This window comes from Coffea arabica, chromosome 10c (genome assembly GCF_036785885.1).
Source record: "Coffea arabica cultivar ET-39 chromosome 10c, Coffea Arabica ET-39 HiFi, whole genome shotgun sequence".
Classification (NCBI taxonomy): domain Eukaryota; kingdom Viridiplantae; phylum Streptophyta; class Magnoliopsida; order Gentianales; family Rubiaceae; genus Coffea; species Coffea arabica.
The window spans coordinates 4,753,631-4,873,646 of record NC_092329.1 but is presented as its reverse complement, the minus strand read 5'-3'; the positions used below and the strand labels follow the sequence as shown (position 1 = coordinate 4,873,646).

Genomic DNA, 120,016 nt, shown 5'->3' with positions numbered 1-120,016 from the left:
AGAAATTAACTCTTACTAGAGTGCAAGGGAATGTTAGATCGGATGGTAAAATGAAAGGAATTGTAGGTAGAAGATCTTTGATTCAAATCCATACACTTACAAAACAAAAAATAATAAAATCTTACTAGAGTGCAGAGCATGAGTTTTACAACTTGACAGTTTCTTCTTATCTACATTACAAAAAAAAAAAAAAAAAAAAGATTTAAGAGTTTAACAGCGAAAGGGATAAATTCAAATTTCTCTTCTCAAATGTTGTTGGTAATATGCATTACCTTCTCTTTTCGTCCAACCAATAAGAATACAACACAGATTTTCTATTTATTATTCTTAATTGGCTTAAAGTCATTTTATGATTTCTTTTTATTATTCATTGTCCTTTTTTTGGGATAATTTCACAAACCTCTCCTCAAATTTGTCTTAGTATCAGTTAGCACCTTGTAGTTTCAAAAATCTCTTTTACCTCCCCTGTCAAATTAACAAGACATGATTTCTCATTTTGAAAGATGGGCGATATTAGCATAGAAAGTAAAAGAAGATTATTCCTGGTTTTATGAGGTTGCCAGGAAGTAGGTGTAGTTTTTCTATTTTAGGTGTAGTTTTTCTATTTCATAATTCTAGATAATCAAAAAGACGGAGAAATAGGCCTAATTTTTTGTTTAAAAAAATGAAGAAATTGTTGGTATTGCATATTGCTTTAATAGATCAATACACATGACGATGAGTGGAGATTTTACGCACGAACTCAATATTGCTTTAATATGATGTATTGTACGTAGATAATAGAAGACCTTGGACTAGATCCAATGAGCGGCAAAGAGTGAATTGTTCTTCCGCTTATGACTACAAACAAATATTCCAAAGTTTTAGCTTTCTTTCAAGAAATTTCCAAATTGGACATTATACCACTACTACTAAGAACATATACTTATTCGGCAGTGTAGGTGTAAATAGGGATGGTAATGGGGGCGGGTGCCCGCGAGCAACCACCCCGCGGGGGGCTCTCGGGGCGGGGGTTGGGGCGGGACGGGGGGGAATTTTTCCCCCCGTTTAGAAACAGTATACTCCCCGCCCGCCACTCGCAAAAAAAAATTATATATATAATTATATATAATATGTAATTTAATTAGTTATAAACTTATGATAATGATATTATTAGTTAGATGTATTATATAATGTATATTAGTGTATGTAATATAATTGATATTATCAATTATACGAATAATTAGACATGTCTACTAATAAATTTTATTAATTAGTTATACTAAATTTACTAATACATTTATACTAAATTTCTAATTACACTTAATAGAATAACACTTTTTTTTCAAAAAAAAAGCACAAACACAATAATGAATTAGTGATTGTATTTGTACCAAAAGTGAAAACTTAACTATTTTAGTTGTATTTATTTCATAATGTTGGATTGTATTCAAATAACTTTTGTTTGATTGTTTTTATGAGTTTCAATTGTAAAATTAAAATAAATAATAACTTGATGATGTGTTGATATTTTAGTACTTGATTATTTATTAAAATTTAACTATAATAAAATTTTATTAACCCCACGAAAGAAGCGGGGCGAGACGGGGCGGGGACGGAGTGAATTTGTAGGCAGCGGGACGAGGGATGGGGGAGGGATCCCCCGCCCCGTTGCCATCCCTAGGTGTAAAGGACCTTTGTAGGGCCTTTTCTGTAAAAGGACTTTCGTGGCAATTACATCCTGGTATCCTAGTTGTGGAGTCCGAAAAACTAGTTATACAACCTAGTATCCTATAGTTATACTAAGGTATCACTAGGCGTACGTCCAGTGCAGTATCAGTAGGCCGTAGGCGTACGCCCAGTGCGGGTCCACCTTATTGCGACGTATTTGTCTTTCGCCGTCTATGTAATTTATTTCTCTATCAATCCATCACTCAGAAAAGATTGATCTTTCTTGTGTACAAATAGAGTTTGTGCATTCATCTGCTAAATTTGTTTGTCATTCTTCTCACCATTTGTTGATTAATCTGCAATATTACTGAATTTGTTTATAAAAATTTCATCATTATGAGCAACTGGAAATGTATAAAAACAAAACAAAACAAAACAAAAAAAAGAGAGGATGATTTATCTCCTAAAGTTTTCAACGTAAATTAAATTAGTTACTTCATAGTTTTCAAAAATGTCAGTGTCAAACTGAAGAATCAATTTTGACACAGGAAAAAGAAAACAAATGGAATGCTTCACAATTCATGCAGTGAATAGTGGAGCAATCACTAATAAAGTAAACGAATTCATCTGCAAGAACTTAGGAAAACAAAAGGTACAATGAGCTAATTATTCAAATTTCAAAGTACAGATTCTTGAAAAGAAATTACATCGATACCGGAAGGAAATTCCGATCTCTTCCCCGGAAGGATTTGTTTATTTTCCACATACACATACGTAGTCAACATGCACTGTGTATATTACTACTAATATTTAGGCGACAAGTCAACTCAACAGCGTTGAGGATTCAGAGAACAATACATCATTTTTTGGACTTGTTCGAAAGACGAAGGCGCCTCTCGTCAGAGAGTGCTGCTGCCAACCTACATATTCAAACCAAAAGATCAAAGCGCAGTCGAAGAGTGGATAACTTGAATTAATTCAATGTAAGCAAAAGAACAAAGGGCTTGAGGACGATGGTTTGCACCTTTTGAGAGCCTCCTCGTTTGTGCCCTTGTTCACGGACTCACTAGCACCACTCTGCAAATTAGTCCTAGAAAGTGGTTTCTTCAACAAATTCTCCCCAACTTTGACAAGATTCTCTAAATTTTCCTTTGTGGCAAGATCCACAGAACCCAGATCTCCAGATAACGTGTCATCCTGAAATATGCATGTTTGTACAAGCGTACGCTTATATACTATTTGGAGGACAGAAAAACTATGTATAAACCAGGGCCTTCAAGGTTCTTACTAATATAGCTCATATTGCTTTCTTTTTTACTTCCAATTTTTTGTCTTAATTATTTTTTCAAGTGTAAGCAAAAAAAGATAAAAGAGTACAGCGCAAAGACTTTTACCTGAATTCGCAGATAATGTTCTTCGCACTGCATAGTTTGAAAAATAGTGGAAAGATGAAGATCAACGATATCCCCACTTGCTTGAGTGTATATATCTATTATAGGAGTTGTATTAGCATTTGTCAGCCAAGACAAAAGTCCCCACTTGGCAACATCCTCAGCATCAAACCCTCCCGCTTTTGTAGTACCCGTTCCCAAGGACAGAACAATGAAGCGACTATAATCCGATGAACCGACAGAGGCGAAGTCGGGATTTCCTCGACTAATCTCCCTAGTCACTTGGCCCATAGCAACTAAGGTCTGAAGAAAATACAGTCGACAGATATAAAATTGCAGTAATCATGAGGAAAGTAATAATTTTGTAATAAAATAATTAGTGCATGGTTCTCAAATTAACATGGGATAGATGAGATTTAATATCTTACCGGATTGTTGGCCGCCATGCCACCATCGATCATGTGAAATTCTCTTGTGCTGCCATCAGGTTCCTTAGTTTCGAATTTGTGGGCAGGAAGATAAGTAGGAGCAGCCGAAGTTGATATGCATATATCGCTGAGCAAGGCGTCCAAACTTGAAAAGTGCTTCATCTGAGCCATTAAAAACACGAACCATATTAATTTCTGTTGCATGAGATAAAAGTAAACAATAGTCTAACTAAAATAACCAAGGTTTCTTAAATTGGTACGAACTGCATAGCTGGAGAAGATGGCGGGCTGGAATAGTTTGACGTCGAAAGCTGGGATGACAACATTAGTCAATGTATCGTGCAATCTGGTCTGCCCAAGCTTTTCCCGGAGCATGCTATGGAGATATTTCCCGTCATAGCTGGGTCCTGTCATTGATTTCACCACGTTTTCGACTCCACTGAATAGATGACTGGTCATGGACGAAAGTCGTGTCAATTGTAAGTTAAAAGTAGCATACACAATTTGAGTTTCTTGATATAGTACGCATTAAATTATTTGGAATGAAGATGGATCGAGTCTAATTAAGATATGGTATAAAAAAAAAAGTCTAATTAAGATATGGTATAAAAAAAAAAAGTCTAATTAAGATATCTACTTTGATTGAGGGAAGATTTTGGGACACTCCTCAAGGTAGAAGTCCTTGATATCTTTCGCAGCATAAAGAGGTCTTTTCTTCTCATTTGGAGCTGTAAGCATGGCAGTCACAAGGCCACCAGTGCTTGTGCCGGCAATCACATCAAAGTAGTCAGCAAGTCTTACATCCGAACCATCCAATTTCTGCACCAAGGCCATTCCAAAAATGAATTATGTACAAAGAGAATTTCTACACCAAGGCCATTCAAGAAATGAATTAGTACAAAGAGAGATTCAATTTTCCTTTTGGTCCATGGAATAGTCGTGCAAATCGAGTCCATGATTGTGTAGTTACGCTACACAAAATTAAAGATTGGAGAGATTAATTATTTTCAAACCTGAAGCTCAGTCTCTAAATATCCAAGGATTACTCCGGGGATGATTCCTCTGATCCCTCCACCATCAATGCTTAGGATGGTCACACAATTTCCATAAGATTGAGGCTTCAAAGCTGATACGGTGGTTGCCATGATGGATTGTAAGTTAAATACAAAGGAATGGAGAAAAAAATCTCAGAAAATGAAGATTTCAAACACTAAAATGAAGCAAAACAAGGAAGAAAATGAAACCCTTTTAGACTTGTATATTGTGATTGTTGAAACTTTTGTGTGCTGCATCCATGATGAAGTGGGGGTATTTATCGTGTTTTCCTACTCCATCTTCGAAGTACTTAGCTCATTCACGTCAAAACAAAAAGAAAAAAAAAAGGCACGTTTTTGGTTTATGCAAATTAAACTCAACTACTTTTCATTGAAAAGTGGTCCATGGAATAGTCGTGCAGGTCGAGTCCATGATTGTGAAGTTACGCTCAAAATATTTTTCTTTTAATTTCTTGTGAGTAAAAGATTGGAGAGATTAATTATTTTCAAACCTGAAGCTCAGTTTCTAAATATCCAAGGATTACTCCAGGGATAATTCCTCTTATCCCTCCACCATCAATGCTAAGGACAGTGACGCAATTTCCATAAGATTGAGGCTTCAAAGCTTTCGCGGTTTTTGCCATGATAGATTGTAAAGTAAATACGAAGGAAGGAGAAAGAGAGCTCCGAAAATGAAGATTTCAACTACTAAAATGAAACAAAACAAGGAAGAAAATGAGACCCTTTTTAGACTTGTACACTGTGATTATCGAAACTTTTGTGTGCTGCATCCATGACGAAGTGTTTTCCAACTCGATCTTCGAAGCGCTTAGCTCATTTTTACCCCAGGCAAACACAGAAAGGTAAAAAAAAAAAAAGCACTTTTTTCTGTTTGAGCAAATTAAACTTGACAACTTTTCATTGAAAAGCTGGTGCGAACCGTAGGCTTATACTATGGTAGGAAGTAAAGTGTCTTATTCGGATGGATGGTAGAGTATTTGGGATAATTTCTTGAAAAACTATTGCAACACATTTTTTATGTGATGTATATAAAATAAAAAAGGTGATTAAAAATTATGTTAATAATGTAAACAAATAAATTTTTATAAAAAAAACACACTGTTCGAACAAACCATTTTAGTTATCTTTCTATAGCTACGCATCACCTACCTATGCCTCCCTGGAGAAAAGACGTAGTACCAGCTTCATTGTTTCCTTTTCTGATTGTTCTCTAGGATAAGTGCAATTGTCGGTGACTGGTTAGAGCCCTGCTTGCAAATGATAATTCAAGATTCATCGCATCACATTACTCTGAATAAGGGATAATTCTTGACAATTTTAGTGAGCACCCTTGAAATTTGGGAAAAAAAAATGGGAATAATTTTGAAAACCTCCCCTGAGGTCTGTAACAGTGTTACTTGGCATCCTTGAATTTGAAAAAATATTACTTGCCTACCTTATTTTTAACTTTATGTAACATTATCAACTCATTTCAAAACATATTATTAAAAAACTCATTAGTGGATACATAATATACTAGTGTGAATACCCGTGCTATGCGCGGTACTGACATTATTGAAAAAAATAATAAAGGTGAAAAAATTGTACCAACAAAATTAAAATGTAATATCTGTTTAACAATAGTTTAAAATATAATAGAATGTGTATATCATTCAAGAACTGTCTTTTTTCGTAAGATGGGTCCTGATAAAAAAATAAAAATTTATATTAAAAAAGGGAATGATATATTTCTACAAATGAATGTAATTGAATGTTGTTAAAATGAAATACTTATTAAAATGAAATACTTACAAATACTAAGCATTCGATTTGATAATCTTACTTGAAGGTGCGAACACTCTTCGCACCAATCCACTTTTAGTACGAAAGCCAAAATTGGTGATTTAATTAACTCTGTTGAATTTTGTGGAGTGCGTACTACAAATGAAAATGCACGATCTTTGCATGAATTAATTCGTTGGTTGAATAATCTATCACCATTTTTCTGATAATTAAGAACGTACGAATTTAGTGTATTTTTTTACATAGTTTATAAATAGTACTATAAAAAATAAATATATATTAAGAAAATGCAGAGGGATATGATACAGTAATTGTAGTAATTGAATGGAAATAGTAATACCTCACTCATTGTGGGACGCCAAATGGAAGAACCTCGAATGCAGAGGGATGCTGCAAAGGCAAGTCTGTTAAGTTGTTTAACATTATAAAACCCTCCAAGTCTTGGATCTACCACCTTTTCAATCTCCCCTCGGCTGAGTATAGGTTTGGCCCATTGAATTCACTACCAGGAATTAGAAAATTGACTTTTCCATCATATGTTAAACGGGAATCCTAAAATTGGCTGCCTTTGATTACCCAGCTGTGTAAGCTTTGATGAGAATCATCTACTGGTTTTTTGCCAGATAGAAGCTCCAGCAAAAAGACTCCAAATGCAAACACATCTGTCTTCCCATCGACCACGCCGTGCATGAAGTATTCGGGTGCTAAGTGCCTGTAAAATCGGCAAGAAATACATTTCAGCATAAGACCCAACTTGTAGCAGATTATGGAAGAAAGAAATAAAAAAAACGTAGACAAGTAATCTACCCAAAAATTCCTTCAATTGGAACAATTGAATGGTGAGTCCACTGTGATGGAAGCCATTTTGCAAGCCCGAAATCAGAAATCTATGAATCAAACAAATAGTAATGAATCAAACAAATTGGAGGACTCTTAATTGGAGTGACAAACGTGGGAGGAAATGTGGGGAGAAACGTGGGATGATGATTAGAGGATTTGTAGGAGTGGTTATAAGATAAGTTAAGAGATAGTTGGAGTGAACTCTTAATTGGAGTGGGAAACGTGGGAGGAAATGTGGAGGGGAAACGTGGGATGATGATTAGAGGATTTGTAGGAGTGGTTGTAGGATGAGTTAAGAGATAGTGAGAATATTTTAAATTTAAATTTGATTGGTGATAAGGTGGGTTATAACCCACTACTTTTTATGTATTAAAATAAATACAAAAATCTAGAAGAAAAAAATGAGAAGTTTAGAAGCCATTGAGAAGGTTTCTGCTAAAAATCCCTTCTTGAATACATATAGATATAGATTTTCATTCGAACATTACACTTTTTCTTGTAAACCATTTTAGGTTCATAACAAATATAATAGATTCTTGTTTTGGTTAACCAAAAAATACGAATGAACATGCACGAAAATTGAATGAGGATGTTATGTTTGGAGGAGTTTTAATTGAGGTGAAATTCTTTAATTGGAGGACTCTTAATTGGAGTGGGGAACATAGGAGGAAATGTGGGAAGATGATTATAGGATTTGGGGTTAGTGGCATCGCAAGTTACGGCAACGTGCCAGTGGCATTTATAACCCACTACTTGTTACGTTCTTGGGATTTTTTAGGGGTAAATATAGTAAGATCCTTAACTTTACATTTAACTGCACTTTACCCTCTCAACTTTACATTTAGTTGCACATTTGTGATTTTTTTGAAACGTGATTGTAATTTGCAAAGTTCATTTGTAAGGGTGGTTATAGGGTTAGTGTGGTGAGAAATATTTCTTAATTATAAAAATGTAATATTGTATTAAAATAGCATACGAATGAACATTTGTCTTTAAGGAGTAAAAGGGATTTAAAGTATAAGTAACAAACTATAAATGGTTTATAAAGTAGATAGTGAGAATATTTTAAATTTTAAATTTGATTGGTGATAGGATTGGTTATAACCCACTACTTTTGATGTATTAAAATAAATATAAAAATTTAGAAAAAAGAATGAGAAGTTTGGAAGCTATCGAGAGGATCTCTCCTAAAAACTTACTCTGCAATACATGTAGATATAGATAACTAAAGTCAAGGTTAGTGGAAGTTGTTTCACACTTTCACAAAAGTTTTTCTAGCGAGACTGTTCCATGGAGGAATAACACCCCGCAAAAGGTCGAAGATTACAAGGACACGTCACTTTAACGTGGCGATAAGGGTCCAGGATCTTGTGGCTGCAATTACTGGCAGTCCCATAAAAATCTCTTCTTGCAACCAACTGAAATAAATTATCTTGCAATTGTTTATGGAAATAAATTAGACTTTATTAAATAGGGGTACTTCAGGATATTCATTTAAAGTTTTGACTAAGTCAATTGGAATTTTAAGATTTAGTTATTAAAATTATCAAATCTATGGAGATAGGTATAGTTTTTAAATTTAAATGGAACTTGATGTAATTGTCAGGAACCCCATGAAGTCTTCTGCAATTATCCCTTTGAATAATGCTAGTTTTGGAATTATTCACAAAGGTGTTTGGCCTTTTCCGCCAGTTTGCCCTACCTTGCACGCGCCATAAATGGTGCGCTGGTCCATCAACCTTTTGTCACCTTATGTTACACGATGCTTCTCGATCATTAACAGTACGAGCCCTCGCATCACCATGCACAAAAATCTTTAGTCACTCCTGATGCACTTGCGACTTTACAGCATCCTAGCATCAAATGCACTTGAATAAGCAAAAAGTAAAATGAAAGCTGGGGGAAACACCCCAAAAAAAAAAAAATTTTATAAACATGACAAAATGGAAGAAATGCAAGGATCATGCATCTTTACTTGTAGATAATTCAGACAGATCGAGCGTCTTGCTGAGATTAGGCTAGAGACATTGTTGCAATCTGTAGCCCCTAGGTTCTTGGGTCTGACTGCCGCCCCTCCTGGAGGTTAATAAATAACGCTCGTGGATGAATTTTACCAAGCTCGATCAACAACTAAGCAAAATCAAAAACCATCTCAGGAGAAGGATGTACTTGGAATTATCTAACGTACAGTATATGTTTATGGGTCTGATCCGTGGAATCTTCTTAATTTAATTTTTCCTGAACCAAATGAGGAGGTAGGAGAATTTTTAACAATTTCTTCAATGTTTAGTAGTTTGAGCTAGGATTTTAATCAGGATATTTTATATCTACTCAGAATTGTTTTATAGATAGTTAGGTCTTGTAATTGAGTAGGATTAACTTTGTTCAGTACATTTGCAGATTGTTTATCTGCATCTGACTATTCCCTTGCTAATCTATAATGCTGATTTTACCTTTAAAAAAAGTAAAAAAAAAAAAAAAAAAAAACCATCTTATCCTAAGAAATCCATTGTGTGAATGATACTGCAACGGTCCAAATTTGATTTGGCTATGGAGATAAGGGTCTGGGTCCTTGCGGTTGGTCATAATTTTTTGACTCTCTACGTAGCATTTGGTTGCATGTTGAAATTGAAGATATCGCTATCACACCTAGTGCAGGAATCGCGTCATTTTTGGTAAAGGCATTTGCTGCTTGCAATTAGTTTTGTTGATGGGACACCATCTAGGAATTATTATTTTTTTTGGGTAAGAAAAGGTTCGAGTGAATTCGACTCCGAATATCACCACTGGTTAGAGCTATAAATCACCCACTAATACAACTCTAATGTCGGTAATAGAAATTCGAATACATGACATTTTGTGAGGAAACAACCTATCATTACCAATTGAATGAACTTGTAAATTTTGTGATGCGTGAAGATTTAGACAAAGTCGGATTCATTTAGCATTGGTACCATCTCATAGTGTCCATAAAAAGGAAGCCTACAACCAATTCCCCTTAGGTGAGTTGGTTACTACGTGAAGCATAAAGTATAGGTGTGATTGTAAGTTAAAGGTTCAAATCTCTGAACCTTAGTGCACTCATGAATCAAGAATTCAAAGATCTAAATTGAATTTGATAAAAATGAAATTTGAATATATTAAATTTTTAAATTTTTAAATATTAAATCTGATACATTTGAGTGTATATCACATTAAGTAATAAGTAAAAAGTTAATAACTTACTTTTTGGGAGCAATTTTTTATCTAAAAAATTTACTGCTACTTAATTAATTTAAGAGTTTAATTTTTTATTATTAAACATATCTCAATACGTTAAAATATGAATCTATTAAATTTAAGCATAGAATTAGATTACGAAACAGGCCTAACGAACATTATGATATATGAATGCGAGTTTGTGCAATTCCAATCCTCGGCCCGTACAAAGGCCCTCTTTCCGATCATTATGATTTATGAATGCAAGTTTGTGCGGCTCTGTGCCTTTTCTCCGTCTAGTACAGTAGTACTGAACGTTCTGTACTTCTTGCTCTAGACATTTGAAAAGCTCATAATACTTAACCAATGGCAATGGGCCATCCTCCGTAGTTTTGGATCTTGTTCACATCGAAAAGGGAAGTTCACCCTGGAAATTTTTGCGATCAATAGAAACCGCTGAAGTAATCAACAAAGGAAAGTTCGTGTAGAAGAGCTTTAGAAACGAATAAATGAATTGATTCCATTCAAAAGCATTACTGCAAAGAATTACAATCCCTTCCCCACCACGTGCGTGCATGCATGAGCGGGGGGAATTTTATATACTTGTATTCATACAAATAATTAAAATCTTCAAACAACAAAAACTTCAGTTGAATTGTTGAGCCCTAAATAGATTGTTGAGGACTGATTAGGATCATTTCTGGCGCTTTGGCACATGCGAAGTAGGTGATCTCAGATCGCGGAGCCCCTTCTCCTTGGAGAGCGTCTCAGCCAGCCTGTGCAAAGATTAAACTTGTAAGCATGTTTAGGTAAAACTCAAGAAATCTAGCGACTAAGAGCTGGTAATTAAGATAGGTGATGTTAAGAACAAGTGGGATTTTCTCGTCTCTTCCAATTTACATAAGAAAAATGTAATTTCAACAATGAAGTATTTTCAATTTTTATGACCGAAAATTTCTGAGTGCCGCTCTTCTTTGATCAGTTCATTCTTAAATATTTCAACTGACTAAATGGAATGGTAAGAGCATTAACTTCGAAAAAATATATACTTTTAAGTAAAAGAAAATGGGCTTCAGTTGTTTTCTACCTTTTGAGAGCCTCCTCATTTGTGCCTTTATTCAGAGGCTCAAAAACACCAGTCTGCAAATTAATCCTAGAAACTGGCTTCTTCAACAAATTCTCCCCAACTTTGACAAGATTCTGTAGATTTTCCTCCGTTGCAACATCCACGGAAGCCAAGTCTCCTGTTAATGTGTCATCCTGCATCCGTGATGGACAAGAAAAGTCATTAAACAATGGAAGAAGACTGAAAACTAGCAGCAAAAGGTTTTCTAATGTTAATATACGTTAGCAGAAAAAGAAAACCAAAAGAGAGAGAGGAATGTAGGTACCTGAATTCGTAAATAATTTTCTTCAGACTGAAGTGTTTGAAAAATAGTAGAAAGGTGAAAGTCAACCATATCGCTACTTGCTTGAGAGAATACATCCACTAGCGGAGTTGAACCACCACTTGTGAGCCAACCCAGAATTCCCCATTTCGCTGCTTTCTCTGCATCATACTTTCCTTCCTCTTTCGCTGTACCAGTTCCCAAGGATAGAACAATGAAGCGAGTATATTCCTGTGATCTAATCGAGAAGAAGTCGGAATTTCCTTGGCTAACCTCCTTAGTCACATGGTTCATTGCAACTAAAGCCTGAAATTTTATTTCATATTTACCTTAATCGTGAGAAAAAACGATTTTTTTTTTTTTTTTGGCTAAAATATACACAATCCAAGTTTCTCAAAGTAACACGATAAAGATGATAAATTATACCGGATTGTTAGCAGCCACGCCACCATCGATAAGGTTAAATTCTTTGACGCTACCATCAGAATCTTCAGTTTGGAATTTATGGGCAGGAAGATAAGTGGGAGCAGCTGAAGTTCCTATGCATATATCTCTCAATAAGGCGTCTAGGCTTGGATGGTGCTTCAACTGAGCCATGCGAAACATCGGAATATGAGTTTCTTTTAGAAGGAACATGTAATACAATGATAAAAAAATGAAAGGGTTTGATCGAGACGAACTGCATAGCTGGAAAAGATGGTGGGCTGGAGCAATTTGATGTCGAAAGTAGGGATGACAACATTAGTCAGTGTTTGGTGCAACTTGGTCTCACCCAGCTTTTGCTTGAGCAGATTATGGAGATATTTGCCATCATATTTGGGTCCAGTCACGGCTTTAATTAGCTTTTCAGCTTGTCCCAGCATTAAGTGTCTGGTCATGAACATGAAGCATGTTAGTTAATTGGCACTAGCGGGTCGATATAGTAACTTAATTGTTTGGACAATGAAGATGGTATATAGTCAGGCTGATTACGTTTCTTGCGGGAAGATTTGAGGGCAATTGTCAAGGTAAAAGTCCTTGATCTCTTTGGCAGCAAAGAGAGGCCGATTCTTGTCATTTGGAGCGGCAAGCATTGCAGTCACAAGACCACCAGTGCTGGTGCCCGATATCACATCAAAGTAGTCAGCGAGTCTCGCATCTTCACCATCCAATTTCTGCACCAAAGACAAATATCACATGAATATTATTACACCAAATAAGAGTACCCTATGCAATTTAACGCACGCATGCAAAAGTCACAAATCGGGTTTATTCTCTTCATGAAAGATTGGAAAAGAAAACTGATGCTTGGCAAACCTGAAGCTCAGACTCTAAAAATCCAAGGATTACTCCAGGGATAATTCCTCTGATCCCTCCGCCATCAATGCTTAAGATGGTGATGCTATTTCCATAGGTTGGTGGCTGTAGAAATGATCTGGGGCTTTCCATGACAGATTGTAAGGTTAAATACAATATCAAAAGGCAGATACTGAATTATTTGAGAGCTAAAGATGAAGAGTTAAAGTCGTAAAATACAGCCTTTAGCTAGATATATATATAATGACAGAGATACTGAGAAGGCGATGAAAACCCTTTTGAGACTTGAGAAAAATGATAGTAGTGATTCCTGAAACTTTTTTGAGTACTAAGATGATGACGAACTTGGGGTATTTATAGAGAGTTTCCGAAGTGTCTAGCATTAATATATTGTTATCTTCTTTTGTTGACTGAACCTCCTGTATACGTTTGACCTGAAAGATTTGACCAATTATTCTATTATGACTGGGCCGTAGCCCTGTACGCAAAAGAAAAGTTCAAAATCCTACCCATGCACGGAAGTTTTTTGTGGCTTTGAGAAAAGAAAATAGTAACTAAAGAGGATTGTAAGTTTTTTTTTTAATGGAGTTTATTGAAACTTGAAAATTGATTGTCGGCTTTCTATTGGCACTCTCTCTACTTATTGTTAAAAAGATAGAGACGCCCACGTTTTATTAGGCTAAAGCATACTTTTATTTGGTTGTGGATGTCTTATTAATTAATTAATTAATTAAGCCATAAACCAATGCCAGGGCTCAGAAAAACTTTTTTTTTTTTAAAGGCACTGATCTACTTGTCTTAAGTTCTACAGACTCACAAAACTTCTTTTGGTCAAAAAAGGCCTCCACTAGAACAATCAGAATATTTGTGTATAATTTTCCCACGAAACACGATTTTATCAAGACTTGCTGTTTCCCTGAGCCTGCCTGTATTGAAAAGTTACAGCTTGTTTGGCATGGTTAACATTTATTAAATGCCCATTTTCATTAAGAAAGATGGAAAGAATTTCAATCATCCCATAAGAGTTAACGAACCAAATTATCCCATGAGGATAATGATCCCAATATAGTCTTCCGACCATATTGGGAAGACTATTCTAACGGCCTAGCCAAACACCCTAATTTATTTCCACGGGCAAGTGGTCCTTAATTCTTATTCAGGAAATAGCACCACCCAGTAATTATGAAAGTAACTATTTTAATTAGAGTGTTTCTCACTCTTATGCAGTATGTCTAATTGACGAGAATTAAAGGGTTGTGGATCATTTGGATTTTACCCATATTGAATATTATAGTGTATGTTTAAAAATTATCCCTAATTTTAAAATAAATTTGAAAAATAATAGTAATTATCTTAATGATATCTAAAATAACTTTAAATAATAACTAATCTTATCTTAATGATATCTGCTTTCTATCAAATTATTAAATAGATCAAATTACAATTATTAAAATCTTATATATTCAATAAATTATTTCCTTTCATCATCATATTGTCGATTAGTATTCAAATTGCTCATCATCTCGTCCCTTAATTTTAATTAACTTAGTTAAAAAAAAGAATTAACTGTTACACCGACAAAACTATCAATATTACTGGAAACTAAATATTTATGGATGAGAAAAAGCGGATTGCTGGATCCTTTCTACTTAATCTAATGTGAATATATAGTTCTAGGTTTATAGTCATTATAAAAATTTAAATTATCTAAAAGAATATTTATAAAAAAAAATATCTACCAAATTCTTTATATGGGATATACTATTTGATGTATACTATCATATTATAGAGAAAGTATGTAAACAAAATTTTTTAAAAATTAGTAAATAATTGAACATTTAGAATACATTAACTTTTTAAAGTTAATATGAATGAATATGTAGGATTGTTATTATTCATATTTGTATAAATTCACAACAAATTTTTTTTTTTATATAAAAAAGACCGTGCTAAAATACGTGCAAAATTCTAGTTCTTCTGTTCCGATAGCTACATTAATTAGCAGAGTTTGTGAATTTTCTAGCCTACCATATATAATGGTAGAAATGAACTTTTTGATTTGAAACTCAATAACATTTTTACCATACGCTGAGGGAGAATGAGGAAGCAAAATGATACTGTCTGTTAAAGACTCTTTGTTTTCTCATCTTAAAACGAGATTTAGAAACTTGCGATTTCTATTTGTGTTCCTTCTCTCTTGCGAATAATGAATGTTTTTGTACTTCAACAATCACAACGGTGATAGGGATTTACCTCTTATTAGTTACGTGCTCTAAACCTATATCATGTGAGGTAGACTGTTTTTTGGAGAATAATCAGTCAAAGGATTTCTGATAAAATTTACACTTGATTTCGCAATTTCATCTCCATACAACGCTGCCAACGATTTAGAGAACATTTCCAAGAAAATGCGTTTGAATATGGAACTTTCAAACACATAAATTTCACTTAGTAAACAGCCGAAGCTAATTGCAGGGATGAGAGTTGATTCTAACGGTGACGTTCCACTGCAAACATTGCACTAGTACATGACTGAACATTTCTTCTGAATATCAGCAATCAAGTCACTACTTAAATTACGTCATCGGTGATTCAGATCCATGAATGAATTGTTTCCTTGCTAGCGGCGCCATGCATGGAATTTAATTCCAGCTAAGTCACTTATTCCACGGGCATGCAAACCATTGACTTTAAGTGCAGGCCCTCAAAATAATAATATTTAATCAAATATATATCACAAACAATGGACACAGAAACAAGCCACAAGGCTTGCTGTTGAAAACAAGAAAGGACGAGTGACAGCCCGAGGCCAGAAACGTAACTGAAAAAGACGGGAAGCAGGGGACGAAACTTCGGAGGCTTTTTATTTATTAACCATCAGAATGTTTTCACACTTGTATCAATGAACCAAGAAAGGGCCATTGACTGATAAAATCCTGTAAGGATTAGTTACGTAATCGGGAACCATAATTGAATGGAAATAAAACAAGTAGTTTCCTAAATAGATAAGGATTAAGTTTTTATCCATTGTCAGTGTAATTATTTTTTTTTTCACACCAACAATAGGTAAATGTATGTCATTGATAGGTCATAATTTATTGCTAAATTTATAATTATTCTTCCCTTGATTTTAGCCAAATATTATTTTAATTGTCGGATTCTACTTATAGTTGGTTAATGGTACTAATTGTAGGAAAAGGAGCAAAACATGATTAAAAGTGGCAATTTTCCACTTAATTTGATGGTGGTACGTTCGAAACCTACATTCAAGGCCAAAAAGTCGGGATTGATATTGGGCAATCTCCAAATCCGAATCAATTTCCTAATTTGATAGCTATCAGGACCTTCCTGATTTCGCGAGATCATTCTCAAGTGATTGGGAGAGTTTTTAGGAAATTAAATTGTAATAGGAAACTCCTTAGGAATCTGATTGGTACTAAGAAACCAATCAATTGAAAAGTCAGCAAGCAAAATCCGTGGGGGAGACCCATCTTTGGCAACATAGGAATTTCTTGTCTTTTCTTTCCTTTGCACGGATTTGAGGAGGAGCAAAAAGCTGGATCCCGCGTGATTAAGAGTCGGCCAGCAACAAATTCGGGGAGTCTTGTTTTTCTTAAGAAGCTACAAATTAGGAATGGAGAGGACGGCTGTGACTCGTCTCTTTTCTTTGTCTTCTTTCGTTAGTCTTTGGGGGAGGAACAAATTCTTATCAAGGGAGTTCTGCGGATTCCCCTAGAGGATGTGTAGCTAAATTTCCATTTTCTAGTCGAGAGTTAATTTGAAGTCGCAGTTCCAAACATCTGTGAGATCGAACTATTTTACTTATTTCTTTTATTCATTGATATTCATACGTTTTCTGGTTTAATTGCTTATGATTGTTTTGTTATTTGAATGTCAAGGGTCCAATATTCGAATTAACCTAATAATCTACTGTCACATTAATTGATTGAATCCGTAATTGTTCAATTGGTTAATACTAGTAGCGACTAACGCGATTGGTTTCATGTTAGGAAAACGCATGATCTAACTTAAACAAACCCTCGTAGCGTGTTTGTTGGTTAAGGTTGGGCTTTTCTAATTCTTAATGCAATCGAGGAATTAAATCCTATGGTCGTTTCTAGGGTTATTTTTTGGTTAGAGAAATAGTAAACGGTCGTACCTTGACTATCGAAAAAGTAAGGAAAAGTTGGTTGTTTATCGCGTGTATGACAATTATAACCAATCTAGTACTGAATAATTGAATTATCTTTGCATCGATGATCAGTTGAATGGACCGTGTCTGAAAAGTTGTACCTTTGGCTAGAGTCGTATTGGTTATTGATTAATTCCTGTTTATTTTTATTAGTTATTTCATTAGTTAGTTAATTAGTCATTTTATATCCTCCAAAAATCTCCCATACTTCGGACTCTGGAAGAAACGAATTATCTCCAGTCCCTGTAGATTTGACCTTATTCACCACTATATACAAAATTTGTATTTTTCTCGAGTGGATATATATTATTGCACAGGTTCGACACTTGTCAGTCACCTATGTAAAAAGTAAACTTCAAATTTGAAATTAAATTACATGGCATGTATCAATATTCGCTTGCGAGTACCTTGACAGTGCATAAAAAACTATACAATAAATATACTAATACTAAAAAGACTTAGTTTAGAATCCTAGATTACCTCCCTTAAACCAATGTTTTCAAATTTCACTATACCAATCATTTTTTTCAACTTGAGAAATAGTTCCACCTTTAATGGCTTCTTGAAAATATTTGTCACTTGATTTTCACTCTTGCAATAGTCAATAGCAATTTCTTGATTTTAAACTAGTTCATGAATGAAGTGAAACTTGATGTCAATGTACTTGCTCCTCTCATAAAATACAAGATTCTTTGACAACTTAATTGCAGACATGCTATCACAATAGATTTTGGCAGGACTAACTTGGTCATGCCGAAAAAATTCAAACATTCTTCTCAACCATATATAATGTTTGAGTAGCACTATACGCAAATGCCATATATGCCATAGAAGAGTGATGTTTTGAATCAGCGGAATCAAATTTTCATAGGATGAGGATGAGGCCATGGTAGAAACAATTTTAAAGGCCGAGGTAGAGGCAATTTTTACTAGCAAAGAGATAACAATAATCCCAATAATAAGCATGAAAATAATAATAATTCTCATAGACATAATATTCAGTGCCATAATTGTAAAAATTTTGATTATTATAAAAATGAGTACTGATACAATTCTAACAATAAAGTTAGGCATGCTAATATGGCAAAGAATGATATTGAAAATGATGAAACCATTTTATTTTCTAGCTCAAGAATAGAAGAAAATAAGAAAAATAATGATTTTTGGATTCTGACTATGGTAATTATGTGTGTGGTAATAAAAATATGTTTACTAATTTGGATGAGTCTTTCAGATTTTCTGTTAAATTTGTTAATAATGAAAGGGTGCTTATGCTTCAAAAAGAAAAAACTGGTATCACTTTGACGAATGGTAAATCTAATATTATTTGATATTTTCTATGTGTCAAACTTTAATCATAATTTGTTGAGTTTTGGGTAATTTTTTGACAAGGGATATGATTTGTGTGGCGACCCCACTTCCCCTTAAGGCGAACCAAAGGGTTGGCGGGCCGTCTGCCCAACTCTCGCCAGGACTCACGCAAGCATTCTAACTTAAAACCTTCCGACGATTAACCCAAGCTTTTACAATTATGATTCTTCCGAAAATAAATCGATTTCTACCACCACATTAGCTTCAAAGATAACAACATAAAACTTAGCCAATCGACGGTTCTTAAATACTTCCAGCGACGCTCGCAATAGATAAGGGTATACTATACTAATACAAACATACAATTTGAGTATTAGAATTAGAGATTACACTTTTCTAGCTTCAAGTGGCAATCCAAAATGAAAAGTACAATGCTTAGCTTAGAATTCATTACAACCCGAAAATTACATTCAAAATATTCAAGTACAACTATAGGAAATATAAGCTGCCCAAAAACTTTCAAACTTCCCATCCTGTATGGAAAACAAATAAACATGGGGTGAACTAAAACTCAGTGGTGCCCCAAAACATGCAGTCACGTAATTCAAACAGCGAGTAATAACTTAAACAGGTTAAACAATTAAGAAAGCGTATAACAATACAAGGTAGGATACAGGGGCTCTCAGGAGCCATTTTCCTCGCTTGATCACCATTTATTGTAGTCGACCCTCCGTCAACTCTCACTACTTATAGTCCATGTAGATCCACTTATTTTAATCCTAACCCGTCACCGTTCATACCTCTGCTTCGGGCCCGAACTTCGCCTACCGACGTAGTATACTCGAGATATACCCGTAGATAATTGGTCGAGAGATTCACCCAACGACGTTTTTGTAGTTAGATTCAAGTGTCGAGGGATTCACCCAACGACGTAACTACTTTTAGATTCAAGGATTATTGTAGTTAGATTCAAGTGTCGAGGGATTCACCCAACGACGTAACTACTTTTAGATTCAAGAATTCACGAGAAAAATGATTCACGCAAGTCACCACTCGAACGGCTAGTGCGATAAAGTACACACTGCTCACTTCGATGGATCAAAAACTCATTTTGCAATTTATCACATATCGAGTCAAGAAAGCACTTAATTCAAGTAGGAAAAGAACAGGCAGGGACACTCACCAAGAGTGGAGTTCAGATATCAATTTGAGAATCGAGTTCCGCGTCCTCGCAAAATCCGAGAATATCAAATATTGAAATTATAAGTTTTTCAGCTTATATAAATCGAGGTTTAAGATAATACTAGTTTACTTCCTTTAGAAAAATTAGGAGTCTACATAGGTTGAAACTTGACAAACTTAGAAGAAATGTTTCTTATAGTTTTTCCGTAAGATACTCTTCCTTATAAAGGGTAACTAGTATCCTTTTCTTAAAATAAGTCAACAAACCTCTAAACAATAATGTTAGAAAGTTACTTTGAACATTTCCCTAAAGTTACGGCATTTTACAAAAATTATCCTTAAAACTATTTTTCCTAAAATAGGGTTTCTTGCCGAGTAAGTCTCCCAAGCTTTTCACTAAAATTGGTAAAGCTCGTATTTTGGGACTTTTCCTATAGTTAACTATTCCAAGTGCAAAGCTTAAGGAAAGAAGAAGAATTAAATAAGGCTTGGAGTTTTCAAAAGCTATAGAACTTGATTACTAAAGTTATCAGGGCTAGATTGAGCTAAAGAAGATTATCGAGTTGGAAAGTTTTAGGCAAAACACTAGATATGGAGTTTTATAATATAATACTAGCTGGGAAATATTTTTGGTTAATTTTGAACGCAGCTACTCGAGTTCGCAAGGTCGATACAATTTCCCCCCGCTCCGATTCCGTTTCGAAATCATAATATGGATTAAAATATGGCAAAAATCACATAGCAAATTACTAGGGTTTCGTCAATCATTAGCCCTAGCTTTCAACAATTGCATTATTGAATAAAAAAAAATAAAATGATCAACCAAGGTTTCATCAGTCATTAGCACTTGGTTTCAGCAAACCCATCATAAGCAAATAAAAATAAAAGTAAAGCCCCCAAGACATTTCAGCAATTAACTTCCATCATCCAGTAATACTTTATAAAATCATTCCAATGGCCAAGGGTTTCATCAATCATTAGCCCCTAGCACCCAACCAATAATTCTTGTAGCAACCAAGCTAACATTTCAAATGTTTAAATTTACTAACAAGTATTTAGAACCAAAGACCAAGTTTGCAGCAGCTTCCTACTCAAGTATTTGATCCAAAGCCATGAAGTTCCATCCATAATATCCCATTGTCACCCCAACATTCAAATGCATGACCATCTCGAGGTATTATAAAGCGAATTCAATAGTAGTACAATTTTTCCACAGCCCCAAAATATATACAGAAATCAATATGTAATTCTTTATCAAACGCGACTAAGGCTGGAAAATTTTCCAGTTTATATCCATAGCTACACTTCATTATTTCCAAATCAATCTCCCAAGATATCAAATGATTCATTGCCAAACAGTCTTCACAGATTACGTGCACATTTTGACATGCATTTCGAGTTCCTAACACCCCAAGGAACAATTCCAGGAACCACTTAAAATTTCCCAAGTCAAATTGAAAATTCTGGTTCATAATCAAATTCGAGCAACAGGATTAGGCATCCCAAAGAAAATTCAAGAATCTGTCCAGCAATAACAATGGTTCTTAAAACAGGGTTTTTTTTGGTTGAAACAGAATTTTTTTTTTGTACTCTATTAGGACATGTAAACACGTAGCTAGCTAGTAAAGGTTTCCAAATCAAATCCAGGTTCAAGCTACAATTATACTCATCTAACACAAATCCAGAAATTATATCAGCTAGTCTCGAATGATCATTCATGAACCAATTTTTCTGCTTTCATTTTATTTTCTTGGTTAGCCGAGCTACAAGACCTCATGCAAACTTCAATTAACATGTTGTTAACTAGTTAATCGTATGCATCAACTCATATCATCACCATAAGACAGATTGAGCATTAAATATCAAATTTAAGGTCTCGGAAAATTTCAGCTCATAAGAGTTCCAATTCATAAAACCAGAATTTTTCCAAGTTCCTAGTTTCATTGTCCAATCGTGTAACTCAACATGCAGGCCCTTAAGCATTTTGTCTTCACTTGGATAGTTAGGATTATAACCACAGCTTGTCATAATTAAGCAAATTAAGCAAATCATTTCTTAATTAGTCTCGGCAGAAGATTTTCATCAAACCAGAATTTCTTAGGTTCCTTAACTCATCAATCAACTTCATAGAATTAACATGCAGGGTCCTAGACATCATAAACATTAAGTTCCACTCGGCTAATTACACTTGAGTGCTCAGGTTATCACAAGAAAACAGAATTTCAGTTGCATTTCCAAACCATTCTCTCGGCAGAATCATTCTCAACAAAACAGAATTTTCTAAGCTCCTTAGTTCATCATCCGATATTTTCTTCAGTTAAAGCCTTTTATTTTGCCCCTAATTCTCACATGCACAATTGCTGAGTTAATTAGCTAACATCCAGACCAGAAAATCAGCTCGGCAGCAGCAAAACACATTCATAATTCCAGAATTTGGTGAGACTACACTCGGATGAGTTTGCATGTGAAAAGTTCTCTTTCATTTTTATTTCCAAAGTAATCCAGGCTAATTAAATTCATGCATGACCCTAATCATAATAATCATCCAAGATTCAGTTAGTTAATCACCATTGCATGCTCAAATCACTTCCGGAAAACACATTAGAGTTGCATTTCCATCTCAGCTACTCGGCAGGGGTATTTAACCGAAACAGAAATTTTCCTAATAGCTTGAATTCATCATCCGATTGTACCACAATACATGCATGACTTTATCATCTTGTTTTCAGGTGATTAAACACAAATTCAACCTCTGATCATCCCACAATTTACATGTTACAGCTACAACAATCAAGCTCAGCACACGGCAGAACCATTTACTCTTCCAAACCAGATTCTGGTAGCTTAATATCAAATCATCATCTAGCTAATTACATCATCCGAACTTAAAGTCCTCTCATGCAAGTCCAGAGCTTGCTTATATTACCACTGGTTATCCATTTTATAGTCCAGAAATTTACCTCACTAGGTGCTCACTCACTCGACAGAACGCTGAAGTCTATCCCTCTCTCTCGGCTCTTCTCCTCAAGCACGGGTAAGTTGGTTCTGGTTGGGTTGTAGTGGGTGCAGCTGGTGATGGTGGAAGCTGGATAACTACTGGCTGAGCTTGGAGAATGCAGAGGGAAGTCTGCTCATGGTTCCTCCTCCTCTCCTCCCTCTTCGATGCTTGCGGACAGAACCAGAAATGGAATCGCAACTCTCAGCTTCCTTCCTCACTCTCGGCTTTATGGAGCAGCTCGACCTCTCCCTCACTCTCGGTCGATGATAACAATGTAATGGTGGAGTGTGGCCTGGGGTGAAAGGTTGCAGAAGCTAAAGAGTGGAGGTAGAGTGTTGGTGAGGATTGAGTGCGCAGTTGGTGAAGAAGAGCATTGGCCGGATGAAGAGGTGCATGATCATTGTGTTCCGGGGAAGTGTTTGGCATTGCGGAAAATGGTTATGGCCGTGGGTGATTTTGTGAAATTGTGAGGGGTTATTCTAGTCTTTTCACTTCTCCTCCTATTATTTACTTAAGTCCTTAGTTCTAACTTAGCTCCAAAAATTATCCCCAAGTGTGATTTGAACGCCTAATGATTCGCTAATCTTGCAAGGCTTTGGTTATCGAAATTTTATGTCCTAAATATGGTTAGAGTACTTGTATTGTTTTTATCTAGAATTTATCGGTTGCATAAAGATATTGAGATATCTAGCTACACTTAACCTTATTCGAAATTAGAATTTGCTATATAACAAAAATTAAGGAATTATTTTCAAGGAGTAAACTTAATATAACTCAAGAATTATTAACTTAGTGTAGCAAAGCTAAGTGCTTTAATAGTTAGCATCGTTATATTATTTTGCACACGAAAATTATTTTTATTTACTTGTTTAAAACAAATGAAATAATGTGGTAGATTAGAATAAGAACTACGAATGAAACATGCACTAGTATATCAAAGCGAGTGAAAGTAATACTAGAAAAGATTTAAAGAATACGAATGCTAAATAAAAGTGAAATTGAAGTATGCATTGGTATTTCTGCAAAATTCAAGGTTCTCACAATTTGCTATTTAAAAATAGCATTTGTATTATTACTAATGATTGTCTGGAACTAATAGTAAAGGTATACATTAATATTGGTTGTTTATGACCTATATCAATGAATTGTCATTATTTACCTTACTTTAACTTTATTGTATTTGATGATATTTGTTTATGGGACATGCATCTTGGTCACTTGAATTTTGAGAGTTTGAATTTTCTTACTAAGAGGAATATGGTGTATGGGTTGTCGTCTATCGATTTTTCTGCTAAACCTTGTGAGTCTTGTATTTTGGAGAAGAAACACAGAGATCCTGTTCCCAAAGGCAAGACTTTGTGAGCTAGTCAACTATTAGAGTTGATACATTTTTGGCCTGTGCTCAGTTGAGCTACCTTCCACCAGTGGTAGAAAATATTTTGTTACCCTCATTGATGATTTTAACAGAAAAACTTGGGTATAATTTTTAAAGAATAAATACGAAGCCTGTGATATTTTTAAAAATTTTAAAGTGTATGTTGAGAAGCAAAATAGTCAATTTATTAAAATTTTGAAAATTGACAGAAGCACTGAGTTTATCATTTGTGATGATTTTTTTTTTTTATAAACATGGAATTAAGCACTAGTTGACACTCAGATACATTTCTCAGTAGAATGAAATGATGGAGAGGAAGAATCGCACTCTAATGGATATGGTGAGATCAATTATGCATGCTAAAAATAAACCTAAAGGTTTTTCAGCAAAAGCTATTTTCTATGCTGATTATGTTTCTAATAGATCTCTTGTGCAATGCAATTTTGAGAAGACACCATAGGAGTTGTGAATTAATAAAAATAAAAAATTTCTCATTTGAAAGTATTTGGTTGTCTTGCTTATTCCGATGTCCCAAACTCTATCAGGAAAAAGTTAGATGACAAAGTAGAAAAAGTGCATTTTCATTGACTATGATCATAAAATCAAAAGTTACGGGCTGTTAAATCTAGACACCAGGAAGGTCATTATAAGCAAAGATGTCACCTATGATAAGCAATAAGCTTAGAATTGGTTTAAAAAGTGTTAAATTTTATGTCAAAGCATCCATCAATGCCATCATATTTTGATGAAGAAACTTCTTCTGATCAAATATATGTTTTAGATATACTTGATTACGCCACTTTTATCCAATTAACAAAGCAGAGGATAGAGGATATATATTTTCTCCACTTTTCACCCAGCCGCCCTCTTTCCTTCTTTGACAAGAAGAAGGAATGTATCAACCAATGTAAAACTAACCTAAAGGTATGGGCCAAGGTTTGACGTACAAAGTACATAGCGCAAGTGTATACATTATTTATTATTGAATAATAGGAAAAACATGTTGACATTTTGTTTCTTTCCGATCAAATTATCTGAAAATTTTTTTAAAAAAACTTCAATGAAACTCAAATCTAGGAAAAATTTCAGAGTTCGATGATAAAAAAATCAAAAAACAAAAAAGGTCAAAAAAAGAAAAAAGAAAAAGATCTTGAAAACACTATGGTAATCATCGAATTTAAGATGTAAGTAAATAAAATTATTCTTATATTTACCAATTACCCACCTTCAAATGCTACAATACGTTGTAAGGATAACCAAAAATCAGTAATATAATTTTTTTTTGAATATGTTGAATTAAAAAAATGAATTACCCATGCAGCTGGAGTGGGGATGGCAACCCGCGGGGCGCTAATTTGCGCCGGGGGGGGGGGCGGGGGGAATTTTTTCCCCCGTTTAGAAATGGTTAAAATATATATATATATAATTATATATATAGTATTTAATTTAATTAGTTACAAACTTATGATAATGATATTATTAGTTATGTGTATTATCTAATGTATATTAGTATATGTAATATAATTGATATTATCAATTATACTAATAATTATATATGTCTACTAATAGAAATTATTAATTAGTTATATTAAATTTACTAATACATTTATAGTAAATTTCTAATTACACTTAATACAATAACACTTTGTTCTAAAAAAAAAAGGCACAAAACACAATAATGAATTAGTGATTGTATTTTGGGAAAATGACCTGTTTCATCCCTCACATTTCGTAAAAAAATTCTTTTCGTAAAAGTGAAAACTTGACTACTTTAGTTGTATTTATTTCATCATATTGGATTGTATTCAAATAACTTTTGTTTGATTATTTCTATGAGTTTTAATTGTGAAATTATAATAAATAATAACTTGGTGATGTGTTGATATTTTAATATTTGATTATTTGCTAAAATTTAACTATAATAAAATTATATAACAAATTTTTATTAGCCCCGTAGAGAAAGCGGGATAGGGTAGGGATTGAACGGGGGCCGGGGGGGTGGGGGAATTAGTAGACCCCATCCCGCCTTGTTGCCATCCTTAAAATGGAGAATTGAGTTAGGGGTATAATTGCATGGTCAGGGAAATAAAAAAGCATTTTTTAATTAATTTAAAGTTAAGGGGAGGTGAGTGCTATTTATCTATAACACGTGACCAACTCATAAAGGAACACTGGAATTGGACTAGTCTTGTTTCCAAAGAAATCGAGCTCAAAAGCCCTGTCCGGCAGCAGGGAAAAAGAAAACTCCTGAGAAATCTAGAAAATAGACCATGTCGGGAATGGAAAGACTGCAAAGAATGTTCGCCGGCGCCGGGGGCGCTTTAGGCCACCCTCCACCGGACTCTCCGACTCTGGATTCATCGGAGCAAGTCTACATCTCATCTCTCGCCCTTCTCAAGATGCTGAAACACGGTAAACAATCTAGGGTTTCTAGTTGCCATCTATTGCTAGTTTCTTCCCTATACATGCTGTTTATTGGTTGATTTGGTTAAAGTTATTCGGGTGTTGGGGTTTCGGTCATGTAATTGGCTAATTAATTGGTTTTTTAGGGAGAGCTGGGGTACCAATGGAAGTGATGGGGCTGATGCTTGGGGATTTTGTGGATGAGTATACTGTGCGTGTTGTTGATGTGTTTGCGATGCCGCAGAGTGGTACTGGAGTAAGTGTTGAGGCTGTGGATCATGTTTTCCAGACCAATATGCTTGATATGCTCAAGCAAACTGGCAGGTACTAGACTACTAGTCCTTATATTGGATTTTTTGTAATTTTTGTAGATGTTCTAAAATTTTGATGCATGACGTTGGCTATCGGGCTATGAAAATTATTGGTACTTGGTCTGAGATTTACAGAGTAATTTCTGGTTCAAAGTTTTGGGAGAGCTTTTCTCCTTTCCTGGTTTGTGTGGGTCGTTGGTGTAGTTAGTGGAAATTAAAGAGATCGTCAAATGCGATGTAAAAGAAAGGAAAAATGTCAACAAATGTTAGAGTGGTTGTCCCTAGAACTTATTATTAAGCCCAAGTCCTATGCTAACACATAATGTTGTTTATTCTGTGTTGACTTTTGTGTTGCAAAATTTTGCTGTTTGGATTTCTGACTTCATTTTGGGGGAGAAGCTGTTGTTCTTGAGATAGAAATTGGATAAAGGAAACTATCTAGGACTTTTTGTTGTGGTAGTGCTTGATTGTTCTCTGAGCTTGTATTTGTAATATCCTATCCTGTGTTAGAAATTACTATCTAGGCAATGTATGTTAGGTTTTGATGCCAAAGTTTGAAGATAACTTGTCGAGTAACTCACTCGATTGGTGTGATATATACAACAAGAAGAAAAAGTCATACCTGTTTAGATAAGTATCTTTTAGGGCTTCTAGCTACATACATGCATGGGCACTAGTCTCCTCTTCCTATTGGTAGATTAAGCTAGATGGTCCACCTATTCAAAGCTTGTGAAGAATTTTTTGGCTTTTGTAATAGCTCTAGTTCTAATTTCGTGATCCTGTTGTTCGCTTACTTTCTTTGAAGGACTCCATTAAATCTCTTAGAATTTTTTAATTTTCTGGCTGAAAGGCCTGCATTTTTGGTGCTGCATTTCAAACTTATCTTATGTCTTAGTCAGTTATCAGATGTACGACTCATCTCTTCAAGCCCTCGAAATGCTTTGAAATAATCACTTCAAATGTGAAGTAACAATGACACAAAGAACATCCTTTACGATTTTTTTTGGCCTTGTATTTTTCATGTTTCTTAATGTATAAATTAAATCTATCTGTTAATTGTGAAAGAACCAATTCCAATGTTGTGTTCATTTGAATTTATACCTCGGCTCAACTTCTCCAATAGCACATAGAGATATTCTGTTATTGGAATCCTTGGTGTCTGGTTTGGCTTACTTTTCGCAGTTGTTCAAGTGATTTGTTTCATTCCTCTTTCTATTAGCGCCTCTAATGTTTTAAGATTGCCTTGAATTTTTTCTTCTCAATAACTTGTTATGGTTCTTTCTACTTTTATACCTTTTTGTCTCCCTGTTGGCTTATTGTCACAGGCCAGAAATGGTGGTTGGTTGGTATCATTCGCATCCTGGATTTGGATGTTGGCTTTCTGGTGTGGACATCAATACTCAACAGGTTTGTTTTCTACTATAGTATCATACACTTTCCGTCTTGCCCTTTCCTTTTAAGAGGTTATCACATCCAACTCTTTTTTTTTTTTTTTGTTTAAACACTATTACTAGTAGCTTTCAACTGGTCCCTTATTATTCTTATCCTGGTGTATTCTGGCATTTATTAGTCATCTAGCACATAACTAAATTCCCCTTTCCTTTTTCTGCTCTTTTTCTTCTTTCAATGTAACGTTTGGACTTCTGTTTATTCCTGAAGTAACATCAAAACAGTTTTTGTATTTCTACTAAACACTATGCATCTGCAAGCATGTCATTTCTTTCTTTCTTTCTTTCTTTTTCCTGATATAGTCATCTGCTGGAATAGTGTTACATGCAGGTTTTACATTCTTTCTTCTAGATACACTGGTTGGTTTGTATTAGATTCTAGTTCTCGAGCATACTAATATTTGAGTGTTTAGTCATTCTTCATCCATAGATGGTCCTTTAGAATATAGTATCACTTGGAAATAGCTAATTTCTGAAATTTGACTAACTTGCTTGCATTTTGTAGCTTAAGCTAAACGGCTAGTTTTTAGGTATCAGTGTTGACTAGTCAATTTTGTGGTGCTGTGCAGAGTTTTGAAGCTTTAAATCAAAGAGCCGTGGCAGTTGTGGTAGATCCAATTCAGAGTGTTAAAGGAAAGGTGGTAATTGATGCATTTCGGTTGATTAATCCTCAGACTATGATGCTCGGGCAAGAGCCACGGCAGACAACATCCAACCTTGGTCATCTAAACAAACCATCAATCCAGGTCAAGCTGAAGGCTTTCTTTGGTTTTGTTTTTATTGGATATCATAGTGTGATAGGTTCTAGTTGATAAATTGGTCTCTCTTTTACAGGCATTGATCCATGGTTTGAATAGGCATTATTACTCAATAGCAATCAACTACAGAAAGAATGAACTTGAGGAGAAAATGCTACTTAATCTTCACAAAAAGAAATGGACAGATGGGTTGACACTCCAGAGGTTTGACACACATTCTAAAACCAATGAGCAGACAGTTCAGGTTTGATTCAGTTTTATGGCACTGCAGAAAGTTCTCAAGTGAATTGTATTGAGACAACTCTGTTTATCTGTAAGTTTTATAACCTTATGGTGTTTGGTGCAGGAAATGCTAAACTTAGCCATCAAATACAATAAAGCAGTTCAAGAGGAGGATGAGCTGCCACCAGAGAAGTTGGCAATTGCAAATGTGGGAAGGCAAGATGCCAAGAAGCATCTCGAAGAGCACGTTTCTAACTTGATGTCATCAAACATTATTCAGACCTTGGGAACAATGCTTGATACAGTTGGCTTTTAATGACTTTTCTTTAGGAAATGCCAAAATGCTTGATATTTGATTCTGCTGTCCTATGAATGTGATCACTTATTTATTTATTAAGGTTACAGTCCTCAATATTCATGATTCGCACTGTCTTTCTGATGTTGCACTTGGATTAGAGTGATCAAAACATTTCCATGAACAGCATTGATTGTAATTCAGTTGTCATCGTACATCTTTTCTCTTGTTTTGTTTGAAGTCGTCTTTTTGTGGTTTAATGAAATTCTGCACTGATTTCTCTCTCATATTTCCTCTTCGTTTATTATTTGTTTTCTTCCCGTAGAGTCGGTTAGAGGGATAATGACGGGAGAATATCCTTTTGCTTGCACTCCTGATGAAAGGATGTTATCAGGACCCAGACGGAATTAACTTTTGTTCTTTATTACTAGAAGACAAATCTTCTGTTCGTGGCCCTGCAATAATTTAAAAGTCTAAATGCATACACAGTGGATCACCAGAATTATTGAAGGTGCAAAGCACGTTTTTTTATTCTACCGTTACGCAAACAAGAACTGAACTTTTACATATTGTTCGACATATAAACAAACAAACCATGCACAAGATGATCTGAACTTTTTCACCATTGCTGCTTAAACCTGATTTATGAATGAAGCACAGCGCTTAATCAGCATGCGAGCTTTATCTGAATAGGGATTAAATATATGGAAAACATGATCCTCCCCTGGTGTCTCCACCATCTCTGCCTTGCCTTGCCACTTGCTCTTGGCCAAGAACTCGTAATAGCGCCTTCCCCTATCAGCCAAGATATCGCTTTGTGCAACAAATATGATGATAAAATCACAAGCCAATCTTGAGAGACTTTCAGCACCGCCATCTACAAATGGATTAATCAAAGGATCATCACAGCCTTTACCAGATGGACAAACAAATTGCCACCATTTATCAACCATGCCTTTTCTCACCGGATCTTTAGCCTCTATCCCAATTGGATCTTCGCCCCAGAAATATGGATGTATCATAATAGTTCCTCTCAACTTAAGTCCCCCAATCCTAGGGGGGTCAGCATAGCCAGCCCGAATTGCCATGTGGTGCGAAAGATTGGCCCCTGCACTGTCCCCTGCTAGGAACACTTTGCTGAAGTCAACGCACTCCCTTAGCCAATCTTCAGAGCCTTCACCAGAAATATGTGAGGCAACCCATTTTAGCACTGCCCAAGAGTCTTCATAGGCTGCAGGAAGCGGGTGCTCCGGGACAAGTCTGTAGTCCACAGAAACAGCAATAATTTTAGCCTCTGCCACCAGCAGGTTGAGACAATTGTGGTATTTTGGATCAGAGGGAGATGATATGCAAAATGCTCCCCCGTGAAAGTAAACGAGTAGAGGGAGTCTCTGGGTTTTGGTAACCAGGTTTGGACGATACAACCTCGCGGTTACACCGGCTTCTGGGATGACTATGATGTCTTTGGATGAAACGCCAGTTTTTGAGTCGAAGGCTGCTGGTGTGATTTCAGTGCCCAAGAGTCTTTCCACGGTTCCATCTTTGTAGACCCTTAGGTAGGGGGGAACTTCGTCAGCTATTTCCGAATTGTATGAGCCCATATTGTGTGCGAAAGACACCGAGAAAGACGGGAAAAGTGAAGTGAGTTGCTGAACTGCGGAGACAGCTCTATGCACTAATAAGTCTGGAGGGGAAGAATTTGTAGAAGTGCTGTAGGACAGGCCTTGGACTCTTTAGAGTTTAGACAAGGCACCCTTGGCAGTGCTGGCAACAAATAATTGCTTTAGTTGGTGGGCGCCATATGCTGTTGTTGGAGCAAACCATGCTGGGCAAATAGCCACTATTTGGCCAACAATGCACAATTTGAATGCGTAAGGCTGAGACAGCACAATGGCGTAATTATGATAGGTGGTTGACAGTCCTAACGAAATATTACAGAAATAAATTACTACATTTCCATTGCAAAGATGCACAAATTTCTTTGTGATGATTGACAACACATTTAAGACGTAGTATTATTATTTCATGTCTTTCCCCGTGGAGGAGTATGCGATTGGATAAATTACTATAGTTATGGTTTCATACATTTTAGGTACTTGGGCAGCCATTAGCCAGAGATTTGGAAGAGAGAGTGTTCGGACCCTAATTAAGTCTGTTTTCTGTCTGTTGCTGAAGTGGAAGAGCTACTAGATTTCAGAATTGCTGAAAGGCTGTCCATCGTCAACTGTTGTTTAAACATTCTTTAGAAAAATGCTATAAGCCAAATTGGTTTATTGATTCAGAACAATTTCCCCCTCCCAGCAAAGGAAAGAGTGTAAATTTCACCTCAATGTTCTTCGTTAATTCATCACAACCATGCATATCTAGCATAGCATTTTCTTGTCCAAAAGACATCAAGAGCTAGGTGGGTAACTTACCACACGATACGATCCTAATAGAAAATTATAGCACCGAGGAAGAAGACGATATTCATGGTAATCCTTTTCTCTACATGACTATCTTCCAATCCCCACAAACGACTAATGATCTCAAAATATAACCTAACTCGCGATGGATGATTATTGGAGTTGAATCTATCAAACTTTTTCCTTAAAAATAAGAGGTTAGTTGTCTAGCTGACACTTGACATGACCAAAAAGCATATATAGGACGAAGATGTTAGCAAATAGTAGTAGTAGTTGACAATTTCCTTGTCCAGGAGTGAGACTTTTCTAACCTACCGCGAGTTTGACCAAATGCAAGCATAAACGCCCACGATTCTTGCCTGATCCTTCGGGGAAAAAAATATCAATAAACCGAATGCCAGACAACGCCTTGCGACAAACTGAAAATGATTTTAGAGTATATATACATGCAATTGGCTTCCCAGATTTATTATATTGTTATTGTAGATTACGATGATTAGAAAGGAATACTATGCGTTTACCTCAGATTTAATATGCAAATTCGTTGTTTGGTGATACTGAAGTTTTGGGATCATGAAGGGATAGTTTTGGAATGTAGAGCTGTGAAGAATTGCATTTTTATTCTTTTATTTTTCTTTCCTTTCGGGGGTTAAGATCTCTGGTTCTTGAATTCTACTAGCACCAAAGAGTAATTCTCAACAATCAACTTGGTTGTCCAGTCCTCCAATCCATGGTCAAAAATGGCTTTTACTGAAGATTAAAGAGGAGTTGAGCTGGATCTCTTGCTTTCTCATTGGACTTCTTGTGCGATATTGCGAAACAAACTTTAAACTAACGTCGTCGTTCCGAAGAGGAGATGAAGATTGAATTAGATTCCACGCTAATTAATCCCATGCTTAACCACAAGAATGTCTGACCATCCCTTCCCTGCCTATCCTGCTCCCACAAGAAAATTATAATTAACGAAAAAGCAAAATGATGTAGCCATGTAAACAACGGATTAAGATTTTAAAATGATGTAGCCATGTTCCCAACATATTCCTTTTGAAGCTAAATAAAGCAAGGAAATCCATCAATGAAGCAAAGGAGTCGTGTCCTTGTTGAAGAAATCAGCCAATCTTGGGATCAATAATATTTTTTGGCCTTCTCAGATTGCAAACTGTATAAAGGCAAGGCATGGTCCTCTTCTTCAGTCTCTTGGATCTCAACCACCCCCATCCATCCGATCCGACCCAATACTTGATAATAAAGCCACCCTCTATCCTTCAAGATGTCTTTCTCAGCCACACCACACAAACAAGCAAAGCACCATCCCTTGCCCCACCATCTACCACCGGGTTGACTTTCCTATCAGGGTCTATGGACTCCGACCCGATAGGACCGAAACCCCCAGAAAACGGATGCACCAAAGCAAGTCCAAGAATATCCAAACCCAACTTCAACTCGGGTTTCCCAGCAGCCATAACCAGATTTTGAGCTGCATTACCCACAAATAAACACACGTCCAAAGTCTGCATGGCTATCCAACCAAGCGTCAGGTCCATCACAATTACGGTGAGACGCAACCCACTGGAGCGAAGCCCAAGAATCCTCATGTCCAATGGGAATTGGGGAGAGGGTGCTCCGCAGCCCTTCTTCTCTACAGTGAACGGAAACCGCAACCACTTGAGCTTCGGATACCATGGTATTGAGGTAAATATGGCAGTTGAGAGTGGAGGGCGTGGAAAGACAAAAAGCCCCTCCATGGACGTGAAAAAGAAGAGGAAGTTTATTAGTAGTATTATTACTAGTACTATGATGGTTGATGCTGCTGAGGTTTGGGAGGTAGATTCGAACGTAAACTGCAGTTCGAGGTGCGATGTCAAGTATGTCTTTGGATGCGGATCAGTTCCTAAGAGTCTTTGGACGTAGCCAACGCCTGTTTGAGGATCAGTTCCTAAGAGTCCAAAGCCATTTTTGTAGACTCGTAGTAATGGAAGGAACTCAAAAGTCTAATTCAGCCTGCTCTGTATCCATTGGATAATCTGAGATGAAGGGAAAGGAGGAAAATTGGAAGAAGGGTCCGTTTGGTTCCATGAAAAAATTTTGTTCTTCAGTTTCATGATTTTGTGGACTGTTTGGTTAGCTTTTCAAAGCTCCTTCAAATATTTTCCATTGCAAAGACTCCACCATAATACCATGGGATAATTTCAGAAACCTCCCCTAAAGTTTTTAATAATTTCACTAGCCTTCTCTAAAATTTGTAATATTATCTAAACCTCCTTGAGATTAAGGTTTTTATAACAAAATTAATCCAAGAAAAAGTAACATTAAAAAATTATATTAAGGAAAGAAATGAAACTTTTATTCCATAAATACCTCTTGTGCATGTCTATAAGTTGTATTAGTAAAAAAATTAAAATAATTAAAAGTCGAAAACAATTAATACATACATTTTACCAATTAAAAAGTTCACATTCAATAAATTAGACAACAGAAATAAGCAACAAAACTACACTAATGATGATAAGATTTAACAAAATAGACTAATCATCTCTTTTAACATAATATTTGCTATGATTTTTCTAATTTTTTAACAGAAAAAATTTTTGAATGATGCTGCAAGGACTAAAAGTTCAAAAATTATTGAAATTTTGACTAAAAAAAATTAAAAAACCAAAAGCTTCTCCGGTCCAGTATAAATCATCAATTTCAAAAATTTAGTTAATTAATTAACTAATCAATTATTATTAAAAAAAAAAAAGAGCTGCAGAAGCTCGATTCAATCTCCTGCTGCACTACTCTAAACAGTTTACAGCTGAGGGAAAAAAAAGAGAGAGAAAGGAAAATGGAGAAGACGATGGTGCTGAGATCATTATATCGGGCCTTTCGCCGCGGATCTCTGGGTATCTCCTCTTCCTCCAGCGGTAGCGCCGCTGCCGTCGTCGCCGCCGTGAACCACGTCCGCCACCTCCATCTTAATCGCCCTTCCATTCCGACGTCTTCTTCCAAACCACTCGCTTCTGGTACTTTCCAATGGCTTTCTCTATCACTTAGTCTTTTTTCTTTCAACATATCCCTGTATATCTATTTGAGGTCTTGGAGGATTTAATTTTCAGGAATTTATTCTTGAATTTGCTTCTATATTTACCTTTGAGTGTACTAATAATGGCCCAAAAGATAAACATATTTACGCTGACTCTTAATTTCTGAGTAATTAGTATATTGATAGAGTGTTAACCTATTTAGCTCAGATGCATCATAAGAAATTGCTCAATTTGATTGTTACTATCACATATCTGTTGACCATGAATTCAGTTATCACATAAAAATTATTTTCCCCCCTCTTTGGTAGCTTTCCACGGGAACCAACTAGATACATTCAGCTATATTCGATTTGCTTAAGGGAAGAAACTTGGATAGACTACCTAGGGCTACTAGTGGACCAATGCTTTAAATACATGCACTGTTTGAGGGATTAGGGGCCTCCAGAGCATAATTTACGATCACAATTGAGTTGGATTAAATATAAATGTTTAAGGTTAGAAGTTATACATTTTGCACCAAAATGTGTAGACATCCTTGTTGGCCACGTTTTGGAATGAAGCTGAAGAGATCTTGTGTAAGAGTGTACGAATTTTTTTTTTTAAGATGTGCATCCTACATTACATTCCCCTATGATGAATGCGGATTCCCCTGCGCCACATTCTGGAAGGTACAATAACTGATGCACATGGTAAAAGTATCTTTCTATGTAAACTAAGTCTGGTTAAGTTTTTTTTATTTATTTTTTTATTTTTAAGTCTGTTTAGGTTTTTCCCTTGCTTTGTCCTCTGATCAGTTTCTATTGTATAAGTTTATCATTCTTGATTGCGCTTAGAATCTAATTTTCTTCATTTTGACATCACTGAATTATAGATTTTCAGAATCCTTTTACCATGAGAATTGGGAATGCTCGTTATTTTTCTGAAGATGTGGCTCATACACCTGACATAAAAGACTCAGAGATCGAATGTGCGTTTAAGGACTTAATGGCCACAAACTGGGATGAGCTTCCTCCAGCAGTTGTCCATGATGTGAAGAAAGCACTGTCTAAAGGAACTGATGACAAATCTAGTCAGGAGGCATTGGCCAATGTGTTTTGTGCAGCAGAGGCGGTTGAGGAGTTCACTGGGATTCTTACTTCATTGAAGATGGCAATTGATGATAGCATTGGGCTAAGTGGTGAGGTGAGATGAGTTCTATGAAGTTTTGGACTGACTTATTTTTAACTTTCAGTCCACTGCCACATGCTAAAATTTTGTTCTTTATGCAGGATGTGAAGCCATTGCCAAAAGAAATGGCTGATGCACTAGAAACTGTCCACCAGCGCTATGTTGCATATTTGGGCGCATTTGGTCCAGAAGAGGGCTATCTAAAAAAGAAAGTTGAGACTGAGTTAGGTACAAAAATGATACACCTAAAGATGAGGTGCAGTGGCCTTCATTCAGAGTGGGGAAAGGTACGGTTTTCCATCCAGTGATTTCATGAGGCATTCTTCCTGTCTTAGCAGAAATCATATTCATTGGGTCTAGGCTGGTTTTGTACATGTCCTTCTTCATTTTTTATGAATTTAACATAAAACTATTCATTATAGTAACCAATCTGCTGGAAATTAGGTCTGCCTTGTGTATAATCTGTCTGATTTGTTTCAACTTTCATGATGTATGTCTTGCATTCAAAGGATTTTATGATTCTATCTCACTTTGAAGAGTTCGTGCTCGTGTTATAACTGAATATGTTTTGTCGACATTCTTCTATGAAACTTATTGTTCCAGAAATTAGTATTAGAAATGATTTTCTCAACTGCATTGTTTGGTAGTGGCAGTAAATGGACGTGACTTGAAATTAATTATCTCTCTTGCTTTATAAATAAACAGTGACTTGTGAACAAATGATACGTATGCCTGATGTGGATGAAACATTGACTTGGCTGCTTGCATTCTTGACTGCAGGTCACAGTTCTTGGGACTTCTGGACTTGCTGGTTCTTATGTTGAACAAAGATCTTAAGTTTGAAATAAGGATTATGGAGCCTGGTCTTTCGATGTTTTCTTCCCTTGAAGAACAATATGGAGGGCCTATTGTTGTTTTTAAGTCCTGATGCTGTTGGCTTTATATATGTTTCGACTTCTGTTAGCAAGTTTGACTACAAATTTTGGAAGTTATTAATAATGTCTAGCAATGCTTGTAGAGAAAACTGGTGCATCCGCACGCCTAATCAATGTCTCTATCCATCATTTCAGAATCTAATCTTTGTTCTTTCAGCTAAACTGTTCGCAATTTTCTCTTGCTGCACTTTAGTTTATGTGATGCAAAATTCTAGTATTTAATTTCTTGTGTATGTTTGACAGAAATTCATGTAAATGTGTTTCTTTCTAAGACCTATTTTTCCCCTCCACGGTTTATTTTCTTTGTCACCCACAAGAAATTCTGCAATCTAGGACATGTTCTCGAGCCAATAGCAATGATCTGGCTCCAAAACTTCTTCTGGACTTAGTGGGTGAAATAAAAGTGGTACTCTACCGCGATTATTCAAATTAATTCTCCCCAAGTAACTGTCATTGGCAAATTCTGAAGCCTTTTTTTTTGGCTCAAATTCTGAAGCTTAATGCTTCTGTTTACAGTCTTTGTGGCTCATTATTGAAATTTTTGTTTTATGTGGACAATTACATATTCATAATCCTGCTGTAGTTATGTTGCTAGTATAATTACAATAGCCTCCACCTGTCGGTCTTTTGGTTTCATGCTGTTGATTATGTGGATTGTCAGTTTTCCCCTCTTTTGATTTTGCAGGATTTTAATGGCGGGCAATTGCAGTTGAAGTTCATGTTATGAAACTGACGTTGCAGGAAAGATGGCTGGTTCCTTTTTCTTAATATTAAAAGCTGCTGTGGTGCTTGGAAAGTTAAAATTGGATCTCAAAAGTCAAAACGAAATCCATTTCCCATAAAGGACAACTAGACCTTCTTCTTTTATTCTCTGTTTACAGTTGCCTTTTTTTGTTTATTTGGTGTCGTGAAGTTCGAACTCGGAAACTTTTCTTCTCCTTCAAATGTGAATTACTTCTGAAAAAAATATCAGCACAGGACAGGAAATACAGGATGGGTCTTGAAACAAAGTTAAATTTGTTACAGTATTTTGATGACTCCAGTAGATTTACGCCATAACCAAGAATCTGAAGGGGATTTAGGTAGAGGAGGCAGCAGCAAGGCCTTTCTGCAGAGGCCGAATGGCCACCCCTGGCAATGACTCAGCTCCTGAATAATTGAGTGGCGTCTCCAGAAATCCTGGAAATCAATCCTGCCCAGGCTGGAGCTGCGGGTAAATGCAGTTTTAGCAGATGCAAATGCCCCCATGCTGGAAACAGTTGAACAGCGAGAGAGACGACTATGGGGCGAGAAGTAGTCATCCATTGGTTCATCATCATTGCCCTTTTGATGCATTGGCTTAGGAGTAACAAAGAGTTCTCTGGTTTCTGGAGATAAAGCCCAGCTGAAATTATCCACTGTAAGCCCGGAATTGCGGCTGTTTTTGGACTCCATGTATGTACTTATGATGGCTGAGACAAATATCTGCAAGCAACAAACCCATAAACGTGTTTTTAGGTGCTCTTTTAGGTGAAAAAGAGGAGTAAAAGGAGGTGGTTTTTTTTATCGCTGAATCGAACTCCCCCCACTCAGCACTGAATCTGAGTGCTTCATTCTTAATGAAACAGAAAATACAAAAACATTTGACATCAATTAGTACAGTACTTCTTCATCATCATAGTCACCGTAAGGAAGATGATCATCTTCTGGGGTCGGGGAAGAAAGCCTTCCGCGAAAAGTATGGCAGTCAGAAAATGCATCCCTCAGAGTTGAAGTGCGAAATTTGCATCTTTTTGAGGGATCTGATGACTCTTCATGGTGGGTGCGGCAGTTGGAAAATGCATCCTTGAGGGTGGCAGAAAGACATTTGCATCTCTTGGTTGTATTTGGTGGTTCTTCTTGACGAGGAATACTCATATCGCAAGTAATGATGATTTGTTGAGTTGGATGGAAGTTGCAGGTGAAAAACAGGATACAGAACTAAATAAGCGCTCGTATTTGCACGTCTCATTTGATGTTCGCATTGAAATACTCGGGTGACTGACAGTGGCCTTCCAACCCATCTCTATCTTATCTCTATCTAAACTTTTTTATCTTTGGTGTAAAGATAAAGTTAAAAGCAGAGAAGAAAGTTCAACTAATTAAATTCTGAAACCCATAATTATACATGGATTCCTGAATTCCTTCTGACCCAAAACAAAAGTCTGCGGACCTTTGGATCCTGCAAGCTTTGTGTAGCTAGTTTTAGTTTTGCGACTATTTTCAGTTTTACTTCATCCTAAAGTAAAACTAGTTAGTATAAAGCACAAACTTGATACCAAACAATGACTACTAACTGAAAATTGTTGTTAAAAGTGATGCTTTGTCCATGATAGTATTATTACTCGAAAAGAATATAGCAATTTGGTATCATATGTAGTTTGAGAAAGTGATGTTAGCAACTTTACTGAATTCAACACAAGGAGAAAGGGTCCTGAGAGCAATAATTGTGAGCACCTTTTGCCTTTTTCTTTTTAAACACATGCTTTCACATATTGAAGTTCCCATAACAACTTTTTGCAAGGCACGACTTTAGATCATCTGCAATGGTCCCAATAATAGCATGCGTCGCATTTACTAAATGCTACCTGAACTTCAGCAATCTAATGCTGGAACTACACATCAATTTGATCTCTTTAGTCACTCTAGTTTTTCCTGCAATGAACGTACTGAGTTTCCTCCCTGGAGCTTTGAATCAATACTAAAGATCAATGTAAAGAAACCCTTTACAAATAATGAACTCAACATGGAAGCACAGGAATCCCAAGTCTGAGCTGATGATATACAGACGGTAAATTGTCTTAGCGTTTTTTAGATTTGTGCGAAGTTTTAGCTCCCGTATGAACCTGGCAAAATATGTTATCTCCAGACATTCAATTTGTGAGCTTATTCAGAGCATTATTCATTTCTCCCTTGTAAGTGGGAATACTATCAACAGGCTGAGATGTGCAGGCTATTAGTAGCCAGTCATTAGAAAATTGAATCTCAAACAGAGAACTAAAACCACCTGATAAACAATCGTGTCTTATCCATGGGCATCGAGCGTTACATTCATACTTGTACATCATCCAACTCAAAAGTTTTTGTACACAACTTTAAAGACCAGATAGAACATCAACTTACAGCAGAAGTGGTATAGCAGCAACTAGTTTCGAGAACGTCATTTTACAATTTTCAGATCCTACCAAAACTAGTTTCCCTCTGCCATGCAACTATTGAAGTATGATCTTCTATCTCACATATGCCTTCAAGAAATCATCTCAAAGCGAGCTATAATGCACAGAAACATAATATTCAGCCGCGCCAACAACAAAAGTGGGCCAGAGCTTGAAGATGCAAATATTCATTGACCAAGGCATTGGAAGCTCAACACCCATGTCACAGCTGATGATGCTACCACCAGTGTTTTGAGATGTTCAAAACCTTCTGATATTTGTCTCTTTCATCAGCACCCAGAGCTATTTTCTGAGCACAGACATGAGAAAAATTAGTTCACGAGAGAGAGGAGAAAGATATATTGTATGCAGAATATTATGCATGAGCTGACACTCCTCTGTCACGGGGACAAAGTCTCTTCCTTGGATTAAGAAGATTAACGCTTGTCATTTGTGTGGCTCATCACGATCAGTTTTTGAAAATTCAGCAAAAGGAGTGATAGTATGATGTATACTTGGATTTCATAACCAGCGACTTTACTTTTGGGGTATTGACTCTGTCATGAGACCTAAAGCTTTCCCTTTCACATCTAACCCTGCTCAAGAGCAAACATGTATGAGATTTCCTATTCATTTCTTGTTAGGTAATAGATAAAGTTTTTATTTTTAATTGAAAAAAAGGCCGCCAAGAGCATCAACAGGAATACAAGATTACAAGATGTAGTCTTTTAGATGAAAGAGAATACTAAAAGTAGTTGTCTGGCTTAGATGAAAGAGAAAAATCACATGCGCCTTCATTTTTATATCTTTGTTCTTCCTTGAAACTATTTATCTTCTCCTCAAAAGTCTAGAAGTCGAGTTTAGGACTTAGGAACCTCCCATACCAAAAAGCTTCTCGCTGAACCCCCAAAAACTCTCTATAAGGTTATATTTCTACCTTTGATTGGTGCTGATCTGATCCTAGAAAGTTTAGACTATATATTGCTACAGCGGGCCAGTAGACAAATTAGTTATACGATCCAAAATTCATCACGGTAACTTAAAAAAAGAGGGATACTCTAATTAGAAGCCGTGACATGAAATACTCATCCAAAGAAAAAGCCACACGATAACGAAGATTATGAGCGAAAGAGGAAAGGAACAAAATGATACCAAAATCAAGTATCTTACACATAGAAGAATCAGTTGGAGGAGTTTCGAAGCTGTTGAGATGTGACAGAAATAAGAGACTGAAGCTTAGCAACAGCAGAAGTCTTATCAGGCGGGCACTTAGCAAGAGCAATATTTAGGAACTGAATGGCCTCATCAAGCTTGCCAGCAGCCATGGCTGCCATCCCTGCTTTATAAGCTTCATCTGCCTTTTTAGCATCGTATTTAGAACTTAATTTTCCGTCGTCACTTTTACCAACAATAGAAGATAAGAAAGCAGTAGCTCGGGCATACTCCAGTGCAGAAATGGCAGAATCGATCTCAGCAATTACTGCATCAGCTGATGCTGGAATTGTCTTCACCCCATCAAACACAGACCAGTGAGGCTCTTCTTCTCCATAACCCATCTCTTTACTTTCCCCACTGAATTACCCACCGCTGTCCCGAAACCAATTGGCAGCATAAAAATAAAGAATTGCATCACTTGCAATTTCATTACTTTCTTTTCTTTTCTTTTCTTTGGGGAGCAACCCATTTAAAAGACTAAATAAATAGACAATTTGTCCCTCTGAATAACTCCAATTACTGTTCTAAATTAATTTTTATCTCTACTATTGCGCACAAATTTTATAACAGTAGGAAGTTTCTTGAGAAAAGTAACAAACTTGAAATATTTTTCCATAGCTTGGGTATGACTATACTGTATTAGCGTACCTTGTGCAAAGCTGATGCCACCGGCAGCTTGCTGTCCGCCGGAGCTGGTTAGTGGTGACAGAGTCGTCGAGGCTGAAGTTCGTTTTTGTGCTCCAAAGACTTGCGACGACGTTTGAACAGTTAGTTGAATGTTGATGGTGACTGAGTCAACTATTGCAGCAAAATTGCCCTTATGGTTACGAGGTTAGGACCACATTTCTTTTCATAGTAGTTCCAAGTTTGCAAGGGGAATTTTAGTTGAGTATCGTCCATCATATCCGTTCTGGGAAATTCTTGCATCTTACGATGTAAACAAATGACGTTGTCCTGTATGTATTTGAGAGACACCTCTTGCCAAATGCCAAGCCTCTTCTGTCAAAATCCCTTTTCTTATTCACAACTCATACGCAAATCATTGGTTCGGAAAACCTTTAGTCCTTAGTGGGCTTCATTATATTTTTTTCAGCCACTTTGACGTTCACCGAGCAACGATGAAGCACATAGAATTGCGTAACAGAAAGGCAGTATCAGTCAACAAAGTTTAGGATAGCCATGGATTGTCTGTCTGACATGTTGGCTAACTCCCAGTGGCAAAATGGTTTGAAATAGTATATTAAAAGATCCCCAAGAGGGAAATCTCGTTCGACCACCTTATTCGATCTCAGACGCTTGTAAGAAAGCTTGATTCATGTCAAAGTAGCAAGCAAATGGAGAAAAACTCCAATAGAATTGCAAAGAAACCTTTCAAAGTGACCTACTTTCAATCAGAAGGCAAAACTGCATTCCTTAGTGAAAGGAATAACATAACGAAATTCACTACTCATGAATGACCATCAATGTGAAGCTTAACATCTGAATTGATCAACAAACGGATTTTAAGAGAGCAAGATCCACAGGGAAGAATAATAGATGCTTGCGAAGATTTTGTTGTGTGTAAAGTGATTGTATTCCCGTTTCTTGACAATGGATAGCCAATCTCTGTCAACTCTGAAGAATCAATTACAAAGTAATCACCACACCTGCAACTATAAGAAAGCTCTAAACTATCATCAGCTTCTTCAACTGTAAGATCCTCCAAGCTAACATCTTCAGAAGTCACTGCATCCTGCCTCAAAGTATGCAGTTCACTGTCATAAATGGCACGAGACCTTGGGTTGCTGAGGGTTTCCCAAGCTCGCTGTAACTCCATGAATCTGTCACCAGACTTGTGCTCAGGATTCAGTTTTTCACGTTCCTTTAGCAGTTTATCAGGATGAGAACTAAGGATGGAAGAGCGATAGCTTGACCGGATCTGTTCATAGGTTGCATCTTCTTTCAAACCAAGGATTTCGTAGTAGGTTCGCTCGATCAAGTTCCCACTGATGATCATGTTTGACTTAATGCTACTAGAATAGAAATTCACTGCAAAGTAAATCAAATTGAATCACAAAATAAGTTTTTAGTAAACGACATGTGACAGGAGGTCAAGAAAGAAAAATTTCTAATGGGAAATGGAAGCATTTTTGTGAGATGTCATGTTATTATTTCATGATGAAAGCAACAAAGATCGCAATATGGCCACCCTCTCCACTAACCAAATTCCAAAATAATAACTGCATCCAAATTACAGTAAGTTCTCCTTGACTAATCACCAAAAGCAACCATTCTACTTAATGAAAAACTGTCCTTTCAACCTAATATGGTGAGAGCCCAATAAAGCATCAGGCAAGTGGTTGCTGAAGAACTTGTAAAATCTAAGATTGGAGGACTGAAAGTACAGTGCACTGGACACCATCATATCCCACTTCCAGCAATCTATTAGGAGCAGCCAATAGCATTAAGAACCAGAGATCAGTTTGAGAGTTAGCTATAAAGATAAGCACTTTCGTGTTTGTAGCTTCAAGTTTGAAGACGCTCAACATGTGCTACATGCACATTCTATTAGGCATGTAACAGTTTCTCCCCAAAAGGCAGACAGGGTAGTAAACACAGTAAACATCCTTATTTATCTCGCGGGAATTTCGCCATTTTCGTCTCTAAACTTTTACACTAAAACCAATTTCATCCTTTATGATTTTTTTAGCCAATTTAGTCCTCCAACTATTTTGAAGTCTCCTTCAAATTTTGCTTCAATTTTCCTTACCTCGCTTCTAAAGGTAAATTCCCAATTGAGCTGTAACAATTTTACAATATCTTTCTTCCACTAGTCCCAAAAGTTAGCTGCTTTGGTTGCAAAGTATCCATCTTGCCAAGAATTGTCTTCAAGTACACACCAAAGCCTACTGTTTTAGGGGTGAAGGAAGGGAAAGGGGCAAAAGCAAAACTAGAAGAAAGATGCAAATTTGTAAACAAGTAGCTGGGCAATGGTTCAGATAATTAACAGAATTTACGTTCTCGACTTCAAAAAAAAAGCGGAACCCACAAATCCTATCAAGTAAACCACGTACAAAATCCACAAGAAATCAACCCAAAAAAACCCGAAGAACAAATTGCATGAATGATACAGATATGCAAGAAAGAATTGAAAACATGAAGAAATTACCCGGATTTCAAGATGTACAAGCCGAAGGAAGGTGTCTAGATTTCCACGCTTCCGGATTAGGGAAGGGATGGGATTATAATCAAAGTTAGTTAGAGAGAAAACGGAGGTCCAGGGCAGGAGGCGGCTCTTGCGCTTTTCGGAGGGGGCACACGCACCGAAAGGGGTAATACAAAAACGTGGTCGTCACCAAACGACGGCGGCTGTTCATCCAATTGCGAGTTTTGGGTTATTTTGTTAAAGTCGGACTCGGGGGTTGGAACATATAGTGCGCATGTGTCAGGAGCAGGGGCGTAATTGCAATTGGAACAAAGTTTTAGGGGTGTTAGTGTAATTAGGTGTTGGAGCCAAAAAGCTGTTAAACGTTAGTTACAACTGAATTCGTTAGCATCAGATCAGTGCACGGAAATTCTGTGTCAATTGGATTAGGATCCATTAGTGGAACTGTATAAATCCGGAACAATGTAATGGATTGAACAACAAGTAATACAATCAGAATTCTTTCCTCCAAATTCTCATTCTTCTCTCTCTCACTCTCTCCAACTCCTTCCCTCCCTTTCTGTTCTTTCACTCATTCAAACTTCTCCCAAATCCTCTGGTTACATTTTCTCCTTAATTTTACATTGAAGAGCCTGACAAATTGGTATCAGAGCTGACGAATCCTCGGCAGCTCGGAGATCAATCAATGGCAGAAAGTACACGCTTCAAAACCTTGGAAGAACATCTCCGTAAACAGGAGCTCAAACTGCAGGAAGTCGTGGAAGATATGAAGAACATACAGCTACAAGTGAAGGAAGAAATGGCTGGCAGGGACAAGAGAATGGATACGATCGCGCTAGGCATGGACCAGAAGTTTGAGGCACTCACTGCTATGATGAAGACGCTACTGAGCAGAGAGAAGAGTGCAGAAGAAGAAGTCAAAACTGGCAGAGATCGTACGCCATTACTTCCCACTCCTCTTATATACCAGAAGCTGAACTTGGGAGCAGATGAGGAAGTTAAGAGTTGCGAGCTCTTGGGTAAGATTCCTGGCTATAATCCTCCAAAAATTGAGTTACAAATGTTTAGTGGGGAAAATCCTAGGGAATGGATCAGAAAATGTAATAAGTATTTCCTGTTGAATAAAGTACCCGAGGAGCATAAATTGCTGGTAGTAGAGATGTTTTTAGAAGGAAGAGCTGATAATTGGTTCCAGGGGATCAAATTAGAAAAACCAAGGCTAACTTGGGGGGAATTTGGGGAGCTGCTTTGCCAGAGATTCAAAGGATCATGTTGTAGAGATATTGTAGAGGAATTCAATAAACTGTAACAGATGAGCACAGTGGAGGCTTATCAGGAAAAGTTTGAGGAGTTTAAAACATTAATGCTATTGCAGAACCCGAGCCTTAGTGAAGAATACTTCATTTCCAGCTTCACCAGTGGTCTCAAGGAGGAGATTAAACCTATGATGAGAATGCTCAAGCCAAATACTCTCTCTGGAGTTATGGAGGTAGCTCATTTGCAGGAACAAGCTCTCAGGTTACAAGGAAGGACAATCAAGGAGGGCAACAAGGTGTTGGCTGAACCAAAGTTTGGAATGTACAGACATCCAACTCCTGCCAATGGAGGAGTCAGCACTTACAAGCTACCACAGAACAACATACCTAGGGGAGATCCCAGAAATCCAGATAAGAGTCCAGAATTTAAGAGACTATCCCCTCAGGAACTGCAGTTCAGAAGGAGTAATGGACTGTGCTTTAAGTGTGGGGAGAAATTTGGGGTAGGACATCAGTGCAGAATGAAACACTTGAACCTTATGATGTACGAAGAAGAGGAGGATACTGAATTCCAGGATGCTCAAGGGGAGCAAGACGAGCTGACTGGGAATCCAGGAGAACCAATTGAAATTTCACTCAATGCTCTGTCAGACTCACTCAGGCGAAATACTATCATGTTGCAAGGACGAATGGCAGGGGAACGTGTAAAAATTTTGGTGGATACAGGTAGCAGTGACAGCTACATTCACCATAGGCTGGTGACTACACAAGGCATTCCCTTTGAATATGTCAAGCCTTTCACTGTCACAATGGGGGATGGGAGCTTGGTAACCAGTGGAGCTCAGTGTCCAAAGGTCCTGTGGAATGTTCAGAATAATAAATTCTGCTTTAACCTCAGGATTATGGAACTAGGAGATTGGGACATTATTTTGGGGGTAGACCGGATGCACAACTACAGCCCCATAACTTTTGATTTCCATCAACTAAAAATCTCCATGTTCCATCAAGGAGAGGTGGTCACATTGCATGGAGCAGTTAATGATGCAACCATGGAACTTATCAGGAGGAAGGATCTCAGAGGTTTTTTGCAAGAGAAAAGGAGATGTTGTGCCATTTCAGCACAACATGGAAAACAGGACACAGGGCAGCCAGAGATTCCAGAATCAATCACTGCAATCCTGCAGCAATTTTCAGAAATCTTTCAGGAGCCTACTCAGTTGCCTCCCAACAGGCCATTGGATCATCAGATTCCCCTTAAGCCAGGAGCACAAGCCTTCAAAATGAAACCATACAGATACCCTCATTCACAGAAGACAGAGATTGAAAAGCAAATAGCAGACATGCTGAAGTCTGGAATCATCAAGCCAAGCAATAGTCCTTATGCTTCACCTGTGTTGTTGGTCAAGAAAAATGATAACACTTGGCGTTTTTGTGTGGATTACAGGCATCTCAATGACTTGACAATCAAGGACAGATATCCTATTCCCAACATTGATGAGCTACTAGACGAGCTCTATGGAGCCAAGTTCTTTTCCAAGATTGACCTCAGATCAGGTTACCACCAGATCAGAGTCAAGTTGGCAGATACACACAAAACAGCCTTTCAGACTCATCAAGGACACTATGAGTTCCTAGTGATGCCATTTGGACTCACAAATGCACCAGCAACATTCCAAGCATTGATGAATCAGGTTTTTGAACCATTCATAAGGAAGCATGTTTTGGTCTTCTTTGATGACATTTTGGTCTACAGTGCTACCTTGGACCTTCATAAGGAACACCTAAAACAAGTGCTGGAGGTGCTTCAGCATCACCAGTTGTATGCCAAACTATCCAAGTGCTCTTTTGCCCAGCAAGAAGTGGAGTATTTGGGGCATGTGGTGTCCAGTACAGGAGTAAGTATGGACACGAGTAAGGTGGAGTGCATACAGTCATGGCTTACTCCTAAGAATATTAAAGAACTCAGGGGATTCCTAGGCCTCACAGGCTATTATAGACGTTTCATAAAAGTCTATGGAACAATCAGTAAGCCTCTGACAAACCTGTTGAAGAAAGATGCCTATGATTGGAGTACAGAATCAACCAAGGCCTTCAATTGTCTTAAGCAGGCCATAACTAGTGCTCCAGTGCTTAGGCTACCCAATTTTGGTATTCCCTTTGTGGTGGAAACTGATGCAAGTGGACAAGGCATGGGAGCTATACTCTTGCAGGAAGGTCATCCCATAGCATTCATCAGTAAAGCATTTTCTCTCAGGAATCTGGGGTTATCTGTCTATGAGAAAGAGCTGATGGCATTGGTGTTTGCAGTGACCAAGTGGAAGCATTATCTAGTGGGGAATCACTTCATCATCAGGACGGATCACAAGTCACTGAAATTTTTGCTAGAACAAAGGTTGACCACTACTGCTCAGTATAAATGGTTGACAAAGCTGCTAGGATTGGATTATGAGATTCAGTACAAGAAAGGTTCAGAAAACACTGTTGCTGATGTTTTATCTCGAAGAACCAGGAAGGAACTACAACCTGAACCACAACAGCTGATGGCCATTACTGGGGTTCAACCTCTATGGTTGCAGGAGCTGCAGGACAGTTACTTTGAAGATACACAGTATAGAGAATTAATGGGCCAACTGCTACTGGATCCTACACCACAAGACTCTGATTTCCAGCTCAATCAGGGGATACTTAAGTATAAAGGGAAGTTGTTTGTAGGGAATAGCAGGGGAATTAGGCAAAAGCTAATCAGAGCTCTGCATGAATCACCTATTGGAGGACATTCTGGTCAGAGGGCATGTATACAGAGGGTGCAAAGCATATTTCACTGGCCAGGAATGAAGAAGGAGATCATACAATTCATACAGGAATGTGAAGTCTGTCAAAGGAACAAAAGTGAAAGGGTCCCCTATCCAGGATTGCTGCAGCCACTACCAATTCCTACCCAAGCCTGGTCACATATTACTATGGACTTTATAGAAAAGTTACCCAACTCTAGGGGATTTGACACTATTTTGGTGGCCATAGATAGACTGACGAAGTTTGGCCACTTCATGCCACTTTCCCACCCATTCTCAGCTGTTCAAGTGGCGCAGGTCTTCCTGGATCACGTCTACAAACTCCATGGACTACCAGAATCCATCATAACAGATAGAGACAAGGTATTCACCAGTAAATTTTGGCAGGAGTTGTTTAGGATGGCTGGAACTGAGCTGCACTATAGTTCTTCATACCATCCTGAAACTGATGGTCAGAGTGAGAGGTTAAATCAGTGTTTAGAGACCTATCTGAGATGTATGACCAGTGAGAGTCCAACTCAGTGGAGTCAGTGGCTCAGCTTAGCAGAACTATGGTATAATACGGCCTATCACACCAGCTTAGGGGTGTCCCCATTTGAAGCTTTATATGGTTACAAACCCCTATCACTACCTATAGGGCCCTATCACGATACAATCATTCCAGCAGCTCACAACATGCTGCAAACCAGAGTTCAACTGCTTCAGAGAATCAAAGAGCATTTGCAGCAGGCTCAAAATAGGATGAAGTTGTTTGCGGATAAACATAGAACAGAAAGGGAGTTTGAGGTGGGGAATTGGGTTTTCCTGAAGTTGCAGCCATATAGGCAACAAACTGTGGCACTCAGGAAAAATCTCAAGTTGACTACAAAATTTTTTGGACCTTTTCAAATTGTGGAGAAGATCAGTGCTGTGGCATACAAGCTCAAGCTTCCACCTGGTTCTAAAATACATCCAGTATTTCACGTCTCTCTTCTTAAGCCTAAGTTGGGACCTCATCAGGTTACTACTTCTGCACTGCCAGAATTTAATTGTCAAGATCAGTGTCTTCTACAACCTGCTGCAGTTTTGCAAAGGAGGGTGATCATGCGAAATGAGGTCCCTGTGATCCAGTACCTCATCAAATGGTCTCAGCTAGGAGAGGAGGAAGCATCGTGGGAAGATCAATCTTTTATCCGCAGTCAGTTTCCTGAGTTTCAGCCTTGAGGACAAGGCTGCTTTCAAGGGTGGAGTAATGTCAGGAGCAGGGGCGTAATTGCAATTGGAACAAAGTTTTAGGGGTGTTAGTGTAATTAGCTGTTGGAGCCAAAAAGCTGTTAAACGTTAGTTACAACTGAATTCGTTAGCATCAGATCAGTGCACGGAAATTCTGTGTCAATTGGATTAGGATCCATTAGTGGAACTGTATAAATCCGGAACAATGTAATGGATTGAACAACAAGTAATACAATCAGAATTCTTTCCTCCAAATTCTCATTCTTCTCTCTCTCACTCTCTCCAACTCCTTCCCTCCCTTTCTGTTCTTTCACTCATTCAAACTTCTCCCAAATCCTCTGGTTACATTTTCTCCTTAATTCTACATTGAAGAGCCTGACAGCATGTTACAGTGTTGCGGTGGAAACTAGTTGGTCAAATTAGTTTAGGGTTGCCTGCTTGTTGAAGGAAGACAGCAAAAAGGTTTAGGTAAAGAAGATTGCTAATGGATAAATGTGCGAGTTTGTTTGGATTGGGCTTTATTTCTCCAAATTTATTTACTTACATCATCATTACAATTTCCAATACACCTTTTTACCTTCCCAATTACCTTTTTATCTCACATATATCACATTACAAAAAGTGCTACAGTAAAAAAATCTCTAATAATTCACAATCCAAACAGACCTCCACATGATTCGTGTACTTTGGCAAAAGGTTTAGAATTTTATGGGTTTCACCATATGTTGTTCCATTTTTTTTTTACGTGCCTAATTTGAGTACAGATATCTCTTCAGGAAATATGATTTTAGGCATGAACATAAAATTCTATCTGGAGTTTGCCTTCTTCAACAAAAAGCACTACGTTGACATGTGGTGTATTTTCACCATTCCATGATTCCGTTAGTTGGGTTTAAACTCTACACAAGGAAGTCTGTTATTTGGTCAAAACCCCTTTGTAGAATTACTTGGAACGGAGCACAGGAGGAGGTACGATGTCTTCTGGTAAAGTTAAGGAAATGCTGATACATTTGAGGTAAAGCAAGCAGATCCTAACTCAGGGCAACTGCCAAAGTGCAAGATCAACAGATAAACAAACTTTCTTGAAGGTTTCAAGCTCAACTTCAGGTTGAAGGTTTCAAGCTCAACTTCAGGAGCTTGAGGATCATTTGCCAACTTCAGTTTTTGACAGCCTTCATACTGCGATGACACCAGTTTTTCACTTCTACCAGTAACAACAATGAGCTCCGACAACTTCAGATCTGAATTAAAATGAAACAGTTCCTCGTATTACAATCATGGCCACCTTGTGGTATCTTCCACTATTCTCAAACCATTCCATTCGTGGAATGGATTATCCCAACTTAAAAGGCCAAAGGGCAAACGAACTAAGCTAACCACCAAAGTAAACCAAAAAATCAATTGCCCAACCAATACTTCATTTTCCTCCGGAAAACAGACAAAATGGAATTGTGAATGAGAAGCAGGGTTCGCAGATCCTCCACCAGTCTTCTGCATTTCAGCAACTAGTAACACCTTTGCCACATCAGGGATTTGCAGCTGTCTAGAAGATCTTCAGGCAATTGCCACTTCAATAACATACGTATTTTATACACTAACCACACCTGCAACCCATGCAACAGTAACCGGTACATTCCGGTGGCTACTTCTATAAGAGTCAGGGTATCTGTCCTTAAAATTTAATTTCGGTTCTTCAGCCTGCATTTGACAATAAAAACAAGAAAATGAAATGAAGAACAAACTTAGTTCGCACAATTTTCTGAAAGAAGGTACTTAAAGAAATAAACAACATACAAAAGGTTAGAACATAATAACAAAGGGCCTAAAACTTACATATTTAAGCCAGCACTCCTGGTTTTTGTGTTCATAAATATCTGGTGAATAGCAACCCGTCTCAGATGGACAATAGACCCATATGTTGCATTTCTTCTCATTTGGCTTGGCCATTTTAGCTTGATCTAAACAAGCCATACAACAATCATATGCCGATTCTTTCGGGTTCGTAAGACCCCATTTGACAGCAGCGCCATCATAATCTGTATGGAATTCAGCATGACATTCGGGTGGAAGTTGCCGTCCAGGCAAAATTTCACGGTCTGCAAAGTAAATTGCATTCAGTTAACCAGAATTACATTGGAAAATTAATCAAAACAAATAATACAGTAAAATCCTTCATCAATCAAGCAAGGCTCAAGTAGGAAATAGAAACCACAATCCTTCACTGGCTAAATTTAGAAGCCATTGATCACGGAAGTAGAGATTTGAATTTCTTTTTCCCTACTTTGAAAATTTTCTCTTTGATTCTTTCTTTGATAGGAGGGAGAAGTGGGGGGTGGTGGGTGTTGATGAGCAAAGAAATCAAGGACAAATTAATTACCGAGGTCATCCACACCCTCAGGCTTGTCATCATGCTCTTCATGAATGATTTGGAGTGGTATCCACAAACCAATTTCTTCTGAAAACTCAGCCCAACCAGACCCTAAAGCTCTTACAAGCACTCCTGTGAAAACATTGCTTGAAATTTTGATTACTAGCATAAAGTAAAGCAGAGATTAACAAGGGGTCTCAAAAAGAAAATCAAGCAAAATGTTCCTCCGCAAATTCTGTTGTGTGTTATATTAGAGTAAGGGAAAATGACCTGTTTCATCCCTCACATTTCACAAAAATATTCTTTTCGTCCCTCACTTTTAAAATGAAGCAATTTCATCCCTGACATTTAAAAATTAAAGCTATTACATCCTTGAACCTAATTTTCAATTTGAATCAAACCATCCAATAACCCAGTAATAAATTTCGGAGATAGAATTGATAGGTCACTCGGTCAATTTCATCATATTCACATGACATTTATCAAACCAAAAAAATAAACATTATAACATAAAGGCCATTATTTGTCTTGGAATAGTCGGGTTTTTCTTTTGGGTAAATCTTTTCATGCATCGTTAGTATATTCGCTTGCGAGTCTAGATGTGTATCATAAATACAAAATTTGGTGTTTAAATTTAAATTGAAATGATATGGTAAGTACATAAAACCATCAGTGTATACAATAACAATGTAGGAATTCAAGTTGAGTTATATTCAAGTTGAGTTAACCAAGTGATCTACCAATTATACCTTCAAAATTTGTAATCGGGTTGATAGGTGGTTTGATTCAGATTGAAAATTGGATTCAAGGATGTAATAGCTTTAATTTTTAAATGTCAGGGACGAAATTGCTTCATTTTAAAAGTAAGGGACGAAAAGAATATTTTTGTGAAATGTGAGGGATGAAATAGGTCATTTTCCCTTAGAGTAATATCAATTTGAACTACATATGTAAAGGAATTAAGATAATAAAAGGAAGAAAAAAAATTAAGATCCAACTTTGTTTATTTTCTTTTCTTTTTTCTTCTGTTTCAAATAAGATACTTCCAAGATTTGTTATAAAGTCAGATGAAATTTATGAAAATACAAATTTTAAAGACCTGATATTCAATAGACAATCTTTCTTCGGGTATTTTAAATACCATGGTGACAATGCAGCCAAAAAAAATTACAGACCCCGGCATTTTTAGTTTCCCTTCAGTAATTTCTGCATAAAATATATATGCATTTCAACCCGCTATACAGGATGGCAAGTATGAGCCATATTTATATGACCCAAGAAGAATAAACCTGTTACCACAAGCTTAATAATGTGCAGCTAAAGTAAAAGCTTCCCTATCGAGCCATATGGTTTATGCAACTACTGCAAGTGGGTTCTAACAGGCAACCAAACTTAGAGACAGCTATATAGCATGAGCATAAGCATAAGCAAACTATATGTTACTACCTTGATGGTTGCTTAAACTACAACTAAAGCCACTTTACGCACCAGAAAAATAGATAAAATAGCAAAAAGTAAAATCTGGAACGGGAGCCATACCAGCTTCTTCAGGCAGAAAAGTCGAATTTGCAGGCTTTCCACGAGTCAACAGTCTTACTTCTCTTAGTTTTTCCTTTCGCCAACCCTCAACTGCCTCTGCTTAATAAAAACAACAAGGATTGGCATATTACTCAGTACAACTTAAAATACTACGAAAGCAAATAGAAGCTACATCATCCAATTAAACATCTCACCACTGCAACCATTCTAAAACAAATTTGAGCAACTAAATTTCAAATTTAAGGACTAGCAATCTCGAAGATTGTAAGGAAAAAACACTCTTTCTTTCCTTTGTACTATTTTGTTTAGCAGACTCGAGCAATAATGTATGTGGGGATTTATACTCCAATTAGAGCATCTTGGGAGACAAATTGTACAAGTGATGTATCTTGATATACTAGGGTAAATCTAACACATCTATAAAGCGAAACCAAATATGACAGCATCAAAAGGATCAGGTTAGTCAAATCCAAAAGAAACTCATGACATGTCTGAAAATGAATTCTGGCACTTAGACAAATCAAAGAGACAATCTAGCAACTCAAGTAAGGCTTTTGGGACAAATAAGTGCAAATAAGCCACTTGAGTTCTCTCGGCAGCAAGATGAAAAGCATTTTAGAGGAAAGAATAACTCCTGTCCCCTACATATCTTGCATATGTCTCATCATTGCTGACCCCTTGCCCCACTCCAAAAAAGACTAATGAAAAATAAAAATAAAAACTCACCCAAGGAGTACCAACCTCCCAGACCATTGCTCGTCCAAGGCTTGACTGGCACAACATATGGTCAAACTTGAGATACTTAAATGACATTCACAATCAAGCTTAAAAGGGGTGATATATAGATCTTAAATGATCTCGCCTGTGTACTTTTTGTAGGTATGTTTACTTTACATCTTGAAAGGTTTTTGTGTAAAATGTGAATGATTCTTTTGAATTCACCCCAAATAAAAAGGAATAATCTTCTTTACCGTGCTTCCAAACTCCCAAAATTCATTGCTAATCCTATATAATATTGATCCTAACCTACAAGCTTGTTCTTTGAATAGATCATTTCCAGCCCCTCATCTCTGAACGCTCATGCAATCCAGACTCAGTCTGTAACATTGTAATGATTTTAGCAATAAAAAAACCATTTCGTTTCACCACTATCCCTTCTCAACAGTAGCTCAGCTAAGGAATCTAGGGCTTCTTGATTTGTATCCATTTACATCATCATATGTTCACAACAATGGTGAAAGCCCTTCAGAGTTTGCTCTTTTACGAAGGAATGTAGGGCTTCTTGATATGTACCCATTTACATCATCACATGTTCAAAACAATGGTGAAAACCCTTCAGAGTGTAATTTATTTCAGGGTGTACATGAATTGTGAATTCCTTGTATTCTTAAACAGAGCAAATCTCAGTTTTAGTACGAAAATCCATTAGTTATGTTTTACTGGAAGTGCGTTAATTCAACTGTTTTGCTCAAAAACATACTGATTTCAATCTTTGCATAGCCTTAATAATGTTTTGGCATGTTCAGCTATATATTAGACAGTCAAAGCAACCTTTGAGATGATTTTGACTATGATTTTTAGTTCTCAAAAACATTGAAAGACAAAAAACATCCTTTCAGTTATTCAAACAATTTCCTAAGGATCACTTTCCCCCAAGCACCTTTAGAAAAAGCAGCAAACAAGATGAGGCCCAATGCATCACGACGACTGATCTTCACACAACTAGGAAAATAAACAATAGAGAAAATAACTTAGACTACGTCTATGAGTTGTAATTTGAGGATATATTTACAAGTATAATGGATCCGCAATATAGAAGATCCGCTGACATGGTGCCAAAATTAATAAGTTAGTGTTAAACTTGAGTCATTAGTTTGAAGTAGAACCCTGGTTCTGCTCTGAAAAGAGATCGAAGGCAAAGAGAGTGAGGAAAAATGCTAGGCATCTGCTAAAGGAAAGAGAGTCAAGTTGCTCCATCCATTATAAATCAAGTACTAAGCTTATTACTTCTCACACAATAAGCCATAGAACTAACAACAAGATGAAGATCTGCCACATAAGACTCTTTACAGGGACAATCACTGAAAAATATACACCACTCCATGAAACAACTATTCTAGATTCCAATGTGTGGCATGAGATGAACACAATAAATTGAGGCCAAACGAATTCCAGATAAATGCATTGAGGTTTTGTGAGCAAATAAAACAGACTGTGTTAGAGCTAGAAAGATCCATTCTCAAGCGCACTAACCAGATTGTTGTTTTTTCTCAAAGCCCATGATTCATGACTACATCTTCATTTCTTATGACCAATTTCAGTTAGTTGGGAACTTAACTGTAATAGTAACTGTTATTAGATTTCACCACCATTAATTCATAAATATATTTGTTGCAAAGACAAAACAGTCAAGATAAAACCGTATCAATTAAACTAGAGCAAGATATGATCATATAGTGGATTTTATACACCATCAATGTGCAATCAAAAGTTTTGTGTAATTTTGAAAGGTAGACCTCAATCATGCAAGCAAATGCAGTAAGTTTTATGCCATGATTAAGCGAAGCTTCAGAGTCTTAACTACATGAAGCTCTACCTGTAAGAGGAAATTTAAGTAAATTCACGAATTATCTGTAAAATTCAAAACAGGCATTGTAAAGAAAAGGTCATGATAGGCTAAGCAGAGAGAGAGAGAGAGAGAGATCTGACAACACCCTCTCAACTGAAGTGCAACAACAGTAGGGAAACCAACTTAATCAAGGCTTCATGGTATTGCATTTAAAGAATCTAAGCTGTTTTTTGAGTTCCAGCTAGTTGATTGATGTCAATTACAGACTTAGTTTGACACTTGCTTAATACATTGATTTCTAAATCCAAAGTTATTCTGCACTCCACGATCTTGGCAATTACTCTTCATTCATGAATTAAGGTAATGATCACAGCCAGCTCTTCTCTAATCTGGCAAGCATGTAATGCTTTTCAACCAAACCTTTTGTGCATCAGGCATAATGCATATACAAGGAAAGTGTATACTTCATGTTAAGTTCCAGAATTGGAAATTTTCGCGCATGGAGAGGTATTGTTTAAGACAACACGTCAACTTGTCAAAGAAAAACTCGTAACAATAATCCAATAGTCGGTGAAACAGTAAATACATTAACTTTACCACCTATGTAATACAGAATAAGCTGCTCCTAAGACTTGAACTGTTGAAAATATAAGAATGGAGGTTGTAGAAAAGGATAGAAAAAGCATGTACTCACCTCGCTGCACAGTTGAGTTGCCACTAGCATTCACGGCTCTTAATCTTAGCAGTAGCTCATCTGCTATCTTTTGTTTCAAGGAAAGTGGCACTTCTACCACCCTTTCTTCCCGTAAAAATTCTTTCTTTAGCTCTTCTACCTTAATTGAACCCAAAAAAATGACAATTTCCTTATCAAGCTACAAACACTAATAGAAATACTAATCTCTTCCAAACTGACCCACAGAAAACTTAAATAAGAAGAGCATAAAGACCACGGGATCTTACCAATTTTATAAGCTCTGTAGGTTCTGATTCCTTTCGTATTCTAATTGATTCTTTCATTTTACTAATCTGATCTGAAGTATACCTAAATGCTGCGAAAAACAGACAAAATCCCAGCACTAAAACAGACCTCAAAACAACAAAAATCCCAACTGGGCCATGTAAAAAACCAAACTTGGAAAGTTTGTCTTACTCAGAAAACCAAAATAACAAAAGGGTCATCCCAAAAACAGCAAAAGAAAAAACAAAAATCAAAAGGACCAAAAATCCTATGTAAGGAGAAATTATGAGGTGAAATAGCTTACCATTTGTTGAATCGTTGTATGGATACCGGTAAAGAGAAGTATAGAGGGAGTGGAGCACAAAAAGGGCAACAACAATGTTGATTGAACAAACCACAAGTGTGCTTCTCTTGTACGAACACAATTTCCCTCTCCCATTATTATAAATACCACTGCTACTATTATTATGATAATTCGCCCACTCTGCTCTAGCCATCTCCTTTCTTCTTTCTTCCTCTCAACTTCTTCTCCACCCCGTCATCTCTCTCTCTCCCCTCCCATCACCTTCTGTCTTTAGTCCTATTGAGTGTAGTCTCCTAAAATGTATATGCTCGATTTTGAAGAATTTTAGCGGGGATTTTTCTGGGTTTTTGATGTTTCTTTGTATAGATCGCGGTGATGGGGTCTGGAATTTTCTGGGGTGGTTTCTGATTAAACAAGAAGTCCGGGGAAAAAAGAACAAGGAAACTGATCTTCGGCTTTTGTCGTCTAATACTCTTCTTAATTGATGGGAACATATACGGATACTGAAATTCTATTTACGTATGATCAATATTTTTCTTTCAAGAGAAATGTGATCTACAATCTAATTAATGGCTAACCTGCCAAAAAGAAAAAGAGAAGATTTGAATGTTCATTTTTAAGATGTCCATTTATAGTTTTTTAAAACTTGTAAGATGGTTAAGGATTAAAAGAAAAAGTCTAAAACTGTAGAATTATTCAAGTGAAAAAGGATATGGAAAGTTGCTTTAATTGCTCGTATAGTTTATGGAAAGTTCGCCAAAGCATCTTTGGTAGAGCCAGTTAAACCAGTACAAGATTACAAAACTGAGCTTTTATTTATTTATTTTTCCTCAGTACAAGATTACATGTAGCTCAAAATTACAATTAACTCAAATTTAATGTGATAATTATTACTATAAAGTTACGTTAAACTCTTAATCGTGCTAGAAATTTAAACCTTAATCGTGCTCAGATTAGCTGGCTAGAAATTTAAAACTTCTATAATATGTGAGTTTATATTCCTAGCTTAAGATGGTGCATTTGCTACAAATGGGTTTTTTGGCAGGAATTAATGAGATTCTTTCCTTGAGAGGTGAATGAATGTGATGGTAATGGCCACTTTCTTTTCTTTTTTGGTCCACTTTTTAAATGGTTTGTTTATGGGTTCAAGGAAATTTTTTTCCTTTTTTATTTTTTGGGGTAGAATGTTGAAGGAATTTTAAAGCCGCAAAAAGCCAAGGAATTGGGATTTCCCAATAAAACTCTATCTGTTTGATAATAGATTAATACATTCATTGTGTCTATCAATCATCATCATAATGAAAGCATTAGCAAATTACACTTTGCTTTAATGCAAAGCCATTTCTTGACAGTTGGACGGTTGAGTTTTTGTCTGAATAGTAATTGATAGACAGCCTAACCTCCCATCCTAATAATTTCTGGGATTTTCTTCATGCTAAGCAGGCAACCGAACCAACTATTGATAAATATGCCTCCCCTCATTGGATTGGAGACTGTTCAGTGATCAGCCATCCAAAATCTGTTCAGGCTTTCATCTATCCCATTATAGGGAAAGCATTTTTTTTTTAATTTTTTCTTGTTTACCAGGAATGATGAATGAAGTAATAAAGCTTAAAACCGCTAGGGAGTAAATAGAGAACTCGTAAAGAACTGAACTCCCACCGGATCAAACTGATACTTTTACACTCATTGATGAAATTTTCAAAAAATTTCTGGACAAAAATGCAGGTCAAGAGACGAGAGCTTTAAAGTTCTTCCCTGTGGTCAATTACTTAGTTGCTGGAGGGACTGTTCAATGGTTGGTCAACCACCATTTCCCTTATGGATGAATTTCAGCAAACAATTGACGTTGCCAACTCCTCCTCGGGAGCATTTGTTTATCTTTTGTTAATAAGAGAGGAGCTCGACAGGATAAGAAGCAGGACAGCCAACAGATTTTCACTCGATACCAGTCCACTTTGTTATTTTGGGCTTTTCTTTTCAAAGACTGTTCAGAATAAATACTAACAGTCCTTGTCAGGTGTTTATATTTTAATTAAAGACTAATATTGTTCTCAATAATTCATTCATGTCATATTAAACAAACACCCTTTCTGGTAAGGATATTAAAAGCTCTTTGACAAATGCCTGCAACCTTCCTACCACATTAATTTCGAACCTATTCGACATGAATGCGACCTAAGGTAGAAGTAGAACAAGGCAACAGCCCAAACCACATTATTTTTTTTGGAGATCAAACTCAATGGTCCCTTCCATCCAATCAAACCATAGGGGATAAAGTGTAGTACATATGCAAGTAATATGCGTTTTACCCTAGAAGAACCAAAAAAAAAAAAAAAAAAAGATGTAAATGATAAGATACTAGACTAGTACTTGTTAACCATAACCCAAGGTTACTTCTTTTTTGTTTTTTTCCTTGGAAAGATCCAAGGTTACTTGTATAGATAAACAGTGAACTGTCCATTCAAGATAAATCTGCATGAATTACTCAATTTTACAAATTGCTACACTCCCTCCCTTGTATTTATTATTTAACCCCTCTTGAAGAACTATCAAGGGCCATTCTGAATTTTGGGCTGATATGGATCCACGATTATAAGCCTAATGAAAACGACATAGGGCCAATACCTCCTACAAAAGACCTAAAATCTATCGACGTCCAGTCCAATTAAAATATCCGCTCACACAACTAAAAAGCGCGGGAAGAATCCTCCGCCTCTCTCGGCCACTCTCCTCTGCTCTGCTCGCTACCTCCGCCGTCCCGTTCCCCTACTCCTTCCCTCTCATCATCAGGTTTAGGTTCGTCAAAACCAGAAAATGGAACAACATGACATCGAAGAGGACGAGTTCGGATTCTCTAGAAATTATTTCTTAGCAAAAGAATTAGGCAATTCCGGTAAGAAATCCGGCCACAAGCTCGCAGATATCGATGTCGTCGATGAACAGGTTATACTCTGCAATTTTTCTATATCTAAATTTTGGTTGGTGGTTTCCTGCAAAAAGAGTTACCTTTTTGGGCCTTTTCCTTACTGAATAATGCAGGAGCTAAGGGAAGCCCTGGCCAATATCGAGCAAAAACATGAGAAAGAAATTGATGAATTAATCAAAACTTACAAGAGCTCGTATCAAGAGTGGGTTTGTGAGTTAAGGTGCGGTGGGATATAAATATATATGTGGTTTTTTTAATTACTTTTGTCAAAGTATTGATTTAGACTGTCATTGTAGAAATGTTGGGTACTAATTCTAGATTATGCTGGATAATTAACAGGTGTGGATTTGGGCTTTTGATGTATGGGTTTGGGTCAAAAAGAACATTGCTTGAAGATTTTGCTTCGACTGCATTGACTGAGTATTCTGTTGTTGTAATCAATGGTTATCTTCAGTCCATAAATCTCAAGCAGGTACATCTACTTCACCACCCCTATATGCTTTGTATTCTATTTCAGTGTAGGATTGTTGTTGAAGTATCAGCTAATTTTCGGAGTTTTAAGTTAATCATTGCTGATAAAGCCGTAGAATGAATAGGCTTTATAAGTCATAGCTTGCTTTTTTCGCTACCCGAATGTAGACTTGTATAATTTACTTTAGTGCTTGGTAATCACTGGGAACTGATTCAGTTTGTTGAGTGTTATATGTTATAAGAAGTACTGGTAGGCTTTGGCAGCATAGGGGTGTATTAATGATGAGTCTTACATGGATATTTGAGAGGCCTGAGTCATGGGGATTGTAGTTTCTAATGCATCTATGATGTTGAATTGGTGATACAATCAGCACTAGTTTATCATGCTGTTTGGATGGCAGTTAAAAGTCAGCTTTTCCTGTGAGAGAGTACATAGACGAAGTGCAGAAACTTTAATTTGTCTCCTTGCCGTGGTTGCCTTTGGTGAGGTTCTGACCTGATTTTGCATGATCCCTTAATCCTGATTTCGAACAAGTGCTTTGATCTGATGTACGAGTTTGTAACTTTGAACTTGGACAACTTCTATGGTTATGTTTGTGTCAAATAAGATTAATTTTGCTAGCATATGATTCTTTAGCTTGAGGAATGCTTGGTATCGAACACTGTTCTGTCTGATCATGCTGGTGCTTCTACCATGATTTTCATATTGATGCTTTATATATGGGTTTTCACCCATAAAAGGCAGGATCCAATTCTTCTCTTTTACTACAATAAATGTCTTCTCTGCAGATAGAAAGTAGAATGGCCTTTGTTTGTGATACAAGCATTGTTATTTCACATGGTAGGTTGTTATAACCTTAGCTGAGCTTCTATGCGATCAATTGAAAGCCCAACAGAAGTTTACATCCAGGAGTTTGCATAAGCAACAACAACCATTTGATACTCGATCAATGGATGATTTAATAGCATTTTTGGATCAACATCACCTGGAGGACAGTGATTCTTTTATCTGTGTTCTTGTCCACAATATTGATGGGCCTGGGTTGCGTGATCCGGACACACAGCAATATCTTGCAAGAATTGCTGCTTGTTCCAATATCCGTGTGGTCGCTTCCATCGACCATGTAAATGCACTTCTTTGTAAGTATTTTATCTGATTTTGCTAATTTAAGTTAGCAGTAGCTTAAGCTAGCCGCAAAAGGACCTTACATTTGTTGACCATTTGTATCAGTACGTGCTAGTCGGCCTCTGTCATCAATGATTCGCATGTTTCTATGTTATATTTGCTGTTGAAAATGCTGAGAGTACTAATTTTGGTCTGCTAGTGTGGGATAAGAAGATGGTTCACACGCAGTTCAACTGGTATTGGCATCATGTTCCTACCTTTGCTCCATATAAGGTCGAAGGAATGTTTTTGCCTCTCATTCTTGCTCAGGGTGGGAGCTCCCAGAATGTCAAGACAGCTTCAATTGTCTTGCAGAGTTTGACGCCCAATGCTCAAAGTGTTTTTAAAGTGCTAGCAGAACATCAGCTGGCCAATCCTGATGAAGAAGGCAAGTGACTGGCTTACTTGTTTTCTTTTCCACAGCATTTTGCAACAAAAATCAAAGTTATTTATCCTGAATATTTTCTCTAGGGATGCCAGTCAATAACCTATACGCAACCTGCCGGGAGCGCTTCCTGGTCAGTAGCCAGATTACTCTGAATTCTCATTTGACAGAATTTAAGGATCATGATTTGGTCAAGACCAGAAGGGATACAGAAGGCCAGGATTGCTTGTACATTCCCATCCCAAATGAAGCACTTGAAAAAATCATAAAAGATACAAGTCAATAGAGAGGAGTTCCTTGTCAGCTGGATGTTGCAGTTTGTGCGGTAAACGAAAGATGCATGTTCATCATTTCAGGGACCTCCAGTATTTTTCTGGTACCTCATAGATCAGCTTATCGAGTCTCGGACAATTAACAAGAAATAGTTGCAAGATTCTTTGGGGTAACAGCATGACTTGTCACTAAACTGTGGGGTAATAACTCCTCTAGCTGCTGGAGATCAAAACAGAAAGTAAATACTTTTCAACTTATCATGCACTTGTTTGAGTAGCTGGCTGCTTGAAGGCTAAACCTACTCTGCGTTTGTGATGGCATCATTTTCATCTTTCATTTTCAACTTTTTTTGATATATATCAGCCACATGAAAGTTTGATATCTATTGGTCTCTTCTCTCTCTCTCTCTCTCTCTCTTTTAAACATTGGCCTTCTCTTTGCTTGCGAGATTGCAAGTTCAGACAGGGCTTTAGGCTGGGCTACTAGTAGATTGTACTATTTTGCAACTTTGGAAACTCAATAATGGGTCCTATCCGATGTGGAATCCGACCACAGTTAGGCTTATTATTAGGAGCAGAACACGTCACTATCTAATCCATGGAAAACTTCAACTTGGTGATGTGATCCTTTTCTTGATATGGGCAAATTCTTAAGGCATTTACTAATGATCAAAACAGAGTGGAGTTTCTTGAATTCTGGATAGTAACATCAGCATGGCGGCCCAATTTTCTCAACTACTACTTGAAATGGGACCAAAGCTACTGAAAAGGAGTATCATTATCAGCCCGAGATCTCTTCTCTTCTTAGTTCTTACTCAATCTCCCGAGATCACCTGGGGTATAAGCATAATTAACTTCTTCACAGTAAACTGGGCAAGCACTAATCAGGTGGAATAAAATCAAGATCAAGATCAACATCCATAAATCCAAATTCCATTTCCATTCACGTTCTCAAAAACTGAAATGAAATGATTTGTGTAGAAGTTATTTTGAGTTCTGAAATTCAACTCCGTCGTGGAAGCAATGAAATGTTTATGTTCAACGTCACCAATATAAGATAAGAATAAAATAGTAGAGTGTTAACGTGTAGTCATCCACAATTGTGCTTCCTTATCTTGTAGTATGATAATATTTAATTTTTGTTTAACCAACCGAGCCTATATAAATTATTATTTGTTAGCTAATGACTGAAAAAACAGATACATCATCAAGGAAATTAACATCCCGGAGTCCTTAAGGATTTTAATGCTCTTATTAGAAGGAAATTTGATTCCCATACAATGGAATGGATTGGATAGTTCTGCCCTAAAAAGTAAATATGGGTTTGTTTGGACAGAGTATTATTTGAAATAATTACTGTAACACTTTTTATAATGTAACGTATGTGAGATAAAAAGGTGGTTGAAAATATAAAAAAGTAGATTAAAAAATGTGTTTATGATACAAGCGAAATTTTATTTTGAAAAATTTGCTATCTAGACACTCCCAGTGTTTTTTTTTTTTTTGGTATGAAAACGGTAAACAGTGTTGCTTCATCGTTTTAGAGTTCATTCAATATTTATTATGGGGTTAATTCCACTTTGTCCCCCCAAACTTTGGACGATTATCCACTTAAGTCCCTAAACTTCAAAATTGGACACTTAAGTCCCTAAACTTATAAATACCTCCCACTTAAGTCCCTGAACTTATAAAATGGGACACTTTAATCCTTAAACCCTTATAAAATGGGACACTTCGACCACCAACGGCATTCAGGATTTGTTAACAATTTTTCTTAAGTGGGAGGTATTTTATGATTCTTACATAGAATTTCTTAATTTATTCCGAAGTAATTCGCGAGATCATGTACCCTTCTTTTTCCTTTCTTTCCTAGTTATAACGAAAAGGGGGTACAGCTAGTTGGATCCAGCCTATTCTTGAAATAAACAACTCGCACACACTCCCTTTCCAAAGAAGATCAATACACCAAGCACTACACTTAGATTTATTAGATTTGTTGATAAAATATTAGATCAATACACTTAGATATAAGTTTAGGGACTTAAGTGTCCCATTTTGAAGTTTAGGGACTTAAGTGGGTAATCGTCCAAAGTTTGGGGGGACAAAGTGGAATTAACCCTTTATTATGCAAATGGCAACTTCTTTTTGAATTTTGATTGTTGGTCCAAAACCATAAAAAACTAGAAAAAGAAAACTTTAACAGGGAGAGATCTTTTGTATTCCCCAGTCAACAATAGCCTCAAACATAATGGGTAATTATCCTCCGCGACCAGCCACATCTCAGAATCTAACATCACCAAATCCTTTTTCTTCCAAGCTTGACCTTCTTTGTTGTCACTTACCATCATTTTGTCTTGCTCTCTGTTTCAATCACCTCCTAAAGTTCAATCACCTTATTTCAATAAATTAGAACAAAAAAAATGAAAAAAAGGGTCGATCATAGAAGGACGAAAAGATCCTTTAGTACCTCTTAATTACCTCTGAATGTCACACTACTATCCTAAGGTTGAAGATTAATTAGCCATATGATACTCAATTCCAATCAAATCTTGAAAAATAATAATGATTAACATTCCGACTTTGTCTTAATTTTGACTAGAAAAGTAAGATATTTAGAATTCGCATCCAACCTCTTGTAATAAGAAAAAAGGTTTAGAAATCACACAAGGTTAAATCATATGTCTAGACCCAAATTCAACTAAAAAAACATAAAAACATTGCAGGAGCTAAACAACTACCAACAAATCCCAAAATTCCAAAAGTGTGGGCTTTGGGCTTTGGGCTTTGGGAGCCTTGCACGCCATTTTTTTGTAGAGGTGAAACTAGAAAAGCTGCTTGTTATCACTTCACAGTCTTTTTGACTTTTTTAGAGTATTAAGCAAAGGGCCAAAAACAAACATCACCAGCTCCCCCATTCTCACGTCTCGTTGTCGCTTCGTTCTTCGTTTCCCCGAAAAATCAAAGCTTTTTTAGCTCGTCTCCAATATGTTATTCATCTAAAGCACAATTGATTGTGTGCTTTGACTTGTTTTCTCATCTGGGATTTGGTTTTCTTTTTTGAGGAAAGGAAAGCAGAGGAAAGAAGATGTGGGGATTTGGAGGGAGATACTATTGGGGAAGAAAGGAAAGAGGGCGACACGTGGAAGGAATAGTTGTGGTATTTGCATGGATGTCAAGTCAGGAGAGGCACTTGAAGAACTATGTTGATCTCTACTCTTCCCTTGGCTGGAATTCTCTTATTTGTCATTCTCAATTCCTCAATATGTGAGCTCTTTATACTCTTTTGCTTTGCAATCGAAGTCCTGTTTCTGTTTTTCGCTTTCTTTCCTTTATAACTTCATTTTTTGTGGGATTAGTCTTCTCTTTAGTTTGCCGCTGCAGGTGAAAGTTGGGATTTTTATGGGTTGTTCTGTTTGTATTTTTTGGTCCGTTCGTATTATTTGCAGACATTCTGTTGGGATAAGGTTTTTTCCTTAAAGGATATTTACCATGATATTTTTATTCTAAACTTTTATGGCGCCACAGAGCCTTAGGAAGCTAACATTCCCGATATTTTTCTGTGGGATTTTGATCAGAGTGACCATCATGTTTTGCTTTTTATCCATTTCTTTTGTTAATCTTTTTCTTCCTGCCAAATTTGTATGTTTTCCATGAGCGACCAATGTACCTCGTAAGTTTTTTCTGTATGCTGCTTGGATCATTGAGCCTAAGGGAATCGTAACGGTGTATTTTAGTAGAAGGGATTGGTTTGCTTTTAGATGTTGATTATCAATTCGTGCATTGATAGCTCAACTGAGGAACTTCTGTACTCCTTGAGACAATTAATTGGTATTACTCATTGAGGCTAGATGTTGCAAACGGTATTATTGTTGGGACAGCAGACGTTTCGATCTTGTAGTACTCAAGGATGGATCAACAACATAAAGCTTTGTTTTTCTTGCAGGTTCTTTCCTGATAAGGCAGTTTCATTGGCACTACAGATTGTTGGTGAACTTGTCAAGGTAATTTGTATTAAACTTTACAAGCTGCATCTGCATTTTATTGCATAGTTGTTGTTTTAACAAGCGCTTTGTTTGTTTTGTTATTTTTATGCAGGAGCTTAAAATAAGACCATGCCCAGTTGTCTTTGCATCTTTTTCTGGTGGTCCAAAAGCCTGTATGTACAAGGTTCTTCAGGTAATCTTGTCAGGAAAACTGATTTGCAAACCACTTCTTTTTTACACACACACCAAAAAAAAAAAAAAAATTAAGCGAAAAGATAAAGAAGCAAAGAGGAAGACATCCTGTTTGTTGGATAATTGACATGTTATTTGCTCAAGAAAAAGGACATGATATTCTTCTATTCGACAGTATGAACCATTGTGTACATAAAACTTTTTTCTTTCGACTGCAGATTATTGCGAGCAAGTCTGAGGAACAATTGAATATGGTATTTTTCTTCTTTCCCTTGTTATCCTTTACATACATTTGATAGTGGTGTCTGTTAATTGTTAATTCACCTATCCAAGTAAAATGGATATCAAGAGCTTTCCTGCCTGCAATGACTTGGTTGCTAACAGGGTAATAACTCCACATGTTTTTGTTTGATGACTGATGATTGTAATACCCATGATGTGCAAACTTTATCAATTAGCACTATAAAACTTGAAGGCTGGGTTTATTAATCTTGTTATACTTGTCATGCAGGATGAGCACCAACTGGTTAGAGATTGTGTTTCTGGGTTCATTTTTGACTCTAGCCCAGTTGATTTCACTAGTGACTTGGGTACGAGATTTGTTCTTCATCCAACTGTTCTCAGAATGTCCCATCCTCCAGTCCTGGCTGCTTGGGTTGCAAAAGGAATTGCTTCCAGCCTGGATGCCCTCTTCCTTAGCAGATTTGAATCACAACGTGCCGAGTATTGGCAGACGCTGTATGCCACTGTAGTAAGTATCAATTTACTTATTGGTGCTACAGCCTCTCTCTCTCTCTCTCTCTCTCTCATGGTCCTTTACTATTATCCTTGTGCAGAGCATGGGTGCTCCATATCTCATTTTATCCTCAGAAGATGATGATCTTGCTCCTTATCCAATTATTTGCAATTTTGCTCAACGGCTACAAGAACTTAGGGGTGATGTCAAGTTGGTCAAATGGAAAAGCTCCCCTCATGTCGGTATGCACCTATGCTACTAGTATTTTTTCCTTACTAACATGTTGACATTGACTGCCATAAGGTTCTACAGAGTTTTGGTTGCGTCTAGCTGGATTTGGGAATTAACCTAGAAGCAATCAATCATTGTATTTGCTTTCCTGATTGCTAGAACACTAAATTGGAGGACTATGCTAATTTTGTGCTATTGTAAATTCCCCATCATTTATAGCGTGCTTCTGGATGAGTCATCACAATGGAGGGAATTTTATGTAACGTAAGGGAAGTTAAAGATTCCTTAAGAAAGGAGTTTCATATGCTATAAGAACAAGACATTGCTATTTTAGAAGTTGAAAGAAGCTGTATGTACTGATTTGACCTGTTGCATCTTGTATCTTTTGCTATTCCATGTGGAGCAACAGAAGGAGGAACAGCATTTTAGCTTTTTGTGGTCAACAATGAATAACATTTGTAGCTTGTGTATTAATTTGTATCCAGAATTTGGGAACATGGGCGTATTTCCTGTTCTTTTTGATCTTTTAGTTCCTGAATCTTGGAAAGATGCAAATTTGATAGGTGCTATGTGCTCTTGACCTAGGTCATTATCGCCATTATTTATCAGAATACAAGGCTGCAGTGACTGAGCTACTTGCCAAAGCTGCTGTTAGTTATTCCAAACAAATTCGGCAGCTTGAAGGAGAGAAGATGGGCTTAGAGGGAACAAATGATGACATCTCTGAGCCATTTTGCAACCTGAGAAAGGCAGCAGCCAGTTCACAACAGAGCTTCCAGAGAATTGCCCTCGAGTTGAATGACCACTTCTTCGTGCCCAGCTCTGCAGAGTATCACGAGGGTAGAGATGTTGGATCTGTGCAGGATGAACGCAAGGAACGATATATCCCTCTATCGAGCCCTCCGAGCATGAATGCTCACGGTGTTCTTGGACAATTTCTCTTTGATGTATGTGTCCCAAAGAATGTTGATAACTGGGATGTCAAATTATCTCCCTCGACAAGCTGGGTATCTTTTACATCTGCACGAAGGCATTCACCTTTCAACCCCATGAAATGCATTCGTCGTTCAAGATTATAATATCCCTATTTGGTACTCTGCTGGGAGCTCTCAGATAATTAGATGGACCAATCAGGGTCTTGAAACTCTCCTGCAAGTGCTGTACGATGTACATTGACAGGCTATAATTTATAATGGAGTTGTGCAATAGAGATGGACGTTTGCTGAAGTTTTTCTCTGCTCCTACTTCAGTTGGGGGGTATTACGGTGCAGCTGTGTGTTAGTCATGGCAGACTCTTTTCTGACAGCAAGTGTACAGCTAAGGCACTACTATGACTTCGAATTATAGAAGTACCTTTTTTGTTTAACCCGAATTATAGAGGTTGAGACATTAATGTATAAAGAATAAGGAGCAACGTAGATTTTCCTGATTCCTCAATTCCAGTTTTGGTTGTCTTAAACCTTTTGATTCTGCAAGACGATGGTCAATTTCAAAGTAGGTTTGCAAGCCCGTGAAGGCATGACTCGTGGGTGTATGGTAGGATTAAGCGTGCTAGCTTTACATTTCAAGGCTATTTGGGCAGTTAATAACAGCATTTATGTTTTAGCAATTTTAACTGGTTGGGACATTTAACTCCAGGCACCATCAGCCATCCTCATGTTGATTATTGAGATGCTTAAAACACTTTGGTAAGCAAAAAATTGCCTTGTTTGAAAAGGGATTTTCTATCAAAAAAATGTTTACGTTTTTCGTGAACATATTTTTTGATCATTTTTTTACTTCACATATATCAAATCGTTATAATATATTTTTTATAAAAATTTTAAAAAATTACAATCCAAACACAAGCTAAAATATATATAAGAAAATGTGTAAAATGCAATTTTTTCCCCACATCTAAAATTTGGAGAATGAAATCTGAATCTACCCTAGTTTGCTCTGTTCTCCAAAAGTTGACTTTTCACGATCGATTGACAGCGAAGAGGAAGATTAGCTATCAAAAGTTTTAGGACACGAGTACACAACACGCCTCTATCCATAACTCGTTTGACTTTTGTCACTCTGGTTCAAGGATATCTCCACAAAAGAATGAAGAAGAAAGTATTGGTGACCGGGGCTTCCGGTTACTTAGGTGGACGCCTCTGCCACGCTTTACTCAACCAAGGCCACCACGTCAAGGCCTTCGTCCGCCGTACCAGCGACCTGTCCTGCCTACCCTCCCCAACCACTGACAGCGGAGACCACGGCGGAGCTTTAGAACTCGCCTACGGAGACGTCACTGACTACCCTTCACTCCTGGACGCTTGTTCTGATTGCCATGTCATCTTCCACGCTGCTGCCCTCGTCGAACCCTGGCTTCCAGACCCTTCTAGATTCGTCTCCGTAAGCTCAATCCTCAGTCCCCCCCCCCCCCCCCCCCCCCAAAAAAAGGAAAAAAAATTGTTAACTTTTGCTAATTCTGCCATTTTTTCCCCCGAAATATAGGTCAATGTTGGAGGACTAAAGAACGTACTGCAAGCATATAAAGATACAGGAGGATCCATAGAGAAGATTATATACACGTCATCGTTTTTCGCTTTGGGATCAACTGATGGATATGTTGCTGATGAAAGTCAAGTATGGAAAAAAGTTCCCTGACCCGTTTTCATTTTATCCTCTTTTTTTTTTTTTTTCAATTTGTATCAAGTCTTGCTTTTGCTTTGATAGAGACAATATCTTTTTAGTTATGGTTGAAATTTGCTATGATAGATTCATTCAGGGAAATACTTTTGCACGGAATATGAGAAATCGAAAGCCATAGCAGATAAGATTGCTTTGGAGGCAGCCTCATCGGAGGGAGTTCCAATAGTGCCGGTTTATCCTGGAGTTATATATGGTCCTGGAAAAGTTACTGCTGGAAATGTAGTTGCCCGTTTGGTAAAAATAAAATTTTGTACTACTACTACTTGGCCGTTTATTTGTTTCGGGATTCTTATTGTACTATTTTTGTTTCTTCTCTTCATCATTCTTAAGAGCCAAGTTAATTTGATCATGGATTATTCTAAAAGCTATATATACTTTGATTTGATGTAAAGTTGTAGCCTTTACTCAGTTGAAGTAGCAACTAATTGTGATTGAAATATTATATCCCTTTTTCACAATTCAAAAATAGTTGCTGCTGAATGCTTTGATGCTAAATGAACTGGGGAGTTTTATAGGATTGACTTTTAATTGTTGTTTGTTGATCTTGGCAGATTATAGAACGGTTTAACTGGCGTTTACCTGGTTTTATTGGGGAGGGGAATGACAGGTTCTCTTTCAGTCATGTTGACGATGTGGTGGAGGGGCATATTGCGACCATGAACAAGGGAAGGCCGGGTGAAAGGTATCTTCTTACAGGGGAAAATGCGTCATTCAAGCATGTTTTTGATTTAGCTGCAACCATCAGTCGCACAAACAAACCCCAATTTGGTATCCCTCTGTTTGCAATTGAAGCTTATGGCTGGCTCTTGGTTCTTTGCTCTAGACTAACAGGAAAGCTTCCCCTTATCAGTCCGCCGGTACGTAACCTGTCCCTCATACTTAGTATTTGGAAGCTTTTTGTAGACTGATATGTTTATATCTTCCTGTTATGCTATTAGCCATCGATTTCTATACTTTATTGTCTTGTTTCCAAGGATAAGCAAATTGTGTATTCTGCAACTTCCAACACCCGTAGTTGTTTTCGAGCTGGGATAGTTCCAGCTTGTCTTTGTGCACAGAATATGTTGTGGGTTTTGCACCTGCTTTATACGAAATCAGAAGCAAACCATTCGAGATCTTCACCTTTTACCTTTGGTCAGGGTATCTTGCTGGAGTTGCAATTTTATTTCTTTCGATTTTGTTTTACTGCTCCTACGAAGTCCTAAAACTCTCTCCCTTTGGTCTGAATGTGGTTCCATTTATGCTCCATCTTGAACAGACGGTGTACGTGCTAAGACATCAGTGGGCTTACTCTTGCGAGAAGGCCAAGGTAGAGCTAAACTATAGCCCCAGGAGCCTGGAAGAGGGTCTAACAGAGGTGCTTCCCTGGCTGAAGAGATTAAACATGATAAAGTATTAGAAGGATTTTGATCTAGACTTTGTTTCAAGATCGCAGTTCTCTATGTGTAGGCACTTCATTCAATGGCTACAAAAGATATCAAGCTTTTGTTCTTCCAATCGAAGTATTTGGATCGTTTAAACTGTTAGTAGCTTGAGAGTGATTATGCATTTCTTTCATTTTCTTTGTTTCTGTACGAAAGAGTGATCTTGCATTTTCTCTTTGTTTCATTTCTCTCTTTGGATTGCATGACGTGTAGACAAAATGTCTACCGTTAATAGGGCAGATTTCATATATTCTTTTCTTTCATGGATTAATATTTCCTACACTGGCAGTGTATACACTGTTAGCGTTGGATGAATGACAATTATGCAAAATTTATATTTAAAATTCAACTTTTGCACACATGTCATGAATCCAACGATGATAATATATACACTATCAGTTGTATATAAGATTTTTCCACTTCTGTCATTAGTTCTTATTCTCACAGATTAAGTTAGTTTTACATAAACAAAATCATCACTGACTTCTTTCAAGCTAGGCATAGTACATCTTTGTTGGTCTTATTATAAACTGGGGACTTTGGTCAATGGATTCCTCTTTGATAACCACCGGCCAGCTCGGTCCTTCATCTTTATAAAATGTGATCAATATAGGATCTTAGATTGGAAATTGAGGAGAATTAACAAAGCAATCCATTGCTAAATTAGAGGAGGAACAATGACTAATTTGGTCCCTTGCTTTTAGAATTTCAACCTATGCGGTCCTTATTTGTCATGCCAAAAAAAATTTAGAGTTGGTAATGAAATTGAGAGCACCTTATTAGTGTTCGTGCCATTGGTTTGGACAAAAAATATTACAATTGAACCAAATTTTTTTTTTAAACATATAAAACTCAAAAATCAGTTAAATCAATGACAAATATGCTTTGTACCTTCAGAAGACCTCGAGTAAATAAACATAAATTTAAACATTTTCCCATTTTCTAGTCAAAGTATCATGAAGGAAAGATCTAGCTCTGAAATTCTCTCAATTTGTGTAATAATATGACAAATTTCATAAAAATGAAGTTAGAAAATTTAAAGACTCAAACTATGTATCTTTTGAGCTCGTTTGAAAATTTTTAGTAATATTTTCGTTTGTAAAAGACAACGTTTGACTTGTTGGTTTGAAACTTTTTTATTGTACCAATTCAAAATCCATTTTTTTCCCTAGACAAATGGCACCGAAATCACGACAACTTTTTCTCCAATTTTATCTTCAAATTGGATCAATAGTAATTATAGGTATTTTTGCGTATTCTATGTAAAAAAAAAAAAAGTGCACTTGCAGATTTTACAAGCATATTTGTACATTTGAAGTTATTATTTTCATTGTAGGATCTCAACAACTTTGTCTCACATACGTAAAACTTGGTAGGTTAATCTTTTCTTTTAAAACACCCTTCAAAACAAAATTCTGAAGGTATATTTATTTGATAAAAAAGGGATAAAAAAATAGGTGATTGATATTTTTGTATTAAAGTAGAATGTCTGAAAGAAAAGGGTCCATCCAATTATCCAAAAACTACGTACTAATATCTTGATTTATTTAGGTATTACCCCTGTTGTGTGAGTGTACAACCCCCAAGCAAGTGGCAAGTGATAACCAGAGCGGAGTAAGAGAGCTAAGACTTGAAGAGAGTCGACCGTTGGAATCCCATTTTGAATAACTACCGTACTAGTAGCGGGAATAGCAAAGGAGTGTTGCTTTCCTGCATTTTTTCAGCTCCTCTTTCGTTTGTCTCTCTTTTCTTTCTGTCTGCTCATCCTCTAAAAGCTCTCAGCTTCCTTTATTCTCTAAAAAGCTTTAAAAAAGGGAAATCCCATCTCAAACGGTATAAAAGCTTTGGGGCAGAAATGGTGGTATCCAAGGTGAAGTATGAGCAGTTGCGACAGCAGAGGATGGAAGAAAACAAGAAGAAACTGGAACAGCTTCATCTTCCTCTGCTCTCTCAAGCCCTTCAAAAAGCTGCCTTGTCTCCCAAAACTTCTCCTGTTGTATAATCGTTCTCAAGCTCCTTACTTTATGTTATTGTCTTGCCAAGAAAAAAAAAAGAGTTTCTTTTTTGTTACTACGTTCTAAAACCTGGCTTGTTTACAATTTTCTCGTTCAAATTAAAGATGAAGAAGGTCAAACCTCGAACAATCCGAACAGAGCTTGTCCCCGTGAGAAGATCAGGCCGTTTCACAAACAAGCCTGCTCCTCAATACAAAGAAGTAAGTAGCCTGTCCTATCTTGTTGCTTCTCTTCCTTTTGTTTTTGTGTTCTTCTTGAGTTGTTATTTGCTGTGATTGAAGGATTTTTAATGTGTAACCTCTTCCTGCAAACAGGTTGTCTTTTACGAGCGCGTGCAATTGCCTAGAAGGTAAAAGATTGCAACTTTGGGCTGTGATTTCTCGAAATTTCAATCTTTTTGCAGACACATTGCACTTTTGTGGCCTAATAGTAGAAGAGCTTAATCAACAGTTTCTTAATTTTTATGCAGCACTGTTCATCCAAAAAGGGATTTGTCCAATAGGGTTTACGCCTCTGATGAAGCAAGGGCCTGGGCAATTGAAAAAGCAGAGAAACTTGAATCCACTCTGGAGAGTGGCTATCCCACTTTGGTAAAACCGATGCTCCAATCCCATGTAACTGGTGGCTTTTGGCTGGTGTGTATCTTATAAAGTACTGCCTTTTTGCATTTAAGGCTTATGTGCTTGTTTTGCTCTTATATAGAAGTAGAGTTTGAGGTGGATTTCCTTTTATTACGGTAAATGAGTCTTTTTTATGAGCTGTAGATCATTGAAAAGTCTACAAGGGAAAGGGGGAAAGGGAGGCGCGGAGGAGTGGTTATTTTGTGGTTTACTGACTGCTTATATGTTGCATTTCTTTAATTACCTTAATAATGGATACCAACGCAACCACTCAGTGTGAAATTGGTGATTTGGCAACTGTAAGGACGCCTGCTTTCAAATGATTGTTTAAGTTGTGGGCTGTCATTTTGTTGTCTTTCTAGATTGTGGGCTGCCATCTGGTTTATTTGTTCCTGAGACTGAGATATAGATGTTTTACAGCAAAAAAATAAATGGCCATTAAGCTAGAAAAGTGGCTGATCAAATTGTTTTTCCATTTTCTGATATAAGGTTGAATAGGCTGTCTAAATCCTTAATTCCTTGAATGAGAAAATAATTTTTGAATGTCCACCTATTTCCTGTTTGATTTATGGCTGATTTGTGTACCCTGCATCTGAATTAGATCGACTGTTCGTAATGCAGGGCCTTCCATCTCACTTTTCCAAGAGGCATCTCCCCAAACGAGATGACACTGTTACACTGGTAGATGAACAAGGAGACAAGTGGCGAACAATATATTTGGCCCGCAAAACAGGTCTTAGTGGTGGATGGAAAAAATTCTCAGTTGATCATGACTTGGTAGATGGAGATGCTTTGGTGTTCCAGTTAATTCAGCCAACAGTTTTTAAGGTCTCAATGCCAAAACTAAGTTACCCTCTATTGTTGTCTTCTCGTGACAGTTTTCACTTGTATTTGGTATATTCTTATCCCTTGTGCCTGCTGTGCTTTTCTGAATCATTCTGCCTGAACATTTCAAGGTGCTATTAGCGACTATTAAGTGTATTTATAGACTAAAGGGAACTTGTATTTTACAACTTCATGTATGCTACCTTTGTATGTTAAACATACATTTTCTGTCTACCCATTGCATTGTTGTCCTCTTTCCTTTCTTCTCCTCGTGGACCTTTGCTGATGAGTCCTTGTGCTCAAAGCGTGCTTGGAAACACTAACTATAGCTTTTTTATTGCTCTTTTCCAGGTCCACATTATAAGGGAAAATGGTTTTACAGAAGAAAATTCACATGAAGCCATATGCGATTCCTAGGTCGTGTAGTTTTGCAATAGTAGGCTCCGAAGTCCAAGGGCATGGATATATCCAAACGCAGAGGTAACATTTTCTAGCTCATTTTATAAGCCAGCCTTGGTAGTTAACTAGTTCTACTGCAAAACTACTTCTCCTACACAACTAATGATGTTGATCAAATCTGTTAGCCTGGTGATCCTTCCTCATTACATGGCATCCTGCTGCTAATTCTGGAGATGCAGTAGGATATTGGAATCCTTATTAGGCCACTTTCTAATGCCATCAAAATTTAATGGATTTTATCTTCATTCAGGATATACGTGATTCTCATGTTTCATCTTGACTTAGTACTCCTCCTATATCGTGTTAAATGTTTTATCTAATAGTTCGAGTAACTTCCTATTCTGCTCCTAGGTTTCATCATATATGTGACTCTTGTACATTCATGCGGATTGAGAGGGTGGCATTAAATGGTTGCCAGCCTAACTCACTCATACTGCATTCTATCATTACCAATACTTACAGCAAAATATATACAGCCATGGAGGTCGCTAGATTTGTACTCAAACTAAGTAGCATGCTGTAGCTGATAGGATTCTGAGATTTGGGAGACGGCTAAGTGCAAAGAAAAGTGAATGCGTGCAATTTCTCAAACCATAAGTCCAGACATTTGGTTAAGTTTGCCGAGATTTGATGAAGAGCAATAGCACCATACCTGCTATCATTTGTCTTGGTGCATCTCAAGATGTGCTTGTGGCACATGGATGCCCGGAGACATTTTCTGGCAATACATAATCTAGTATGATAACGTTGTATGGCAGACAACTAAACCTATCTAGTGTGGTGCACAAAACTCGGTAGGGAATTATGTAGTTGCAGGATATAACTCCACATGTCTGTGCTAGTACCAATAGGAATTCAAGTAGCAAAACTCTGATTTGCATTCAGTGCCACATTCTGCCGTCATGTCTTACTTTAAATTCAACCATGGCTTCCCTTGTTCAATCTAGTGCTTAGCAAAAGGCATCTTTTTAGTAGCTCCGACTAAAATTTGAGCGCTGACTTGCACCTTATTTTTTCTGCATCTTGGTGGAGTGAATGGAGTGTAATCATATTAGTACATCAGACAAGGTATCCTTATTGATTTGTTTGTTACTCTTATCCCTTTGCAGATCAGGAATGGGATATTGCAGTGCCACAAAAAAAGCCTTGATTGATTTCCCAAATTTTGTAAGAGCTCCAAAACTTAAAACAGTGGCAGTAAATATTTGTTGGACACTTTTGTAGAGAAAGAAGGAATGATATTAAGGATTTGAATTTGGAGCAATCCTCTTGCCATGACAACGCAATACTCCTCAGCTTAGGATGAATGATTGAATCAGGTTATTATTATCTCTGTGGCTACCGAGTTTCGACAAGATTCTTGGGACCAAATAGCCACCATATATGCTCCTTTCTCTGAGTATTTCAAATTGGTATCACTCCCTGGTTTAGATCTACATATGTTCTAGAAGTGAGAAATCACATAGCAAGCAATGCCTGTCTCTGTCTGTCATATTTTACTGCCTTAGTATAACGGGGTTTAATAGGTCTCGCATCATGTAATTGAGAAATGATCCATCAACCATTATCCTAAGAACTTGAGAGAAGAATGGGTACTGAGGTGGATGATCCAGGTTTACAAAGGTGTGTGTACACGAGAAACCTTAAATGGTGGTGCAGCTGTTAAATGTGCGCACCCATGAGACAAATATTCTACTAATAAGTTTTGCTGACAAATCCCATGTTCTTCCCCTATTCAGAAATATGGAGTTAGTTGCTCACAACATTTTCTTGGCGGGAGGGATGGTAGACAACAGACAATAGACAGGCTGTGTCGATAGTTACATTTGCTGTGGCTAGCTGGACCCCTGCAAAGCGCAAGTCCAAGTCAAGTAGTCAAGAAAACGAAATTCACAAACATGCTCATCACCAATCACAACTGGAACTATATAGTCTATTGCTGCTATACTACATTTTATCTGCTGCATAAACCATCTGAGTGAGATTGGCATCTGATCATTATGATCAGGTAACTTCTTTTTTTTTTTTTTTTTTGGTGGCAAATCTAGATGTAGCTGCATTTATTTTATATCAATGCAACTTCAGGACTCATTAGAGGGTTATAAATCCATAGATCAATGCAAGGAAGATAAGTTACTAGTAGAATTTTGTCTGGCTTTAATGGTGGAGAGTGTAGTTGACAGCAATTAGTGTCCAACTGGCTGGGACTCAAACTCAATACCCAGTCTTCTTTCACTGGCTTTGCGGGGGCCAAAAGTCGAATAGACATTGGATTTGTTTAACGCGGAGTTTGTCTAGGTTCTAAGAGGAAAATGTTGGGCCAACGCGCTCTCGCAGCCTGTGGTGGCGCCACCACAACACCACTTTCTTTCTCTTTTTTATCTTTATCCGTTTTTTTTTTTAAAAAAAAAAGATAATAATGTATCATAAGACTGCTGTTTTGCATTGTCCGGTGGTTCTACTTTATAAGTTAACACCCGGTGTTTGTACTATTAAATAGTAGTGTTTGTTGGGCACCTATCAAACCTATCTTTATAACATCACTTAATCTCTTTAATTCTAGAAGCCAAACAAAATGGTTCTTGAACTTGTTAACATGAGATTAATTATTGACAATTCAGAATTGTATATAACTTTTATTGACAAAATATCACCTAAATAAAAAAAAAAAACTAACCTCAATTTCGGAGACAAATAAACATCAGTAACATTTTGTTTGAACATCAACTTGAAATCACAGTCACAAAGAGATCATAAAAATGATATGGGCATTAAACAGCAAATACCTACGAGTTTTATTATTTCATTTTAGAAAATTCTACGAATGTTCTTGAACAATTTACATAAACATATTATTTAATCCTTTTGTAGGTTAACGCTACAAAGTTTGACAACATTAAAAGGATTTAACATTTCAACATTTTGAACTTCAGTGGCCTATTTAAAACTTTTGAAGCTTGAGGGACTAAAAGATTTTTTGGTAAATTAAATTTGAATGAAATTTTGCAGTTTATGGCGTTATCATGATCCACTCATCGTAGCCCCCAACGTTGGGATGTGCGCGTCTTATTTATCTTGGTTATAGTAACATGTAATTGACGCCGAGGATTTCGGGACTCGTAGCGCCCTCTCCAATTTCCAATTGGCGGTCAAAGATGAAAAGGTTGGTTGCAAGGAAGTGGAAAACCGGTGCCACAGCAAAGCGCTGACGGGCCCGGCCGCCGGTCCCCCGGAGACACACGTAAATCAGAAAACACGGAAAAACGTTGAATTGTCTCGCTTGGATCGTCATTTATTTTTAATAATTTTACGTTTTTTATAAACCCGTTTTCTGATTTTTTTTAAAATTTTATATGTATCAAATCATTATAATATATTTTTTATAAAAATTTTAAAAAATAGCAATCCATATAGATTTGTATTACAGTTCCTAAATTTTCGTTATTAATACATAGTAAATAATAACTATCATTAATGTCTTCTTAAAAGGGCACTAATTAAAGCTCAAATCCTCATCTCACAATAGGTGCACACTGTCTCCGGCTCCTATAGATAGATATCTCTACTTAGGATATCGGAACAAGTAGTAATTGTTTACCTTATTTGCTCATTTTTCTTTTTTAGAAATTCTTTTTGATTTATGCATCGAAATGATTTGTTTATAGTGGAATTTTTAGTATCGACTCTCAATATTTACAACTAAATCTTGATTCAAAATACTAAAGTCATTATAAGTTGAAAACCTAGTCGATAGTTACTACACAATGTAGGTGAACACGATTTCGAATATAATTCCTCTCATACAAACTGAAAAAGTTACGAAACCTAGATCACAGCTACTAAGTAATAGTACTACGTTAACATATGATGCATGCAACTATAATTAGTAATCAAGAAATCTCAATTAATTCTTCATCACCAAAAAAAATAAATAAAAGTAAAATTCTCATTCTCCATTTTTATTGTTGTATTATTTAAAATCAAAAGCCATGAATTCGTACTTGATTATTAGAATGATTGCCTTGTCATCAAATGAATTGCTGGATGACAACGTGACAGAAGGGTGGTCATGGCATGATTCCCTCTAGACGTTCTTCAAGTAGCATTAATCTAGAATTTCTTATGTCACAATTACCGACTAAAAACGTCACAATTACCGACTAAAAACAACTATTTTCTGTGTCTTTTAACTCATAAACATTTGATATAATTCAGGTAGAACCTCCGTTTGATCAGGGCTCTTTATTTTGACTGCTTCCTGCCATTCAAGATGGTTTTGGTGAATTAATAAGAATTGATTGATCTGTCTCCACCACTCCACAGGAACAGCCCCCATTAAGAGAGCTGATGCTAACCACTGAGCTTTGCATCAATGGCTATTCAAAGAGTCCCTTTTTTTTTTCGGAAACGACAACTGTTGTATAATCTAATCTATTCTACATTAAGTGGGAAGGGGACGGACCTAAGGAGGTTCAGGAATAATTCGGAGGGGATTGAACCACCACCGGACCAAACGAGTGCACAACACACCCGCCTGAATTTTTTGAAACAAATCACTTAAATGTGACATTTTGATGGGTGACAAGATTTGAACCCTTGCCTCCCATCCCACTAAGCTAGGTGGTGGCCACCACCTCAAAGGCTGATGGTTTTTTGATCTAGTGAGATTCGTCTGAGCAGAAATGGATGAGTTTTCATGGAGATTGGCCGACTAAAGTCGGCTGAACGGTGGATCAGCATGACCCCACTTTTGCTTATCCTACATGGAAAGGGTCCGCAGATCCCATCAATTTCCAATCCCTGCTAAAACATGGCATACGTGAAAAGTCAGCGGAAGTTTTGCCATCTGGTTTGCAAATTTATCTCACTCTTTGCCGTAATTGGAGAGCTGCAGGAATCCTAGGTGAATTGATTGCAAGAATCCCATTCATTTGTGATTGGAGATTTGGGAGGTCAAAATCACAAAGTTTTGTTACCTTTGATTGCAAGAATCCTATGTTTGTGTTAACTGTTTTTGACAAATGACTATGTCCATGTCCATAATAAGAGTACAATCCATCCTTTGGGGAAAAAATTTACTTGTAAATCACAATTCTTCTGCATCCATTTAACAAATTGAAGAGGAATATTTCAATAGATATGTGTGCATGAATCTCATTACACGATAAAATTAAAACGACACAAAAGCAATTAGATATCATAACACTTATTAACTTGTTATGGTTGAATTAAAAATTAGTATGACTCTTGAACATGTCACAGTGTTCAATCAAAAAGGAAGTCCATGTACTCTTAACTAGATTCCAGTTATCTAAAAAATCTTGGAACTGAACGAAAGGCGTCCTTGATAATCCAATTCAATATTTAAATTTAATAAATTTAAATTTTAATATCTTTAGACTTGTTTAATAATAGAAAAATAAAACATATTTCTTAATTATGTGACTCTGAATTATTTAGACAAAACTTACTCAAAATAATAAGTGATAAATTGTTCACTTATTACTTAACGCAAAATGCACTCAAATGTAAAATTTCAGTACTTAACAATTTAGCAACTTAATAGGTTCATATTTTAGATTTCAGATTTCATACTTCAATTGTATCAAAAGCACCAAAAGTGTATGCATGCCTTGCTAAAAAAAAAAAAAAAAAAAAGCAGGCCACCAATTGATAATAGTAGTGTATCTTTTTATCCATGTCTATCACTTTCAAAAAAATAAAATAGGTGGAGGGGGAGCAGGTCAAAAGACAAGAGTTGGAGGGGCGCATACGAATTTTCTACTTTCAACAAAACCAAAATACACGAGACACATCACAGCTCATAATCCAGCTTTTTCCTAGCGTTGAACCAAAAGGAACGCTGAAGTTTTGACATGTCCGCACATGAATTGGGAACAGAACAGACAACGCTAAAAACAACAGAAATTTATCATAAAAAAATTTCTACCCTCTACCCCCTCCTTTTTTTTTTTTTTTAATGGATTCGATTTGATTATGATGACTATTTACGCCACACGAATAAGGGAAAAAAAATATTGTATTTAGTATTAGTATTAATTAATTAAACAACAAAAGATGTACTGTTAAGGGAAAAACATCTCCATATCCGCCCTCCCCTTTCTATTCACGCACTCACACACAAACCTCTCTCTCTCTCTCTTTTTCTTTTCTCTTTCTCTTTCTCCGGTCACTTCTCTGCGCATAAAAATGAAATCTTTTGCAGCGTTAAACACCGGGATCCGCGTCTCTCGATGATTCAACAAACAACAACCCTTTCCACCATTTCTCTTTATTCTCCAACTCCACCACCATAACTTCCGCACGTTATGTTACTACATTAAAGTATATGTTTCTAATTTTTTTTCAGTGAAGTTTCTTTTTTTTTTTTTGCGTGGATAACCCATGTTTTGTTGCGTAATTTGAAGATGTTTCTGCACCCTTTTATGCACATTGTCTTGAGACGGGACGCTTTTTCGTTGATCTTTGATTTTGTCTGTCTGGGGGTTATGTGGAATTTTTGTTGTCTGAATGTTGGTAATTTTTTAGAAGATCTTCATGGTATTGTCTGAATTTGGGTTTTTGCTAGAATTTTTTTGTACATGTTTTGTTACCTTGATTAATGATGCTATGAGGCTAATTTTGATATTCTAGAGGTATTGATCCTTGTGTCGTTTTATCTCTGGTACGTTTAGGATTCTACTGGATTTCTGCTGATTAAATCAAGGCAGGAGAATCAATGGAGGTTTAGATTTTCGGGGCACATTTTGGTTGCAAGACAAATTAGAAAGCTTGATTTTTTCTGGGATTTTCTATTTTATAAAGGGACCGAAGCATGTTGTCCAAAGGTGAACATCAAACGGTCCCATTATCAGTGTTGCTGAAGCGTGAATTAGCAAATGAGAAGGTGGAGAGGCCTGAGCTATCTCATGGCCAAGCTAGCCAGAGCAAGAAAGGAGAGGACTTTACACTGCTCAAGACTGAGTGCCAGCGGGTTTTGGGTGATGGAATCACTACGTATTCTGTTTTCGGGGTATATTTTTGTTTTCCTTTTCTGTCTTTTTGCTTAAGCATTTGCTGCTTCTAGACCCACGAAACTTGCAATTTCTGTGTTTTTTTTCACTTGTCTTTCTGTTTTTCTGTATGGAAAGATTTTATGAAACAGTGATTTTTGCTTAATATCTGAGTTTTTGTTATTTGCTTGTTGTACCAAAAAGGGTTTATGTTTATGGTGCTAATTTGAGATTTTGCATGTTAACACAAATTCCCTAAAACTGTTTTCCTTGTCTGTTAAAGCATTGGAATATCTGGACAACTTTCTTGTGTAGTGGATTGATACTTAAGCTAACTAAATAGGGCAAAGCTGAACTCCAGGCAGTCCATTTATTTGGGTTGTTTCATCTGTTCCTTGTACTTTGCGTATTTATGCTGTGGTTGGAGAGCAGAGCAGAGAGTCGGATGCAAGAGACAGACGTAGTGGTTACTTTGAAAGTTTGAAGTGATCTAATCAGGCTAACTTTTTTCTTTTTTGCCTTTTTTGGTACTTAGTTTTTTTATGGTTAATCCTGAATGCGTTCTCCATTTCTTTGTTCACTAATTAGTGCTCAAATGATCCTTATTTTCTTTAAAGCTTGTCTGCTCACGACTGAAACCATAGTAAATACCTGCTTCCAATTTAGTGTTGAGACAATTGAGGTGACTATTTTGATTCTCACATTTAGAAGTATTTGTTCATTAAAATGCTAGTTTTGATTGTCAGTCCAATATTGATGTTAAAAAAAACACTTAGAGTAGAGACGATTGAGGGGAAATGCTAGAAATCTTTGTTCATTAAAATGCTAGTTTTGATTGTCAGTTCAATACTGATGTTTAAAAAAAAAAAAAAAATTTCCACTAGACCAATATCGATGGTTCTATTGTCTTTGGAATTTTTTAAAACATTCTCATAACTTAGTTTTTTTCACCTGTCTTGCTCCTTCCTACATTTGTTTTGCAGTTATTTGATGGACATAATGGATCTGCAGCTGCCATATATTCTAAGGAGAATCTTTTGAACAATGTTTTGGGTGCTATTCCTGCAGACCTCAACCGAGATGAGTGGGTTTCTGCACTGCCAAGGGCTTTGGTAGCGGGATTTGTTAAAACTGATAAGGATTTCCAGGAAAGAGGTATAACTAACTTCTATAGGACATTGTGAAAACGTAGGATGGCTTCCCTTTGTGTCAAAAATGGCTAAACCTTGAACCATATTGTATTGGCCACAGTAAATTACATCTGAAGTAATTTTTTCTTTCATTTGCAAATATCCAAAGAGATTTCAGTCCATGATTTGAAAGCCTAAATCACTTTAAGTTTTACAAAGTTACTATGCATTCCTGATTTAAGTTTCACAAGAATTGCTTACTTTGTTATGTGATGGCTTTTTCTTTGGTAGATAGTCGATTTCATTGCACTGAGAATTTGTGCTGCACTTGTGATCTCTGGCCTGCTTGCTCTTCTATTTCTTTGCATGTACATGCCAGGTGTTTTTATTATGTGCCTGATCTTCTCATAATTTTCTTCGACTTTTTAAAATTTCTGAGCAATGATCCTTGTATTAAATTTTTGAGACTTTGGAAGCAGTCAAAACTGTATGCAGAGCAGCTTGACTTTTGCTTCTCAGACTCGGCTTTTTCTCAGCTTCAAACAAGCCAGAATGCTTTGTTAAATGGCAAATCTACTCAAAATAAGTTTCAGCATAAAGAGCACAGGAATCAAGCTGATTTTGACCAACTGACAACCAGCTGTTTCTCTGCTAATGCATTTTCTTGCATGATTTTTCCAGTGTATAATTTCTTATTTCTTTGTTTGCCTTACTTTCTGACTGCATGCATGCTTATACCTATTCAAAATTGACTCATTTTCTGTTAGCATCACGGTATTTTGTGTGGTTACTGTATTCGAGCGATATATATACATGTTGAGATATAAGTTGCAAAAGATAGCATGGACATGCATCTATGCTCTCTCTTCTTGTAATGCGTGCACGTGCGCATACACACGCTTAACTATGTGTCTGGGAGTCTCATGCCATCTCTCTATTTCTATGTCAGCCCAAACTTCGGGAACAACAGTCACGTTTGTAATAATTGAAGGATGGGTTGTTACTGTTGCATCAGTTGGTGATTCTCGTTGTGTACTTGAATCGGCTGAAGGGGATATATATTATCTTTCGGCAGATCACAGGCTTGAATGCAATGAAGAAGAGTAAGTTTCTAGTTGTATTGCATACAACCATATGGATCTGCCACTTCATAGATTTTGACCTTTTAGCGTTTCATCAAGCAGAAGGGAGCGTATTACATCAAGTGGTGGTGAGGTAGGGCGGCTAAATACAGGTGGTGGTACAGAGGTATAATCTTCCTATCTTTTGAGTTTATTCTGTTTAGTTGTATGCTAATTTCTTTTATTTCCTTAAATTGTGAGCTGCACTTTTTTCCTTAAATTTTGTTATAGATGTTTCCATAGGCAGTCTGTTTCTTCAGTAACGTCACAGTGTATTTGGCTGCCTAGTGCCAACTCCCATATTTTCATTCTAGAATTTGATTTCTGTTTTTGTGCTACTCAGTTTGTCAAAATTTTATTTATAAACTGAGTTCCATTTGATGACACACTTATTTCTGTCTATAGATTACAACAATTTCTTGGTTTACATGCAGTTTGACTTAATTGTCGATTTAATTGAATAGGAAAAATGGTACTATGTTTTCTTTCTTCTGCTAAAGACATATTTCCAAAGCCAAAAGGGGCATAAGAAACACAATATTTAAAAAAAAAGAAAAGAAAAGGTGACAGTTAGGGTAAGGAAACAAAGGAGTGAAAGTGAAAAAAAAAAGAAGAAAGAAACTAATTGCAGTTACCAATTCAAAGAGAGTAACAATTGATTTAGCTTCCAACCAAGAAATAAACAGCAAAAGTTAATTTACTTTACCCCACTGTTTTAATTTTTTTTCTTCATATTTAATCATGCTTATGCTTTTCTAGCATTCGTTAGTTCTCTCACCTTTTTAAGAAAGTTATAGAAAGTGCAAATTCTTACTAATGCAGCTCAAATTAACCTACTGGGTTCTGCAAATGCTTTCCTTTTCTCTCTACCCAACATCCTTGGCTTTTAGTGATCCTGTATTCGATGTTTCTTTTGGTGGGACTCAAGAAATGAGTTTTGTAACCAGTGATTTCAAGTGTTTTTTTTTTTTGCTTGGGATGCTATCTGATCATTGCTGTTTGCCAATTTCTGTAGATTGGTCCTCTAAGGTGCTGGCCTGGTGGCTTGTGCCTTTCACGATCCATTGGAGATATGGATGTTGGTGAATTCATAGTTCCTGTCCCATATGTGAAGCAAGTAAAGGTTTGTATTATAGAATGCTTTATGCCATGCCACTCTTTCTTCTCTGGTACCTCAGCTGCCTTAAATGTGTAGATGATCTTTACCAGAATACTTTATTCTGGTATTTTCCTTATTAATGTCCATTTTCAAGGATTTTCTGTTGTTCTATTTTTGAGGATAAATTACTTGACTTTTGGAGATGACTCCTGTTTTTGCACAATCTTTTTATATCTGGTACCGTCAGAACTGCCAACAAGTTTTTGTACTAATGATTTTTAAAGCCCTTCTTTGTGCTTAAAGTCTTGATGTCTAACATGCAGCTGTCATCAGCTGGCGGCAGGCTTATTATTTCAAGTGATGGGGTTTGGGATGCTTTATCTGCGGAAGTGGCTTTTGACTGTTGTCGTGTGATGCCAGCTGATGCTGCAGCCTCACAAATTGTTAAAGTATGCTTGTCCTTTCGATTTGCATTTATATATGTATATATAATACAACGCTACTTTGTTAAACTCTTTCACTTGATTAGGTAATTTATTTTACACATTTGCTTCCTTTGCAGGAGGCTGTACAAGTGAAAGGGCTACGAGATGACACAACCTGCATTGTGGTTGACATACAACCGCCAGAGAAACCAAATCCTCCCTTGGCCCCGCTGAAGAAGCAAGGGAAAGGAGTCTTTAAGTCTATGTTTCGCAAGAAGCCATCAGAATCTTCCTCTCATACTGGAAAGGAATTTAGTGAACCAGATGTTGTAGAGGAATTATTTGAAGAAGGATCTGCTTCACTATCAGAAAGGTTTGTGGTGACCTGCATCTGTCTTGTCTGCTTGTTTAAGGATCGTGTTTTCTTCTATATGTTGTCATATCATCGTTCAAAGATCTTTTCTTTTCAAGAAAGGGAGGTATGCCTGGCACATTTTACTGCAGGCGATCCATGTCTAGCATTTTGTCTAATTTGTTCATATCGATGCAGGTTGGATACAAAATATCCAGTTTGCAATATGTTCAAGTTGTTTGTTTGTGCGGTTTGCCAAGTAGAAATAAAACCTGGAGAAGGTATTTCAATACATGTAGGCTCAAAGAATTCGAGAAAGTTACGGCCTTGGGATGGTCCTTTCCTTTGTTCAAGCTGCCAGGAGAAAAAAGAAGCTATGGAGGGGAAGAGACCTTCTGGAGGTATGGCACTCTACATTTCTTTGTTATGAAAAGTTCATTGATTTAATTGTTGATTGAACCTATATTTGACTTATTCCAGATGGGAGATACAGTAGTGGGAGTGACTAATCAACCACCCTCTTTTACTGCATATCTATGAGTTCCGCACTAACAATCACTACTGAGCTGATGATGATTGGGAAGACCAAAGTTTCTAATGTTAATATTCTGGGGTCACCCATAAAATGGTGTGAGGATTTGGATCCTTTGTGATATACCTGGGATAAAGAGGATCTTTCTCTTACACCTCTGTTGCTTTAGGTCAGATGATGGAGAGTTAAACGCTGTGTAGGGTAGCTTCATCCTTCTAACAAGGTTTCATACATCATGGAGTTTGCCTTCCTCCATTTGAAGATGTGTAAGGCGATGGTAATTCATGAGCACATAAATGACAGATTAGAGGTAATTCATTGACCAATGAATATATTTTACTTATATACTGGTTCTTTCCTCCCATGGAGCAAAAAAAAAAAAAAAAAAGGGTGAAAGAATTCTGTAGTGTATGTTCCACACAAAGCTTGAGTAGAGTTTGTGAGATAATTTTTTCATTGATATTTTTCTCCGGGAAGAAGATTCCTTGACAACTCTGCTGTTAAAAATTCTTCATGTAACAATCATTCGTTCATTCCTTCTGAAGAAAGTAAGTAAACATTCAGAGCAAAGAAGTCAGTTTTTCTTGAAGACTGAAGAGCTTTTCTTAACTAAAATATATTCCTTGTTTCATCTGATTTTGAAGTTTGGCGAGTGCCAAATACTACTACTACTATATGCAGAAAGAGCTCTCTTTTCCTATCAGTCTTTGGACTTCACAAAGCTCTCTTTTCTTTCCCGGTTAAACTTTAACATGATGTAGTTGGCTCTCAGCATTTAGATGTGCAATAGAACATTCTTTGTGGACTTCCTTTTTGACCAGGGAGGAGGGGCCTGCTGCCATAGACGCTGTGCCTTCTACCTTCTCTGTCTTCATCCGAAGCTGTTCGACGTATAATTTGTGTCATCGACAAAATTAACTAGCCATGACTCGCTCGCATATTCTCGTTTCCATAATCGACAAATTACCTTTTAGGGGGTCGATGTTGACACTTTACATGGATAATAATGATCAGTAGTGTCTTTTTCACTGAATTAATGACTGTGCATGGCGAAAGCAAACTCCGGTTATATCCCTTAATATGTGCATGCACTCGCGCACAAAACACACAGACGCACGCCCTCTGGCTCTGATATGCAGTGCAGTGCACTAAAGAGACTTGCATCTCATCTCTCTGCCCTTTACCATAGGTCCCTGGTTGCTCGTCTGCTGGTTTCTTTTAGCAAGTTGGACTTTTCTCTGCGGAATTATTGATGAAAATTGATTACTATTAAGGAATCTCTAACCCTTTTTCTTTGTTTTGAGGCAAGCACACGTTTGTATGTCATATTCCACAAAAAACTTGGCCGGTTCTAGTACTTCCCAAAATCCCTCATGTTCATTGCATATATCCAGCTCTTGATTTGTTATGTATGGGGAAAGAGTACTCTTTTATCTTGTCTAGTTGTCCGGCCACCGTCACAGTTCTAGGCTGGCCACTTTTATAAGCTGATGATTAACAGGGGATGGTAAATCAACTTGTGATATCGTTGGCTGCTAATGTCTCGACCAAATGAAGAGCAACTTAAAACAGAGAAATTTCTGACCGGAGAAGTAGAAGGCAGATGCATCATCATTCCAATTGTGACTGTCACTTTCTATTTGCTGTTCAATTGGACAGACTATTGGAATACCACCCCGAATATATATTTGCTACCAGTCTAATCCAATGAGTTGGTGATATTGTATGTTATATTAACATCAAATTCCACTGGGCACAATAATATGTTATGATAGACTGGTGTGTGTTTTAATCAAGAGAACAGTTTTGACATGGTTTCCTAACGTACTTGGAGCGAAAGGTCAAAAAGAAAGAATGGGACAGTGTGAAGAAAATATATTATTGATTCCAAAATGAGAAAAGATGCTCCTTGACCATTGAGCTGTATTGGGTTTTCAGCAAAAAAAAAAAAAAAAGGTTAAAAAACAAAATGGGAAGATAATACTTACTACGAGTAAACAAACTAGTCTATTGTGAACAGGGAGGGTGCAAGACTCTCTGTAGTGGTGGAATGTGGATATATGTTGAATAGTGGAGGAGGAAAAGAGAGATGAGGGCCTGACTCCTGAGGTGAGAGGAGGCAAACGAGTTATAGAACAAAAAAGAGTTCACTGTCAACCAGCAAAGATCCTTGGTGGGAAAACTTTTCCTCCTGTTTCTACTTTAGCCACTAGCCACTCGGAATCTTTGTGCTTTTTCTCTAAAGACAGAAGCGGTCATAGGAAGACAATCCAGCAAGCAACGTGGTGTAAGACAAAAACTTTGCAATCTAATTCTACCTCTCTCTCCTTCCCCATCCCTCTTTATCTCTAGTTTTTAAGATATACTATAAGATTTTTGAGTGGTTTTAGTGGAGAAGATGAGTCCGTCCGCCCAAATAATGTCTCTATGATTGAGATGTTGACCCTAACTAAGCAAACAAAATACTCTTCGTTTGCTAACATGGTCTCATGGTCCACTGCTTACACGTGTGTGCGGTCCTACACTTACCAAAAAAATAGTACCAAACTTCTCTGCTATTATTATGTGCTGTTTTGTTCTCCCTCTTGGTTCCATTTTGCCAACCAATTTCTAGCTCCTTCTTGTATGGTAAATGCCTAATTACTCCCATAAATTGTGATGGTGTTCAAGTGTTGGGTTTATCTCATGTTCGATTGTAATGCTATGTTTCATACTATGTTGCAAGTATGAAGCGAAACCTAGTCTACGGGGAGACTTGAGTTGAATGGTAAGATGAGAGAAATTATAAGTTCAAAATCTCCGCTTATTATATATATTTAAAAAAAAAAAAAGGTACGAAGAGAAGCCCCACTTCTTGAGTTCTCACAAACTTGATCACCATTACTTGCTTTTAGGACGAGAGAGCCTAATAAGACCCACAAAAGAAAAAAAAATACTACTATTAATATTTCATAATCACAGTGTTGCGTATCTCTTCACTTCAATTTTTCCGTCTTCAATTGTATAAATTTCATCATCATCACGTCAAGATGACTCTACTGAGCTTCTTTTTTTCGCCTATGTATACAGATTAATTGACTTGCTCAAGCTCGCCCTAAATGTCTCATTCAACCTAACTAAGGTCGTCTAAAGAGTAAGATGAAAACATCTCTTGATTTCAAACACTTTTGACTGGATGATGATCAAAAACTATTCTGTTCAATTTCGAAGTCTCTTCTTGATCTTGTGTCTTTGTGATCAAAGTCAAGCATGGTGGGGGCAAATGGCTCCTCAGTGACAATCCATCATTTGCATTTACTAAGGCATTATTAATGCAAAATATCAACGACGTATCTCCGTGTACAAGGACTTGTTACAATTCGTGGTACCATCACCAATCTGACCAATCTCATGCTTGACCCCAATGATCCGTGTCACGGGGCAGAATATTGTGCACCGGACCATGTTTATTTTCTGTACTGGCAAGATAAGATATGGAAAGCCACAAGAGCCTTGTTGAGACCAATTTGATTGAAAAAACTAGCCTAAAAATGCAGGCCAAAAGTCTGCAACCTGCTGTAATTTTTAGTTCGTTAGTAGTATGTCTGGGATAAATGTTGATGGTGATGTGGTCCTCTTCACAAATTGCATTGGAACTTCTTAAAATGCAGCACCGAAGATAATTTGGGAGAAAATGAGCTTAACAGTCATGGCATATTGAAGAAAAAAAAGAAAAATTGCGTCCTCTACCAGTAAAGTTTCATGACCAGTCTCCCAGCCATGGCTGGGGAAGGAAGGAAGGAGGAAGCAAAATACAGAAAAGTATCTTCTGCAAAAGTTTCAATAAGTGGGATATTTTATTCCATGGTGATAGATCATTGACAGGAACTATTGGTGATTCAAACGAGTGAGATGCAAAACAATAGGTGAAGACACGTATGTCCCTCCAAGAATGGGATTTTGGTCATATTGCTTCTGTAAAAAAAAAAAAAAGTTGCATTAGGATGTAGCAGTACTAGTGACACACTTTCAAAGATTTACTGTTACATTAATGCCCAAAGTCTAAAACCCCAACAAAAAGATCTTTCCTTCCTGAATTAGTTGCACAAAGAAAGAGAAAGTGAGAACAGGAGACAATCAAGACTGCACCGTATTTTTATCTGCGCTGAATCATACATAGTGAGGGGCTAGGCAGATCTACCACCACAGATTCTTCTTGAAAGTTGAAACAAGCAGAGGATAGGTATGTACATATAAATATTTGAGCACGACCCCTCGTCGTACGTTGTACCTGTTTACTGTATGGAGAAATTACTTTAATATAAACATTACGTTAAAAAAAGGCAATAGTAGCATGTAACAAGAGATTAATCAACTGAATCTGATGCTTTGCCACTTGCCAGTTGCCTCATTTCGAGATATCATGTCAAATTGTCAATGAATTTGGCACAAAACTTGGAATTTTCTATCCTTAATCCTAAAATCAGTACTATCTTATAGCTACTGATGTGAAAAAATAACTAAATAAGGACCCACCCCCCCTCCCCTTCCTCCTCCTCCCTGCTGAAATTCATCTCATCGTTCTTAGCCACCACATGCATCTTTTGGCCATGTATATATAATTGAGATACTATTAATGAACAGTTTGCATAAGACAGTTTAAACAACTCAAAACTACAGCTTGCTAAGAGTTCCCAACTCCCTTCTACTTGCACACTTGCACCCTCTTCTCTCTATCCCTCTCCACAACTTTCTGATATCCTTATCTATCCCTCTTTTGTACTACTGCTACTGCCTCTTATACTACAAGAAAGATTAATTAGCCCTATACCTTGAACTTTTGCAGGAATCCCTTTTGGGGTTTAATTGTTTTTCTCAGTCTTCTTCTAACGTTGGCGTATGGAATTTATGGACAGCCAACATCAGAAGAGGAGGGACAAAGATGATGAGAAGCAATACCATGAAGGGATGTTGAAGCAAGGAAGCAAAGAACAAGTAGAAGCATCAACTACTGCTAGCACAACTTCTGCAGCCTCACCACCTTCTCCTTCTTCATCTCCATCTCATGAATTCTCTTTTACAATATCTCTCCAACCATCATCGGCAACGACTAGTACAGCCACTACAGCAAAAAGTACAGCCTCCAACAGTATATCTGCGGATAAAACCAAGTCATCTCCAGCTTCATTTGCTCTAGATTTATCTCCAGCTGATGACATATTCTTTCACGGCCACTTACTCCCTCTCCATCTCTTGTCCCACCTACCCGTTTCCCCTCGCTCTTCCACAAATTCCTTAGACAGTTTTACTCTCCCCATTAAAGAATTATACGAAGCCGACGGCCAAAACCTCAACAGCGTGAATAGTACAAGCAGCAAGAGTAAAAGCGAGATAATTAATAGGAGGATTGGTGATGAGGATCGAAACAGCAAAAAAAACCATGTGGGCTATGAAACAGGCGGAAGAAGCAACAAGTCCAAGTCATTTTCCTTGTTCGGGCTATCATCAAAATGGAGAAAAGATCAGAACCATATTACCAATAGTGGTGCAGGAGAAAAGGAGCTGGAAGACAAAGATAGACATAAGAGGAAGCTGAAGCTGGTGGACTTGAGCCATGTTTTGAAAAGGTATATCAGAATGGTTAGGCCACTTTTGTCGTTCGGGAGCAGCAGGAGAGGAAATATGCAATTTCACAGGCAATCTTATTCATATTCAGGGAATTTGAGCCTGAGGAGAAAACCAGAATTTAGAGGAAGAAGAGGAGAGTTTTCAGCTCCTGCATCCATGAGGACATCTCCAACAAATAGTGGGCTGTTAGTAGCCACCGGAACTCTTTCGAGTTGCTCCACAAGTGACAGTACCATGGAAGAATTGCAAGCTGCAATTCAAGCTGCAATTGCTCATTGCAAGAATTCAATTGCCATGGAAGAGAAAATCAAATGCCATGACTAGGTTCGGATTTGATCATCATCCCAAAAATAATTCATAATTACTTCCAAATTTCATTTTTCTTTGTTTTTTTCCCTTTTTGTAGCTTTTTACATATATATATATATATATATATATATATATATATATATATATATATATATATATATATATATATTCTGCCATGTGTATTATATTCATATATAGGAATACAGTAATATATTCCTGTAAGTAAGAACCCAATAAAAGTTTAACAGTCTTGGCTCAAGGAGTTTAAATAATAAGTTGATGAATTGGATATATAATTTGCATTTACGAATCTTTATTTATTCCTGGAGTTTCACATTTGATCATATCTCATGATATTGGATTAAGTTCTCATTAACCTTTTTCAAATAAGAGCTTGGTAACACAAAATTGGAATTACTTAAATTTTCAAAATTTGCATGCCAATGGAATCGAAAAGTACTATTACGAAGGATTTCTCGTCCTCTTAGAATTTTCGGACTTAATGGGCGCCTGACCTAACGCAATTGGACGAGTCTACACCCTACAGCCAACAACTTTGAGTCCTGCAAACGTGTTTATTAAATATTCATGAAAAACTTGAATCTATATTCTTCACCAAATCAGTATATATTCAAAAGATTGTATTCAAAACCACCTGTGCTGTGGATTGAGTTTCTCTATATTATCTAAAACAAATCGACTGTAATTTTCGATGACATTTGAAGGCGTGTATGTTGATTGTCACAAAGATATTCAAATCATGGCTTTCGAGGTTTTCAATAAGAGACCGCACCCCAATTTTGTTCAGCAATTCATGCTCAGCAAGTTGTAAGTTAAAAAGTATCATACAGTATATGACATTTGTTTTAACTTACTAATTTCTATGAACTTTCAAAATGAACGCAGTTGATCTTAATTACCTGAAACTTATTTCAGAGGACTAGCTAGTACTACACTTGACTCCCTTGTGTTCTAGAAAAAATGACCATTAATTACAACTGAAGAATAGGATTTCTCCAGCATGGACATGGAGATTAGAAGCAAAGAGGAGAGACAAAAGATGAAAAGAGAAAAAGGTAGGAGAAGACAACGGAGAGCCTTTCCAATGCCAGCCCGATCTACCTCTTGCTCAATGTATTGTCTGCATCCAAATGTGACAACCCACTCGTGAGCCTCATTGTAGCTAGGGACCATATATATGGGCAAATACAATAGCATCGAGCATAGACTAATAATGGAACATAAATTATACACACATTCATGCAAATATGTTATATTTAATGCAGGGATGGGTTGCTTTCAATGTTCGTGCATGCACAGAACGCAAATTCTTCCTTCTTGTAGCTTTCGTGATTATTCAATTACAGAAGGGGGTTCACCAAACAAGAAGCTGTGACGACAATGGTCAACGACAGAATTCTGCTATGTATGTGGCAATAATTCCTACCACCTTCATGTGGCGTTGTTTTTTGTTGTTGTGAAAATTTACATGGTCGTGTTTTAATTAGGAGTTTGGAGAAGGAGAAGCCATGATGAGGACAAATTGAGTGGGTCTTATTGAGTTGATGGAAATGGAATTTCTTAAGAAATGGTACCAAGTACAGCATTAATCATTGTCGACAACTAACAATGCATGTGGTACTTTGGTGAAAATTAATTTCATTCTCCTAGCTACCAACCAGTCGGTTTGTTGATTCTATTTATTATGGTGCTTGTTAATTTGAGCATGATGATTAGTATGATCTTGATATGATAATTGATGATGATCATCATCGGATGTACTAATTATGATTAGGGGAGGTGACTAATGAATCTTCTAGCGGCATTTAGATTACACTTTCTCATTCTGGTTGTCGAAGTTAGGACGCATGCACAGCTTTAATTTGAGTAATGGGCTCGAGAGAAACATTTGTGGAACTCTAAAAAAGCTATGGAAATCTACCTTGAAGTGGCATTATCCAATCAAGCGCAGGTACATTTAAGAGAAAAGAAATGGTCAAAGACTCAAAAAATTTATTTCTATTTGTTGAATGTTCAGCAATAAATTTCTGTCTTTTTCTTTAACTTATGGTCGGATGATGTGCATCATAACTTTGTGTTACGGTCCAATTGTTAACTAACTCATAGTATACATTATACGTAGAGAGGAAGTGTAAGCGAAAAATTTCGAATTCGAAATCGACCGACTATGCTGAAAAAAACTCATATTGTGTGATTTACCTACTAGATAAAGTATGTATAATACTATACCGTTGTGACTATAGGTTGAGAGACTATAGGTTCAAACGTTAGATCTAAAAAATTTACATGCACTCCAAAAATCAAAAGCCTACGTAATAGCATGCTCTTTTCTCTAGAGAAAAATTTCTATCTGATTGAAAAAAAAAGTTTGTTTAGATAATTTATTATTTGCATAATTTTATTTATTTGCATCATATATATATATATTTCAATCACTTTTCTCTTTCTCATATATATTATATTAAAAAATGATATGATATTTAAAAAAAAAAGATTTTCCCAAATAATCTCCAATCAAAATGCACCCATTGTTAACATTAGCAAATTCGTGGGTTTAATAGCACAAAGTCAGCCAGGCTAGTTGGATGGACAATGTTGAAGTGCAGCCCAAATAGACCGTAGTCTTTCACATTTCCTAATCTGGGTTGCGTAGTGGGCTTGAATAGACTTTTTGTATGGGCTTGTTTGGGTATACCCTTTTTTTCTTTTTCTTTTTTTTTTCTCTTGGTGTATTTGTTGACAATTCCATCAACAGTTACTAGCTGAAAGATAAAGAGTATTATAACAGAAAAATTCCCTTATGGGGCAATTTATGAGTCAAAGAATAAACTATCAGTTTGGCTAATTGGTGCTTATGGCACTCGTTAAGACTTAAGAGGGATCATATTAGTTAATTTTGTCAATAAAGTATAGTGAATTTGAGAAAACATCTAAATGTAGGGGACACAAATAATTATAGTTATAATTATGTATATTTACATGATAAGTAAAGTATAATTTTACCGGATACCCATTGAAAAAATTCATAATCTATGTAACAATTGTACACGCACTTTACATGACCATGTTGTACCTCAGTGTTTAATTATTATTAGCAAAAAAGGAAAAAATTTACTTAGAGCCCGTCTGAATAGTTATTTTTATAAATATATTGTAACGATTTGACATATATGAGGTAAAAATATGATTAAGAAACATGTTCTCAAAAAACATAAAAACTTTTCTATGAAATCTACAATCCGATGAAACGAAGGGGAGAAAAACATAAAAATCGACTTATTTGGGAGTTTTTTAGGTGTGAAAAGTAAAATATAGCGGCTATCTGACGAATATTTTAATACTACAGTTCATTAAAAAAAAAAAAATTTTCCCCCAAAGATGATTGGAAAATGACGGAAATCTCCTTGCGGCTTAATAAAATTTTTTAAAATTCCAACTCTATCTTTAAATGTCTATTCAACAAAATTTATATACACGTAAGCATTTAATACTTTTGCCAACTCCACCCCACCTATCAACCTCTTAAATCTAAGTTAATCTTAAGCTGACGTGTGACTGCTACACCTGTTGGCCAACTGAGTACTGACCCTTGTGAGTTCTTCGGACAAACTCTCGCGTCCCCTCGCAGAATGACGAAGCTTCTGTTTTTGGATCGTACCCCACCTTTTAAATCCAAACCAACCCATTTCCTGTTCTTCTTTATTGTCCCAACTAGTTTTTTCATCTTTTTTTCCTTTCTTTCTTCGTTTTTCCTCCCACTAATGCTAGGGGCTAGTACCAAAAAATAAACATTATTCCCTTCTTAAAGCCCCTAGAGCTAGAACTTTTATTTATTTTTATTTTAAAAAATTCCATTTTTTAACTTCCCAAGAAAAGCATAATAAATAAATAAATAAACTTCCCAAGAAAAGCCCTTTGGTCAATAGTGTTTTTTATCAACCTTTTTGTAGTTTCTTTTGAATACAAAAATTCTTTTAATTATTATTTTACTTGTATCATAAATACAAATTTTCAATCATATTTTTATATTCTTAACTACTATCTTTTTTTTTTATCTTGCATACATTATATTACAAAAAAAATATTACAGTAATTATTTTAAATAATACTTTATCTAAACATATATTAATTTTTTTCTTTCCTTTTCTATTACTCATAATTTATTACTCCTACTTGGAGATGTACTTCCTCTAAAGCCCCTAGAATCTCCACAAGTGTATTCCAAAAAAACCATTTTTGACAGTTTGGCAAGAACGCATGTCTTTGGTTTATTTTTCGGATAATTTCATGAACCTCTACTGGGATTTCTGACAATTTCACTTAGCGTTCCTAAGATTTGATAAATTACACCTATCTCTCTTACCTATTTAAAATAACAATACTAACATTAATATTTTAATAAAACTCTCTTGTTGTCATGATTATACAAAAAGATGGATTTTATAGTTTTTTTCCTTTCCTTCTTATTCATTTCTCTTATATCTCATTAGAACTATAGAACAACTATTAACATTGTCTCTAACCTTTGCCTTGATAAAATATTAAACTAGTAATATTTTTTGATAATTTTTAAAATAAAATTTTTTGTGACTCTTTTTTTGGGTATCTAAATCAATGAGAAATCAACAATAACTAAAGACAAATGTCCAGGATCACTACCAAACTATGGTAGTTCCATCACAGAACTAGTCCATCAAATTTTCTTAAAAAAAAGTCCATAAATTTTAAAAATAAGATAACAATCTCTTTTCTATCTTAAAAGGAATTTATATCTTTAATAAAGCACCATGAAAAGTAGCAAAAGATTTATTATTATAGTTGATTATGAAACAACAAATATTAGCATAAAACATTTGATACTAATTCCTTTTATAATTACGCCAAATTACTTTATAATTATTTAGAAGAATAAATTAAAATTTATATAAGATAATGGCATTTTAGGGTATTCATTAAATTTTTGACCCTATTTCAAGGTTTGTTTACCAAAATGCCAAATTAAAGAAGGTAAGTGCAATTTTTAAAAATTTGAGAGAACTAAATGAATTAGTCAGAAATTTTAGGGGAGGTTTTTGAAATCATCTCTTTATTTTTTTAAACCATCAAACATACCAGTTTCTTGGAGGGACAAAATAAAAATTTTTTAAAAAAGAAGAAAGATGGGTTATATTTGATGGTAAAGACCGCTATACCACACTGAGGGATCATATTTAGTGTGTAAATGATTTGTACGAGTGGCACATCCGAATAATGAAATAATGTAACAAGGAATATTCTTTGCATACTCACGCCACCCCCTCCTTTTTCTCCCGTCTTAATCTTGGAGGTTTCTTGCCGTTCCAGCTCTTAAATGTAAGCATTTGATTTTTATTTGAAATCTTGCCAAGATTTTTGAGCTGGTTTTCAAATTCGATCCCTTTCAATCATTGGTTTTCTTGGTTTTTTAACGGTCAGTTTGCATATTATATTTGAACAATCTTGTTGGTTTTCTGTTAATAGTTGTTTCAATTTGATGTCCTCTCCCCGTTATGCAAGATCAGTTTCTTCTGTATACTTTTCTTGATCATTTCATTGGGGTTCTTAGATTATAGTCTGTGTTTGATTTGCGTAATCCGGTACTTTTCAATTTCATTTGTTAGTCTAAGAAAGGGGAAGAATGATAGGGAGGGAGATAAAAGGGAAAGAATTTATAGCTTTTGATATTGTTTTGTAGGAGACTTGGTGGTTTAATAATTATTTGATCCATGGATTTTATTTCAAAATCAAAAAGATCTTATCTTGTCGGGTTGAGAAATTTGGATTTCGATTTGTGATGGATTGTTAAGTTGGAAATTCAAATTCTGGAAAAGATGAAAGCTGTAGGAAAAGTAGGCAGCTTTTTAAGTAGAAGTGTGTATACTGTGTCTGGACCATTTCATCCATTTGGTGGTGCGGTAGATATAATCGTGGTGGAACAGCAAGATGGGAGCTTTAAATCATCACCTTGGTATGTTCGTTTTGGCAAATTTCAAGGGGTCCTAAAGGCAAAAGAGAAGGTGGTAGGCATTAACGTTAATGGGGTTGAAGCAGATTTTCACATGTATTTGGATCATAAAGGGGAAGCATACTTTCTCAAAGAGGTTGATGTTGGAGAAGAAGATACTTTGCCTTCCCCTTCATCTTCGGGTGAGGATACTGATGGACAATCTAATGATAGAAGGGCTCTAGAAGCAAAAAGTTGTAATTTTGATGCTTATCAGTCAGAGTCAGTTACTGAGATTGATTTAGGTAATCGGAATGTCATATCAAGGACCAATTCTCGACGATCTCGTATTTTGGGATTTGTTTTTGGGAGGAAGTCGATTAAAAAGGGCAATTTGCCAAAGGATGAAGATGTTGCTGGTGTTGTTAGGTCGGAGTCATTGGAACGAGCTGAGATTGCAGCAGATCTCTTGGAGGTTAAGTGGTCTACCAATCTTGCCTCCCCTAGGCGGAGGAAAGATAGTGCTTCACGGCCATCTTCTCAAGTTAAATCAGAGGCTAGTGATTGTAAGCTATTGATGACTCAGGATAGAGATAACAATGTGGAATCTCTTGCCAATGGCAATAATCTGACTGATAGCATCTTGCTGAATGAATTTAGTTCTGCCAATGGTGAAGAAGGCTGTAGACTTAAACGTATGCCCACAAAATCAGAGAGGCCAGTTGTGGAAACTGGTTTAGAGATGTCATGTATAACAGCAGAAGATGTGATTGGAACATCTTCTGTTGAAGTTGATGAGCCCAATTTGAGATTGGCAACCAAGACTGATAACATATTGGCAAATGATACAGGTGCAAGTGCAAGCTTGATTGATGTCATCTCTGACATTGCTAGTAATGAATCCAAAATTCAAGACTCAGTTAACCTTGAAGACTGTCCCGGCAATAACGAGACGCAGGGTAGTTTCAGTAACGCAGGTTTTGCAACAGATGGGAATAGAGATGACCCATCTTTTCTTTACTGTGAAACTTCAGTGAGCTCAACTTTGGAGTTGGATGATTCAAACAAACAGGGTCATGGTGCTCTGCATCTTTCCAGCGGAGGATCTGAACATGTCTTTGCTGAAACAGTGCAGACAACTGGTTTGGTCTGTGAGGGGAACTCTAAACCTTCAAGTGATGCAAATGCAAATGAAACTTCAAGTTCTCAAGAGCTTTTGGAAAACCAAAGTGATTGTTTTTTCTCCATTGATGAGAAGACAACTTCATCACGCTCCATGGAGAATGGTGTACTCACTGGAACCTACTCACAAATGATCACTCTCCAACCTGTATATGCTTCTGCTGAGGACATTGAGTCACCACGCATTTTTACCATCTCTACTTCTCAAGCTGTTGTTGAAAAAACTCTTTGTGGAGAAGATCAAATCAGCAAGTGTGAGCCCCCTGTCAAGCGTGTAGTTGATCCTATCCAACTAAACATTTTAACATCAGAAATTTCAGAAGAAGAGCAATTGCTTTTTGGTGACTTTGATGATTTCACCCCTAGTTCAGTCAGACATCTAGAGGAGCCTATTTCTCCAGATTATAATGAGAAAGAAGGTGATCCACCATGTTTGCAGGTACAAACTGAAGAAGTAAATGACTCTTTCATTCCTGGTACCATGCTCGGCTCATCAGAAAACAAGTCTTTTCAGGTGAAACTGTCAGATGATAACTTAAGTAGGAAGTTGAGAACTGTATCCAGCCATATTGATATTCCTGCAACTAGTATCCAGTCTAAAGAAGTTTCCAGGATTGCAAGATCTTTACCCAACATGCTGGCACATAACAATAATATTCTGAGTAATGCAAACAAAGACGAAGTGAATGATATCCAATCATCTAAAAGTGAGCAGGTGGCCAAAGATACTAAGAGCATAGAGGAGCTGAAAAATGAAATGACCAATCCAGCTATTGGTGTGTACAATTTTCTGTTGAAACTTTTCTATGTTTCTGGTGGCTGGCATTGATGAGATAAATAGTTTCAATGCAATAATTTGTTGCCATTGATATGGGATGATTTGATCTGTCATTTTCTATTTCCACTTTATAATGTTTTCCTGGTACAGTTGACGAATTACATGCAATTGTTTGCATTTGTGTTAGTTAAAAGCAAATGGTATTATATGAGTGCAGATTCTACGTAGTTATGCTTATCATAACTCAACTTGCAGACAGTTGTTAAGATGACTTTCTTACAATTATGATGTACAATGCTGAAGTTTGGCTTGCTAAAGCAAATATGAATAAGTATATCCCTTGCAATGGGCTAAGTTTATTTCTCCATGGGAATTTCTTATTGAAGTTGATCTTATTTTCAATGTGAACAATACTGCAAGATTTCTGTGGGTGAATTTAAATACATGCTGGGAATTTGAAAATTTGGGTTTATCCTTTTAAAAAAACAAGAAGCATGAAAGGTCCCCTGTTGATTTCAAATTCTGACCCAAAGTTCTGATTCTCTAGATATTACAAAGAGAAAGATTGGCATTGAAGATGGAGAGGATTTGCCTAAAAGGAAGGTAACCAAGAAGAAGACCAGGTTAATCACTCCAACATCTGAACAATTAGCATCTTTGAATTTGAAGGGAGGGAGGAACTCAATAGTGTTCACATTCTCAACTCCAATGCTTGGGAAACAACAGGTTGTTTTCTATTCTTTTCATCAGGAAATTCACACTTTTTGTCAGGATTCTTTGTTGTTCTTCTTCTAGAACTGCTATTTCTCTCTCTCTTTATCTAATCTTTGGCTTATCTATTATTATATGTAAAAGGCCACACAGAATTTTAGATAAAATCTGCCTATTTAACTGCCAATTTAGTTGTAGCTTTGTATATCTGTACTATTATAGCAGCCACTTTCTTGTAGTATGTATGTGCATCTGCTTGCATGTATACTTATTTACTACCCATGATATGCAGGTTGATGCCCGGATTTATTTGTGGAAATGGGACACTCGTGTTGTGATATCTGATGTCGATGGGACAATCACCAGGTAATCTTGACCCATTTATGGGGGTTGGTTGCTTTCTCAGTTCCGCAGGTTTGTTGAGACCATCTGGTTATTCTTTTAGAGTGTGAAACCAAAGTATTGTCTAGTCATACATATTCTAGAGGGAAGCATACTAAAACCTAATCGATTAAGATTGCATAGCTAAAATAATAGAAAGATAATCGGGCAGTTGGATACTTATGCTCAACTACCAATAATAGGGCAGAGATTTAAGATTCATGTAAAAATTTGGATCATATTTAGTTGGGGGTAATGTGCTACACGTCATGTAAACATGAAGGAAAGTATACATAGCTCAGAATAAGGTCAATTTTGTTAGGTCCAACCTAGTCATTGACAGATTACGATGTAGGCAGTAAGAATGTTATATTGGATGTTCTGTATACAAGAAAAGCTAAATCCAGTAATTTCTTATAATTTTCTGGTAGTAATACTACCTAGACAAGATAAATTGGAGGATATGGGTTATTACGGTTTGGGCATATTTTAAGGAGTTTCTAGAATGAGTTATTGGGCAAAAAGTAAAGGTAGGGTGGAGTGCAGTGATTAGACAATATACTATGGTACATCATGGACAGGATGTTCTTAAGTTCAACAAAATTGAAACTTGTTCTGTCAACAATCTGGATGAGATGAGGCTTAATTATTCCAAGATCTCTATAATTTAACAGGGCAGTTCTCATCTGTAAAACTACCACTGTATTAATCACTTCCACTTACAATGGAAGTTCCAATCCAGATTTGAGACTGAAGATAATTGTTAATGCAACTATAATTTGATTATTTTAACTGGCTACTAGATTGGTTGTGGAAAGAAGTATATTGATGCTTGGCTTCACTTTAAATGCAGAACAAAGACATATTTTCTTGGAAAGGAAATTTTAGTATCTAATGATTATTTTGGGTTTTGGATGTCGTAAGATATGTTCCCATAGGTCCTCAGATGTTTTGTTTGGCACAACAAATCTTTCCCCAGGCTAAAATAACTATTCTTGCTTTAGAAATTAAATGCGATCACAGTGATGATGTGATTAAGTGCAGTTTTGCTTCTTAGTAATTGAACAAAGATTGAAGATGGGCAATTTCTCCTCTGTACTTGAGGATGTTCCTTTTTATAGTGATTCCTTGTTTGATGTAGTAACAAGAGCTACAAATTTTAGGTAAAAAACAGTGGATTGATGGTCTAGTAGAGTAAACGGAAAGGTGGGAACGCATCTTCGAATAAGGAAGGGAGAATTTTATTCCTCATCACCACCAAAGCGAACAGAAAATAACTAGAATATATATATATATTACAGATGCATGCATGAGAGGATAATTTTATGTAATGTTTCCTTATCGTCATAGCTGATGCTTGTCCTTTCTTATGGGTAAGCTCCCACTCTGTGAGTTGCTAATTCAGTAAGTTCAGAATAGGTTTTATGTGATTCAGGCTTTCTTCATTCTTCTTTTTTGGTAAGACCTTTACTTAGATCAATCAAAAGAAGGATGCAGTTTTCCCTTAGGCTTTTCTAATTCCTATTTTCTGTTCCAATTGTGCAGATCTGATCTTCTGGGACAGTTTATGCCCTTGGTTGGAGTAGATTGGTCACAAACTGGTGTTGCACATCTCTTTTCAGCAATCAAGGTCTGTCATACAGTTTTGTTTTAGTATGGTCTCCCTTAAAATGGAAATAAGTAATGAAATAGAAGAATCAACTGATTGGAGGTTTCTGAATCATTTTCATCTTCTTCTTCTTCTTCATTTTTTTTTTCATCTTAGTTCCTTTTCCATGTTTCTTCAGCTAAAAGAACCTTTTTGTACATGTCTTGGGTTTAAATGAGAGAAGTTTCTGGAAAACCGATGACTGTTGTCTGCCTAATCTCTCCTGACTTGAAAATAAACCAAAAAAGTTTGGGTAGAGATGGATCTAAGTGTTGGCTAGGTAAACAACCTGTAGTAAGTGGGGATGATAATTATTCTTATGCAATTGGCTTTTTCATGTTTACATGCTGCAGGAGAATGGATATCAATTACTTTTTCTTAGTGCACGTGCAATATCTCAGGCTTACAATACCAGGCAGTTTTTATTGAATCTCAAGCAGGTGAGTGATAGAGATTTGTGGATGTAATATTTTCTACACACACACACACTCTTAACAAGTAACCTAGATGTATCTTTTCCCTTTCTCTTTAAGTTTGTTTACATAGAGTTGCAGAATGGCACTGTAAAAATAAGTTTCATGGTTTCTTCATCTTCCTTTAAGTTTGTATCGTGCTCATTTATATGCAGGATGGAAAAGTCTTGCCTGAGGGACCTGTTGTTATTTCCCCAGATGGTCTTTTTCCTTCTCTCTACCGAGAAGGTCTGTAGTTAACTCATCTTGTCATTGAATACCTTTACAAATTGCCATTTATGAAAAAGTGCAACTTAATTCCCCGCAATGATCTTTGGAAAAATCTGTACACTACTGTAGACTCAGATATGTGCTTGTGTAAGGTATTCCTACGGGTAATTTTGTGGTTTGCTTTTGTTTGCTAATAGTGGACCTTTGTAGGCCAAAAGCAAATCTTTATCTGGTGCCACCATTCTTTTTGAATGGCCAATCTTCTAAACCTTTGCCACCAATATTATTGGCTCACTTTTTCCTCTTTCCTCCATAAACACTTTTCTACTCTTTCTTCATGGGAATATTGATTTGGATGGGATTGGTTTCAGACCATGAAATCTTGGTTTTGTTATCTGCTGAATTAGTTTCTAATTTCCAGTGCGTTTGTCCTTGTTGTTTATGTTGTAGTTTTTCTTTTTCCACTGTGTACTTCAAGAATTTTTGCATGAGCGAAAACCCTCATTTTAATTCTTAAAGCCCTGTGCAAAATGATCCCTTTTTTTTTTACCATCTTTCCTCCAAATTTTTAGTTTCCCATATTTCCTTTCACTGGAGTGTTGGCCATCTCTTTGCTCTATACTCATTGAAGGGCCATTTTTCCAGTCTATTGACGGGTTTACCATAACATTGGTTACCAATTCACTTTCCTCAGTATGTTATTGTTTAATTGCACAAGAACAAGAATTTGTCACTTTAGATATTAGATATTAAACCAAGGCAGTGGGAAGGAAGTCTTGCATGGAATCAATTAGCATCCTGTCTCTTTATGCAGCTTGATTATCACATACTACTCTTCTAACATAAATTGAAAGTGTAAATGAGCTCATTTTCTGTCGCATCATTAGTTATGAAACCCTCATATAGTTAATAGTATGTTACATGAGCTTTCTTGTTCTAAGGAAAACCTCGGAGAATTACAATAACTCTCTTGGGTATGGTTGAGCTGTGTCATTTAAGAATTTTTGTGGTTTGCTGTTTTGCAGTTGTAAGAAGAGCACCGCATGAATTTAAAATTGCTTGCTTGGAGGTTTGTCACTTAATTTTCTACTTTCTTGTCCATTGTTGTATCAAATAACTATTCAAGATTTGTGCTTCTTTTTTGTTTTATTGCATTTTAGGCTATTTCATACCATAGTTATCAGATGTGGCATTATTTGAGATTGAATTATAATCGAACCAACTTTTCATTGTTAAGACTTCAGCAGAAAAAACCAAGCGTGTCCTGTAATAACTGAAAACAGAAAATATATGTGGTGACTATTGACTACTACTGAAAACAGAAATTAGGTATAAGTATGTCCTTTGCAGCCATCTACTTTTAATTGTCCTTTTTATCTTCTTCATGACAAGTAATTATCCTTTTGCAAGTTCATAATTTTCCATGAAGGGTCCTGATTACTCTATAATCAGTTTAAGGGAATCTAGATGTTTTCTCAATCTGAGTTCAGAATTCTCCATTGAACTTTTGCAATGGATTTTTCATCAAGTCAATACTCCTCCACTTAATCAAAATGGTCCATTGGAGGTCAGTGCACCATTTACTTAGTTTAAGTGCGGTTCATTCAGTAAGTGGCACTGATATGTTCAAGTGATCATGATTCTCAACATTTGGCTGCATGAAACACAACTTATCTCGGTAAAAATACCCCAGTTCAAAAGATTTCTTCAGTTGGTAGCTTACAGCTATAAAAAAAAAATAAAAAATCAAAGCTCAGTTTCCTTTTGGTGACTTGTTTTTTAATTGGATAGAAAGATCACTTTGATAACTTTTATGTTTCCAGGAAATCAAAGCATTGTTTCCTCCCGATAGAATCCCTTTCTATGCTGGTTTTGGAAACAGAGATACAGATGAGATTAGCTACCTTAAAGTTGGTATCCCCAAAGGAAAAATCTTCATAATTAATCCTAAGGTATGGCTTAGAACCTGACTAACTAATTTAAAAAGGGAATGCAGTATAAAATTCTGGATAATGTTTATGGTGCTTCCGTCCTTACAGGGTGAGATTGTCGTAAATCGGCGTGTCGACACAAAGTCATATACTTCTCTACATGCTCTTGTGCATGACATGTTTCCACCCATGTCTTCATCTGAACAGGTATTAGATGCTGTTTTGCAATATTAATTTTTAAATGAAAAGGAAAAGTCAAAAAGAGACAAGCAACCTGTTAATTTGTGTGATTGATAAGTTACATTATGCAGTTATTCTCATCGTTGTGCCAATTGTACAATGATAAGTTAACGTTCTGCTGCATGTTTCATTAGTGCTATCATCTGATTTTTCTTTGTTTTCCTGGATTCCATTCTTGCTGCCTGATGTATTTGCTCTATGTAACTTGTCTAATTCCTTTGAGCTCCCAAGGGGTTATCTTCTTGAATGTGAATCAAGTTTTTGCTCGCTTGGATTTCAGGAGGACTATAACTCATGGAACTATTGGAAACTTCCACCTCCAGCTTTTGATATTTGAAGGTTAAAGGGAGTAAACCACGAATTGTCTTTTGAACCATGAAAAGGAGCAGTTTTTTGGGGTTTTCAGTAATCTGTTACCAGGTTAGCTTTGGTTCAAGCTTTATTTCAGTTGTTAAGCTATTTCTATTGCTTTCTGGCTGCATATAGATTTCTTAGTTTCGAGGTCTGATAGAAGATGAATTTCAACCTGTTGCTAAGAAGTACTTTTTCTGTGTTGTAGTGTATATAGATAAAGGAGTGTTTAAGAACCTTAAAGTGCAGCGTAATGGGTTGCAGTCTTCTCTGATAATTTGCTGCTTAATTTGAATGGCCTCTTAGCCAAGAAAACTGGTTTACTGGATGATTTTGCTCTCCACTCTATTTTTTCTGTGATGGAGGGTAACATGCATGATTCCTCATGAGAATAGACATGGAGACAATTTCCTCCCTGTTTGTATTTACTTGTCCATGATGGGCTGATATCTTGCGAAGCTGTATGGAGCTCACGAATTCTTCCCAGAGAACCAGATAAGATAAATCAGTTTCTGCTGATATTCCACTTACCTCTGTACGACTGCCAATTTGTTGTCAACAAATAGAGTATATGCACAGTTTTGAGAAGATAAAGAGTACATATACGTAATCCTGCTTCAGAACATGTCAAAAAATTTTTGTTGTTATATAGTTCGTTCATGTAATAACTTCAAAACTACGACATTTTTTTTTTCTGAAGTATTTGCTGTTTATACGAGGTAGCTTGTAAATTTTCTGGGCCTGCGTCCCCTGATAAACATCCTCCTAGCCATTTGTGTCTTCCTTTTATCAAATTTTTGCATTTCCTGTCCAAGCTTATCGGTAATCTCCCGGACATGACTGATCTTTCTAAGGAAAAACTTGGTATAAAGCATGATTTGGGAATAAAAGTGTTGGTGATGTTGCCTGGTATGTGGTAACCATGGAAGAGCATCTGATGCTGATGGATTAAATTATGTCTTGCATGTTGTGCTATATTTAACGTGGGAATCTTGTTCCAAGTGGTTGTCTATTGATTTTATGTTTGCTAGTCAATTGAATTTCATGCTTTTTGGCATCCCCACCTGATTATTTTGTGCGTATCCTTGCAAGTTCTTTTGAACGGGAAGACTAATACCCTACCCCCATGCCCATCCCTGGGGACATGGCGATATGCTACTACCATTTGGCATTGTATGCCTTCAACTGCAGCAATGGGGGATCCCCACCTCAAATTCGGGAAGTCACATCGGCAAGTGGCTAGGATGGGAGGTTCTCATTCAGAATCCCCCACGTTAGCAACCATACGTGGTGGATAACATGGAACAGATCCTTTCTTCCTTTATTCCTGTGTAGAAAGATATGCACGTTAAGAGGTTCATGATATCAAGAATCCCAGAATAAATCAGTTTCTGTGTTCCAATGCCATGCTTGATTAAAGCTGGTGCTTGCAGCCTTGCGGAAACAACAATTGCAGCATAAAGCTCTAGAAAATCTAGCAAGGAATGTAGTTTTACTAGCTAAAATATGACCTTCTTGTCATGGAACAAAGAATAATGAAAAAAAAAATTAGTTACACAAGGGCAAGGCATTAACATTGAAAAACCCATCATTTTCTATTTTCGTTATGTCCAAGAGGCAACTAATTTTATAGCTATAATGTGGTTATGGAATAGCTTCCACAGTCATCAGTTCATGTTTGAGGTTTTGTTACCAATTATCCCATCTTTTGTTGTGGGTCAGTGTCCAATTGTGTGTGAATCATTGTAGTCTTTGCCTTTACCGACCAGAAGGTAAAAAAGTTACAGATGCTCATCGGTGAGAAAAGGGCTCTTGATCAAATGTTTGAACAAGGAAAATTGTCTTGATTCCAAGGGCGGAGCAACACGGAGGGGCCAAGCCGCCCCCGCCCCCGCCCCCATGTGTCAGCAAAACTCATTCATTACTAGAGGAAAATATTAAGATTTTTCATTTAGAACCACTCTTTTGCCTCCCATCCCCATTAAAATTCTAGAAAAAGTTCATAGCCCCCCTCCATTTAACATTTGCCTTAGAAAAATGTAAACTTCTTTAAAAAAAAAAATTTCATACTGCTATTTAATTTGTTGATCTATAGAACTTAAATTCTTATTGAATGCTTTAATACTACATATTATCTCTTCAAGATTTATATACTGCCTCCAAAAAAAAAAAAAAAAAAATCTTTATAAAGATGTACAATGAACACTTATAGTTAGTTGGCATTTCCATTTGTGTACTTTGAACTAGAACTTTGCAATAGTTTAGAGTCTACAACTTGGTATTAAAGTGCAGAGAGAAGATAGAGATATGAGTCATATAAATTTGATTTAGTAACACCTATATTCTTATCCATTAATTTTAGTACTGCTTTGTTAGAACAATCTTGATCATAAACAACTTCTTGTTATAGAATTTTGGTTTAAGATATTTTACTTTGAATTGTAGCTAAATGTTAAGATTGAATCATCAAGTCAAAAGAAAAGGGAAAATTAACATAAAATTCATAGTTTTCAAAATCAAATCGTAAAAAAGAAAAAAAAAAAGGATTTTCCTACACTTATAGCCGTTCCCCCTCCCCCTTCCCCCAACCCAAAATTCTCGACTCCGCCATAGTTGATTCACCAGAGTAGATGCAGACCTGATCATGACCGTATCCTAGCTAGAGGAATGAACATGACAAGATGAAATTAAAGCACCACTTAGGAGACAATTACGCATTTAATTTTTCACCTCGAAAATTCTGTGTTTATGACATGTGGATCTCTAACCCTGGATTCATCCTCGTCCATAAATTACCTGTACAATCTCTGGTTTCGCTCTGAATTTGATAAATATTATGCGGTTGAAGGGCTCAAAACCATGCTCGGGTTTCATTTGGTACAACTTATAATGGTTTAGGTCGGTACAATTTTACATGGGATGATGCTCTTTTTCCCAAATGTTTATGTTTGATTTAGCCAAAATCATTCATATACAGTCTCGATCATTTAGTGATTTGAACATCGGCACGAATAGCTTATCTTACGTGCGAGAAAAAACAATCTCAAATATTATTTGATCTGCAAAAGTAAAGCATACAAACATATGTCAAAGGCCAAAAGGCTACATGACAGGATAGTTAAAACTTAAAAGGATGATGGAAGCAAGCATTAGCAGCTTTAAGCCTTCAATTAATACGTCACAATTCTAATACCAAGGTGCTTTAGGGCAAAGTCTTTAAGGTTGTCGATTTCGTTTTCTTCGATGAATCCGGTGCCATCCAAATCTGCAGCCCTGATTCCATCTTTGCATTTCCATTTTGTAAACCAGCCTCCCATTTCTCGGACGGCCTGCCGAAGTTCATCCAGGCTAATTCGACCATCTTTGTCAGTATCGAACTTCTTTAACCATTTCCTGAACTCTTCTGGATTCATTTGAAGCTTGCCATCAGTCGAGACATAGCGAGGATAAGAGTTCTTGATTGGCATTGAATTTGTACCTCAAATAGATGTACTATAGTGCTGAGCGCAAGTGCTTAACTTCACACTCTACACACACTCACACACTAGGATATGGCGAAAGAGATTGTGAAATAGTCCTATATTTATAGAGGCACCTCGACTTAGGCTCCCACCACCAAGAGCGTGATTCACGACATGCATTGTGGTTCGACAGAATTTTATTTGTAATCATTACTTTCCTTCAGAATAAGAATCAAGTTATAGTGGCCTAAAAGCGTCTAACACAAGATGAAACGCAATTGTTTGATACAAAATGGTTGGCTAAGATGTAATTTACTTTTAGGTTTTGATTAAAGTCTAATATAGAGTAGGGAAAATAAGGATCTTTGATTAAATTTTCGACATCCTTTTACTTTAGATCACGTCCTTATAGAACAAATTTTAGAAAGCAGTACAGTAGTATACACTTTTTTTTTAAGCGAGATAAAAAAAAAAGCTTAAACAATATATTGAGCGTTTTTCTGAAATAAATTCTAAACACACAGCCATCCCAACATATGTGCCATCTTTGAAGTGATATATATATATATATATATATATATATATATATATATATATATTTCACATTTGCTTTGACAAAATTTTCTAACCTACCTCGAAGATTTTTCTTTTTGTTTGATTTTTTTGGCACGTACCATTTATCTCAAAGAGTTAAAGCTAGCATGGTAGAAATGGATTAGCAAAACTATGGAACGTACAAGATTTCTTTTTGTATCCTTTATCCGTTCACCCTTTCAGTCGCTATAGCTTTTGTTAAAGATTCCAAATTGTAATGATATGGCCAATACTACAAATAATTATTAGGTGAAAGTTACCACTACTAATTTTAAGAATTAAATCCACACCCTTATATTATAATTAAGAATTCGTACATGTTGCAATACCATACTATAAATCATCAATGTATTCAAGATGTAGTTTGAACACTATATATATTATTTAATTACCTATTTTCTCTCTTCTAGGCAGTATTCCAAGTTGTTTTTTCCATCCCTCGCAAACGATTTGTTCCTTCTGTCTAATCCTAAACTCTCCTCCTCCTCTCTAATTTTTTTTGTTATCCCTTTTAAACAAAACATCTTCTTTCCTTCACATCTCTTCCTCGCATGTCCTTTTTCTTTGTTTTTGTGTTTGTAATAAAATATCTCCTAGAATTTTTTAATGAGAGTTTCTTATCTCCTAAGACTTCTTGTTGAGAGTTTTATCCTCTCCTACAGATTCCTAATGAGAGTTTTGTTAGTTATTATATTTGTATTATTCATCTAAGTTTTCATAGACTTGGTTGTCAGATTGGGATTCTTTACATCTAGTTTGTTAAATCTCACATTAACATTTGGACTTGAATCAGTTCACTAGGAGATCTGGAAGAAAGTAAACATTGTGACTATAAACATTTTATTTTTATAGATGATCTTGGGACTATAAACATTTTATTTATTATTTATTTTTCAAGTTTTACAGTGTAATATTCTCTTAATTTTTCAAATCTATAGTATCTAATTTTGTTCTTTAAATCTGTTTGTATCATCTGTGTATGATTCATGTAATTTCTACAATTAGTGCAGATTTAATAAATGATAATAATATTTTTATCAAAAAGGTAGCATGCTTAATTGAAGAGAACTGATCTATCATTTGGCTACCTGAATTTAACCTATATTTGCATCCAATTTTTCTCTAACCAATTCTTCTCATTGTTTCTCCCTCTTTTAATAACTTAATACTTTTCAATAAATTTAAATTATATTTTATTATGGCTTCTATCTCTTCTAACAAACTTTATTTTTATTTATAAATTCACATAATTTATTTTATCCATATCTATTAAATTTATTTGGTGTTATTTTAATTTTTACTTCATTAAAGTTAGTAGAACTTAATATTCGTTCATGGAAAAATATATGGATTAATCTTTCCTACATTGACAGTGTATATACTATCAGTTTTGGATAAATGGCAATTATACAAAATTTGAATTTGAAATTCAACTTTTGCACATATGTCATGAATTAAACGGTAATAGTATATATACTGTCAATGCATATAAGATTTACTCAAAATATAGTTTTGCATCTTTGTTATTTAATAATTAATTAAAAATAATATGGTACATAAACACTTAAATAACAAGTAAACCTTTTTCTTCTTAACAAGTGAGGGATGAGATTTAAGAAACAAGGAGGGAATTGGAGATTTGAATCTGGGGCTTTTAAATCCTAGTGTCTCAATTTCTATAGCATGTAAACCTTAAATTACCTTTTGCTTTCAATAATAATTAGAAGGAGAAATCTAGCCAAATTAGCAACTTGGACCCATGATAATTTATACATTAGCAAACTAATATCTCCATCACTAGTTGCAAAACCATACAGGAATTTGTTATCACAAGTACGACTAGTTCACACAGTAGCCAAATACATGCAACCCACTAGGCTTAGCAAAACATACCTAGGATACTTCAAAGGTAGCGATAAAAAGGATCCCTTTACTAAACTATTCGATTCGAAAACATGCACAAGACGAAGATTTATCGGCTTAAGACGTTACAATTTTGATACCAAGATGCTTGAGAGCAAATTCCTTGAGGTAGATCATCTCGTCATCCTCGATGAATCCATTCCGGTTCTTGTCTGCTGCCTTCATTCCACTCTTATATTTCCACCTTGTAAACCACACTCCCTTTGCACGCATAGCTTCCCTGAGCTCTTCTTTGCTAATCCGGCCATCTTTATTGCTATCAAATTTTTTAAGCCATTTCTTGAACTCTTCTGAAGTCATGATTTGATGTTTGCCTTTGAAATCGCGAGGTTTGTCTTGGTCTATGATTGCCATTAATATTCTATCTCAAATTATCTGCTAACTCTACACTGGGGTAGGCAAAGGTGACTGAAATAGTCCTATATTTATAGAACTACTCGACTTAAAGCTTGTAAAGTTGCGTTGGTAATACTTTAAAATATCACTTGCATTATGATTCAAAAGAAGGTAAAGTATACCGCGACCCTTTCACGGAATAAGAATCTATCTACAGTGGTCTAAAAGCTTGACTTACAAGAGTAAATCCAATTATTGATACAGACGGTTGGCTCAGATTTTAGTGAGTTAGTTATTCGTTGACGACCTATAGAACTGGGACAAAAATGCCAAAGACGGCTTTCTTCCGGTTGATTCATGAGGAGTATCAGTTGAAGCAATTATTCTTTGGTTTTATCCCAACTCAATGTGTTGTGTTTGATATGGACGAATATGAATCGCAAGAGGATATCTACTATATCGAATCATATAAATCACTTATGTTTTGCCACCCCAATCTTACTTTATGTTACTTTATATATGGTACTTTTTTTTGGATATAAATGGAAGGTTTCGAGTTAAACTTTTCACTTACATTATCTCTTTCTGTATTATCCGATCAAACCCTCCTCGCGACCTCTCACTTATTTTATTTTATGGTACATACCTCAAAGAGTTAAAGTTTGCAAAACTAAAGAATGTGCAAGATATCTTTTCTGTTTCTTTATCAGTTCACTCTTTGAGTCGCTATGGCTTTTGCGAAACATTCCAAATTGTAATGATATGGGCAATCCTATCAATGATTATTAGGTGCAAGTTACCAGTAAATAGTTTTAAGAGAAATGTTAAATCGATACCATCCCATTATAATTACACAACTGGGGCGGTTATCATACCACAATACAGTTATCAATACATTAAAGAATGTGAATTTAGTCCTTCGCTATTTTTAATGAGGATTGAGTAATTTTGAGAGTAAACTAAGCTTTATATATATGACACGTACGAAAAATTTTATTGCCTATAGCAATATTTTTTTAGGAAACTGCTCGAGAAAGAAATAGTGATAAAATTATTGCATTTCAGAATATATATATATATATATATATATATATATATATATATATATATATATATATATATAAGTTGGTTCCGCATTTTTAGAAGTTCTATTAGACGTAACGATATCGGAATTGTAGTTTGTAGTAACCACTACTCCTATCAGTTTTCGAAAGATAGGCACTTACAAATTTTAAGGACAAATTAAGGTCTCAGCTTTTACATATTTTTCAAACAGATTAATAAAGAGCTTGGTTCACCACTCTTTGGTATCGGTTTTGAGCTAATTACCCAATTTCAATAGGTCAGTGAAAAACGTAATTAAATATATTTGCACTCAAATTCACTCACTAAAAATATAACTTCCAAAAAGTGCTAAAAACTAATTGGCGAGTGCAAATATCACTTCCCTTTTAAAGTAATCTCTTTAGTTGACCCAAGTCTAGCTGGTTTGTAAATATTTGTAAACTTTCGTATCGTAATATAAGCAATATATGACAGATATAAACTCTAGAAAGGAAAATCCTATTTTAAACAATCTACAATTAAAAAAACTAAAAGATAACTCACCTCTTGATTTTTAGAAGTTTTCATTTTCGTATCTATCACTTAGTCATTTTGTATTATTTAACTCGTTTTTTCCTATAAGTGAACTCTTTCAGAAATACTTGTATAAAGCACTCATACTTTTCACATAATCTTATCAAACATCTAGTAAGCTTTTGGAGTATTTTGCTTCCCAAAATTACACTTCAATTTTTTTTAAAAAAATAAAATTTGTGTAACATTAATATCATATTTTCCCACATATATATTTAATATATATATTCATATTATTTACATACAAATTTATTTACGTACTTTTTGAAAAGCAATCCATGCAATATAAGTATTGTAATTAGATATTATAACGATCCAGATTCGAGGGTTGGGCCAGTAACATATGAACGTAAATAACATAATGAGTTTGGACTTACATATCAATTTTTTTTTCCTAATATGGGAATTTTTGGGGTATCACAATAAATCCCTCAGTCACTTTGAATATCTTTTACCTTCAATAATTAGAAGGAGAAATCTAGCCAAATTAATTAGCAACTTCAACTGGGATAATTTTACATTTGCAAGCCACACAAGGACTTGATAGTACAAGTACGACGTGGTTCACAGCAGCCAAATACATGCAAGCACTAGACTTAGCCAAACTCACCTAGGATACGTCAAGGGTGTAGCGATAAAAAAAGAAACCCTTAACTAAACTGTTCCATGGAAAACATGCACAAGATCGAAGACTTAGTCGATCGGCTTAAACTATTACAATTTTGATACCGAGATGCTTGAGAGCAAAATCTTTGAGGTAGCTCATCTCGTCATCCTCGATGAATCCATTGCCGTCCTTGTCCGCTGACTTCAGTCCGTCCTTGCATTTCCACCGTGTAAACCACCCTCCCTTTGCACGGATGGCCTGCCTGAGTTCTTCTTTGCTAATCCGGCCGTCTCCGTTACTATCAAAATTTTTAAGCCATTCCTTGAACTCTTCCAGACTCATGATTTGTAGTTTGCCGTCGACATTGCGAGGTGTTTGGCCGTGTATGATAGCCATTAATCTTCTATCTCAAATTTTCTACTCGCTTTACACTGGGGTACGCAACAATGACTGAAATACTCCTATATTTATACTAGTACTTAAAGCTTCTCAAGTTGTAGTACAATTTTACAACATCGCCTGCATTATGGTTTAAGAGAAGGTAAATTGCCACCCTTTCAAGGAATAAGAATCTTTCTACACTGGTCTAAAAGCTTGCCACACAAGATTAACGCAATTATTGATACCAATTGTTGGCTTAGATTTTTACTCAGATAGTTATCGGTTGACGACCTATAGAACAGGGACAACAATGCCAGAGACGGTTTTCTTTCGGGTTGATTGAGAGGGATTATTCTTTAGTTCCACCCCGACCAAGTGTGTTCTGTTTGATACTACTTTGATATGGACGAATATTGCAAGAAGGTATATTTATGAAATCCAATTGTAGAAACAATTTTTGTTTTGCATATATAGAGAAGATGCATGTCAAATGGATCAAATTTGAAGTTCAAGTGTAAATTATTTTTTCATCTTTTTTGGAGTTACAATAAATGTGAGATCACATTCAAAATTAAAATTCGCAGCTGATCGAGCATCCCCATCTTTTGGTACATCATACTCCATCTTTATTAACAGCCTCCTTTCAAGAGTGAATTTGATCACTTGTATGAATATATGCTCTTAACCATTTTCATTCAATTGTTCAACTTGACAAGATTGAGCATTTATGAGAGACAGAATCTAGTTTTTGAAATTTTGTTGAATATAACAGACGAGAAAAATTAGTGTCATACTACTCTTCTAAGTCAAGAGAGAAAATGGCCGTTGTGCTGAATTTAATCAGAGAAAACGAGTTATAACCTAAATTGAAACTGATGGCTCATGATCTTTCTTGCTCTTCATCTTGTGACACACAAAGAGGACAAAGCAAAGGCATGGATAGCGTACTTTGGCCGGTTAGTGTATATTTTCTGCTGCCAAATAGGGATAAGAGGGGCCAAAGAATCATAAAAGTTTGGATATTGGAATCAAGAATAAAAAAGGAGAAGAAAGGATTCGCCTGAATTTTGTATGTACGTGTAACACATGACGTAGTGTCATGATTATCATGCAAGTTGTATTTTATAAGCCTTTTGGGTTCTTTTAGTGATCTTTTATTTTTTCGAGTGACTTGAATTTTAGCAAACTCACCAAAATTACATACTTGATTTGCAATCAATTGTATTAAATTGATAGAACTAAAACATATCTGGTAGCATAGAGCATCGACTTAGATTCCACTTTCTAACCACCTTTTTCCTTTATTCTGTCTGGTCCCGACGAATTTGAGGATATTTCAAGAGTAGGATTTACTTACAAAATTGTTGATACATACGCATTTTTTAGAACATGGGACGACTGCTACTTTAATAGAAAAAGTACATTAGAAATTATCTCTTTGAATAACCTTTTCTTTCATCATTTCGTCAACCATTCAAACTGACAAAAAGACGTACAAGTGTACTGAATACTGATAGATTTGAGCTGATCAAACTATAGTCCCTTTGTTATCGGTTCAAAGCCTAGAGTCCCTTTTGTTTGTGATACTTGGAGATTAGGCTAAGGCAAGAGAGTTCATATACACTTTTCTGGTCTTGCTGCGTCAAATGGTTTAGATTCCAACCTATCTTCTTCGACGATAAGGTGGTTTTTTTTTTTTTTGGTTTTAAAGAAATCTTATCTATAATTGAGCAGATTGCTTCAACTAGGCTTTTGTTGTCCGACAAGGGTATCAACTGGACAAATTCTAATTTTCCTTGACCATAGCAAAGAATCTAGGCCAACCAAATTGGTGAAGTATACTGTTATTCTGCAAGCAGCTGAGATCAGCTGATGATGACACCATAAATGCTGGAATTCCCTTAAAGCTGAAGACTTGAAGAATTATTGACTAAATTGAGGATGAACGACAAGATTGCCAGAGAACCTCTTGAGAGTTACGAAAGACTAACACAGAATCGGCTCTTGCACAGGTACACAAGCTTGCTTGATCATGTGATCCGGCATAAAATGTGAGTAGTCATGAATTTGTGAATAACCAAACAAACCAACCACGTTTGGACCTCAGTATCGAATAGTTACTTTGGACTTTAAATTTCGAAAAAAGTTTGGGAAAATGTATTTATGCCTACACATTGCTAATAATTATTTGTTGGTTACAAATATCAAGTTGTTCTCAGACACAATCTCTGGCAATATAGCTTGTGGGGTATATATATCTATATATTGACGAATTTGGGGCATCATAAGTTTTCATACATCTTTAGCTTTAAGGTGTGTAGAAGTAAAATTAAGGGAAATAGAAGCAATTAAAGTGCCGTGGCTTTAATGTCTATAGGAGTAAAATTAAGGTGTAATAGAAGTAAAATAATAACATACATCTATAGCATTAAGTTGTATAGATGTATAGCTTTAAGGTGCATAGAAGCCTTGGGAATGTGTTCTTCAGCACACTTAGAGGGTGGGCAATTGCTGCGCAGATCATCTGGTTAAGATGGGGTTGAGTCAAGATCAGGTTTAAAAGTGTTATTTTTTTTTTTTTTTTTGTCGATACGGTAACTTCCTACACTATGGGGAGGGGAGGGCCTGAAGAGGTCCTAGGGTAATCCGGAGGGGACTGAACCACCATCAGACCAGACAAGTGCACTACGCACCCACTTGAATTTTTTAAATAAGGCCACATTTAATTGTGGTAAATTGGTGAACCCTTGCCTCCCACCCCATCAAGTTTTAATGCATTGGTTGGTTTAAAAGTGTTAATGAACAACCTACTAAGTCAAAAGACCTCATAGATTAGGCTAGGTGTAGCCATTCCTAACTTAGGTTCTTGTTAGAGACCAACTCCTTGGCGCGTGTGCCAGGGGAAGGGGGTTTTGGGGGAAGGTTAGGGATAATTTACCAATAAATTCCCTTAAAAAATGTCTCTTTATCACATGGTTTTTTGAATGTCTAATTGAATCAACTTTTACCTCTGTACTATTATAAATTTTTCAATCATGTATAACTATTGGGTTGACTAACCAATTTCGAGCTGAATTTGGCATGTTTAACGCATCTAGATCCCTGAACTAACCAAATTACCCTCCCCATACTATATAAATTTTTCCTTTTTTTTTTTGGTCCCATAGAAGCCCGAAGACCCTTTACACACTATATAAAATTTCACAAAAAAAATTGTGAACAAACTTTTGAATTAATAAAATAGGTCAAGATGAATTGTGAATATCATACTTTCTGTAAAAACTTTTCAACACATAAAATATAAGTACAATGTACTTAACAATTACATTTTTTGATATATTTTGTAATTTTAACAAACGAACCTAAAATAGTAGTCATAAGCTAATATACAGTAAAATCAATGTCAATTATGATTAACCAAAAGTTACACAAATTTAGAATTTTTAGCGATATGGGAAATCACTAGATTGTTAGAAAGTTTTTCATCAAGAGCAAGTAATTAAAAAAATTTGGTAATTCACTTATTTAGTCAATTCACGAGACCAGACGCATTGCACATACCAAAATTTAGCCACAGAAATTGGGCTACCCGACCCAATTCTACCTGATTGGAAAAACTTTAAT

General features: G+C 36.4%; 16 protein-coding genes across 24 annotated transcripts; 9 read left to right on the top strand and 7 right to left on the bottom strand.

Moving 5' to 3' along the window:
- Window positions 1–2,287: 2,287 nt before the first annotated feature.
- On the bottom strand, window positions 2,288–4,758 carry LOC113713409 (patatin-like protein 2). The gene is made up of 7 exons (XM_027237132.2): window positions 4,483–4,758; window positions 4,107–4,288; window positions 3,734–3,920; window positions 3,470–3,631; window positions 3,045–3,344; window positions 2,675–2,847; window positions 2,288–2,570 (listed from the first exon to the last, which is right to left on the bottom strand). Exons 1-7 carry the CDS (start codon window positions 4,612–4,614, stop codon window positions 2,510–2,512), a joined length of 1,197 nt encoding a protein of 398 aa, XP_027092933.1. The 5' UTR covers window positions 4,615–4,758; the 3' UTR covers window positions 2,288–2,509.
- A 6,071-nt stretch (window positions 4,759–10,829) lies between these two features.
- On the bottom strand, window positions 10,830–13,310 carry LOC113713861 (patatin-like protein 2). The gene is made up of 7 exons (XM_027237672.2): window positions 13,029–13,310; window positions 12,705–12,886; window positions 12,413–12,602; window positions 12,159–12,320; window positions 11,736–12,038; window positions 11,432–11,604; window positions 10,830–11,120 (listed from the first exon to the last, which is right to left on the bottom strand). The coding sequence occupies exons 1-7, from the start codon at window positions 13,158–13,160 to the stop codon at window positions 11,039–11,041; spliced, it is 1,224 nt and encodes a 407-aa protein (XP_027093473.1). The 5' UTR covers window positions 13,161–13,310; the 3' UTR covers window positions 10,830–11,038.
- Window positions 13,311–26,259: 12,949 nt separating this feature from the next.
- LOC113714896 (26S proteasome non-ATPase regulatory subunit 14 homolog) lies at window positions 26,260–29,810 on the top strand. The gene is made up of 6 exons (XM_027239030.2): window positions 26,260–26,498; window positions 26,636–26,813; window positions 28,126–28,207; window positions 28,818–28,994; window positions 29,083–29,250; window positions 29,353–29,810. The coding sequence occupies exons 1-6, from the start codon at window positions 26,357–26,359 to the stop codon at window positions 29,542–29,544; spliced, it is 939 nt and encodes a 312-aa protein (XP_027094831.1). The 5' UTR covers window positions 26,260–26,356; the 3' UTR covers window positions 29,545–29,810.
- A 215-nt stretch (window positions 29,811–30,025) lies between these two features.
- On the bottom strand, window positions 30,026–31,267 carry LOC113713597 (probable carboxylesterase 2). Its single transcript, XM_027237353.2, has one exon. It carries the CDS (start codon window positions 31,122–31,124, stop codon window positions 30,156–30,158), a length of 969 nt encoding a protein of 322 aa, XP_027093154.1. The 5' UTR covers window positions 31,125–31,267; the 3' UTR covers window positions 30,026–30,155.
- A 3,394-nt stretch (window positions 31,268–34,661) lies between these two features.
- On the top strand, window positions 34,662–37,198 carry LOC113715041 (succinate dehydrogenase subunit 5, mitochondrial-like). The gene is made up of 4 exons (XM_027239191.2): window positions 34,662–34,933; window positions 35,826–36,136; window positions 36,223–36,408; window positions 36,902–37,198. Exons 1-4 carry the CDS (start codon window positions 34,756–34,758, stop codon window positions 36,956–36,958), a joined length of 732 nt encoding a protein of 243 aa, XP_027094992.1. The 5' UTR covers window positions 34,662–34,755; the 3' UTR covers window positions 36,959–37,198.
- Window positions 37,199–37,859: 661 nt separating this feature from the next.
- Window positions 37,860–39,106, bottom strand: LOC113715042 (uncharacterized). Its single transcript, XM_027239192.2, has 2 exons — window positions 38,701–39,106; window positions 37,860–38,520 (listed from the first exon to the last, which is right to left on the bottom strand). Exons 1-2 carry the CDS (start codon window positions 38,950–38,952, stop codon window positions 38,077–38,079), a joined length of 696 nt encoding a protein of 231 aa, XP_027094993.1. The 5' UTR covers window positions 38,953–39,106; the 3' UTR covers window positions 37,860–38,076.
- A 976-nt stretch (window positions 39,107–40,082) lies between these two features.
- On the bottom strand, window positions 40,083–44,811 carry LOC113713498 (uncharacterized). Of its 2 annotated transcripts, XM_072069476.1 has the most exons (5): window positions 44,593–44,811; window positions 42,093–43,472; window positions 41,400–41,816; window positions 40,771–40,825; window positions 40,083–40,539 (listed from the first exon to the last, which is right to left on the bottom strand). In XM_072069476.1, exon 2 carries the CDS (start codon window positions 43,438–43,440, stop codon window positions 42,892–42,894), a length of 549 nt encoding a protein of 182 aa, XP_071925577.1. In that variant the 5' UTR covers window positions 43,441–43,472; window positions 44,593–44,811; the 3' UTR covers window positions 40,083–40,539; window positions 40,771–40,825; window positions 41,400–41,816; window positions 42,093–42,891. The 2 variants fall into 2 exon arrangements, with proteins under 2 accessions (XP_071925577.1, XP_027093030.2); XM_027237229.2 differs by lacking the exon at window positions 40,771–40,825.
- Window positions 44,812–51,074: 6,263 nt separating this feature from the next.
- LOC113715148 (uncharacterized) lies at window positions 51,075–58,043 on the bottom strand. Of its 2 annotated transcripts, XM_027239363.2 has the most exons (7): window positions 57,588–58,043; window positions 57,286–57,374; window positions 57,020–57,158; window positions 53,757–53,852; window positions 52,227–52,349; window positions 51,683–51,945; window positions 51,075–51,547 (listed from the first exon to the last, which is right to left on the bottom strand). In XM_027239363.2, the coding sequence occupies exons 1-7, from the start codon at window positions 57,778–57,780 to the stop codon at window positions 51,437–51,439; spliced, it is 1,014 nt and encodes a 337-aa protein (XP_027095164.1). In that variant the 5' UTR covers window positions 57,781–58,043; the 3' UTR covers window positions 51,075–51,436. The 2 variants fall into 2 exon arrangements, with proteins under 2 accessions (XP_027095164.1, XP_071925524.1); XM_072069423.1 differs by lacking the exon at window positions 57,286–57,374 and having other exon boundaries at window positions 57,588–57,861.
- Window positions 58,044–60,251: 2,208 nt separating this feature from the next.
- Window positions 60,252–63,146, top strand: LOC113713751 (origin of replication complex subunit 2-like). Its single transcript, XM_027237536.2, has 6 exons — window positions 60,252–60,533; window positions 60,630–60,736; window positions 60,856–60,988; window positions 61,833–62,127; window positions 62,313–62,540; window positions 62,624–63,146. Exons 1-6 carry the CDS (start codon window positions 60,405–60,407, stop codon window positions 62,821–62,823), a joined length of 1,092 nt encoding a protein of 363 aa, XP_027093337.1. The 5' UTR covers window positions 60,252–60,404; the 3' UTR covers window positions 62,824–63,146.
- A 2,608-nt stretch (window positions 63,147–65,754) lies between these two features.
- On the top strand, window positions 65,755–69,388 carry LOC113715182 (uncharacterized). The gene is made up of 7 exons (XM_027239426.2): window positions 65,755–66,073; window positions 66,753–66,810; window positions 66,905–66,985; window positions 67,203–67,238; window positions 67,496–67,735; window positions 67,821–67,962; window positions 68,537–69,388. Exons 1-7 carry the CDS (start codon window positions 65,895–65,897, stop codon window positions 69,028–69,030), a joined length of 1,230 nt encoding a protein of 409 aa, XP_027095227.1. The 5' UTR covers window positions 65,755–65,894; the 3' UTR covers window positions 69,031–69,388.
- Window positions 69,389–69,896: 508 nt separating this feature from the next.
- Window positions 69,897–72,159, top strand: LOC113713179 (uncharacterized). Of its 2 annotated transcripts, XM_027236821.2 has the most exons (5): window positions 69,913–70,333; window positions 70,436–70,567; window positions 70,700–70,867; window positions 71,185–71,490; window positions 71,892–72,159. In XM_027236821.2, exons 1-5 carry the CDS (start codon window positions 70,040–70,042, stop codon window positions 72,030–72,032), a joined length of 1,041 nt encoding a protein of 346 aa, XP_027092622.2. In that variant the 5' UTR covers window positions 69,913–70,039; the 3' UTR covers window positions 72,033–72,159. The 2 variants fall into 2 exon arrangements, with proteins under 2 accessions (XP_027092623.2, XP_027092622.2); XM_027236822.2 differs by lacking the exon at window positions 70,700–70,867 and having other exon boundaries at window positions 69,897–70,333.
- A 1,299-nt stretch (window positions 72,160–73,458) lies between these two features.
- On the top strand, window positions 73,459–77,394 carry LOC113713834 (B3 domain-containing protein Os06g0194400). Of its 2 annotated transcripts, none has more exons than XM_072068453.1 (7): window positions 73,459–74,050; window positions 74,177–74,272; window positions 74,387–74,421; window positions 74,542–74,662; window positions 75,314–75,520; window positions 75,869–75,997; window positions 77,086–77,394. In XM_072068453.1, the coding sequence occupies exons 1-6, from the start codon at window positions 73,913–73,915 to the stop codon at window positions 75,932–75,934; spliced, it is 663 nt and encodes a 220-aa protein (XP_071924554.1). In that variant the 5' UTR covers window positions 73,459–73,912; the 3' UTR covers window positions 75,935–75,997; window positions 77,086–77,394. The 2 variants fall into 2 exon arrangements, with proteins under 2 accessions (XP_071924554.1, XP_027093434.1); XM_027237633.2 differs by having other exon boundaries at window positions 73,537–74,050; window positions 74,542–74,707.
- A 4,719-nt stretch (window positions 77,395–82,113) lies between these two features.
- On the top strand, window positions 82,114–87,991 carry LOC113714813 (probable protein phosphatase 2C 12). The gene is made up of 10 exons (XM_027238897.2): window positions 82,114–82,321; window positions 82,672–83,009; window positions 83,973–84,144; window positions 85,069–85,222; window positions 85,304–85,367; window positions 86,256–86,363; window positions 86,663–86,788; window positions 86,902–87,137; window positions 87,315–87,517; window positions 87,597–87,991. Exons 2-10 carry the CDS (start codon window positions 82,812–82,814, stop codon window positions 87,623–87,625), a joined length of 1,290 nt encoding a protein of 429 aa, XP_027094698.1. The 5' UTR covers window positions 82,114–82,321; window positions 82,672–82,811; the 3' UTR covers window positions 87,626–87,991.
- A 4,175-nt stretch (window positions 87,992–92,166) lies between these two features.
- LOC113714877 (BRI1 kinase inhibitor 1) lies at window positions 92,167–95,263 on the top strand. Of its 2 annotated transcripts, XR_003453795.2 has the most exons (3): window positions 92,167–93,579; window positions 94,851–94,990; window positions 95,073–95,263. XR_003453795.2 is itself a non-coding variant. In XM_027239006.2 (2 exons), exon 1 carries the CDS (start codon window positions 92,527–92,529, stop codon window positions 93,577–93,579), a length of 1,053 nt encoding a protein of 350 aa, XP_027094807.1. In that variant the 5' UTR covers window positions 92,167–92,526; the 3' UTR covers window positions 94,851–95,263. The 2 variants fall into 2 exon arrangements, 1 of the variants encoding a protein (XP_027094807.1); XM_027239006.2 differs by having other exon boundaries at window positions 94,851–95,263.
- Window positions 95,264–98,784: 3,521 nt separating this feature from the next.
- Window positions 98,785–108,232, top strand: LOC113714364 (phosphatidate phosphatase PAH2). Of its 4 annotated transcripts, XM_072068291.1 has the most exons (13): window positions 98,785–98,937; window positions 99,299–101,168; window positions 101,244–101,505; window positions 102,055–102,233; window positions 102,511–102,584; window positions 104,145–104,229; window positions 104,601–104,687; window positions 104,876–104,948; window positions 105,956–105,999; window positions 106,754–106,882; window positions 106,970–107,068; window positions 107,382–107,521; window positions 107,661–108,232. In XM_072068291.1, the coding sequence occupies exons 2-12, from the start codon at window positions 99,435–99,437 to the stop codon at window positions 107,436–107,438; spliced, it is 2,823 nt and encodes a 940-aa protein (XP_071924392.1). In that variant the 5' UTR covers window positions 98,785–98,937; window positions 99,299–99,434; the 3' UTR covers window positions 107,439–107,521; window positions 107,661–108,232. The 4 variants fall into 4 exon arrangements, with proteins under 4 accessions (XP_071924392.1, XP_071924391.1, XP_071924393.1 ...); XM_027238170.2 differs by having other exon boundaries at window positions 98,798–98,937; window positions 99,299–101,505; XM_072068290.1 differs by having other exon boundaries at window positions 98,794–101,505.
- A 5,255-nt stretch (window positions 108,233–113,487) lies between these two features.
- Window positions 113,488–116,407, bottom strand: LOC113714985 (uncharacterized). Its single transcript, XM_027239126.1, has 2 exons — window positions 116,134–116,407; window positions 113,488–113,771 (listed from the first exon to the last, which is right to left on the bottom strand). The coding sequence occupies exons 1-2, from the start codon at window positions 116,405–116,407 to the stop codon at window positions 113,488–113,490; spliced, it is 558 nt and encodes a 185-aa protein (XP_027094927.1).
- Window positions 116,408–120,016: the final 3,609 nt, after the last annotated feature.

Excerpts from the sequence above, each read along its gene's own strand:
- LOC113713409 (XM_027237132.2), bottom strand. The coding sequence starts at position 4,614 with ATGGCAACCACCGTATCAGCTTTGAAGCCTCAATCTTATGGAAATTGT. Across the intron at positions 3,921-4,106 it reads AAAATCTTCCCTCAATCAAA|TCATCTATTCAGTGGAGTCG; the intron begins GTAGATATCTTA and ends GTCCATGACCAG. Across the intron at positions 2,848-3,044 it reads AACATTATCTGCGAATTCAG|GATGACACGTTATCTGGAGA; the intron begins GTAAAAGTCTTT and ends TGCATATTTCAG.
- LOC113713861 (XM_027237672.2), bottom strand. The coding sequence starts at position 13,160 with ATGGAAAGCCCCAGATCATTTCTACAGCCACCAACCTATGGAAATAGC. Across the intron at positions 12,321-12,412 it reads CCATCTTTTCCAGCTATGCA|TTGAAGCACCATCCAAGCCT; the intron begins GTTCGTCTCGAT and ends CGCATGGCTCAG. Across the intron at positions 12,039-12,158 it reads GCGTGGCTGCTAACAATCCG|GCTTTAGTTGCAATGAACCA; the intron begins GTATAATTTATC and ends ATAAAATTTCAG.
- LOC113714896 (XM_027239030.2), top strand. The coding sequence starts at position 26,357 with ATGTCGGGAATGGAAAGACTGCAAAGAATGTTCGCCGGCGCCGGGGGC. Across the intron at positions 28,995-29,082 it reads TAAACAAACCATCAATCCAG|GCATTGATCCATGGTTTGAA; the intron begins GTCAAGCTGAAG and ends TCTCTTTTACAG. Across the intron at positions 29,251-29,352 it reads CCAATGAGCAGACAGTTCAG|GAAATGCTAAACTTAGCCAT; the intron begins GTTTGATTCAGT and ends TGTTTGGTGCAG.
- LOC113713597 (XM_027237353.2), bottom strand. The coding sequence starts at position 31,124 with ATGGGCTCATACAATTCGGAAATAGCTGACGAAGTTCCCCCCTACCTA.
- LOC113715041 (XM_027239191.2), top strand. The coding sequence starts at position 34,756 with ATGGAGAAGACGATGGTGCTGAGATCATTATATCGGGCCTTTCGCCGC. Across the intron at positions 36,137-36,222 it reads GCATTGGGCTAAGTGGTGAG|GATGTGAAGCCATTGCCAAA; the intron begins GTGAGATGAGTT and ends TTCTTTATGCAG. Across the intron at positions 36,409-36,901 it reads TTCATTCAGAGTGGGGAAAG|GTCACAGTTCTTGGGACTTC; the intron begins GTACGGTTTTCC and ends TCTTGACTGCAG.
- LOC113715042 (XM_027239192.2), bottom strand. The coding sequence starts at position 38,952 with ATGAGTATTCCTCGTCAAGAAGAACCACCAAATACAACCAAGAGATGC. Across the intron at positions 38,521-38,700 it reads GTGACTATGATGATGAAGAA|ATATTTGTCTCAGCCATCAT; the intron begins GTACTGTACTAA and ends TGTTGCTTGCAG.
- LOC113713498 (XM_072069476.1), bottom strand. The coding sequence starts at position 43,440 with ATGATCATCAGTGGGAACTTGATCGAGCGAACCTACTACGAAATCCTT.
- LOC113715148 (XM_027239363.2), bottom strand. The coding sequence starts at position 57,780 with ATGGCTAGAGCAGAGTGGGCGAATTATCATAATAATAGTAGCAGTGGT. Across the intron at positions 53,853-57,019 it reads CAACTCAACTGTGCAGCGAG|AGGCAGTTGAGGGTTGGCGA; the intron begins GTGAGTACATGC and ends TTTATTAAGCAG. Across the intron at positions 51,548-51,682 it reads AGGAGTGCTGGCTTAAATAT|GCTGAAGAACCGAAATTAAA; the intron begins GTAAGTTTTAGG and ends TGTCAAATGCAG.
- LOC113713751 (XM_027237536.2), top strand. The coding sequence starts at position 60,405 with ATGGAACAACATGACATCGAAGAGGACGAGTTCGGATTCTCTAGAAAT. Across the intron at positions 60,737-60,855 it reads GAGTGGGTTTGTGAGTTAAG|GTGTGGATTTGGGCTTTTGA; the intron begins GTGCGGTGGGAT and ends GATAATTAACAG. Across the intron at positions 62,541-62,623 it reads GGCCAATCCTGATGAAGAAG|GGATGCCAGTCAATAACCTA; the intron begins GCAAGTGACTGG and ends TATTTTCTCTAG.
- LOC113715182 (XM_027239426.2), top strand. The coding sequence starts at position 65,895 with ATGTGGGGATTTGGAGGGAGATACTATTGGGGAAGAAAGGAAAGAGGG. Across the intron at positions 67,239-67,495 it reads CTGAGGAACAATTGAATATG|GATGAGCACCAACTGGTTAG; the intron begins GTATTTTTCTTC and ends CTTGTCATGCAG. Across the intron at positions 67,963-68,536 it reads GAAAAGCTCCCCTCATGTCG|GTCATTATCGCCATTATTTA; the intron begins GTATGCACCTAT and ends CTCTTGACCTAG.
- LOC113713179 (XM_027236821.2), top strand. The coding sequence starts at position 70,040 with ATGAAGAAGAAAGTATTGGTGACCGGGGCTTCCGGTTACTTAGGTGGA. Across the intron at positions 70,568-70,699 it reads ATGTTGCTGATGAAAGTCAA|ATTCATTCAGGGAAATACTT; the intron begins GTATGGAAAAAA and ends TTGCTATGATAG. Across the intron at positions 71,491-71,891 it reads TTCCCCTTATCAGTCCGCCG|ACGGTGTACGTGCTAAGACA; the intron begins GTACGTAACCTG and ends CATCTTGAACAG.
- LOC113713834 (XM_027237633.2), top strand. The coding sequence starts at position 73,913 with ATGGTGGTATCCAAGGTGAAGTATGAGCAGTTGCGACAGCAGAGGATG. Across the intron at positions 74,051-74,176 it reads TGTCTCCCAAAACTTCTCCT|ATGAAGAAGGTCAAACCTCG; the intron begins GTTGTATAATCG and ends TTCAAATTAAAG. Across the intron at positions 74,422-74,541 it reads CGCGTGCAATTGCCTAGAAG|CACTGTTCATCCAAAAAGGG; the intron begins GTAAAAGATTGC and ends ATTTTTATGCAG.
- LOC113714813 (XM_027238897.2), top strand. The coding sequence starts at position 82,812 with ATGTTGTCCAAAGGTGAACATCAAACGGTCCCATTATCAGTGTTGCTG. Across the intron at positions 85,368-86,255 it reads ATACAGGTGGTGGTACAGAG|ATTGGTCCTCTAAGGTGCTG; the intron begins GTATAATCTTCC and ends CAATTTCTGTAG. Across the intron at positions 87,138-87,314 it reads TCTGCTTCACTATCAGAAAG|GTTGGATACAAAATATCCAG; the intron begins GTTTGTGGTGAC and ends ATATCGATGCAG.
- LOC113714877 (XM_027239006.2), top strand. The coding sequence starts at position 92,527 with ATGGAATTTATGGACAGCCAACATCAGAAGAGGAGGGACAAAGATGAT.
- LOC113714364 (XM_072068290.1), top strand. The coding sequence starts at position 99,435 with ATGAAAGCTGTAGGAAAAGTAGGCAGCTTTTTAAGTAGAAGTGTGTAT. Across the intron at positions 102,585-104,144 it reads GTCGATGGGACAATCACCAG|ATCTGATCTTCTGGGACAGT; the intron begins GTAATCTTGACC and ends CCAATTGTGCAG. Across the intron at positions 104,688-104,875 it reads TTTTATTGAATCTCAAGCAG|GATGGAAAAGTCTTGCCTGA; the intron begins GTGAGTGATAGA and ends ATTTATATGCAG.
- LOC113714985 (XM_027239126.1), bottom strand. The coding sequence starts at position 116,407 with ATGGCTATCATACACGGCCAAACACCTCGCAATGTCGACGGCAAACTA. Across the intron at positions 113,772-116,133 it reads TTTTGCTCTCAAGCATCTCG|ACCAAGACAAACCTCGCGAT; the intron begins GTATCAAAATTG and ends TGGCAATCATAG.